This window comes from Salvelinus fontinalis, chromosome 33 (genome assembly GCF_029448725.1).
Source record: "Salvelinus fontinalis isolate EN_2023a chromosome 33, ASM2944872v1, whole genome shotgun sequence".
Classification (NCBI taxonomy): Eukaryota; Metazoa; Chordata; class Actinopteri; order Salmoniformes; family Salmonidae; genus Salvelinus; species Salvelinus fontinalis.
In genome coordinates, this window is record NC_074697.1 from 37,542,559 (window position 1) to 37,659,581 (window position 117,023).

The window sequence follows — 117,023 nt, forward strand, 5'->3', positions numbered from 1 at the left end:
CAAATGTATTTGCTTATATTTGCATTTCCATCTTCAAAATGTATTTCCTGAATCAAGAAAAAGCAGTGCATTCTATATTTGTTTCTGGTGTCCTTGTACAAAAACAACACCATTCTGATTAATAATGTATGAAGGATGTTTTTTTATTCACTGATTATACTGGAGTAGGTGGTCTATTAATAAACTTTGCCTTTACAGCTTCTCCTTTTCCATAATCAACTGTTACAGAAAAAAAAAACACTAGTAACGCTTCACTCAAAGCCAACAGGTATAATGCATTAGGAGGATGCAGTCATAATGCTGTATAATATCAAGACTTCGAGGGTGTCTCAGGGGGAGTTGGGATATGCAAAAAAGACATTTCCAATTCACACATGTAATAATACACACTTGTACATCTATGAAATAGGACAAATATTAGCACCCACCTAATTTGTATTATTATTGGTAACACTTCACTTGACACCTAGTCATAACATGTTATGACTCGGTCATAACCATGTAATAATATGTCATAACAGCTGACATAACTTGTCATAACCTGTTATAATATGGTCATAACACTGTCATGTTCCATATATTTACCTGTTGTTACATATACAGTTGAAGTCGGAAGTTTACATACACTTAGTTTGGAGTCATTAAAACTCGTTTTTCAAGCACTCCACAAATTTCTTGTTAACAAACTATAGTTTTGGCAAGTCGGTTAGGACATCTACTTTGTGCATGACACAAGTCTTTTTTCCAACAATTGTTTACAGACAGATTATTTCACTTATAATTCACTGTATCACAATTCCAGGGGGTCAGAAGTTTACATACACTAAATTGATTGTGCCTTTAAACAGCTTAGAAAATTCCAGATTATGATGTCATGGATTTAGAAGATTCTGTTAGGCTAATTGACATCCTTTGAGTCAATTGGAGGTGTACCTGTGGATGTATTTCAAGGCCTACCTTCAAACTCAGTGCCTCTTTGCTTGACATCATGGGAAAATCAAAAGAAATCAGCCAAGACCTCAGAAAAAAATTGTAGACCTCCACAAGACTGGTTCATCCTTGGGAGCAATTTCCAAACGCCTGAAGGTACCACATTCATCTGTACAAACTATAGTACTCAAGTATAAACACCATGGGACTACGCAGCCGTCATTCCGCTCAGGAAGGAGACGCGTTCTGTCTCCTAGAGATGAATGTACTTTGGTGCAAAAAGTGCAAATCAATCCCAGAACAACAGCAAAGGACCTTGTGAAGATGCTGGAGGAAACAGGTACAAAAGTATCTATATCTACAGTAAAACGAGTCCTATATCGACATATCCTGAAAAGCCGCTCAGCAAGGAAGAAGCCACTCCTCCAAAACCGCCATAAAAAAGCCAGACTACGGTTTGCAACTGCACATGGGGACAAAGATCATACTTTTTGGAGAAATGTCCTCTGGTCTGATGAAACAAAAATAGAACTGTTTGGCCATAATGACCATCGTTATGTTTGGAGGAAAAAGGGGGAGGTTGCAGGCCGAAGAACACCATCCCAGCCGTGAAGCATGGGGGTGGCAGCATCATGTTGTGGGGGTGCTTTGCTGCAGGAGGGACTGGTGCACTTCACAAAATAGATGATATCATGAGGAAGGACAATTATGTGGATTTCCTGAAGCAACATCTCAAGACATCAGTCAGGAAGTTAAAGCTTGGTCGCAAATGGGTCTTCCAAATGGACAATGATCCCAAGCATACTTCCAAAGTTGTGGCAAAATGGCTTAAGGACAACAAAGGCAAGGTTTTGGAGTGGCCATCACAAAGCCCTGACCACAATCCTATAGAAAATGTGTGGGCAGAACTGAAAAAGCGTGTGCGAGCAAGGAGGCCTACAAACCTGACTCAGTTACACCAGCTCTGTCAGGAGGAATGGGCCAAAATTCACCCAACTTACTGTGGGAAGCTTGTGGAAGGCTATCCGAAATGTTTGACCCAAATTAAACAATTTAAAGGCAATGCTACCAAATACTAATTGAGTGTATGTAAACTTCTGATCCACTGGGAATGTGATGAAGAAAATAAAAGCTGAAATAAATCATTCTCTCTACTATTATTCTGACATTTCACATTCTTAAAATAAAGTGGTGATCCTAACTGACTTAAGACAGGGAATTCTTACTAGGATTAAATGTCAGGAATTGTGAAAAACGGAGTTTAAATGTATTTGGCTAAGGTGTATGTAAACTTCCGACTTCAAATGTATTGCATTATTTTATGGCTGGTTATGACACCTACATAAGAGTGTCAAAACCCACAAAACCTACCACACAAGGCAAAACATTTCATTACACCATAGCATACTTGTCAACAGTATGCTTATGTTATATAGCATTTTCTGAAATTGGCCATATTAAATTATCATTGTAATTGTAATTGCGCACACATTGATGTCAGACATGCACCTACCACAATGCTCGGTTGCTGATGACTGGGATGAATGCAAAAGTAGATTTCAGGAGCAGGACAAGACACCCTCTTTGTGACTAACGACTGACATAAGGGCATGTACGTGATAGGCCTATCTGGCATATATGATTGTGATGGTCATAATGCTTCTAGACAGTATCATAAAGTATATTTCATTTCAAATATGATGAAAAAAACATGACTGTAAAGGATTCATTACAACAACAACAACAACAAAGAATTAAAGAAACAAACTTTCAAACGAAAGGAATCTTATTGGCAGGGAAAAAACACATTTGAATAAATGTGAGTTTTGACACTCTTATGTAGGTGGCATAACCAGCCATAAAATAACACAATATATGTCACAACATGTAAGTATATGGGACATGACAGTGTTATGACCATATTATGACAGGTTATGACATGTTATGCTAACTGTTTTGACATATTATGACACGGTTATGACTGTATCGTAATGTGTTATGATGCTAGGCATCAAGTCAAGTGTTACCTAATAATTCATATAAACACTTATCATAAGCATTATCGCTTTCTAATGATCCTGACTAAATAACAGCGATTTTGAGAATTCTGACTATATAACAGACGTGAGCTTTATGACACGACACAAGACATAGATGCTTACTACAAATAATAAACAATTGATAAAGCATTATCGTTGTGAGCTTCAGTAAAATGACTTCAACCAAAACCTCATCGAAGCAGTGAAGCCTTGGTACAGAAACGCAACATTAGAAGGAAACAAAGATGTCTATTTTCCCATGATGTTTCTGGTTAATCCTTTGGTAGACGGCAGAGGACGGAGGACGGACGACGACACAGCTATGGCCATTGTGTGTCCAAGAGAGCAGCTTCCTGTTTTGTCCCATCCCTGCGGGTGGGTAGACACACTCCTCTCATACATGGCTGGCATCTCTTGAAATATACAGTCTGAGCTGATGTGAACAGCGTGTCCTACACACTGTCATAGCGTACAAAATGTCTGATCTGTGTCAGAGAGACTACCGCTTCCCTCTACATCAGATTATTTATGAGCTGTTCAGGGAAGGGAAGTTTGTTCATATACATTTGTATACTACAGTGCATAGGGTCAGGTTTGTATTCACAATCATATCACTTGGATATACTTGACCAGCATCACCATTGACTGCTGTTTATATTATGTTTGAATGTCTGTCACCTTATTGTAGTTCAATAACATTTTCCAGCGATCATCTAGCAATTTGACATTTGCGATGTGTGTGTGAACAGGATCCTTTCGGAGGTTTTGCTGATATTATGTGTGTTAACTTAAAGGGATAGTTCACATTTTATTTTCCAACCCTATTACCACTGGTGTTTTACTGTATTTATTGTGAAATAATTGTCGTAGTCTCATAGATTAAAACAATAAGTATGATTTCCATTCCCATTCCTAAGCGTTTCCATTTCCAAGTCAGAAAATGTCAGAATAGCTTTAAACGACAACAACAGAAAGACATGTTTCGGGAATCTTTATTGTTGGAAAACAGCAATGTTGCAAATGCAATTGTAAATGTTTTTGTTTAGATGCATCATCAATCTGAGATATTCTTAACAAGTATACACTTAAAAAAGAAAGACATACAATTATATCATTATAAATAGGTGGTTTCCTGTAAGATATGTATTTTAAAGAACTCCCCCACATAGAACCTGAAAAACAAAGCTAGGTTTGGTATACAATGAGTGTACAAAACATTAGGAACACCTTCCTAATATTGAGTTGCACTCCCAGAACAGCCTCAATTCATTGGGTATGGACTCTACAGGGTGTCGAAAGCGTTCCACTGGGAAGCTGGCCCATGTTGACTCCAATGCTTCCCACAGTTGTGTCAAGTTGGCTGGATGTCCTTTGGATGATGGACCATTCTTGATACACACGGGAAACTGTAAAGTGTGAAATACCCAGCAGCATTGCAGTTCTTGACTCAAACCGGTGTACCTGGCAGCTTCTACCATACCCCGTTCAAGGGCACTTAAATATTTTGTCTTGCCAATTCACCCTCTGGATGGCACACATACACAATCCATGTCTCAATGCTTAAAAATCCTTCTTTAACCTGTCTTCTCCCCTTCATCTACACTGATTTAAGTGGATTTAACATCAATAAGGGATCACAGATTTGACCTGGATTCACCTGGTCAGCCTATGCCATGGAAAGCGCAGGTGTTCCTTATGTTTTGAACACTCAGTGTACAATATAGCAACATCTATATAGCAACATCTATATAGCAACATCTAACAAAATTATACTAAAACAACATTTTCAAAATATCAAGGTTGACTTGATATTTTGGCATTGATTTTTCCCAGCCTATAAATCTTTATATCTAAAAGTTTAAGTGAAAGGTTTTATAATGCACTGTCAAAGCGTCATGAATCACTGGTCATTTTTTAAAATGACGTTAACCCCTCCCCTAACTCACTAGGGTACAGTATAAACTAGGGCTGTCAAACGATTAAAATAATTAATTAACTTAATGGCATCCCTTAATTGCAATTTAGAATTTGCTCAAATTTGTCCCTAAATAAACCATTTTCCGTTTAAAAAGCAGTGCATTGAGTTATAGGCATGCTATGTTTTGATTGTAAGGGAAAGAAACACAAAATAATCTGCATCAGAAGGTTTTTAATGGCACCATAAACAACACAAAATGATCTACATCAGAATGTTTAAATAGCATTTTCACCATAAACAACACAAAAGTCACTGTAACATACAGCTATTAATGCTCCCATTGTTTAATTGTTTAAGTAGGCCTACTCTTATCAAAGTTCTTGAAGGTTAACACTTCCGTGCACACACACACACACACACACTTCAGGCTATTCGGTGTGGGAGTGTGGAAAATGTGGGGACGTGGTAGGCTACACGTAGCTATGTGTGTGGAAAAAATGTAATCACAGGTAAGACATTTAACTTGTTTAGTACTGTCTGTTTGTAACTCCACTCACTACTTGTAGCTGTATAGTCGGTTTGTTTGTGTTGTTGGTCTTAGCTAGCTTAATGTTCCGGTCAGTAGATAGCTAGCACTCACTCACTCAAGTGGCTGTTAGCATCGTCATGAAAAGAGGCATGAGGGAAGGCCTACAATATTATGTTTTTCTAAGTAGTGAGAACGCTCGGGAGCATGCAATGTTGAAAAGTCATCTTTAGACATGTTGTACTTGTCTTAAATGTAGTTTTGTAAATTGACTAAAACAAGCAGACAAGAAAATTGCGTTTGAAAAAGGTCAAGTTTTTCTGTAAGCCAATGGGGTAACCCTGGTAACTACAGGTTGTATTCCCCACAGGCAACTTCTATATTTTACCGACTGGGAATGAGCACATTTCTGTTTTGCTGTGAGCACAGTTTTTGCAGTTAGCCAACGGGGTAACCACAGGTTTTTTTTAACCAGATGGGGTCACCACATCTAATACCGACTGGGTCTATGGATACAAAGAACAAAGAGCATTTAAACCTGTCCAAAAATTTTATGAATTCCACAGAAGACAATAATAACAGATCAGCCAGGTCTGAGTTCATGTCAAATATAATACAGCTATTAGATCTAGCCTAGGCTACTTATCCAAGTTCTTCAACATGAACTAATCACAAGCTGCTATTAGAATTGGGATAATTTGTTTACATTTTTTTAACCTGAGATTAAAAACAGTTAACAAAAACAGTTAATACATGGAATGATGTCCTGTTCTGATTAAATTCATTGTGTGAAGTTAGTTGAATCAAGAAGCTAGTGGATGTTTGAGCAACACAGAGACAGACAGCTCTACCGAGACCGTGTGCACACTGCACAGAGCGTGTTGTGTGTTGCACTTAAAGGGGTCCATGCAGAAACACGTGTGCTTAAAATGGTCTGTGCGGTGAAGAAATGGAGATGTGATTAACGACATCAAACACTTTAATGGCATTAAGGATATCACGCGTTAGAGCGACAGGTAGCCTAACGGTTAAGCGCATTGGGCCAGTAACTAAAAGGTTGCTGGTTTGAATCCCCAAGCAGATTAAGTGAAAAGTCTGTTGATGTGCGCCCTTGAGCAAGGCACTTAACCCTAGTTGCTCTTGATAAGAGCATCTGCAAAATAACATAAATGTTAACTTTGACAGTTCTTGTAAAAACGCCCACTCACACATAATATGTGTAAGACAGACATGTCAAAGCCTTGTTCTCACCACTGGCGTGGCATGTGGGATTTCTTTTTAAAGAACTGAGAAAAAGGGCCACTTGCCAACTCTTATTAATTCTGTATGGAAAAACTATGTAACAAAAGCACAGCAGCAGATTAAAAAACAGCCGTACCAACTAACAGTATCATAAGGTACATATTGTAGCTTACGCCTCCATTTTTAACCATTCATAGTAGTAAATAAATACATTTGATTTGATCTACTAGCTAGTTATAATTGATCATATAACATGAATCTTTCAAATGTCTTATTTTCTGTATGTTCACTATCTGACTGGACCCACAGTAACACAGGAGACGTTCATCCCACGTTCTAATTCATTCAACAGCTTGCTTTCTTTTTCATCAAAAAGGGAAATTTGGGTATTCTTTGCTCGGCAAATGATGGTAACACTTTATAATAGCGTTAATTTATAAGCCATTTATAGATAATTTATAAATCACCGGTTAATGATTTGCTGAACATTTTTGTAGGTCATTGTTTATTAAACATTAGTAAGCTATTTTTAAATGGTTAAGACTATAACTCCTTTGTGTTATTATAATATCATAATGATTCTGACTAAATAACAGCTATTTTTAAATGGTTAAGACCTTAACTCTTTTGTGTTATTATAATATCATAATGATTCCAACTAAATAACAGCTATTTTTAAATGGTTAAGACCTTAACTCCTTTGTGTTATTGGAATATCATAATGATTCTGACTAAATAACAGCTATTTTTAAATGGTTAAGACCTTAACTCCTTTGTGTTATTATAATATCATAATGATTCCAACTAAATAACAGCTATTTTTAGTCGGACCATTTTTTTTTACAGCATATAAATACATAACATATTCTAAGTATTCTAAAAATACATTATCCAGACCATCTGACATAAAAAGGAAACGGGACAGTTTGATGAAAAAGCTTTAAATAAAGTCCAGGCATGTCACATGATTACGCAAAACAGGGCCCTAGGGCACATTATTCTTATAACAAGTAATGAAGCATTATACACTCTGGCTGTAAGCAGTGTTACCGTTCATGGTTTACACACACATGATATGTTGGTTCACAAAGTACCTGATAATGCTTTATTAGCGTTTAGAAACAGACCTTCACATGAATAGTTTATCAGATCAATTGAAGAAATGTTGGGAATGACAAAAAAATGAAATCTGAAATATTTGAATAAGGGCAATTCAGACTGGTTGATAATCTAAACCAGACTTGTATCTATGATAAAGGATGTGGTTTGAGATCAACTTGCAACAGATATAACAGTGGTTCAGATCATGAATAGAAGGAGTGCTTATACTATGCAAGATAGTGGCTATATTGTACAGAAGGGTTATTCTTTGGGATAGCCATAGGAGAATGCGCCTGTGTAGATGAATCCAAAGATAAAGCCTATCATACATTATCCATTAATCGCAATAATTTCACATTCCCCTCTCAGTGTTAAACCTGAGAGACTGGAGAGAGTTGGTTGCTGTACCTGTGTTAATTTTTCTGTCTGTGTGTTTGTGTCTGTATGTCTGCCTGTGAGAAATAAGAGAGAAAGAAAAGGAGAGAACTAGAGAGAGAGAGAGAGAGAAAGAGAGTAGGAGAGAAAGACAAAGAGAGAGAGAAATAAAAAAGAGAACAAAGAGAATCGTTCTCCATCTTTCTCTTGACTCTAAGCAGTGGGATTTCCATGGCTCCTCTCGGTGTTGATAAACCTGGCTTGACCAGAATATGTCAAAGGAGACACTGTGTGGCTTCAGAAGCAGTAAGAGGATGGAAAGCCTTCCCTCTTCCTCCACATCACATAGGAAACAGGCCATATCTGAAATGGCACCTTAGTCCCTATACAGTGCACCACTTTTGGCCAGAGCCTTTAGAGTGCACTACATAGGAAACATGCTGGACTCTGGCCAGAAGTAGGGGACTGCATGGGGAATAGGGAGCGCTCTAGGTAAAAGTAATGCACTATGAAGTGAATAGGGTGCGTTCTGGCTAAAAGTAGTGCACTACCAAAGGAATGGGGTGCTATGAGGTTAGAGGAGACTGTTAGCGACTGTGGCGACTGTTGACATACACTAGTGACATATCCCTCTTGGATTAATTAGGTTAGTCCTGAGTAGTGATTAATCCACATAGCGTGGTGGGAGTGTTTAATCCTAAAGCTCCTTTAACCTGGACAGGGAGGCGCCCTCACAGATGGCCAAGTAGACGGCACTGTCTCTCCTACCTGCTCATTATCTAATAAACTAGCTACGCAGCTGGGCCATGTGTGTGTGTGTGTGTGTGTGTGAGCATACATTGAGAGAGAAAGAGATAGATAGAGACAGTGAAAGAGAGAGGGAGCGAGACAGAGAGAGCATGTCATTAAAACATAGAGAGAAAGAGATAGATAGAGACAGTGAAAGAGAGAGGGAGCGAGACAGAGAGAGCATGTCATTAAAAAATAGAGAGAAAGAAAGACAGACTCTTGGCTTCTCTGGTCCCGATTGGTCCCGATGTCACAGTGTGCATATGTTAACAGCAGGTATATGTAAAGTGTCAGAATTTGCAGCAGGCACACATCTCTTCAAGTGGCCAAGTATTGCACATGGTGCAGCAAATCATCCTTCAGACCCAATTCTGTTTGTTGCCAGCCTACTGGAATGTTCAGACCCAGACGATCAAGTAAAGCAGCTCAAAGACTGATTGCTTTCCGTCTAACGAGAGAATAATGTGTCGTCTTAATGACATGACCAGTGATGTTATTAGCTAAATGAATGCTCTTTTCTCTGGCAGGGTTTTGAGAAGGATGTTCACCCTGTTTTATACGGCAGATCTAATGTGTCACTACGTGTAGATATAGAAAAGACACTCTTATTTGATGTGTGGTATCAAAGTATCACTTATTTCATTGGAATAGCCATTTCAGTAAATGGAGGGAGATCATTTTTTGAGCTAACTCAAACCCTGTAAAATGTTCAGCACATGAGTGTTACTGAGACACAGCGGGGCAAGAAGCCTAGTGGTTAGAGCGTTGGACTAGTAACCGAAAGGTCGCAAGATCGAATCCCCGAGCTGACAAGGTAAAAATCTGTTGTTCTGCCGCTGAACAAGGCAGTTAACCCACTGTTTCTAGGCTGTCATTGAAAATAAGAATTTGTTCTTAACTGACTTGCCTAGTAAAATAAAGGTACAATTAAAAACGACCTAGATAGATTTTTGAAATGAGCTCCATCCATGTTTTTTCAAATGGTCCAAATTGACAATAAATTGCCCAGCATTCGACTCTGAGCCCTGATCTCTCTGTTTGCAGACCATTATGTCTTCTTCTCGTGTACAAAGGCCCTTAATGTAATTACCCTTCACTTAAATGGCACGTTGAGAAAGGTTCCCTGCTGTAATTCTTTGAGTGTGGGCTCCAACAGAGTGATTCTACATCTGAGCTGTCCTGATTGCAGAGCGAGAGAGCACTGTGAGGATACTCTAAGCTGCTGCTGCCAGACAAGCCCACTTGTTAGTCCAAGAACAAAAACCCTCCGTCCAAAATGTTCATCCTCAGGATCCACTCCACTTCATATCACAAAACTGTAGTATTCATTTGCCACAATTTGATTGAACTGGTTTTATTGTTCATAGCTATGTTATTATATTTATGCTATACATTTCATTATATTCTACTGAACCATTTACTTTATGTTCGTATTCTTATCTTGTATTATTTCTTATTGTTGTTGCATTGTCCAGAAGGAACCTGCAAGTAAGTATTTCATTGGACCCTGTATACAGTACCTTGTGTATCCTGTACATACGACTAATAAAACTTGAAACTGGAACTTGGGCACACTTATTCTAGTGTAGTGCAAGGATCCATATGTGGCTGCCTGCGCAATCTTGTCTCGTATACCTGTTGTTTCAGGTCACAGACTACCCACAAGTGCTTTACAGCACAGCTCATCAACTCTCCTCACACTATCCGATTATTGACTTCCACACTGGCCTGTGCAGAGAGTTGAGTAGCATGATGCACAACAGTACCCATAATGCTCTGCACCAATAGCCTACAAGTAGAACTGCAGCAAGCGAAGGGTGTTTCCAGGGAGTGGCGGAAACTGCGGAATGGAGACTGTAAACTCCTGCTACCGCGTGTTCTGGAGCAAAGATGCTGGCACAAAGAACACTCCTGGCCCAGTACACACTACTTGCTACCAGTATGCTCTGCCTGGCATCATGGGCGTCACCAGGCAAGGTGCAAAGAAGCCATCGACAGTGTCTGCTCGACCTGAACAGCCCTAGTGCAGAACCCTTTGTTCACACACACACACACACACACACACACACACACACACACACACACACACACACACACACACACACACACACACACACACACACACACACACACACACACACACACACACAATGTCCAACTAACCAGTCCACCTTAAGGCGGCTCTGTCCCCTGACGCCTGTGTTTGTGTGCCTGTGTGTGCATGTGCCTGTGTGTGTGTGTGCGCGCACATGCATGTCTGCCTGCCCCGGTGCAGTGCCAGGGAAGCAACGTGAGCAGGCTGGGGCTGTGAGGCTGAGAGAGACACAATCCAACAATGGAGCTGTAGCCAGACAGCTCTGTCTCGCTGCACTGCAACGCTTCAGATCGGGGCGAGACGCCTCAGCGCTGCTGTTTGCTTACCAAGCTGAACAAATAAAACTGTTTGTCACAGGGCTGAGGCGGAGGCTCGAAATAGGTTGCCCTTTTTTATACAAGGAGAGAGCTCGAGCAGCAACAGACGAGCAAAGATTTCTATTAGAAACCCAGTTTAGTCCGTCGAGCGACCCAGAAAGATCCTCAAAGACGAGACAGTTACCTGAACTAGACCTTTACAGTGCAAATCTACACCTTATAGCGCTAACCCCAACACAGTGTCTGCTGCAAAAATAAATGCTACATTTGACTTTCCCCTCAAACCACACTGAACCATTGTGTGTGAATCGACAACGCAGATTTAAAACATGTTAGACTTTCTCTGTTAATAACTTAGTAGTGAGAATGTCTGACCTAGGGCTGAGCTATGTATGCCACATGGTACATGGATGAGGCTGCTTGTTACCCAGGATTGCCCACACTGCAGTGCGCTACCAGTTAACGACACACTCTCACACACACGGGCAGCTGCTGTTATTGCATCTATGCTATACTTAGTTATAGTAGTACAGAAGAAAGAAGCATACGTTTACACACACACACACACACACACACACACACACACACACACACACACACACACACACACACACACACACACACACACACACACACACACACACACACACACACACACACACACACACACACACACACACACACGTCGGCCGGTGTAGGGATTTTTGACTGAGGGTTACTGTTCTGGAGCACTTACGCACACTATCACACTGGTGAGGAGTCCTGAAAGGGTGCCATTTTACACAGCCAGCACAAAGAGGTTAGCAGTGAGAGGAGGAACGTACTCCTGCAGCGCAGCAATGAGGGGATGGGCCAGTGCAGCAATGAGGGGATGGGCCGAGGCTATAATGGAGTCGCTGTTCTGAAACCCAGTTTCTCTACCTTCCAGCATGGCTCACAGAGGGAGAATCCACAGCGCTTTTATTAGCCTAATCACAGCAAGCATTGTTGACAATAGATAATGTTAATGAGGACTGTAAATAGTCAAGGGCAGAATGCAAACAAAACATATATGTTAGCCCTAAGCATGTTAGCCCTAAGCATGTTAGCCCTAAGCATGTTAGCCCTAAGCATGTTATCCCCGTTGCTATCAGAAGCTGGGTGTGTTCAGTTTGCTGTCCCTAAAGCCAGTTCAAACCCAACAGACTTGCAGTTATTTGAAGTAGTTTAGCAGATACACTAGAATTTGCTAGCTGCTCCGTTAAAAAAGGTTACACTACATCCGATACAGCAACAGCATACAGACTCAATCAATGTGACATGGTAATAACTGCTAACATACAGGCTCTCTGATATACAACCCCCTACGAACGTACTGTCTCCGCACACGCTACCTTGTGTGTGTGTATGTGTGTGTGCATGAAGACGAGGGCTCAGTGAGGTCAAACACAAGTATACCGAGCTGTTATACCTTCACGCTCTCCACAGTACTTTGTGCTGCTCTCAAGACAGAATAAGGCATGGACAGAAACAGAAAAAAAAACCTTTCCCAGTCGCCAGAGGAAAGACAAAGGAATAACAGAGCAGACAGGGTCAGTGACTAGTTTTATTTTTTGTGGGCCTCAGAGACATGTCCAGGATTGGTAACGTTAGCTTAAACGTTCACATGTCCAGGATTGGTAACGTTAGCTTAAACGTTCACTGAACGCAAGCTCCCCCCCCTCCATCTTCCACCCCACCACAAAGATTCCTCAGCTGATTTCAACCCACCATTGTGTCACATGACCCTCGAGCCGGCATTCCTTCAACCCCCCCCCCACACACACTGCTGCCTGATTCCAGCTAACCTTTTCCCCCTTTTCTTTCCAGACGGTTTTCTTTCTCCGACTATCTAGTGTGTCTATGTACGTTTGACAGTCTGAAACGCCTTTGTCTTGCAGAGAGAGCCATGGACGGGACGACAGCGCACCACTCCCAGCTCCCGAGAGCCTAACCCGTGGACATGAGAGCACAACGTCACAAGTTAGGGTCTCAGGGATTGCGAGAGGCACATTTTATAGTTGTACTATTTCTACTCCCAGACAGACCGTGATTTGAATTAATCATGCTGGCTTGAGAGTACCAAATAGACCAGAAAGAAACACACGATATTCATGACAATAAAGGCTTCCTTCCGTGAGGTATTTGTGCAACGCATCCCCCCCTTCTCTGCCTCTCTGCCTGTAACATACAACAAGTGCAACCGTAAGCCAGACACAACATCGACCAATCTCCCCCTCCCCCTCTCTCTCTCTGGAGACCCCCACCTCCCACCGACACTCTCTCGCTGTCTCTCTACCTATGTCTCTCCCTATCTCTCTCTTTCTCTCTCTCTCTCTCAACCCCTGGACAAAACAATACGGCACTTTGAAAAATGCTCCTGGCTCCAGGTAAACCCAACGCTAGCTTTCGGTTCCTTAAGCTCCCATGCACTCTATTCCCAGGCTGCAGCTGCTAGTTATTAAGGGATGGCCAGACATAATCCTGGTTCAGCAGCCAGCAGCACACCAACCAACGATTCAAAACGACTATAAAGAATAACCAAGGAAAAGAACACAAAGTCAGTTTATCTTGAAACATTCACGTGACTCATTTCATTTCAATATTAGGAGGGCAGAGCGATGATCTGGATATGCACACGAGGATGGCTGAATATGAATCCTCACTGAACCTACCACGACCAGTTTGAGACAGGGAGGTGTAAGGGAGGCAGGCAGTCTCAATCTACAGCCATAGATTAGGAAATATGGATTGAGAAATAAACAAGAGAGCGGCAGGAAAACGGCTTCAATCAACTCACCCACGTCTGGTTCGGAATGAGGAGGCAGCAGCCCTTGTCCCTTGTTGCAGCCTGCTCGACACACAGAGAAAGAGAGAGAGAGAAACGAACTCAGGTTTAAACTCATGTCGACAAGGTTTCGGACAAGATCGTGCAGGCTTTACAGACGGTTACAGGGAGAAAGTGGCACGAGTGGGGAGCGATGGGTCAGTCGATGACAAGGAGACGAAGCGAACCGACGGATGGACGGATATAAGAAAAGGAGGAGAGAGAATGGGTGGTGAGGCTGATGAAGAATCCACCATGTGCAGACAGAAAGAGAGAGAGAGAGAGAGAGAGAGAGAGGGAGATGAGTCGGAGAAAACGAGAGGCTACTCCCAGGGGTTTAGGTGAAGTGAAAAGTTCAGAATAACAATAAAAAGATGGCAGGTATGAAAAAAGGAGAGAGAATAGAGAGTTGGAAGAGAGGATGAGAGTGAGCCCTACCACCGCTTGCAGCCAGGGCCACAGCACCAGTGAAGCATACCAGTCTGTTGGCTCACTGAGAGAGAGAGGAGAGGAGGAACACACACACACGTTCACTCACTTTGTTTCGCTGCTGTTAACTTGGTTGTATATCCCTATTTCATATCCAGTTCAGGTTAGAAGAAAATGTACAGTTTGTTGTCATATATGTCACAAAAGCAAAAAAATATCCTAACTATTTAAAAGACAAAATGCATCAATGGATGTTGCTGCTGTTCTGCTTCCCTCGCTAACATTGATACATTTTTTCTTTCACCCCCCCCCTCTCTCTCTCTATCTCTCTCTCTCTCTCTCTCTCAGTGCAGAACAGAAACAAATGCAAAATTGGAAGAAGGGAGAAAGGAAGAAATAAAACTGAATCCCAAGTCCCCCGTTCTCGTCTTCATGCATCTGTGTTGAAAGGCAGGAGATGAAAAAATGCTTTTCCAAATAAATGTTGAAATATCATCCATTAATTTGCCTGTACAGCTGTAATAATTTAAAGCAAGAGGCCCACTTCTCTACTGTATCAGCCGGAGAGACAGATAGAGACAGAGAGAGAGGAGGAGGAGGCGGAGGGAGAGGAGGAGGAGGAATGAGAAAGTCGGCCGCCTCTTGCTTTTCCACCTTTTCAGTGTTTTATTTAAGTCCGTTTCCCGTCAACAAATCCTCAGTTTTCCTTGATTTTCTTCTTGCATGTATCCTCTCTGTCTCATACGTTCTCTCTCACTTTCCCTCCCTCCCTCTCCGTCTCTCGTTTTCTCTCTTTCTCTCTCTCTCTCACTCTTCCTCGCTCTCTCTCACTCACTGCCTCACTACCTCACACATGCCCGACATCATTAACACTATCCTTCAAAAAGAGAATGAGAGGGGAGAGAGAGAGAGCAGAAAGAGAGCGAGAGAGAGGGGCGAGAGAGAGCAGGCCATAGAAACATAGCTACATGATGTGCTTGGCTTATAGAGGCTACATTTAATCTCTACTGGCTCCCCCAGGCTTTGATACGGAGAGTGGAAAGAGAGGGGGAGAGATGATGGGGGAGGGACAAATATAGCTAAAGGGGAGGCTGGCGACGTACAACACAATGTAGGCTCAATTCAACGACGGGGAGAGAGAAAAAATCCCCTAGACCACACTGCCCTCTTCCTTTCTCTCTGCTCAGTCTCTCTCTCCATCTTTCCCTCTCTGGGTGCGTCTGCTCCGGCTAACTAATCTCCAATCCTCTTTGACTGCTGTCTCCCAGACTGTGCATTGTATTGGCTTCTCCTGTTTGGACTGCAGTAGCAGTGCAATGAAGGCTCAGTGCCGACGGTTCTCTCTCTCTCTCTCACTTAAAAAAAGCCTGATGCTACCACTTTATAATTTTCCCTCTCGTTTAAAGAGCGCCCGTGCGCCCCCCCCCCCAAGCCCTTCTCCACCGCAGCTATCCTCATTTATCACCATCCTTTCGTCCAGTCCAGATACAGCCAGTATTCACCGAGGCGCTAATATTAGACTGGCTTTGACAGGCGCCGAGAACCCACAGCAAACAGACAAAGACTTGTGCATACACACACACACAAAGACACACACACACACACACACACACACACACACACACACTAACAGACATACATACTGTGTCTGTAAACAGCATGGCTGGATTAAGTCATGCAAAAGGGAATAAAACAAGCAACAAGAAACTGACGATTAATTGGAGTTGATGCAGTGCTCTAATTTAGAGTCTGCTGGTGGTACATGTAGAAATAATGCAGGGCGTACTGTATATCAGCACAGACCCAGACCTGAAAAAGAAACCAGCCTACGTCATACAATACGCCAAAGTGTACAACACAAACACAATCAAACGTAGCACAACACGGTAGCACAATATTGTGTAGGTAGGTGTCTGAAACAGAGTAGGGTACATGTGGTGAGTGTGATTGACATGTGTCACTCAGGCTGACAAGCGCAGGAGGACAGTATCCGGTCAAAGCAGTAGAGGGCACTTCTATATGTTGTGGATGTTTTAATTCATAAATGCTTTACAAAGATGCATTCTGTACAGAGGCAGTCACAGTTAAACACTAACAGATGTGTAACATACAGCAACATACTGCAAGTCAGGTTTATAGATAGTGGTTAACGGGAATATTGGATGATGGAAACTGTACTTTTGTGTCCATATTTCTACGGGGAAGTAAGACAAAGATGATGCTGATTCATACAGTAGGGTGAACATTCACTATTGAAAAATATACAGTGAAGTTTGGTATTGATCAAAGCACTGCTATAAACACAATTAAAAATATTACATAGACAACTAAGCACATCCCTATCAAATCTTACAAATAAATAAATATGGTTGGCATGAACACATACTGTAGGTATTTTCAGTGATTTTTTAAGTCTGTTACTGAACATTAATTACAATTCTAATTCACAATCCATGATTCAGGTATAAGATATCTTTGTAGATATTTTGGTCTACTGTAGCCTTTACAATTACAATGTAGTAGCTTGCCTTGACAACATTTTACACTTTAACAAGTCCTCAACATAGCTACGATGGAATTTAACAATTGTACATGCCTTAAATCATAATGTATTTGAGCACAGAGAATGGTGAACCAATGTGTTGAAAAGACGATTCATTATCAAAAGACAAAAAAAAAGATTGAGTGCACAGATGCACCTTGGAGTGGAGGTCCTGGGCTGAAACACTTGTTGTCTGTCACATCTCTTTTCCTTTGGCTATGATTAGCAGCAAAGAGAGCTGCGACGAGCGGCTCACCCGACAGTGCTCTGGACCCTCTCACACACACTGAGCTGGTTTGGATTAGTGCATCACGGCTGAGATTACACAGCACACAGGCCCTGACAGCCACCCCAAAACACACGCACACGCACCACACACATAGGCACACACACACACACTCAGGCACGCACACACAGTCACACACACGCTGGTGCACATGCTGGCATGTATGTACGGACATGCTCACGTGTGTGCGAGCGCACACACACAAACAGATAAGACACACACACACACTATACTGCGCGTTTAGAATACACCTGAACCTTGAGATGCAGTCTCATTGTTCTCTTCATTTGCCCAGGTAGTCACTGCATAAACCTCAGTCTCCAACTGTCGGACAGCACAGTGGTTTGACCAACAGGGGGCAGCCTTTTGCTCTATTACAACAACCAATAACTGGATACTCCAAATCCAGGATTGTGAGACAGGGAGGGAGATGGCTTGCAGGCTTCAACAGATTATATATACAGTACAGGGACTTTGTTATATCTTTCAAAGGAATAGTAAATCTCATAGTGCAGCTTCTCTCACACATTCTTAGAAGGCGATAGCCTACACGGCAGGTTTCTTACAGACCTATACATTCTCACATACAGTAATCTCCAAAAGGATTATAAGGAGTGGAAATATGAAATCATTCCATGAATATATTATATATATTATCTAAAATCTAAAAGGTAGATGTCACATTTGTCTCTATCAATTTCCTTTGGCACTGCATGTTTTGTTTTTCATTAATATGTTTGGTAAATACGGCAAAGTACTTTATTTATGGTGTAAAAGGTCTATCATAACTCTCCCACCGGAGTGCATTAGCAGTAGAGAAAGCCTGGTCTCAACAAAGCTGTGTATGCTTGGCTTTCCATCACAGCTGAATTGTAAACAGAATATTTTATTATAAACTGGGTGGTTCAAGCCCTGAATGCTGATTGGTTGACAGCCGTGGTATACCATGGGAATGACAAAACATTTATTTTTACTGATCTAATTCTGTTGTTAACCAGTTTATAATAGCAATAAGGCACCTCGGGGGTTTGTGATATATGGCCAATATACCACAGCTAAGGGCTGTGTCATGAGAACAGCCCTAAGCTGTGGTATATTGGCCATATACCATACCCCTCAGGCATTATTGCTTACATATAGTGTGAGTACAGTGAAAGACTGTTAAAGTAAATGGAAATGTTGAAAAAATAATGTGGACTGAAATACGTTGTTGCAAAATGTTTTAATTGAGTGCCCTATATTGAACAAAACCCAGGTATGCAAAATGGTTACGGGTTTATGCATAGATTTTCTGATGAGCGGCTCACATACACATATCTACTGTAAATTAGTAGTAGTATCAGCAACCTTTTCTTAAGGATCAAACTGGTTTTTTTTCAATTTTCGCCAAAAATGACATACCCAAATCTAACTGCCTGTAGCTCAGGACCTGAAGCAAGGATATGCATATGATTGATACCATTTGAAAGGAAACACTTTGAAGTTTGTGGAAATGTAAAATTAATGTAGGAGAATATAACACATTAGATCTGGTAAAAGATAATACAAACAAAAAAACATGCGTTTCTTTATTCTTTTTTTCCCCTGTCATCTTTGAAATGCAAGAGAAAGGCCATTATATGACTTAGAACTCTAGGCACAATTTAGATTTTGGCCACTAGATGGCAGCAGTGTATGTGCAACAGTTTAGACTGATCCAATGAACCATTGGATTACTGTTCAAAATGTTGTATCAAGTCTGCCCAAATGTGCCTAATTGGTTTATTGATAACAATTTGGTGACAAATTGTTAACAATTTCTGCTTATTGTTTAGTCAGGTGTATTGGATCATTTCTGTTGACTGTGTTGCTCATCTATGTTACCTCTCAGAGAGTTGACATGTATGAAAATATGCGGAAGAGGAGATGGTAGCACATCTAAATGCACTGTCACTTTCAGGTGACTTACAGTAATAATAAAACATTATGAAATAATGTGAAAAAAACCCATTTGAATTTCAACTGGACTTCTACTCTACTAGTCAGTCATTTCAACTGTGGTCATTTATTAAACAGATTGGATCTCTAAGCCCTGAGACCAGACACATTATAGCAAAATTCAAGACACTTGAATTATATGATGAATTATCAAGAATCTTCAATTTCTTGACCATCCATTCCTGGTGGCTATATCAAGTAGTCTTAGACAGACCTAATGAAGTCATTGTGATTCAACTAAAATACGTTGGTAAGGCTTCACATGAGGGTATTCTATTTAGCAGGGTTTTATAAAGGGTTTTTAAGTAGTTTATAGACTGTTCGGATAGCACATCGCTGCATGTATCTGCTATACCACAAATCACAATTATACAATTTCAACCAAGTTATAACTGTTTATTACTGATTTATAAACTATCTTTAAAGGATTGCTTCACCATCAATAAATATGTATAAACTCTGCAAAACATTTAGAAACTCTTCATAAATAAAGGGGGACCAATACTAGGGCACCTTTTTAAGAAAACCTGTGTTAACAAGGGGAAACTTAAAAACTTGTTGAGTTGAGCACTCCTCTCTCATCCTATCTCTCTCTATCTCTCTCTCACTCTCAACCCAACCTCTCAGTTTGAGGTTTGGCGTGGTGGAGATGCTGAGTCATCATGCCTGTCAAGTTGTTGGCTCCTTGCAGTAGGCTGCCCCATGGGCAGGAGTTGTGCCTACCACAGGGAAAGCTAGGAGGTTGTACAGTTATCTCCCAGGGTGTAATTCTCAACTATACAACCTACTACCTCAGCCTGGGAGCAAGCAGTACCGCAGTCCTGGAGTCACTGGGTAGCAAAGGACAGCGATGACAGTGAGTTGCAAATTGTGGTCGCAATGGCTCAGTGGGTTAGAGCATGGTGCTGCTGGCAATGCCAGGGTTGTTGGTTCGATTCCTGCACGGCTCACAATAACGTATACTAAATGTAGCCTACTGGGTCACTGTCAACTTTAAGCTGCTATGGATACTGTAAGCCTATGAATACGAATCTTCTAAATTGCCAATCTTTAAATAGAGGAGAGACATTCCACCAATGTACAGCACCACCATACCTAATATTTTAGTGCCTGGAACTGTATAGTATTTAAGAGTGATCTTAAGATACTATATGACATACCTGTCTCATTACAAAGACATCGAGAAGAATGGCGTCTTATTGGTTAACACTAATACCCATGGATTCAAGAGTGCAACAGTTTGGGTGAAGATCAGCTGCATGGGCCACACAGACAGAGACCAATAGAATCAAGCTTGTGAGGTCAGTTAGCACAAGTTCGGATCTACGGGTTTGTGGCTGTGGGCAGGTTTCTTCCATCCATACGTTGGGTCAATCTACAGTAAGGAGTCAAGAGTATACAATACCTAATAACACAATGAAACCACTTATTATCAAAATAATATTCTCACAGATAAGCTTGATATGGTGACTAATCGTATCTACAAGGAGGAAATACCTTGGGGCAATAATAATAATAATACAAGTTAGCAGGCTTATCTACACCTTTATCAATGGCAAAAGGTGATATGCAAATTGTTTTATCATCCAGTATTTTTAAATTTAATTTAATAAATATGACGAAATTTATTACCCATTTATTAACTACTATTTAACATATAATCTTGCAACAGTGTCATGGAAATTACAATAAATTATATTTGTAATTGTTATGAATGAGGTTACAATAGTGACTTCAGTGAATATAGTCTCCTCTTTAAGTTTAAGAGAATATTAGGACAATATTATGAAATGGATTATCAGTGTTTCCAATGACAAGTTTATTATGTAGTGTAGAAGATGTTTTAGGATACAGTAAGGCTGCCACATCACCTGGAAAAATAATTACTTAGAAAAGTCTAATCACACAAAATCCTATTTGATCCGAATTTGATCCTAAGTAAACAATTACAGTACTCAATATCTATTGGTCAATGATTACTTTTAAACACATTTGCTTAAACTGAGGTTTTCATACTAGGTACATAGATAGTGAAAATACATTGCAGTTCTAAAGGAATGACTTGCTTATTGCTCAAGTGTCACTCTGGGCTTACACATTGAGTGCCGAACTGAAAATGGAGTAAATCATAATAAAACCTTGAGAGGATGTGTGAGAGGATGTGTGATATTTGAATGGAGTTTCACCTCCAAAAAATGTATGTTCAAAAGTACCCTTTTCTGCTATGAATAGATTCTCAAAGCACTCCAAACCACTAATTCAGAAATAGATACTTTACGCAAATTTAAAAAAGTGACCGTCGTTCTAACCCAATCCGGTAAAACATCATTCAGGCTTCTTCTTCTTAAATTACAAGCACGCAGCTCAGTGTTATCACTAAGACTGATCCCAGATAGCACTAAGGCTTACAAGCATTGCTTCTAACTATGTTGTATCACCTACTTGGAAAAGTCCAACACCTCAAAAATCCAACCCTCCTTTGCAATAAAGACCGTTACTAGTTCATATTTCTAGCGATAGATTCTAATTGTCTGTTTTCATACAACACTAAAACCTAAAGAAAATGTCTACATAAGATAACTACAAATCAGACTAATTGATCAAACAAGTACTTGGGCATAGATGTAGTCTCAAAAAGCCTCTTGTTCAGTACAGTATCTTCACAGAAAATCATGTGTAACCTAGCAATCAAAGTAACTCAATTCAATTGCATTGATAGCAGTAAAACAACAGAGCAACACATCTCTTGTGAGGATTTACTACAAATACATAGCTTTTTAGGGAACTGATCAAATTGGACACTCCCAACCTAATATAAGCCATAAACTATGCAGATTTGAGTTGTCCACATCCTACATGGGCAGAGAATGAATTTAGTAAATCAACTCATTTGATTTGAATTTGATTGAATTAATTTGATTGAATTTGAAGTTTATCTTGACGAGTCGTTGTGATTGTGAACAAGGTGTCTTTGATGATTGTGTTTCATAATCATTTCTGTCATTTGGGGATAATTAACATTGCCTTTCTAAAATGTATTGTTGTTAACTGAACTAAGTGGAGGAAGACAAAATAGTATTGCTGCGATCGAAAAACTCCTTTAAAGAGGTACTGCTGTTTGTGTATAAATGACATTATATTTCAAAGAGGGCTAACTGCAGTCATCTCCAATATCCATATTTAGGATATTTCATTACTTGTTCTTTAGACTTTGAGTCCCACAAACCAGTCTGCTGTTTATTTTACCGGCCTGCTCAAAGCAGTGAGAGCACATCCCCAGGAAACAGTTATTCATTGAATCACACGAACACTACAAAGCTTAAGATTAAATGCCTCACTCCAGGTGTATCAGTGTGTTGACCCATTTTTCTACCACCTACACAAATCACATTGAAGAAATATAGTGGAATCATTGCTTGTATATAGTTAACAAATCAAAAGAGAAATTCTTCGAGGTGCAACGTGAATTGAATAGACTTCAATGTATCGAAATGGAATTGCATGCTTCACGTCATGCATTGGTTTTCTACCGTTCTGAAATTGTTAAGATAATCCATCCACTTCTTCATAGATAAAAATACCATATGGGAAACCTCATTTTGATCAATAAGATGATGTAAGATAGATATTTTAGCAGATAATTGTATGTGTTACTGTGAAGTGACAAGTGGCCTAAAAGAAGAAGTCAATTTGAACTTTCAGAGCCCAAAGTTGGTTTCTTTCTTGTTTCCCTCCACTTGAGTTGAAATCAACAGATTTGACTTTGAAGCTGCTGCCAAGTTGTTCAAACTGTGTTAGTGGGGCTGTGCCAAGAAGTTAAAAGACACCTTGAGAATAGTGGGACAAAAGGGGCAGCGGGGGCCAACCACACCCTAGAAGCCCTAGTATCAGACCCAGTGGAGCAGAGCCCCTCGCCCCTGCATGGGGGTGGAGAGGTTAAATGCACCAGGGCGCTACCGTGAACACACTCTCAGAGAGACAGAACAGAGCACAGAGCACAGACCCTGGGATCGCTACAGCCACCACCACCATCGCTCGACAGCAAGCAAACACAACAACACTAAGACAATCTGAAACGCAGGGAGATTAAAAAAGAGGTAGGTATGGGACACGTCATCGAAATGCCTAGAAATGCAAACAAAACGTACAGCCAGGAACAGGTAGGCCCTATCGCTACACTGAAAAGTGGAAACACCACAAAAAAATAAAGTTATAGCTACGGTTGAAACAGTGAGGTTGGAGAAACTATATGAGAGTGAGAGAGAGAGAGAGAAAGCTGGAAGACGAGGAAGAAGCACCAGCGAGCTTGAAAGCATGTTAATAATGACTTACCGATTGTCTTTTTATTGTTTCCAAATGTTTTCTCTCTCTACTCAGGGCGCCTACAGCACTTGGCAGAAGGTCCACTGTGACCCACAAGGAAACAAAACACAAACATGCAACTAACGAACCCATCAAAAAGGCAATAGAAAAGAGAGAAAAAGTGAGACAAAGAAAAATAGGCAGAGAGAGGAAGGAAGAGGAAGGAAAGGAAAGCTGGCTGAGAGAGAACTAAAAGACAAAAAACGAAATAACAAAGATAGATTTCCCTGTTTATAAGAGTTCGATTTTCATCATGATAATGAAACGATAAATAAGAAAGAACGAATATTTTCAGCCAGTAAAACCTCTGTGTTCTACTAACCGAGTGCCTGCTTAACGGCCAAATGACAGGCAACATCTGTTTGTAAGAAAGCCAAGATCGACTCTTAAAAAAATGGTCTTGATTCTCTCTTTCACTCTCTCCATCTCTCTCGTTCTCGCTCTCTCTCTCTCTCTCTCTCTCTCTCTATTGCTCTCTTTCACTGCCTCACTCTGTTGAATAAAAGCGAAAGAAAGAAGAGACTGTGGAAATTCGTCGAAAGGGAAAATGGAGTTGTGCCCCAGCCCCTTCACCTCTTTAACCTCTCCCCTTCCGCTAAAGCTTCTCTTTCCCATCTCGAGAGAGAGAGAGAGCCCAGGTACACCACAGTCCTCCCCCCAACACACACACACCTCTGCCGTTCCCCCACACCTCCCAACAAACACACACACAAGCATAGACACGCACACAACCACATGGGCAGACACATGCGCACACATACACACATGCGCACACACACACACACACACACACTCTTGGAAGACTTCCCTGCACCAAAAATAAATACCCAATCTGCAGTTCGCTTTGGCCCCAGACTGATAGAAAAGAAGAAGTCCTTTTGGCAGCTTGGCTATCATTACTGTAGCAGATCCCTTCACATAGATGCAAAGCGTTCCCCCCACAGTCTGGAAGTAGCTCCAGATACAATGTCACTACTACTGCTAACCCATGTGTCCTCCTGCTATTCTGAACTAAACTAAACACACACTGCCGATATCTATTTCAATGAAAAAGGAATCCACTTTCTCCATTTGAGCTCCCATACAGTATGGTTCAGGTTATAGTGCATGTGTCACTGTGCTGTACAGTATATCACTGGATTACATCCATGTTGTAGCACATCTAACGATCTGAGGTGAATAAATAAATATAGCACTGAGCAATGCACACACATATAAATCACGAGCGACAAACCCAAAATAAGCCGTCAGGAAAAAACAATGATGGCATAAAGTATTAGTTGCCTTGCACTGTTATCGAGTGTGGGCTATCACTATCAGTGTTCAGACAACACACACACACACACACACACACACACACACACACACACACACACACACACACACACACACACACACACACACACACACACACACACACACACACACACACACACACAAATGCTTATTAACTTGTTATTAGCATGTATGAGCCTTTAACATGTGTTATATCAAGGCATATAATGTCTTTCTATGTATCAATGTATTTCTACAATGGCTGGTATTTAGTCAGGATCATTATCAGATGATTATAAGACACTATAAGGGGGTTATGAATGCTTAGGACAAGTCTTATAATGTATCACAACCATTACGACCATATCATACTGCATATAGGCGTTAAGTAAAGTGTTACCGACTTCTCTGAATCCTAGCCTCCGCTTCCCCTTCAATAACCTGACGCTGACACCCTGACATGGGCATACCCCAGGCTGCCAGACAGACAAACAGACAGCTAGCCGGCACAGTGTTTACTTGAGGGGATTCACACACAGCCAGCAAATGGAGCACAACAACCAAAGAGGTCCTATTAAATGACTCATTCCTAATTCTATGACAACAACAGAACACACTGAAGAATACCCATTAGAAATAAACGTGAACCAGCAACCAGCATTCACAGTGTTCTGCATGCTCAATTCTAATGAAGGGTGGAGGGGAAATGGTGTTACATGTGCATTAAAATAAATAAGCGATGAGTGCATGCAGCCTATGAGTGATTGTCTTCATGTTCAATTACAGTAAGACACTGTGTCCCACCCCTTCCAAATGTCCGCCCTCTCCCTCTTCTGCCCCTCTCGCTCTCTCTGATATTCCACTCACGCACTACTGCGGCAGCCCTCCACCAATGCCTTGCATTAATCCACACAGCAGCGCCAAAAGTTTTCCAAGCCACAATCGCTCACCCCAGGGATGTCAATTAGCATGAGTTGGCATTGATTAGTATAGTCTAAAATTCTCCTCATGAGTTTATGATTGTTATCTGGGATCGTCATCAACGTCTGAGGAATGTGTCCGTCTGGAATGGAGACAGGACACCACTAAGAGGATGATCGGACCCCAGCCAAGCTGGAGAAGGCCATATGAGCCAATGTATGGAAGGATGCAGAGGGATGAAGTGTGCTTTTGTTCTCCAGTGACTGTTAGATCTGTTCTATCGCCATTGCCTGGCTGTCTGTCTGTCCAGCCCTGTGGCACACAGGCCAGAGGCAGACGCACATCCAAACCCACAGATTCAGAACCAGGATGCTAACCTCCCTTCCCGCCCCTGCCTTTTCTACAGGGAGTCAGTCAGTCAGCTTTCCCTCTCTGCTCCCTCCATCTGTGTCTCTTTACCTCTCTCTCTCTCTGTGTCCCTAGATGACCTGGCCCAAATGAGCGTCAGTGCCCAGTGGGAGAGGGCACAGCTGGTGTTGCGGGCGACTGCCACCGCCGACAGTCTGTCCTTTCACAGCCCTCCCTCTCTACTTAGCAAGCCCGGCATTAGCTGTAGTTGCTAGTCAGGAGAGAGCGAAAAAAACACTCACTGGCAACAAATGTTGTCGGCCATATTAGCTAGCTGCTATGACCTATATCTAGGAGGAAGAGGAGGAGGAGGTGGAAGGGAGGGGGAGGAGGAGACAGAGCATCAATGAGAGTAATGTAAAGTATCAGTTCTGTACAATCACAGAAGTGGTGCTTGATAACACCAGGAAGTGTTATGGCCCAATATGGATTGACAGGTACAGTAGCAGAGGGCAACTGTAATGAGCTTTAGGTGTGTGTGTGTGTGTGTGTGTGTGTGTGTGTGTGTGTGTGTGTGTGTGTGTGTGTGTGTGCAGAAACACAACAAAAATATATCCTGCCAATGCAGTGGCCAACAGACTATTAAAGTCAAGGGCTAAAATAAGTGTTCGAAGACAGTGAGCATAAGCGGATAACAAATTCCATTTATACATGGCAGTTGTCATCAGCTGTCACAAATAGTGTCGACCATATAATGTATTAGCAACAGTTATTTGGAAAATTGGAAAAGAGGTATTAATTGTCACACCCGAAACTGTCAATACCAAAACAAAGTTCTATTTTGTTGTGGTAGTGACAATGTTGTGACACAAACTGCTCTCTCACATATTGCATAGCAGCCGCTGATTGACACGTCAACATGATGAAGCGATGTGTGCATTTACATTGAAATCAAACAGACTAATTCCATTCCGTTGGAAGAGAAAGCAGCTATGCTTTTGGCAAGAGAGAAGGAACAGGGGAAAGAAATCAATACTGGCAGACAAGGTAGGTTCCTTTCTTTTCTTTCTGAACATCAGATTAGGTATAAAAATACAAATTCAGTATGCCCAAAAGCAATTCAAGGGCAAACAGTTCAAGCCGTTGGGATAAGAGCATCAGAACACACACAGATTCTTACTGTAGTATTTTTATTTCTCTTTAACTCATTCTTCATCTCTCCTGCATAACAACCCTCTCAACCCCGAACAGGCTTTAATTTCACTATACACAGCCCGTTTCCCACTATCTCAGTCCTCCTCTCTTTTTCTCTCTGCCTTTCTTCATCTCTTTACCTCTCTCTCGGCCTTTCTTCTTCCCTTTACCGCTCTCTCGGCCTTTCTCTCTCTCTCTCTCTCTCTCTCATTTACAAATCCTCCAGTGAAGGACAGCCCAAGTGAGCTCCATGGCAACCTGGCGCATCGCCATCTCATTACACTGCCAATTGATTCTGGTCCTCCACCACACTGCTGTCCCCTGCCAGCCCACTTCCCATCATGCACCTGACAGCCACTGCAAAGAAAATGGTAAGAGATATGTTAGATGGTATGTGATGGTACTGGGTGTACACAAAACAAAAATCTGTAACGGTTTATTTAAAGCCGGCAAGTTAAAAGGCATTATGATAGTTATAATGCATAATATGCAATACCTTATAATAGCTTACAATGAAATATGATCCTGACTTAATAACAGCTATTAGTAGATGTTAAAAAATCCAGTATTGTAATGCCATGGAAAGATATGATATGCTACATTCCCATTATTTTAAGTTACATAATGGAATTCTTGCATCTGTCCATGACAATAACTTGCTGCTTGGTACAAAAAGTCAATTTTTCATGTAAAAGCCCTCATTATGAGCCCATACCCTGTCAAGTGTTTCTCTTCCTTCCTTCCAAAAACCTTTCTAACCAAGCACGGAAATACATTCTTGTCTATAGCCATGCCAGAAATCCCTTTTCGAGGTCTGAATAGCAAAAGGAGTTTGCAAGATGTGGCTACAGTATAGCACAAGTCCATCGTTACAAGAGGGGTGGCCTTCGAGAAACCAAACAATGAGAAAAAAAAAGTAACACATGCACAACTTGTTTCGTAATGTACTTCTCATTCTCCGGGGGTTGTTTCAGGAACACAAAGACAGTGCACATCTGGCACACACAGGACAGGGGGGAAGCCAGCAGGGAAGATAGTGAGAATGGGACCGAAGAGGTTCCAGCTGAGCCAGATTATCATTTTCAGGGCAACAGGTGGCTCTGCAGCCACCACACTGGAACTCAATACCACGCAGGAGGGCCCGGGGCCCCAATCCCAGCCCCCGACTCTGGCCCCTGATCAACGGAGCATCTTCCAGAAAGTAGCCAATTAGGTAAAAATGTGAAATGCAGGAACCCATTAGTGTATGTGTGTGTGTGTGTGTGTGTGTGTGCGTGTCGCTGTGTGTGTGCTTGGCCAAAAACAAATAACGATAATAATAATAATGATAATTACACCGATAAATAGGATTAAAAAAGGGAATCTCATGCTTATCTGAAAATGTGCGTCCATTCTCAATAGGTGTCATCATTGTCATTATTGAAATCAACATGTTAACCATAGTTATTGGACAACTGCTTATTTGGATGGAAATGTATGAAAAGTCAGTGTTGAAAAGGCAACTTTTAAATGACCTTGCTGTAAAACAGTATATCGGCAGATATATCGGTACATTTTGTTCCCCCCCAAAAAATCTAAATCGGTATCGAACCCAAATAAACATATTGGTCAAGGTCTAATTGCCTTATAGTTTGTCACTAAGTACTAAACCCAAAGGAAACTGGCTCTAGCAATTTCTATTCCCAGAAAATCACTACATAGCTTTATCTTGGAGCTGTGCCATTAAACAGCTTGGAAAATTCCAGAAAATTATGTCATGGTTTTAAAAACTTCTGATAGACTAACTGACATCATTTTAGTCAATTGGAGGTGGACCTGTGGATGTATTTCAAGGCCAACCTTCAAATGCAGTGCCTCTTTGCTTGACATCATGGGAAAATCAAAAAGAATCAGCCATAGCTGATGTGGTACCTCAGAAAGAATATTGTAGACCTCCACAAGTCTGGTTCATCCTTGGGAGCAATTTCCAAACGCCTGAAGGTACCACATTCATCTGTACAAACAATAGTACGCAAGTATAAACACCATGGGACCACGCAGCCGTCACACTGCTCAGACAGGAGACGCGTTCTGTCTCCTAGAGATGAACGTACTTTGGTGTGAAAGTGCAAATTAATCCCAGAACAACAGCAAATGACCTTGTGAAGATGCTGGAGGAAACAGGTACAAAAGTATGTATATCCACAGTAAAACGAGTCATATATCGACAACCTGAAAGGTCGTTCATCAAGGAAGAAGCCACTGCTCCAAAACCGCCATAAAAAAGCCAGACTACAGATGTAACTGCACATGGGGCCAAAGATCGTACTTTTTTGGAGAAATGGCCTCTGGTCTGTTGAAACAAAAATAGAACTGTTTGGCCATAATGACCATTGTTATGTTTGGAGGAAAAAGGGGGAGGCTTGCAAGCCGAAGAACACCATCCCAACCGTGAGGCACGGGGGTGGCAGCATCATGTTGCGGGGGTGATTTGCTGCAGGAGGGACTGATGCACTTCACAAAATAGATGGCATCATGAGGATGGAAAATTGTGTGGATATATTGATGCAACATCTCAAGACATCAGTCAGGAAGTTAAAGCTTGGTCGCGAATGGGTCTTCCAAATGGACAATGACCCAAAGCATACTTCCAAAGCTGTGGCAAAATGGCTTAAGGACAACAAAGTCAAGGTATTGGAGTGGCCATCACAAAGCCCTGACCTCAATCCTATAGAAAATTTGTGGACAAAACTGAAAAAGCGCGTGCGAGCAAGGAGGCCTACAAACCTGACTCAGTTACACCAGCTCTGTCAGGAGGAATGGACCAAAATTCACCCAACTTATTGTTGGAAGCTTGTGGACGGCTACCCGTAATGTTTGACCCAAGTTAAAGAATTTAAAGGCAGTGCTACCAAATACTAATTGAGTTTATGTAAACTTCTGACACAATGGGAATGTGATGAAAGAAATAAAAGCTGAAATAAATCATTCTCTCTACTATTATTCTGACATTTCACATTCTTAAAATAAAGTGGTGATTCTAACTGACCTAAGACAGGGAATCTTTACTAGGATTAAATGTCAGGAATTGTGAAAAACTGAGTTTAAATGTATTTGGCTAAGGTGTATGTAAACTTCCGACTTCAATTGTAGATGTTGTTGAGGACAATTTAGATTGGCCATAGTATAGCAAGGGTTTTATTGCATACTAATAGTGCATCTCACCACACTGTACAGCACATATGTCAGAGTCAAGGCCCGCGGGCCACATCCGGCCCGCGAGAAGGTTTTTTACGGCCCCTGGGATGATCTTGATTTATTATTAGAACCGGCCCGCAGACCGCAGCAAGCCGGCAGCCCGCAGATCTTTTACACGCACCAATACTACATTTCCCACAATGCAACGGTGACGCACCGAGCAGTAGGCTGCTTCATTTCAATATTTATTGGCACAGCAGTCGTCAGCATCACAGTAAAATTAACTTTCAGATACCCATCAAAAATGGCAAAACGGAAGGTGGACACTGAGAACCGGGGGTTTCAAACAAGGTGGGAGTCGGAGTATATGTTCACGGAGGTAGCTGGAAAACCTGTGTGTCTTCTGTGTGGAGAAAGTGTGGCGGTACTGAAAGAGTATAATCTGAGACGACATTATGAAACGAAACACGCGGACAAAAACAAGAATATGGACATGGAACAAAGGCTACAAAAGGCAGAGGAATTAAAACGAGGCCTCAAATCTCGACAGGCTCTGTTCAAAAAAGCCAAATCACAAGGCCAGGCTGCTGTCAAGGCCAGTTTTATTTTGGCAGAAGAGATCGCTAAATCAGCCCGGCCATTTACGGAGGGGGATTTCATCAAAAACTGCATGATTAAAGTTTGTGACGAAGTTTGCCCAGAAAAAAGGCAACTCTTTTTAAATGTGAGTCTGAGCAGAAACACCATTGCCGAGAGAGTAGACCAGTTGTCCATCAATCTAAAAGAGCAGCTTGTGAAAAAGGGAAAAGATTTCATTGCATATTCCTTGGCTGTGGATGAGAGCACCGACATTTCTGACATTGCCCAGTTGTCAATTTTCATCCGCGGAGTGGACTCCAGCCTAAGCGTGACAGAGGAGTTTTTGGCTTTACGTCCTATGCATGGCACAACTACGGGGCATGATTTGTATGAAGAGGTGTCAAGATGTGTAAATGAGATGGAGCTGCCTTGGGAAAAACTCGTGGGTTTGACAACCGACGGAGCACCTGCGATGTGTGGACACAGGAGCGGACTGGTGGCGAAGATACGGGAAAAGATGCAAGAGGAAAACGCGACAGGTGAGCTGACAGCTTATCATTGTATCATACACCAGGAAGCGTTGTGCGGTAAAGCCTTGAAAATGGAGCATGTAATGAGCATCATCACGCGCACAGTTAACTTTATCAGAGCCAAAGGTTTGAATCACCGCCAGTTCAAGGCATTTCTGACGGAGTTAGAAACGGAGCATGGTGATTTGCCTTATCACACAGAGGTGCGATGGCTAAGCCAGGGAAAGGTGCTTCAAAGATGTTTCGAGCTTCGTGAGGAGATTTGTCTGTTCTTGGACAGCAAAGGGAAAGACACAACACAACTCCGAGACGAAATGTTTCTGTGTGAAATGGCTTTTCTGTGTGACATTACGAGTCATCTGAATGCAATGAACTTGCAGCTGCAGGGTCGGGATCATGTCATCTCTGATATGTACAGTACAGTGAAGGCATTTAAAACCAAACTGACTCTGTGGGAGACGCAGATGCGGAAAGAAAATTTGAGCCACTTTCCCAGCTGCCAGACCATGAAAGAGAAGCTCTCTACCAGTGCGTTCCCGAGCGCACAGTTGGCTGATAAAATAGGTATGCTTGCCGCTGACTTTCGACGCCGATTTGCTGACTTTGAAGCACAAAAAAGCAGGTTGGAACTGCTCGGTAACCCATTTGCTGTTGACGTGGAAAGCTCACCACCAAACCTCCAAATGGAGTTGATTGACCTCCAATGCAATGATGCACTGAGGGCAAAATATGCGGCAGTGGGTGCTGCGGAGTTCGCCCGTTTCCTCCCCGACACAATGCCCCAGCTGCGCATCCAGGCTGCTCAAACGTTGTCTATGTTTGGCAGCACATACCTGTGTGAACAACTGTTTTCTTTGATGAACCTGAACAAAACATCACACAGAAGTCGACTTACTGCTGAACACCTCCACTCAATTCTGAGGATTTCCTCAGCTCAGAGCCTTACCCCGAACATTGATGAACTTGTGGAAAAGATGGGACACCACCAAGTATCACCCTCAACCTCAAACAAGTGAACATTACTGTGCAATCACATATTTAGAGTTTTTACTCAGTTCAAGTTTAAAAGTTAAAGTTTAATATTTGTTTTCACTGCATGTTACTTCTCCTTAAACAAAGTGTTGTTTTTGATTAATAGATTTTTGCACTTTATTTTATTGTATTTCAATCCAATTATATTTTAAAAATATTTCAGTTGAGTGGATGATAGAAAATTGCTATTATTGTTTTTTTCTTTGAAGTAAATTTAGCCCACTTTTGCTAAAATAGAAAATATAGGCTACTGATGGTGCCTTGAATACCAGTTTCTTTCATTTAATGTTCATGTTATGGGGATTTTTATATAAAGGAAATTTGTCTTTTGTGTCTGTTGAAAATTAAAGATTACTGACAGAGCCATAAGAAAATATTGCTTTATTTATCTGATCATATTGGAATATATTTGTTAGGTTTTCTGTAGGTTCAATTAGGTTCACTAGACTATATGCGTCATTTAAAATTTTTTCAATGAACATTCGAACAGTCCGGCCCTCGGCTTGTAGCAAATTTTTTTATTTGGCCCTCCGTCCATTTGACTTTGACACCCCTGCTGTACAGGATAAAGTGAGGGTAGCACAGTAACAGTTCATTCAAATCTGTCAAACTGATATTGATCTCAATGATCCATTCTCAGAAAGGTGTAAACACTGAAGAATTCTGTTCATCTGGAAGGCCTCACGTATATAAACCCTCGATGAATCGATAAATGCTGCTTCGAAGATGGAAAATGGCTGCTGGTACTGGGAGTCATAGCTGGTTGCCAATGCGGGTCCCCATCAGCACATGTCTGAATGTACATGGGTTGTTTGAGGACACAGTAATTTATGCTACTCGATCCTGACAAAAGACAGCCAGCAAGCGAGAGAGAGGGTGCCTGGCCCTGGGAAGAAGCATGCCAGGAATGTTAAGAGCTGAGACTGCTGGCTCAGTGCTGCTGGCTCAGTGCTGCTGGCTCAGTGCTGCTGGCTCAGTGCTGCTGGCTCAGTGCTGCTGGCTCAGTGCTGCTGGCTCAGTGCTGCTGGCTCAGTGCTGCTGGCTCAGTGCTGCTGGCTCAGTGCTGCCTCCAGATGTGGGAAGGGAGGCTTTATGCTGGCTAGCTACCTGGAGAGAGGCTGCAGTGCATGCTACTTAGCCTGTCCGTTGAGGTAGGAGGCAGGGAGGAAGGAGAGATGGACTGTGTCTCCAATCACACCCTATTCCTCATGTAGTGTACTACTTCCTATTGCTTATAGTGCACTAGGCTACTTTTGACAAGAGCCAAAAGTAGTTCAATACATAGGAGTGGCTCTGGTAGTGGATAGTACTGTATGAGCAATCGGATGTGATGTGAGACACAGCCATGCCCCTGCTCCTCTCCTTCACTCATGACAATGGCCATGTCCTCTGTTGAGTCTATAGTTCTTACTTGCCTTTGATTGACAACCATAAGCCAATAAACTAAGACTCTCCCAGACCGGTTTCAAACACTGAAAACTTGCTAGCTAACATCCTTACTTGCATTTTGTGTGGGTATCCCCTCTACAAAATGAAGAAAACTATTTTGCAACAATAGACACATGATTATAAATAAATATCCAAAGTGTGAGGCCTGGGTTGAGAACATTCTAAAAGACTATAGAGTTTTGATGGCATTTCATTTTGTGTATATTTTGAATGTATGTGTAATGTGTAATTTGAGACCCTGAGCCTCTGCTATGGCTGGGGCTAGGAGAGCCATTACTGAGTAATGGATGTGTGACCTGAAGGTCTGCACCTGCTGTGGGGAGTCCACAACTTCCTCTCTCTCCTCAAGATCTGGAGGAGGCCCATCATTTCTCTTCTGTGAATGACTTCCAGGACCTCTAAGACAGCAGCAGCCAACAGTAGAGCTAGTTGGGATCCTAAGGTCGGCAGGGCTGGAGGCACCACTGGGATTTTCACTTTACCATTAGGAATGATGTACACAGGCATGCACGCACACGTACACAAGCATGCAAACACTGGGTAGAGCACAGGTGGCTGGTGGCATCTTAATTTGGGAGGTTGGTCTTATAGTAATGGCTGGAACGGAATTCATGGAATGGTATCAAACGCATCAAACACATGGTTTCTATGTGTTTTAATACCGTTCCCTTTATTCCATCTATTATTATGACCGTCCTCCCCTCACCAGCCTCCTGTGGGGTAGAGGATAGCGTATCTGCCCAGAAAATCAGGGGGTGTCAGCTAGGTTAATCTCAATCACTATCTACAACTGTAGAGATACTATGTGTCTGTACACTCTTAGAAAAAAAGGTTCGAAAAGGGTTATTTATCTGTTCCCATAGGAGAACCCTTTTAGATTCCAGGTAGAACTCTTTTGGGTTCCATGTAGAACCCTCTGTGGAAAGGGTTAGGGTTAGGGAACCCAAAAGGGTTCTCCTATGGGGACAGCTAAAGAACCGTTTTAGGTTCTAGATACCACCTTTTTTTCTAAGTGTATGCAGTGAGTGTCGGGATTTGTAAATATTCACCCTAACTCTTGTCATCATATACTGTAGGCTTATGGCGATGGTCCGGATTTCTCTTGCTATTGAGAGTCGAACTTGGGAGAGAGTTTGCTGGCTTCGCTTCCCTCAAAACACATGTTTCCCATTAATTGTCGAAGGGAACGTTTTCCGATTAGAAGAGCCTGGGGGATTCTGCTAAAAGGACAAGGTCTCTAAATTGTATTCCATCACACATGAAAACAGAGCTCTGTCATCTTGACACAAACTACAGTATGGTTTTAAAGACCTCCAACTCTCAACCCCTAGAGACCCCTTTCTCAGAAAAATAAAAGCTATTTTTTAAAACAATAATGGTGGTGGGTATATGATAGCTTTTGAAAAATTACAAAACTTGATTGATACTGAAAATTGCATTTGTTTTGTTACTAGACCAGATGCTGCCCACACAGTCAGTTATGGGGTTATGCGTTGATAATAATCACATGAACATGTTCTGTGAGCCTTCCTGACATATCTACAGTACACAGTATGATGAGAGAGTGGGTCAAAAGACTGACGACACTTAGACCTGAACCATATTTCTTAAGGTTATTATTAATATTTGTTCTCTTTTTTTTAATGGCTCCCGAGTGGCGTAGCGGTCTAAGGCACTGCATCCCAGTGCTAGAGGTGTCAATACAGACCCTGTATCACAACTGGCTGTGATTGGGAGTCCCATTAGGTGGCGCACAATTGGCCCAGCGTAGTTAGGGTTTGGCCGAGGTAGGCTGTCTTTGTAAATAAGAATTTGTTCTTAACTGACTTGCCTAGTTAAATAAAGGTTCAATAAATACAATCAAAATATCCCTCTCTCCCTTCCTCTGTCTCTGTCCAAAAGGCTGGTGACACTTTGACCAGAACCCATATACCCCTCTCACTTTTTCTCTCCCTCCCATTCTCTGTGTCTTTCCATCGTGCCAGGCCCCTGCTGGACTAGCTTTGTTTTTTAATAGGGGCTAATACTCAACCCTGGCTCCTTCCGTGGGGACGGGCCCTATGAATACCCCCAGTGTGTGCCTGCTCCCTCTCTCTGTTCCTGCTCATTCTCTCAGGGAATGCCAATGCCATGAGGTAAGGAGCCTTTGTACCAGACCAGAGCAACACACACACGCACACACACACACACACACACACACACACACACACACACACACACACACACACACACACACACACACACACACACACACACACACACACACACACACACACACACACACACACACACACACTGGTCAAGTGGTGCCAACGGCCCTCAGTAGGTACTATTGTAAACTCACTCACTCTTTCAAGCAGTACTGAATGTCCTACAGAAAGTGTTTGGAATTTAGGAAGCGCATAGATTTTTTCCCCCGTGCCCATTGTCCGAATCAATAAAGATTTCGAAGGTTGAATTCCCACACAGGTTGACAGGAAAAAAAGCAAGGACGATTCCATAAGAGCTGTAACACTTTGTAAGACATCATACTATATCAGCTTTTGACGTCATTGTGCTTAAATGTAGATAAGATTTTGGCTTCCGCATACTGTGTTGAGCTCTCGTGGTCTCGAGGGCTCCTCAATCCCACAATACCTCCTCATGGGCTCTGATCAGCCAGCGACCACACAGTGAGTGAGTTTATTAAAACGGCCCCCGATGCAGCTCTGGGGTGCAGAGAGACAGAGTGAAGAGGGCAGTGTGTACCCCCAAGAGGGCATCCAAGGGGTCTTTGTGTTCACTGGCACTAGAGGAGCATGTTCTCAGGCTAAACGAGGCCAGGCCAGGCCAGACCAGACCAGGCCAAGCTAAACAGGCTGCTAACAGAATGCTGAGCCAGCCATGTCTTTGTGCTGTGACCTCTATCGCAGCGGGACTTCACATAACTCTCTCCTCTCTCACTGTCTCTCTCCGTCTGTCTCTCTCCGTCTGTCTCTCTCCGTCTGTCTCTCTCCGTCTGTCTCTCTCCGTCTGTCTCTCTCCGTCTGTCTCTCTCCGTCTGTCTCTCTCTCTCCGTCTGTCTCTCTCTCTCTCCGTCTGTCTCTCTCTCTCCGTCTCTCTCTGTCTGTCTCTCTCTGTCTGTCTCTCTCTGTCTGTCTCTCTCTGTCTGTCTCTCTCTGTCTGTCTCTCTCTGTCGTCTCTCTCTGTCGTCTCTCTCTGTCGTCTCTCTCTGTCGTCTCTCTCTGTCGTCTCTCTCTGTCGTCTCTCTCTGTCGTCGCTCTCTGTCGTCTCTCTCTGTCGTCTCTCTCTGTCGTCTCTCTGTCGTCTCTCCCCTTCTTTTGGAGGTGGAATCTTTCTCAAGGTCAGTACCAGTGGTTTCAAAGGATGAGAGCGCTGGAAAGAGAGAAAGGAGAGCATTGTGTCCTCAATCGACATACAAAAGGACTAGAGACATCCTTGTGGACAGGCATTGGAAGGGTTTGAGAAGGGTGTGGACTGGAAACTTGGGTTTTGCGTGTCAATGGAACTGACTAGAGGGATGAATGACTTTCAGCTCTTCAGTAATGTTTGGTCATGCTAAACAGGTGACCCACAGCCGATTATAATAAATACCTTTACCTAGGCATTTCGATTGCTGACATACAGTATTTCTGATAAAACCTCACGTAACTTTACAATTCATTGTATGTACAGTCGGAAATCACATTTTTGATAGAGTAGGGTCAGGTCGACAGAATAATTACTGAGTATGAATCAAAGTAGGGAAAACAAAGACACAGAGAGTTTCAGAGTAGGCCTAGGCCTATGTGATATCACGATCCTAGCCATATTATCATATACCGGAACAAAATGATGAAATGGGCATCCGCACAAAGGGCACTCAAACAGTGGGATTAGAGAGAACATGCACTGACCGGCCTCCACTCGTCTCTCTCTCAGTCTCTGCTCAGTCCACAGCCTCTAGAGTACAACATCTGAAAATGGAAACAAAGTTCTGGTCAGATCAGATGCAACAGGCCAAAGTACAGAATTAAATAGAACATTTTCTCTATAGTATATGGGCCAAAGCATATAACGGAAAAGCGTCCAGAAAATAGATGAAATAATGTACAGTACCATATCAACCCATGTGACCTTACAGCGCTGTGTATACTATTAGTGATGGACCATGTGACCATGCTGCAGCGGTATAGCTGAGCAGGTTGTTGACTCGTTTGGTTAATGTAGGGGAGTACAGTATAGCGACAATAACATTTCCCACTGCTCATTTGCATGAATGCAAATTAATAGCATATCGAAAACCACAAGCAAAGAAGAATTCAAGTAACACTTCCTCCATGTAATATCACACGACAGAGGATATTTCAGGAATTTTCCTGAAATGACAGTGAAATGACAAACTCCCACTTAGTCTTTGAAATGCACTTGATCACATGACACCAGGAGAGCCTTCGGTGGTCAATTGTATGCAGCACTAGTAGCGCAATCAAAAGCTCTTAACAGACTCGCTTAACAGACTTGCGTTGACTCTTTCTTTTGACGTAGGCTACTTCACATACTCAGCCTGTGACCTCCGCATATAATAAAACCCAACTAATTATCCTCAATGCATGAAGTACCAAGAGAGCATCGTCTGTTCCAGATTGGCTAGGCTCTGGGCTCTACACATAGGCCTGTGAGATCTGCTAGGTTCTGGGTTCTACACATTATCTTGTGGTCTGCTAGGCTCTGGGTTCTACACATATTCCCCAGGTTGGCTAGGCTCTGAGTTCTACACATAATCCTGTGGTCTGCTAGGCTCTGGGTTCTACACATAATCCTGTGGTCTGCTAGGCTCTGTGTTCTACATATAATCCTGTGGTCGGCTAGGCTCTGAGTTCTACACATAATCCTGTGATCTGCTAGGCTCTGGGTTCTACACATAATCCTGTGGTCTGCTAGGCTCTGGGTTCTACACATAATCCTGTGGTCTGCTAAACTCTGGGTTCTACACATAATCCTGTGGTCTGCTAGGCTCTGGGTTCTACACATAATCCTGTGGTATGGTAGGCTCTGGGTTCTACATATAATCCTGTGGTCGGCTAGGCTCTGGGTTCTACACATAATCCTGTGACAGCATGGCAGGAAGCCATCAGAAGAACAAATAAAGTAGAGACAAGGAAAAAGACTGTACCCCAGGGAAATGTCAGCATGTATGGTATGGTATGGTAAATTGTAGTTCTCCGATGATCCAAATGCATGGTATAGGATTGTGTTCACTAATGTTAGTGTTCATCTCTAGCTTTGTCTCCAATCTTGGCTGGTAGCTCTCCTTGCTCCCTAGCAGTTTGGTTGTTGGCATATGCTTTACTGTTTATGGATGTGTTATTAAGTCCTTATGCAAGGTACCCTCAAACAGAGTGTTACCAAATGTAGATTAGTAAGCCAAAAAATGGTCTGAAACATCACCATCGCTATCATTACAACACAACCACATATACAGTGTTTTCGGAAAGTATTCAGACCCCTTCACTTTTTCCACATTTTGTTATGTTACAGCCTTATTCTAAAATTGATTAAATAAAATTTTCCTCATCAATCTACACACAATACCCCATAATGACAAAGCAAAAACTGTTATTTTGTCATTTTTGCACAAAATTTAAAAATAAAACAAATAATACCTCAAAATTGAGCACCTTTGATCATCCTTGAGATTGGAGTGATTGGAGTCCACCTCTGGTCAATTCCATTGATTGGACATGATTTGGAAAGGCACACACCTGTCTATATAAGGTTCCACAGTCGACAGTGCATGTCAGAGCAAAAACCAAGCCATGAGGCCAAAGGAATTGTCTATTGAGCTCCGAGACAGGATTGTGTTGGGGCACAGATCTGGGGAAGGGTACCAAAAAATGTCTGCAACATTGAAGGTCCCCATCATTCTTAAATGGAAGAAGTTTGGAACCACCAAGACTCTTCCTAGAGCTGGCTGCCGGCCAAACCAATCAATCGGGGGAGAAGGGCCTTGGTCAAGGAGGTGACCAAGACCCCGATGGTCACTCTGACAGAGTTCCAGAGTTCCTCTGAGGAGATGGGAGAACCTTCCAGAAGGACAACCATCTCTGCAGTACTCCACCAATCAGGCCTTTATGTTAGAGCTTCTCTGCAGAGAAGAATGGGAGAAACTCCCCAAATAAAGGTGTGCCAAGCTTGTAGCATCATACCCAAGAAGACTCGAGGCTCATACCCAAGAAGACTCAAGGTGCTTCAACAAAGTACTGAGTAAAGGGTCTGAATACTTATGAAAATGTGATTTAAGTTTTCATTTTTAATACATTTGCAAAAATGTCAATAAAACTGTTTTTGCGTTGTAATAACGGGGTATTGTGTGTGGATTGATGAGAGAAAACCCCCCGATTTAATCCATTTTAGAATAAGGCTGTAACGTAACAAAATGTGGAAAAAGTGAAGGGGTCTTAATAGTTTCCGAATGCACTGTACACACTATAGCACTACAGAAGGCTTTTAGTGGCCACCTAAAATGTTGAAGTGACACAGAGGGGGTTAGGACATGGTCTATCTAAGTACACAGCAACATGTTCAGTCCAAACCGGGATGGAAAGCAGGGTCCGTGGTGTCTATGAGAAAGGGACTGTGACCGCTTAATGTACAAAGAGTTCTGAAGAGCAAACGACACAAAAACACACTGAAATACATTATTCCCATTTGATACCGTTTTAACCTCCAATAATGTGTTTGATCTCTTTTGGAAAAAGCTTTAAAAGCAACGTTTGCTGACTTCAACAAAAGTTGAGTGGAGGAGGCCATCACAGCCCCCTGTATCATTAAAGACAATGACCTTGATCAGCGTGATGGGACAGCTTGGCTCCAGATGAGAGGACAGCTATTTCCATACACTCCATTTATTTGTGTATCTGTTTTAAGAGACTTCCAGCAGGCAGTAGGCAGCGCCATGCTGATAAAGCATAAAAAGCCACTGAGTGTTTTCCCCTAGGGCGACAGGAATGGGACAAGTGCATCTGTGCCAGTGACTGACTGTTCAACTGGCGCCCCAGCTTGCTGGGTGCCTGACTACTCCACTGACTGACTGGCTGGCTGTTTAGTGCTTGGCTAGATGACTGACTGACCGGTTGGATGACTGACTTAATGGCTGGCTACCCGACTATTCCACTGATTGACTGACTGGCTGACTGACCGACTGGCTGAATGGCTGGTTGGATGACTGACTTACTGGCTGACCACAGAGAGCTCCACTCAGCACCACCTCCCTGCCTGCGGGGACAGACTGCTTGAGCAAGTCTAAGAGAATGCCTGTCTGATAGCCCCTCTGAAAAACTCACTGAGATTTTACTATGGATGGACAATGTTAGAGATACGGTATGGTATAACAGGGTCATTGTCACGGTCTGTTCCATAGAAGAGGGAAGAGAAGCTAGCATGTAATGCTGCATTCAAATGTTACTCTGAATCTCATTTTCTAGTTGGTGAAGTCATAAATTGCTTGGTCGGTCTAATGAGATAGCTAGCCATTACAATATGAGCAGAAGCTGAGCAAGCTAATGTTGCCAATCAGAAATTAGCTTGCTTGCTAACATTGACAATATAGTTAAACTAGCTAAATAGCTACATTATTAAGGTTAGAAAATGGGAAAATGTGGAGGGTCGTTTAGCTTGGAGGGCCATTCATATCGTTTTTCCAAGTCGAAAAAAGAAAGGTTTCTGATTATTCTTACACTACCTAAATGCATCATAAACACTTGCAATAAACTCACCAACAATATGTTCAGTGACATTTGCTAAAATGGTTATAATTCATGACGATGCCAACAACTACGATATGGAAAACAAACACACAACCATGAAAAGAATCCAGTAGCACATTCCAAACAGTAACCAACAGATCCCATAAAACTCTGCACGGGCCAACCCAATATCCCCCTGGAGCTACACTCCAACAAGAATAAAAATATATGGAAAATGGGTTGCCGATTTCTTGGTAGGGATTTTATGTAAAGAAAATCCCATATTTGGTTCAGCATAATAATCCTGTCACTCTAGTGCAGACACCCACTGTATATTCCAAACAATTGTCCAACAGAGACAAATACTTTCTGCTCTGCTGCTTCTCTTAATTACTGGTTATACTTCTCAATACGAATTTCGGGTGGTCAGCGTCAAACTGAGCATGATAGCGAAGCAATAATTGGTTAATCATTTTGAATCTCGATGGCCAAGGCTGAGTGGGTGCAAGCACAATCGCAATGAACATTTATTCTCATAGAAAATATGTAGCTTCACAAAGAAATGCTGCATAAATTCAACAATGCCACATGGTAAAAGCTGGCACTGTGATGTGCATTCTCCATCTTTTTATCCAAAGGACACAAGTCCTCAAGGACAGCTAGAGCCCACTAATAATAATAATCATGAAAATGGCCAGTTTCTGAATCTCAGGAAAGAGCAGTGCCTAGTCAGTTTCCATAATGTTTCCATAATCTGCATTTAATCACATTCAGATCCTTTTCAGAGGAGTTACGTATTAATGGCAGATTTACTTGTGCACGAGATTAACCAAGAGGAGCAGTACTACCTTTTGTTGTTATTTTTAAGTTTCAAGTCTTCCAGCTGGAGAAGGCAAGAGCAACCGCTTCAATAATTCAATTTCTCCTTTATTTGGATATGACTTGCTTAAATCCCTAAAATACGAGTGGATATAATTCAATACATACAACAGATACTGAGTAACATGTGCTACGACCTTGAAGTAAGCACTAAAGATATGTCTAGCGAGAAGTCCAGGCAAAATCTCTCAGAGCTGACAAACTGTAGTGTTTGCTAGCAGCGATGTTTAAAACTGACAGACATCTTAATTGCTGTTGGCTGTACAACAAACATACAGCTGTAGTATGGTATTATGCTTCTATGATAAACATATCCATCCAAGCCTAGTCATTCGCTGTTTCTCTTTACTTGAGGAAGCTTCATTGTCAGACTAACCTTACTTCAAATATTCTCTCCATATTACATGATACCCTTGCACTGTAGAAGTCTGAAAAACACTTGTCCACGTGAGGCAGTTGGACAGAGTCTGACAGTGCCGTTGATCAGCCACTAAAAGGCTAGCTGTGTTGCTAGCTGATCCTCAGTTTTTCTTGACACTGAGCTGTGAGAGGGCGTTGGTGTTGGGGAGAGTTGAGAAGCCACCGGGTTCTCACCATCACATTACTACTGTAGCTGCAGAGAGAGAGAGGGAGTGGTGGCGGCAGGACCAGATGGCTAGCTCTCTGGACTCAATATACCATCCCTCTGATAAACCCAGACAGAACCGTTACACTTTCCAAAAGAGAGCTGAAAGGAAATACAGGGAGGGAAAAAAGCAAAGGCTCGGCTTTCGCAAATCTTTAATTACCCAACTGTCGGTCGACTGCTTATCAACCCCCCCCCCCTCCCCCCAGAGGATCCCTATACGACAGGCTTGCTCTGCTCAAGGCAGGGAATCAAAACTGTTAAAAAAGGAGGAAAAAACACATAAAAGATATGCAAATACAACTGTCTGGGGGCAACGACGAGAATTAACCAGCGTTGGGGTTCTGTCTGGCTATTTTTAGCTGGCGTCTCTTTGCAGACTCTGAAAGGTGTGTGATGACTTCCTTAAGCCCAGGATTTTATGTGCTACAGAGACAGCTTGGCTGTGCAGATATGTCGGGAGAAATATTCCCCTTAATTGAGACACTTCACAAATGAAGCTGTCAAACCTAGTACAAACAGAATACAGACAGAGTTGAAACTGGATTTCGTGGAAAGAGCTACGTTGGAGTCTTCACTCTTCACACATAAAAAAGTAGAGCGTATAAAGTGATTAGCGAGGTTCGGAGCTGATCTTACAGAGCTGTTAGGCCGTAGCGCCAGATTCTCTCCTTATCTTGAAAATAACCACTGGCAAGTGTACATGGCCCATAAGCAAAGCAAAAGAATAGGGTGTTATTTATGCTACTCATACTAGCCCCGAGAAGGACATTGTTTTCCTCACCTACTCTGAACCTACATTGATGACCAGCAGTGTCGTCCCCGTTTCACAACAACAAAATTACAAAAAGTGGACAAAATGCAATAGAAATCCCTCCAACACCGGATCTCACAGTGGAATGTGGTTCTATTTCTCTACCATAAACTGTCTCCAATGTTGTTTTAGAGAATTAGGCAGAACGTCCAACCTCACAACCGCAGACCAGATGTAACCACGCCAGCCCAGGACGCCACATCTGGCTTCTTCACCTGCGGGATCGTCTGGGGGGGGGGGGGGGGGGGGGGGGGTCCATAGATTAGGTGCTGTTGAATTTGTAAAAATATCTTTATTTCCTTATATGATCTGTAACTCAGTAAAAATATAGAAAATGTTGCATGCCGTGTTTTTTTTATTTTTGTTGAGTATATTAGAGTTGAGGTGGAACTTGTCTGATTGAAACTGGTGTAAAAGTCTAAAACCAGCAAAGTTCTACCAAAGTAGAAACCTTATCTCTTTTGGGATTGTTTACATGAAGTCAAGCCTTGAAAACTAGCGTGATTCTCCTTTCTACATGCAACACAAAGAGGGCGTAAAATAATGAATGATTACATTCAGTACAATACGTCACAAAACATGGTGTGTGCGTGTGTGTGTCCTACAGAAGGTACCTTAAAAAACTGGAGCGCCAGCATGAATAGTTCTAGAGGGAGATACTGAGCATCAGATGGGAGGATTGACTGACCAACGTCAGCGTCCTGACCCAGACAAACATCCCCAGCAAAGAATCCCAAATCATCGGGCACTCCAATGGACAGGATACTGTGTCTGCATGCTGACTCAAGGCTGCCCAAACAACTTCAGGTCCATGTCCACCCCAGTGCGGGAATCAAATTAGCATAATACAAAAATCCCCATCAAAATCTGTCTGTTTAACCCTCAAACTACCGAATGGGGTCATTTTGATCATAACCCAAAGGTGGTTTATTCAATTCTTCTAATTTTTCATGACTTTGTCAATAAAATTGTTCTTAATAAATCAAAAATAATTGTTTCTTGTTTCTGTATTAGTATGGACTTCTGGGGGAATTCCTATATACCGTTCAATATTCTAGATGTGAAACTTGTTATGGTATTTGGGTTGCTATAACATTTGGTTTGAAGGGACTGAGGCTTTTTGAAGGATCCTGGCTCTACCACTCCCATTGTTTCACTAGCAGCGATGCTAATGCTGGCTGTGGGGTAAGTAAATAACAAAAACAAATGCATATTTTTGGTCATTGTCTCTCAGGCTCAATAGATGAATCACTTTTTGTCAATAAAATTAAGTGTATTTCAAATGTTTGTGTAGTGCTCCTTTAAATGGCAGTTGTATTTAACCGCAAAAGCATGACAAAAAAGTACATTTACTTTTTATTTAGAAAAAAGCTGCACATTATACGAGGGAAAAAAAGTATATTTTCGTTTGACAGAATATGCTAATTATCTGTAATTGTGCAAAAAAAAACAGTCTGTGTTGGTAATTATTTATTCCGGATAACATTATTTACATGTCTAATGATGTTTTGCTAGGAATGAAGTTGATATTTCTTTATGATTGTTGCTTTTTCCAGTAATTTGTTATTGGGGTCAAAATGACCCCAGTTATTAATCCATATATGCTAAATATCTTGGTATTAAGATGGTCAAAGGCTTAAATTCTTAGGGGTTATGAGGACACCTGCACCACACTGGCCATTGAAAAAACGACAGAAACGCACAGACCAACCCGCCAAGAAACCCATTCCCCTCCCCTCCAAAACTCACTTGCAGCGTCTGTGGACAGGTCTGAGACTCCAGAATCGGCCTGCTCAGCCACAGCTGGAAACACAACAATCAAGGCACCTAAAAAACCTGTGAGGAAGAGATTATCCTTGAGGGATTGCCGATGATGCGCGCGTGTATGTGTGTGTTTGTGCGACATGTACAGTATATGTTTTCATGCATGCATGTGTGTGTGTGAGCATGTACAGTATATGTTTTCATGCATGTGTGTGTGTGTATGTGCATGTGTGAATGCATATGGACTGGAATGTTTAAGTGTGTCCATATGTGTGTGTGTGCGTGTGTGGTATATACAGTATAACATAAGTGGTGCAGGGCAGCAGCAGAGCAGCAGCAGACGAGGGGAAGGCCAGTGGGTGGGAAGGCCAGTGGGTCTGACAGAAAACAGAGCAGCCAGGAAGAGGCAGTGCTGTGGCCTGGGGGGGTATGAGTGGTGTCCAGGGGGACAGATGGAGAAAACTGAGCAGCTCTCACTGGGAAACAATATGCAGTTTCATCTGGGGGAGACATTTTGCAGCTCTCTCTCAGAACCAGAGAGTCGACAGCACAAAGAGCTCCATTGTTTCTTCTGCAGCAACCTCACCGCTCTCAACTAGAGCAGCAGGGTCGAGGCTGCACAGGACCTGCCAGGGGCTGTTAGAACCTGCTCCCACTGTGTGTGTGCGTGTGTGTGTGTGTATATCGGTTTTCTTCAATATAATGTTTCATGCTAGTTCTCGGTCAGGATTATCGTACCGTTATAGTGCATTCAGAAAGAATTCAGACCCCTTGACTTTTAACACATTTTTTATACGTTACATACTTATTCTAAAATCGATTCAATTGTATTTTTTCCTCATCAATCTACACACAATAACCCATAATGACAAAGCAAAAAAAGGTTTCTAGAATTTTTGGCAAAAAATACAAATAAAAACTTAAATATCACATTTACATAAGTATTCAGACCCTTTACTCAGTGCTTTGTTGAAGCACCTTTGGCAACGATTACAGCCTTGAGTCTTCTTGGGTATGACACTACAAGCTCGACACACCTGTATTTGGGGAGTTTCTCCCATTCTTCTCTGCAGATCCTCTCAAGCTCTCCGTCAGGTTGGATGGGGAGCGTCTCTGCACAGCTAATTTAAGGTCTCTCCAGAGATGTTAGCTCTGGCTGGGCCACTCAAGGATATTCAGAGACTTGTCCTGAAAACACTTGTGCGTTGTCTTGGCTGTGTGCTTAGGGTCGTTGTCCTGTTGGAAGGTGAACCTTCGCCCCAGTCTGAGGTCCTGAGCGCTCTGGAGCAGGTTTTCATCAATGATCTCTTTGTATTTTGCTCCATTCTTCTTTCCCCCGATCCTGACTAGTCTCCCAGTCCCTGCCTCTGAAAAACATCCCACAGCATGATACTGCCACCACCATGCTTCACAGTAGGGATGGTGCCAAGTTTCCTCCCGAAGTGATAGTGACGCTTGGCATTCAGGCCAAAGAGTTCAATCTTGGTTTCATCAGACCAGAGTATCTTGTTTTTCATGGTCAGAGTCCTTTAGGTGCCTTTTGGCAAACTCCAAGTGGGCTGTCATGTGCCTTTTACTGAGGAGTGGCTTCCATCTGGCCACTCTATAAAGGCCTGATTGGTTGAGTGCTGCAGAGATGGTTGTCCTTCTGAAGGTTCTCCCATCTCCACAGAGGAACTCTGGAGCTCTGTCAGAGTGACCATCAGGTACTTTGCCATCTCCCTGACCAAGGCCCTTCTCCCCCGATTGCTCAGTTTGGCCAGGCAGCCAGCTCTAGGAAGAGTCTTGGTGGTTCCAAATGGCCACTATGTTCTTGGGGACCTTCAATGCTGCAGAAATGTTTTGGAACCCTTCCCCAGATCTGTGCTTCGACACAATCCTGTCTCAGAGCTCTACGGACAGTTTCTTCGACCTCATGGCTTGGTTTCTGCTCTGACATGTACTGTCAATTGTGGGACCTTATTTAGACAGGTGTGTGCCTTTCCAAATCATGTTTAATCAGTTGAATTTACCACAGGTGGACTCCAATCAAGTTGAAGAAACATCTCAAGGATGATCAATGGAAACAGGATGCACCTGAGCTCAATTTCAAGTCTCATAGCAAAGGGTCTGAATACTTATGTAAATAAGGTATTTCTGTTTTTTTAATCCATTTTAAAATAAGGCTGTAATGTAACAAAATGTGGAAAATGTTAAGGGGTCTGAATACTTTTCGAAGGTACTGTATCCGATGTTTTTTCTCTACTGTATAAATGGAAGCGAGTTCTAACACTGTACCACACACTGTATGTGGTTCTAATGTTTCATACAGGGATGTGTTTCAGCGGGTTGTGTCAGTATCAGATCATGAACAGTTAGGACAGATATGCCTCCCTCTGTCCGTCTATCGCTCTTTACCCTGCTTCACCCTCCATCACCGTCTCTCTCTAACACACACTTACAGTACTCGAGCACACACACACTCACACATACACGCACATTCCCACACTCACACACACAAGCACACACACACACACACACACACACACACACACACACACACACACACACACACACACACACACACACACACACACACACACACACACAAGCACACACACACACACACACACAAGCACACACACACACACACACACACACACACACACACACACACACACACACACACACACACACACACACACACACACACACACACACACACACACACACACACACAAGGCTACAGGACATAATGGAAAATCCTTTCATAAAGACGTGCAGGTCACATCCTGAGAGGATCCAGCAGAATTCTAGTTTATAATTCTCTGGCAGGCAGGCTCGGTCTGTGGAGAGAGGAGGGGAGGAGAGGTAGAGGGAGGAAAAGGAAGAAGAAGGGAGGGGTGGTGAGGTCAGGAGAGGGAGAGCGGGAGGGAATAGATAAGATCAAAGGCTGGATGAGAGAATTCTTCAAACTCAAGGGGCGATGAGAAAATTAAGAGACACGGAGGGCCGCGACTAATCAGCAGTCGGAAAATCCTAATGTTCCACTACCGGGTACGACCGTGCTCCCCGTAAAATGTAGAGAGACAAAGGCTTGCATCATTCAGTGAAGTCGAATTCCAATTTCAGAGAGGTGAAAACTAGTATGAGTGTAATAATGAAGGTGATTTGGTAAGCCACGGTAGTGTGTTGAGTAACCTTGTCTGAGACTTGTTGTTCGCTCCCCGAACTAATGCCTAGGCATGAGCTCAGCGAGCTAACAGAGTCAAATAATGAATACAAGCTATTCTTCAGTACATACAGAGGAAATCAAGGTTACTGCTTTCAATCATGGGTTGATAATTCTGTTTGATCAACTACTTTAGCAGGTGGGAAGTAGTTAGCTGTGTGTGTTAGGAACGGTGCGGTAGTGTTTAGCATGTTAGCTAACACCCGGTATTTTGTCCTCACCAACCAAGACCATGGTTTTGTCATTGTTGTTGGGGATTGAATCCCGGGTCGGCCTTAAGCATTTATCAGATTCCAAGAACGTGTACGCATCTGTACAGCACTGTTCTAGAATATCGAACCGTTGGCTTTCATACTTTACGAAGCAATTTCTCCAACCTTCACCCCATTCAAATGAATAGAAGATGCGTGTGCAGAACCCCACTGGTTGGGAATTTTGGGGATGTACAGGGTCAGGCTGTGAGGGGTCTCAGAGCAGTGTACTGTAGCTACAGTACAGTGCATTCGGAAAGTATTCCGACCACTTAACTTTTTCCACATTTTGTTATAGCCTTATTCTAAAATGGATTTAAAAAAAGTATAATCCATCAATCCACATACAATACCTCATATTGACAAAGCGAAAACAGGTTTTTATACATTTTAGCAAAAAATGTCAAATGCATGTGGAAAGGGTCAAGGGGTCTGAATACTTTCCGAATACACTGTACGTCACAATGGGCAACAGCCTATGGGGTGTCCGCATCTTTGGACTCAGCTTTGGACTCAACTGAATTACAGTTTACAGGCATGGCTTACTTCAGGGGTTCTCAAAGAAGGGTCCGCGGACCCCTTGGGGAGGTACTGCAGGGGGTCCGTGGTCAGTATATATATATAAAAAATATGAATTACATAAATGTTTTTATGAATATTACTAACAGCAACAGATTCCACTAATTTTGGCAAAGGTTTTGAAGTTTGTAATACAATACAACTTAATAATATTAAAGGAGCTATATATATAATTTTTTTACTTAACCTTTATTTAACTAGGCAAGTCAGTTAAGAACAAATTCTTATTTACAATGACGGCCTACCCCGGCCAAACCCAGACCAATTATGCACCGCCCTACCCCGCCCAATTACAGCCAGATGTGATACAGTCTCAGGGACAGGGATATTGGCTTCCACAGTACTCCACCAATAATAAATTGTTCAACTCAATAATTCTTATAGTCCAGTTAAAAATAATAATAACATCAATGCAATGTAATTTAAGCTTAAAAACTGTATTTCTTTATCCCTGCCTTATGGCAAAACAAAATGTAATTGCAGGATATTTGCTTTAAAGCTGTAACAATAAAATTGTAGAATTGGGAGAAAAAAATTGCTTGAAAACTGCAACATTTCTCTCCGATGCCAAAAGGCGGGCCTTTAACATGTTCCTTCCCAGGGTCCAAGACTTGGTTCATCCGGCCATGCACTGCCAAAGTCATAGTAGAACTCCTGGTATGCTATTTTTATCTCACTGGAGTTGTGTTCTGATTAACAGGGGTTCCCTGATGAATTTGCTATCACAAAAGGGTTCCCTAGACCCCAAAAGCTTCAGAACCCCTGGTCTACCTACCGTTACACTACCAGTGTCAACAATGTTTCAGGTCATGGTCTCTACTATTTATTTCCTTAAATTCTGATTCACTCATAACAAACATCAAACCTTTGGTAAGTGATGTAGACGCTAGACATGCCACACTCTTTGCCATTATTATCTGAATTAATAGTGTTTCCCTGACCACAGCATACCAAGTAGTTTGCAACATAAACCAATAAAACAATGACTGTATTGGGTATTAGGATTCTGAGTAGAAATGACAACCACATCCTCTGTCAAAAAGAAAAATGCAGACATTCTTGTTTTAAGAGGCAATGGAAGTCCCCCAGCTCTTATTGGGTAATGACAGATTATCAGATTCTCTGACTGCCCTCACACAGGCAGGCACTTAAACACACACACACACACACACACACACACACACACACACACACACACACACACACACACACACACACACACACACACACACACACACACACACACACACACACACACACACACACACACACACACACAGGGAACTGCACTGGTGGTCTTGCTATGGAGGCCTGGTAATGCACAGCACCATGCCAAGCCAGAAGAGAGAGTGCAGAGCTAGACGGATGCTATGAGGGGGAACAGATACAGTAGACTATATTACATTGAGCCATTTTTAAACTGACAAGTCAACAGCTGTTCCCATAGTAAAATCCTTCATCTGAAACATGCTCAGAACTGCTCTGTTGGATGTTATAATGCCAATAAAACGATGAGCACTAATCATAGTTGTTTTTTCTTTGTTTAATTATCTATTGTTGGAGCCTAGATATTGCTGCTTTGCAGAGGTTCGCCGCCATATCAGCGGTAACTATTCACAAAAGTTATGCATTAAAAGTTTGGTGCTTAACTTCTCTCATTAGGTTTCAATAACACATTTTTCACTTTGCCAGGTTCATTAAAGCCTCTCAAAAATATTCAAAATGTGCCATCGTACATTTAATCTCCAAACAACACTGCTGCTACTCTCTGTTATTATCATCTATGCATAGTCACTTTAATAACTCTACCTACATGTACATATTACCTCAATTACCTCAACTCTGTACCGGTACCCCCTGTATATAGCCTCGCTATTGTTATTTTACTGCAGCTCTTTAATTATTTGTTACTTCTATTCTGTAATTTTTTTAACGTATTTTTCTTAAAACTGCATTGTTGGTTAAGGGCTTGTAAGTAAGCATTTCACTGTAAGGTCTACTACACCTGTTGTATTCGGCGCATGTGACAAATACAATTTGATTTGATTTGAGATCCATGGCTCCCTGTAACCAGCTCCTCTCTGTTACCATTTCGAAGGCTCTCTCTAATTCCCTTTCTCTCTTCCTCTCTTTTCATTCTCTCTCCTCCTCTCTCTCTTGCTCTCATTCCCTCACTCCCCCCTCTCTCTTCCACCCTCTTTCTCTCTCTGCCACAAAACACAGTCAGCTCTTATTGGCTGATAGTATGTCTCGAACCACGCCAATATTCCCTGACTCATGCGTGGGTATTGGCTGGCGCTGGCTCAGCTAATGGCAGGTGAGGCAGTAGCGCTGTGCTGTGCTGTTGTGTGCCACTTAATCAATGCCCTGCAGAAGTGCCAGACAGCTCAGCACTGGCAGCTCCCTCTGAGTTGGGCATGGCTAACCTTCTGGAGCCAGCAGCGCTGGGGAGGGCATGGCATTTCTACACACAAACACGCGCATACACGTGGACACACACATACACATTAGTGGTGGACGCACACACGCACAGGGGCAAGCACACACCTAACCCCTTCCTCTTCAAAACACCCCGCCCCCCCCCCCCCCAAACCCCACATCAGCTCTAGTGGTGTTGTCGGGTACAGACAGCGTATGCCAGGCTGGTCTGACGTACCCTACAACCCACGTCGCCCATCCTTCCTTGGATCAGGGACAACATCCAAGATGCCATCTCTCTCTCTCTCTAGCAGCTGCGGTAGCCATGAGCTGCAGTAAACAGTGGCTCTAGGCCCTAGACTGAAAACCCCTCAGCTTAAAGCTTTCAGCATTATCTCTGTAACCCCAAAGCAATTTGCTAGAGGCACTTGGCCTTTCCCGCCATCATCAAAATGTATTCCTGGCACCAGGTCTTTATCCCACTTCTCTCTCTTTCTACGAGGTGCTGCTGGGCTTTAACCTTGCAATGACCCCTCCTCCTCCGCACCAGGTTAATGCCTGGGATTGTTTGCCACGCTCATTCAGTCAAAGCCTTTCAAGCGTTCATCTGCTCAATTCATTGTTCATTTACAAAGAATTGTAATGGATGTTTGTGGTTGCAAGTGTTGTAGACGACATGTACTTGAGGCTGGTTAGTGGGAGATGCCAAAAACAATAAACAGACTGCATTTATAAATGATAAATGATGAATACTAAATGTATAGGACTGGTCCAGCTGCTGCTGTCAGGGGCAGCAGGCAAACTCTGCTGGTGTTAGTATTGTGTGTTGGTACAGGGATTGTGTTATCACTCTCAAATAACATCCCCGCAATGAGGAATATCATTATACAGTACTTGTGGTTTGGTATGGTAATGGACATACACAACACGACCAAAAGTTTGTAGACACTTGTTCGTCGAACATCTCATTCCAAAATCATGGGCATTAATATTCCCATTAATATTCCCACTCTTCTGGGAAGGCTTTCCACTAGAAGTTGGTACATTGCTGCAGGGACTTGCTTCCATTCAGCCACAAGAGCATTAGTGAGGTTGGGCACTGATGTTGGGCGATTAAGCTTGGGTTGGTGTTCCAATTCATCCCAAAGGTGTTCAATGGGGTTGAGGTCAGGGCTCTGTGCAGGCCAGTCAAGTTCTTCCACAACGATCTCGAAAATCCATTTCTGTATGGACCTCGATTTGTGCACAGGGTCATTGTCATACTGAAACAGGAACGGGCCTTCCCCAAACTGTTGCCACAAAAATGGAAGCACAGAATCATCAAGAATGTCATTATATGCTGTAGCGTTAAGATTTCCCTTTATTGGAACTAAAGAGCCTGAAACATGAAAAACAGCCCAAGATCATTACTCCTCCTCCACCAAACTTTACAGTTGGCACTATGCATTGGGGTAGGTAGCGTTCCGCTGGCATCCATCGAACCCAGATGTGTCCGTCGGACAGCCAGATAGTGAAGCGTGATTCATCACTCCAGAGAACACGTTTCAACTACTCCAGAGTCCAATGGCGGTGAGCTTTACACCACTCCAACCCAGCAATGCTTGGCATTGAGCATGGTGATCTTAGGCTTGTGTGCGCCTGCTCGGCCATGGAACCCCATTTCATGAAGCTCCCGACGAACAGTTCTTGTGCTGTCGTTGCTTCCAGAGGCAGTTTGGAACTCGGAAGTGAGTGTTGCAACCAAGGACAGACGATTTTTACGTGCTTCAGCACTCGGGGGTCCAGTTCTATGAGTTTGAGTGGCCTACTGTACCACTTCACAGCTGAGCCATTGTTGCTCTTAGACCAGGGATCATCAACTATATTTAACTGCGGATGGTCGGGGGGCCGGAACATAATTACTAATAATTTGTAGACTGCAAATTGACCGCAAGGAGCTCAAGCAGATATAATGATTGACTAAAACATTCTCATTTCAAACCTTGCTTACAACCCATATGTGAGAATGCTGTTCATTGACTACAGATCAGCGTTCAACACCATTGTACCCACAAAGCTCATCACTAAGCTAAGGACCCTGGGACTAAACACCTCCCTCTGTAACTGGACCCTGGACTTCCTGACGGGCAACCCCCAGGTGGTAAGGGTAGACAACAACACATATGCCACGCTAATCCTCAACACGGGGGCCCCTCAGGGGTGCGTGCTTAGTCCCCTCCTGTACTCCCTGTTCACCCACGACTGAGTGGCCAAGCACGACTCCAACCCCATCATTAAATTTGCCGATGACACTAGGCTGTAGGTAGCCTTGTGGTTAGAGCATTGGGCCAGTAACCAAAAGGTTGCTGGATCAAATCCCCGAGCTGACAAGGTAAAAATCTGACTTGCCTACTTAAAGAAAGGTTATATTTTAAATAAAATGTAAAAACTATGGTACTGTAGGCCTGATCACTGACAACGATGAGACAGCCTATAGGAAGGAGGTCAGAGACCTGGCAGTGTGGTGCCAGGACAACAACCTCTCCCTCAACGTGAACAAGACAAAGGGGATGATCGTGTACAACAGGAAAAGGAGGGCTGAACACGCCACCATTCACATCAACGGGGCTGTAGTGGAGCGGGTCGAGAGTTTCAATTTCCTTGATGTCCACATCACCAATGAACTATCATGGTCCAAACACACCAAGACAGTCGTGAAGAGGGCACAACAACACCTTTTCCCCCTCAGGAGACTGAAAAGATTTGGCATGGGTCCCCAGATCCTAAAAAAGTTCTACAGCTGCACCATTGAGAGCTTTCTGACCGATTGCATCACCGCTTGGTACGGCAACTGCTCTGCATCCGACCGTAAGGCGCTACAGAGGGTAGTGCCTACAGCCCAGTACACACATGGGCCAAGCTTCCTGCCATCCAGGACCTATATACTAGGCGGTGTCAGAGGAAGGCCCAAAAAATAGTGAAAGACTGCAGTCACCCAAGTCATAGACTGTTCCCTCTGCTACCGCGCACGGCAAGCTGTACCGGAGCGCCATGTTTAGGTCCAAAAGGCTCCTTACCAGCTTCTACGCCAAGTTTTTACACTGCTGTTACTCTGTGTTTATTATCTATGCATAGTCAGTCACTTTACCCCTACCTACACAAACAAATGACCTCGACTAACCTGTACCCCCGCACATCGACTCGGTACCAGTACCCCTGTATATAGCCCAGTTATTGTTATTTTATTGTGTTACTTTTATTTCATTTTTTACATTAGTTTATTTAGTAAATATTTTCTTAACTCTATTTCTTGAACTGCGTTGTTGGTTAAGGGCTTGTAAGTAATAATTTCACGGTAAGGTCTACACTTGTTGTATTCGGTGCATGTGACAAATACAATATTATTTTATTTGATCATGTGTATCTCTATTATGCGTGGGAATACTTGGGAACAGATTTCTTAAATTAAAATCACTTGGAGCTGATTTCCTAGTGTTTTTATGGTCTTTTATGACCAACTTTTTTTAATTGTATTTTTTGCTCAGAAAACTTGGGGGGCCAAATAAAACCACACGCGGATAAAAACAAACCTGTGACGGTGCCACGTTGAAAGTCACTGAGCCCTTCAGTAAGGCCATTCTACTGCCAATGTTTGGCTGTGTGCTCGATTTTATACACCGGTCAGCCGAATCCACTCATTTGAAGGGGTGTCCACATACTTTTGTATATATAGAATATGTGTGTGTCTATGTGCATGTCTGTGTGTGTGTGCAAGTGTGTGCGTGTGCATGTGCATGTGTGTGTGCAAGCGTGCGTGCATGCATGCCTACGTCTATGCATGTGCTTGTGTGCTGAAGAGTGAATGTGCATACGCAAGTGTGTATTTTCTGTGCATGCATGTGTGCGAGAGTGCATGCATGCATGCATGTGCTCGTGTGTGTGTGCGTGTGTGTGTGTCTATACATGTGCCATGGGAAGGCTGTCGGTGGCAGCTGTTGTATTCATAGGCTGATGACCACAGAGAGGGAATAGCTGCAGCAGCTGAACAGGGCTGAGAGGAAGACAGGAGACACTGAGGGAGGAGGCCCAGACCCTTCACTGTGTTTGTTTACCATCTCAGTAGACCGTTCAAGGTACATTCCAGCAGGGTGGCGAGCTCCAAGGACGGCTCCAATACAGATTCTACAGGTACACTTGAAATGCGGTTTGGTAAAAGTAGCCTTTTGAGAAGTGTATCTTGGTCCAAAGAAACGTTTGATTTCAATAATTTTAACATTCTGTCATAAAGAGCACATGTTCAACTTAATACAAACACGTTTCCCATCTTGAAAGGTCAAATAAAAAAATACTATAGTAATTGTCTATTAAGTGCCAAATAAAGTTACAGGGTTGACGATTTCATCTTAAATCAGTCATAAATCCCCTTGTGACAGGGGGAATGGAAGCTTGTAGCAGGGAGTAGCAATTGAATGCAAGCTTCACAATTGTTAAAACGTTTCTAGCCTGTCTATCTATGGGTAACAGGGTAGACGTGTTCTGCCACAAAACACCAGAAAATGTCCAAAAAGAGTAGAACCAGCTCACCTGCTTTTACACTATGATTTGATTTTTAGATGTTCAATGTTTCTTTAAAAAAATATTTTTTATATTTCACCGTTTTAAAAAGAGAGTTCAGTTCACGCAACAGGGTTGACCTTAAAATCAGTGACAGACGTAAATGAATCACTAATCACATTAAATAAATAATACTCTTCAGAAATGACTTAGTCAAAGCAACAAAAAAAAGAGGGCTTTATAAGGTTGTGGTTAAGTGAGTTCAAATCCTGAAGTCACAGAGGGTGCGCAGAGGGAAATGTAAAAATGCAGAATTCTTTAATCACATTTCAAAAGTTGTGAATTCTCCAGGGCACTTAATTTAATATAGCAGGGTTTTAAAATAAATATTGGTGCACAGTTTCTACTTAAAATATCAAAAGGGACGCTTTTCGTGGAACGACCCAGCTAAGAATACTCTACTCACAGTCCAGAAGTGGTGCTAATGATCTTGTGAGGCTGCTCTCTTCCGCTCATGGCTTCTGTGGATACTGTCTCTGGTTCCTGAAAGACACACAACATGAAACAAGCATATATCTTATCATCATGCATGTTGATATATACTGAGTGTACAAAACATTAAGAATACCTGCTCTTTCCATGACAGACTGCCCCGGTTAATCCAAGTGAAGCTATGATTCCTTATTGTTGTCACTTGTTAAATCCACTTCAATCAGTGTAGATGAAGGGGAGGAGACAGGTTAAAGAAAGATTTTTAAGCCATGAAACAATTCAGACATGGATTGTGTATGTGTACCATTCAGAGTGAATGGGGAAGACAAAATATTTAAGTGTCTTTGAATGGGGTATGGTAGGAGCCAGGCACACCGGTTTGTGTCAAGAACTGCAATGCTGCAGGGTTTTTCACGCTCAACAGTTTCCCGTTTGTATCAAGAATGGTCCACCACCAAAAGGACATCCAGCCAACTTGACAAAACTGTGGGACGCATTGGAATCAACCCCTTGTGCCCCGATGAATCGAGGCTGTTCTGAGGGCAAAAGGGGGTGCAACTCAATATTAGGAAGGTGTTCCTAATGTTTGGTATTCTCAGTGTATATGGCATAAAGGGAGTAAGACAGATGAGCAGTATCTGTTTTCATACACTTCTCCCTTGATGCTTCACTAGTTTCAGTCTATGCACAAAACTGCTGAATCACATTCAGAGAGAAGGTGGTTTACACAGTGTACTCATTTCAATAGAGGAAAAACAGATGCTGTCAAATATGATCTTCACATTGACAGAGTGTACATTTCATAAAACAGTTCTGATGCTAATAATCATTGTTGTAAATGATTGTTGCATGACACACTACATTCTCGACTACATTAGGCAGCCACGATGTAGAACGCCTATCATCTTTATTGTAGTAATTACAACCCAAAGAAAAATGCAATTTCGTTCATTCCTGGCATGTTGCATATTCCTGGAAAAATCTGTGAATCCTTCAAAGGGGAAATTCTAATTTGGAATGTTTTTCTCTGTACATTTCTCAAGACGAGTAGTCTATTCTGGGCACCGCTTCAAAAACACAGAGAAAACAAAACCTCTCTCTCTGAATTAGCCGGCGGTTCCTTTTATTGGAGTGGATTCTGTTCTAATTTTAAAGCCTTTTGTAATAAAAGGTCTTAATTATTACCTTGAATTCCAAGTAGCAGCGGCGTAACCAGAGAGCTATTACACTGAGGCTCCTACTGGGCGTCCATTAGCCAATAGCCATGTACTACACCGCTAGTCTTCCACTAGACAGCCTCTCTGCTTTACTGACGGCCTCTGCATGTTCCCTCCCAGCCTACCTGGTAACACAGGTAATCAAAGTAGCAGTTAATGCCATGTACTTTGAGTTAATGTCTATAGCGGTGTTGTGTAATTATGTGTGGCCTGGTCATGACTCAGACACGGCTTGACTGTCAACAGTAGAGCGCTCCTCTGTCTGGACTAGAAGACACAGCCACCAGTGTTAGATGTAAGGTAATGTGTAATGGTTATGTATACCAGAGCAGGTAATGATGTCATACTGACTGTAGGGTAAACAGGGAAAGGGGGGAAATAATGAGTATTTAAGGAACATTTTAACTGTGAATGTGTGTGTTCTGTAGATCACCACTGGTATAACAGCTTGTCAACCTGATTGTATCCTAAATGGTACCCTATTCCCTATATTGCAGTACTTTTGACCACAGCCCTAAACAAAGTACACTACAGTATATAGGCAAGGGAATAGGGTTCCATTTCAGACAAAACCCCTGTCCCAATTTGTGGGTGGTGAGGACTGAGGGACTGAGGGTGAGGATGGCTCCATTCTGAAGCCGGGGTGTAATGCAGTCATCATGGGGGCTGTGAGAGATGTCAATATGAGATATGTTTTTTTGTGTGTCCTCAAATGACCCAATGTCCCACTCTCCTCTCTGCCTCTCTTTCTCCACTCCACCCTCCCTATCTTCGTCGCCTTCCCTCGTTCCCGACTCCTAGTATCGCTCCACTTAATTCTCCATCCTTTCTGCCAACCTTCCACCTCTGTTTCTCCTCAGCATCTCTTCTATCAGAGGTTTCCACACCTCCACCCCCGTCTATCACTCATCACTATCCAATGAGTGTCAAACATAGGGGCTCCAATCCAGCCCGAGGGTGGTTAGATTTAAAAAAATATATATTTATATACTGTACTGTATATATTTTTTGGGGGGGAAACAAACTCAATATACTTTAAAATGAATCACTGAAATGAAAGCTAGTTAGGGAGTATCGAAAATTCCAAAAACTATGTATAGAATATCAGTTTTTTGCTAATGTTGATGGCAAGGAAATATAACCAATTTTCAGTGGGGCCCTCCAGACCTCGTTGAAGACCGAATGTGGTCTGCGGGGCAAAATGAGTTCGACACCCCTATCTTTTATAGGACACCCACCCAGAGCACAAAGCTATAGCTAGCTTGTAGCTACCTTCAGGCTGGTACCTTCCTTTCCTCTCCCTCTGCTACAGTATTCAGATTCATCACATCCTTTAAAATATCCCAAAAAATGTATTTACATTCTCAAATATATTTGATCTATAAAAATACATAGGCTAATACAGACATACCTGTACCCCCCACCCCACCTTCTATCGCTCTCTCACTCTCTGCCTGATGGAGGGAGGGTGGGGTAATCCACACTAGTTGCCATGACACCAGACAGCACTTGCTCAGTGAAGGCTCTCTGCTTCCTCTCTGCTCTATTTCCCCTGAGCCTTTCACAGAGGAGTGAGTGTGTGTGTGTGTCTGTTTGTTTATGTGAGTGTGTGTGAGTGCTCTCCCTGTATATAGCTCCATTCTTGTGTATTAAATTACTATTTTTATTTTATTCAAATTTTTTTTAAACTTGTTGGGAAGGGCTCATAAGCAAGCATTTCACAGTAAAGTCTACACCTGTTGTAATTCGGCGCATGAGGCAAATATAATTTGATTTGTGTGTGTGTGTGTGTGTGTGTGTGTGTGTGTGTGTGTGTGTGTGTGTGTGTGTGTGTGTGTGTGTGTGTGTGTGTGTGTGTGTGTGTGTGTGTGTGTGTGTGTGTGTGTGTGTGTGTGCGTGTGTGTGTGTGAGACAGAGTGAATCAGAATGAGAATGCATGTCACCCATATAGAGGGACAGAAGGACAGAATTATGTCACTTGTATGTACAATGCCGACAGAAAGTAGTCATACCCCTTGACTTATTCCACATTTTTCTCACTCATCTACACACAACACCCCATAATGACAAAGTGAAAACATGTTTTTAGAAATGTTTTCAAATGTATTGAAAATTAAATATTCACACCCGAGCAAATAATTGTAGAAGCACCATTGACGGCAACTACAGCTGTGAGTCTTTTTGGGTAAGTCTCTAAGAGCTTTGCACACCTGGATTGTACAATATTTGATCATTATTCTTTTAAAACTTCTCAATCAAGCTCTGTCAAGTTGATTGTTGAGTATTGCTGGACAGCCATTTTCAGGTTTTGCCATAGATTTTCAAACCAATTTAAGTTAAAACTATAACCAGGTCACTTAGGAACATTCAATGTCGCCTTGGTAAGCAACTCGCCCAGTGTCTGTTGCAAAACAGACTGAACCAGGTTTTCCTCTAGGATTTTGCCTGTGCTTATAGCTGTATTCTGTTTATTTTTGTCCTGAAAAACTCCCTAGTCCTTCCCGATGACGAGCATACCCATAACATGATGCAGTCACCACCATGCTTGAAAATATGAAGAGTGTTACTCAGTGATGTGTTGTGTTGAATTTGCCCCAAACATAACACTTTGTATTCAGTACAAAAATGTCTTTCCCACATTATTGCAGTATTTAAGTGCTTTGTTGTAAACAGGATGCATGTTTTGGAATTCTATTCTATACAGGCTTCCTTTGTTTCACTCTGTTATTTAGCTTAGTATTGTGGAGTAACTACAATGTTTTCTCATATCACAAACATTAAACTCTGTAACTGTTTTTAAATCATCATTGGTCTCATGGTGAAATCCCAGAGCAGTTTCCTTCCTCTCCAGCAACTGAGTGACTGGGTGTATTGATACACAATCTAAAGCCTAATTAATCATTTCCCCATGCTCAAACGGATATTCAGCATCTGCTTTTTTTTATACACATTTATGCCTCGAAGAAGGTGCCCTTCTTTGCGAGGCATTGAAAAACCCTCCTGGTCTCTATGGTTGAATCTGTGCTTGAAATTCAATACTCGACTGAGGGACCTTACAGATATTTGTATGTGTGGGGTACAGAGATGGGGTAGTCATAAAAAAAAATGATGTTAACATTTATTATTGAACATGGAATGAGTCCTTGCAACTTATTATGCGGTTAAGGGGTGTGAATACTTTTTGACGTCACTGTATGTCATTCACAAGGGAGGTAATTCCGAGACCCCAGTTAAATGCACATAAATGGAATGGAATTCCCTTTTAATGCACTTTTCTCTCTAAGCGTATATATATCTTTTTTGAGGGTTGAATTTTACCCCCCTTTTTCACCCCAATTTTGTGGTATCCAATTGTTGGTAGTTACCATCTTGGCTCATCGCTACAACTCCCGTATGGGCTCGGGAGAGACGAAGGTCGAAAGCCATGCGTCCTCCGAAACACAACCCAACCAAGCCGCACTGCTTCTTGACACAATACCCATCCAACCCGGAAGCACCAATGTTTCGGAGGAAACACCGTGCACCTGGTGACCTTGGTTAGCGCGCACTGCGCCCGGCACGCCACAGGAGTCGCTGGTGCACGATGAGACAAAGATATCCCTACCGGCCAAACCCTCCCTAACCCGGACGACGCTAGGCCAATTGTGCGTCGCCCCACGGACCTCCCGGTCACGGCCGGCTGCGACAGAGCCTGGGCGCGAACCCAGAGTCTCTGGTGGCACAGCTAGCGCTGCGATGCAGTGCCCTAGACCACTGCGCCACCCGGGAGGCCCTCTAAGCGTATTCTGACCTTGATCTTAAACTCCACGAGAAAATCTGTTGGCCAGCAAGTGGGAGGGTTTTCAGGGGTTGTAGTCAGCGCAAGCGAACCATGCCTGCAAAGCCCGTTATGCACCTGCATAAGATAAGTGTGAATAACAACTATCTGGAAGTGTGTAGGAAAAACGTGTGTAGGAAAAGCGTCTGAATCGGGCCCAAGGTAAATAATAATACCCTTAACGTTTCGTGCATCGGATGCAGCACACAGGGAAAATGTATCATGAATAAAGTACAATGCCATATTACTTAAACACCATGTAACAAGCCTCTCTTGAAACAATGTGTGTAATCATGCTCATCCCATTTACAGTAATGCAGACAACATGCTTAACAGTAAGGGGCCGATTCCGACTTAGGAAATGTTCGCCTTTCCTAGGCATTTCTCAGATTAATATCTTATGCAGGTGAGTAACGGGCTTTGCAGGCGTGGTTCCCCTGGTGCGCGCTGAATACATTTAATTCAACTGCTGAAAACCCTCCCACTTACTGGCCAACAGATTTTCTTGTGGAGTTTTCAGTACATTTATCTTAACCCATCCTTTAATATACAATGTACATTAATTCATTTTGTCAACAGACTAGAATACATTGAGAGAAGGGTTCAGAAAGTAGGGATCAATGAAAGAATGCCATTAATGCGTCTTCGTCTCCGTTTCAGCACCAAATGGTAGATTAATAAATACTCTGATTTTGTAGATTATTTACGCCCATTTCCAAAGTTAAAAGTTGTGTCTATATCCTCTTTTTAGTCTTGTTAAATGTTTTTAGAATGTAAGTTTTTCATGAAATATTGGAAGGTGAAAAAAAAGTGTACAATAGAGGTTGAACAATAGTCCTATAAATCTACCCTAATTCTGACTAATTATGGAACTGTACGAACCATATGCCAGGCTCCAGGTTTAACCTGCTATGTGTGGTCTGTTCCATAATGATTCTAATAGGCTACATGTCCTAAATTACTGTACAGCGTTAGCCTAATATGATCCAGTAATGCTAGTGACCCTCAGGAACTAACTACACAGACGTGACAGAGGAAAGAAAGGTCAATGGAATGATGTGAAATGTAAGCTACAAATTGAAGAAAACTAACACTAACTAACACATGTGGGTATTACTGACCGTGGCTCCCGATAGTGGCTAATATTTAATATGATAAAAATTGTACAGTAAAATGGAGAAAACCCGCATATATAATTAAAACATTCTAAAGCGCATGCATCAACTTGGCAGGTTCAGCACAACAGAAGCCTATAGCTTGGGTGTCCAAATTTCATCCACGCAAATTATGAGGGCACACAATTAGAATTCTGAATAATGGCACATCTATTTATAGCCTACTTAACTGTGGAAAAGGGGCCCAATACATGTCATGTTGATATGATTCTCAGTTTGTGTCCATGTGGCTGGTTTCACATTAATCTCCAGGTATCATAAGGAAAAATGATCTAAAACAATTACTATGTGTATTTACAATCCCCTTCTTCAAATGAATTACCCAGCTCTTATCACTAGCTCTTATCACCAGCTCTTATCACCAGCTCTTATCACCAGCTCTTATCACCAGCTCTTATCACCAGCTCTTATCACCAGCTCTTATCACCAGCTCTTATCACCAGCTCTTTTCACCAGCTCTTTTCACCAGCTCTTATCACCAGCTCTTATCACCAGCTCTTATCACCAGCTCTTATCACCAGCTCTTATCACCAGCTCTTATCACCAGCTCTTATCACCAGCTCTTATCACTAGCTCTTATCACCAGCTCTTATCACCAGCTCTTATCACCAGCTCTTATCACTAGCTCTGATCTTATCAACTTATAAATGATAGTGCATGGAGAATGCTGTTATTTCTTTTTGAAAAAATTAAGTAGATGCTTTTCCCAATTGGAACCGGCAGGTTTGCTCGACCTTGCGAGTGAGGTCAGAATACGGCGTATCTGTAGACAACTCCGCCACACCTTCATTTCTTAGATCTCCAAACCGAATTAATAGAGTGTGAATAGCAAGTTATTTTCAGCTTAAGTTCAAGGTCAGACTACACATAGAGAGAAAAGTGCATAAAATGGGAATGATGTTCAATTTAGTCACACTTAACTATGAGTGCAGAACAGCTTGTATCTAGACTGTCGACAGTATCTCTCCCTCCCCACTCTCTCACTCCCTCTCCCCCTCTTTGTCTTCCCCCTCACCCCCCCCCCCTCTCTGTGTCCTCCACCGACTCCTAGCTAATAAAACCGTCCACTCTAGCTAGCTTCCCATCCATCCCAAGGCTCCAAACCTGATGAATAATTTAGCAGTCTATATTTCCAGCCATCTGGTTCTCTTTGCCTGCCCATCAGTCCTCCTAGTCTACGGTCACTGGGTGCTTGCATTGGCTTCAAACGTGCACATACATATTCACACCCATAGACATGTACAGTACATAGGTACATTCATATACATTGACATACATATTCATACTCAGTGTTAATATGCATAATTTATTTTAAATGGTGTGCTTCTCATTCGCATAGCCGCAATACAAGGAATCCCGGTGTTAAAGGTTTGAGGAGGAAGGTAGCCACAGATAATTATAATGACAAAGCCATGACAGCCATGTCATGAATAATTATGGTATATTTGTATGGATTTACTATACTTCTGTGAAGTAGCTGATTTTTACTCAACATGCAACAAAAGTTCAACTTAAGGGAAATGTACAAGTGCAACAATCATAACTTTCCCTCTGTAAGAAAATCAAAAGGAATCTCTGTCATATGATCACCTTAAAACTATATTGACGTGAACCAAATTATACCGAAAAGGAACACATTCACCACTCCTAATGCCACTTTCTGGTCATGAACCTGTTGCACTGGCTAACAACCACCAGCAGAGGACAGAGTAACCCCTCTGTCCACTTTAACAAATGATTCTCCAGAGAGGACCATGCCAGGTTAAACGCTATAAAAAAAAAACTGGATTAGGCTTCTGATCAGTCAGGTTCACGATGACAACAACAATCATAATCTAAAAGCATAATTACATACAATTTGACAATGACACAGCACATGGTCTTGAGCAAATAAAACTGGCGGACATCTTGAAATGACGGTTTAGATAGGGTTGCTGTGCTGTGCTGAGGTTTTGCTTACAGAAAAAGATCATGTGAGAAAAATCACATGATGGGAAAATCTGGGATCTTTCCCTCTTTACATCCCTCCCTCCATCCCTCTCTACAGCCATCCCTCTTTACATTCCTCCCTCCATCCCGCTCTACATCCATCCATCCCTCTCTACATCCCTCTCTACATCCCTCTCTACATCCATCCATCCCTCCATACATTTCTCCCTCCATCCCTCTCTACATCCATTCCTCCATCCCTCTTTACATTCCTCCCTCCATCCCTCTCTACATCCCTCCCTCCATCCCTCTCTACATCCATCCATCCCTCCATACATTCCTCCCTCCATCCCTCTCTACATCCATTCCTCCATCCCTCTTTACATTCCTCCCTCGATACCTCTTTACATCCATCCCTCCATCCCTCTTTACATTCCTCTCTACATCCATCCCGCTCTACATCCATCCCTCCATCCCTCTTTGCATCCCTCCCTACATCTCTCCCTCCATCCCTCTCTTTATCCATCCCTCCCTCCCTCCATCCCTCCCTCTACTAAACACTGTCCTTTTCTCTTTTTAAATGACAGCTCAGAGATCAAGCCCCTGGTGGAGCGCCAACACAACCAGCCTCTTTGTTCAGGTGAAATTCTTCCCTGGTATCTCCGGCTCCCAAACTCCCGAGCTGCGTTTACTCAGCTTAAAGAAATGAGACGAGTCTTGTAGCTAGCTGCTTGGCGCCCACCCTCTTCCCCAGCCATCTCCATAGACAGAGGATGCGTCCCAAATGGCACCCTATGTCCTATATTATGAACTAAAAAGCAAACAGGGTGCCGTTTGGGAAGCAACCATAGACAGAGAGGATGTAACAGCCAAGATAATCCAGTCCTTCTTAGGGTGTAGGCCTACACTGTAAACATGATTTAAATGGTGATGGCATAACGTAGACATACTAGTGGAAAATGATATTAGGGATCATAAAATGCGTCGTAGAATTGTAACATATGTCTCTGCAGGTTCATAAAATGAAATCCCAGGGAAATCTAGGTTCATAAAATGAAATCCCAAGGTAAACTAGGTTCATAAAATGAAATCCCAGGGTAATCTAGGTTCATAAAATGAAATCCCAGGGTAATCTAGGTTCATAAAATGAAATCCCAGGGTAATCTAGGTTCATAAAATGAAATCCCAGGGTAATCTAGGTTCATAAAATGAAATCCCAAGGTAATCTAGGTTCATAAAATGAAATCCCAGGGTAATCTAGGTTCATAAAATGAAATCCCAGGGGAATCTAGGTTCATAAAATGAAATCCCAGGGTAATCTAGGTTCATAAAATGAAATCCCAGGGTAATCTAGGTTCATAAAATGAAATCCCAGGGTAATCTGGGTTCATAAAATGAAATCCCAGGCTAAACTAGGTTCATAAAATGAAATCCCAGGGTAATCTAGGTTCATAAAATGAAATCCCAGGGTAATCTAGGTTCATAAAATGAAATACCAGGGTAATCTAGGTTGATAAAATGAAATACCAGGGTAATCTAGGTTCATAAAATGAAATCCCAGGGTAATCTAGGTTCATAAAATGAAATCCCAGGGTAATCTAGGTTCCTAAAATGAAACCTCCAGGTAATTTGTGATGTGTATGAAATGACAGTACCTAAGGAAATCACAATGAAAACACTTTTAGCGAAGTGAAAAAAAACCCCACATTTGTCATACCTGTTTATTGTATGAGAGGTAGCCCAGTGGGATGAATGTGTGGCTCACTGTGCTCCCTGCCCTGACAGCTTCCCCACCCATCCCAGACACATTAACTATTAGCCCTCCAGCCTCGGCAGTTGTGTGTGTGGTGTATGTGTACAAGCATAAATCTGTGTGTACACACGTGCGCGAGCATGCATGCGCGCACATTGGTCTGTGTGCATGTACAGTATGTGTGTAGGGATGGCTTGCTGTGTCTGCTAAAAATGGCTGAGCCCAGTCTGGCTGGCTCAGACAGAGGGAGAGAGAAGGTCAAACATTCATTTACACTACCTTTACACACACTGACAGATGAGGTCTGCTTTGATCTAACTTCATCTGATCCACTCCTGTCTGTCAGTTCGCTGGTGGTGACGGCATGGTCAGGAAGCAGCTTAAAGGTTCTGCTTCTCCTGCGCCACAGAAAGATAAGCTACGCAATCTAACACTATGGGGAGAGGTCCAAATCACAGGCAAATACAAACACCAGTAAGGCAGTAACCCTTTGCTTTTCAATGCTTTACAGCTGCCTATCAGTGCACAACCAACCGCCCAGGCAGGGACACTACCTGAGTCTCCATACCATATAGCATATTTCCAGGAAACGCAAGCCACTGTGGTGGGGCTCTGTGTGGACGTAATGGGGAGTTGTGGGGAGTGACAGTTAAAGGGGAGATGGAGAAGGGGGAATTGGGGAAGGGGGGTTGCAGTGTGCAGAAGTGGGGGGGGGGGTCTGTTCATGTGTGCCAGGCACTGCACACAATGGGGTCCGCCCGCCCGCCACGGAGAGAGAGCAAGAGCAGGAAGGAATCTGTCCGCTCTGTTTCTCTCTACCTCCCTCATTCCCTCTCTCTCTCTGTCTCTCACTGAGTCAAACAGGAGAGGAGTGGCGAGGGGAGAGGGGCGAGGCGAGGGGAGAGGGGCTGGCTGCACTCGGAGCACAGCACGGCCAGGCTGAACCGAGTGAACTGCACCAGAGTGTTTGCTGTGAGGTCAGAGAGTCCAACATTCCTCTGGAGCTGTGTGTTTACACTGCTCGGGAGAGAGAGAGCGAGCGAAAGCGAGAGAGAGAGAGAGAGAGAGAGAGAGAGAGGGGTGGGGCGCCAGGGGGGAACGAGGGGGCTTACAGAACGTGGAACAAATCAACGTCCCGTCCCTCTTTGTGCCATACAGTCCCGTCCTGCTCTACTCTACTCTACCGCTGAACCAATGCAACACTACACTATCACTTCAACCAGGCTTTTGAATCATCACAAACGTTGCATTATCTGTGAAGAAAACCAACAGGGTGATAAAGTGTTTATTATCTACAACCTGGGATCTAGAAAAGATTTTTGTACGTTTGCTAGATGTGTGGTTTATTTAACGTTAATAATTTATGTGTTGAAAAGTTGGGGGAAAACTCTAAAGAGCAGAGTTAGATCTGGTAATCAAACACATATTTCTCTGTGCCTTTGGAGACACACATGGAAAAGGACGTCCAACACTCCAATCATGTCAAAAACAATTGTACATTCTGCAGAGTGAATTTCATTAATTCTTTTTATGTACAACTCACAAAGCGAGATTCTACATAAAAACTAGCTTGGCATAACTATTCTGAAACCCCAGAGCCTATGGTAAAACTAGAAACTATTGATATTGGTATTTATATTTATTTGATTCTGTTTATTTTACATTTACAGTAGTATTTTTTAAAATATATATATTTTCCATCGAACAGTCTTCAGTACAATTTTATTCCAATCACTACAAATGTAATGCTATTTGTTAGTATGTCATTGTACAATTCAAACCAATTATCTGGTAAAACAAACAACATGTGAAACATTCCATCTCCTTCATAGTTGGTTTTCATGAAGAGACCCAGTACTTGAAGTAGTTCCTATGGAATAATCTCAACTTTAAAACTAAACTCTTTACAAAATCATTGTATCATTATTATAGAAATATGTGTTAAGTAGAAATTCTATCTCATGTTCTTGACTAAACATGACTTTGACTACGCAGAAATATGCCATTCACCATTCATGTATATTGTTCACAATTATTGAAGAAAGGTAATAAAAAAAAAAAAGATATTTAAGAAAGGTTATTTAAGAAATGTTATTTAAGAAAGCATAAAAAAACTGCTTGGCCAAAGTTACAATTGTTTCATGATAGAGCCCCTCTACCAATAAATCAACCAGGCCTCTCTCGGATCTGGGCCTGTATTCATAAAGCACCTAATAAATAAAAGGACATGGACAGGGAGGAGCTGATCCTAGACCAGCACTCTTAAACTGAGAAGTTTTGTGAAAATGAGTACTGGTATGCTGTACTGGGACGATCAGAAGTGCAGTTCATCGGGGAGATTTGTATTCAGTGAATAAAGATGTTTCCTTTCCCCCTCTCCTGGACAGTCAGACATACGACACTCTATTCACAGCACACGTCTGCACTGCAGATTCCACAACGCCGAGCACTAACACTTTAGGTAAGAACATTTGGAAACTAAATGAATCTGCCCACTTTTGTAAATAACATGTAATATTATCTCTCAGTTGAAAGTATTCTTACAATATCAGAGGCTATAATGAAGAAAGTATTTAGTTAACTGACTATACACTATAGAATTCTAAAGGGGGTTTTCTACAGTAATCTTACAAAATTCAGTGAGTTAAAAGAATACGTCAATGTAAAGATATTTGCTTTATGCTATATTTACTCCTTTAAAATATGCATATTTAATTGTACTTCCAATTTGTAAAGTACAAAGGTTTCTCTGCCCCTCTGTCTATCTCTCTCTATTCTCCCTTAGTTTAGCCACAAAAAATAGTTTGATGGAAAACTATCACACAATTTCTCAACAAAAGAAAAGGAAAATGTATTTGCCAGTGTTTTAGTAGTATATATAACAGGGGTCACCTCAGAACCAAAGAGTTCAGATTGCTCTCTTCTGGAAGCCTTAGCAATTGTGATAATAAATCACATTAAATCCACATAAAACAATCAAATGTTTTTTATTCCAAATGATTGATTCCAGAAATTGTCTGTTTCATCTGCCATGCCATTATGTGCAATAATGATCAGGTTATAAGGATCAGGCTATAAGGATTTTGATGTAAAAATGACCATTTGAAAATCATCCCATCTGGCATCAGCTAGAATGTAATTCCAGCAAATCAAACCTGAGTGTGAGACTATTGGTTGTCTGGCATTCCAGACTGTTTAATCAATTTAGCTTCAGACTGCTGCATTGCAACACCAGTTGGTAGGAGCTCAACTGTGCACCCCCCTGACAAAAACAAATCTAATACTGAACTGCAGGAGAGGAATATGGCAAACTACTGAAAAAGATTTAATCAATTTTAAATCTGCTGACTAAAGCTGAGGAATATCATGAAGCACTAAGACGATAGGGTGAGTTACAAAGTTGCTTAGATGATCTATTTTACATTTCAGAAGCTGAAATATAGGAGATTGAAAAGGCATTTTACTAGCTTCAGATGACAGCTACAATGTCACAGTATATTTTCATTCAAAACTGGTTTTAAAAGAACAGTAAACATTTAGAAAGAAAAACAACAGCAGCTTATGGGGAACAAACAGGCACCAGACTATCCAAATGAACTGAACCATCAAATTCTCTCACTTTTTACCAACTTCCAATTTCATCAACATGTTTCAATATCACTGTTAAACAAAAGTTTATTCTTTGGTGTAACATGCAATTCAATTCAGAACAATTTGAGTCAGTACCAAAACATTTGGCTCTGTAAATCTATTAGTTAAGTACTTGAGCTCTGTCCTTCAAGTTATGAACGTCTACAGCAATAAAATCCAGTCACAGACAGAGACAGGAAATGAGAGGAGGAAGTGTGCTTTGCATCCAAAGGTTGAGCTATCCTTCATAGTTGTGTATTCTTTGGTAAAAGTCCTGACTTACAGTAACAATACAAAAGATCCAAACTTACACATTGTGCATGTGTGTGTGTGACTGGTGGTTGTGTGGACGTTTACCAACGGCCCCAAAATGCTCACTGATTTACTAAACAGAAACATGCACTCTTTAGTCCCACGGTCCCTATAGGTGAACAGCTCTAACACTACATTTTAACACTCAATTTAAGGGAAACATGCACTTAAAAAGCACTTAGTAACTACTGACAGGTAAGAGATAATAAAAAAGTATCTTAACCCAGCGAAGAGCTGGAAAAGGGGGATGAGAGAGAGACATGGTGGTGGTTTTGGCAGTTCAGCTACCGGCTAAGGGGATAGGGGACGACGGAAGAGCGAGAGGGAGAATTCACTCAGGCTCCGAGCAGTAGACCTGGGGGCCAGTGCCTCAGAGCTCTGGCCAGACCTCCATTCCTCAGCCCCCTAGGGGGTATAGCCACATTTACAGCCCCAGCAGCCAGCCCTGCCGCAGGGGAGCGTAGCCAGACACCCACTCAGGACACCGGTCCCCCAAACAAACCACTCCGGGAGGAAACCACTGCAAAAGAAGAGGCGGCAGGAGGTTTCCAATGCAGCTGGGCACCGGGCAGCTGCCAAATTGACGCCACGCTTCTCTTCTTCCTTTCTCTCTCTCGCTATCAATCCCTCGCTCCAGAGCCGAGAGAGGCCCAGGATTGGGAGAGCGGAGGGAGAGAGAGAGGAGAGAGGGAGGGTCAGGCACACAGACACAATAGATAGCCGTGGCTTTGACAATGCCTTTTCCAAACACCAGAACCTTTGCTCCCTCTCCATGACACCCGCATTCAGCCAGACAGACTACGCTGGACACAGACAATGGCAAGAAGAACGGAAGAACAGAAAGAATAGAGAGAGAGCAAGCAGGGGATAGTGGAGGGAAAAAGGGGGTTAGGATGAATGGTAGGGTAAGATCGGCGAACTGCGCTCACCTTTTGTCCGACTCTTTGTTGTTTGTGTGTTCCTTTCATCTTCCGAATTTTTGCATAGTAATCCGTCACAAAGTTTGGGACAGAGTACCGCGACCGTAATGCGATGAGTACTGTTACGTATTTTCATATTCAGCCCTGCGCACTTTTGGAAATATGGGAAGTGTTTTCCCCTGCTTGCGGTCATTGTCCAGTCCAAGTTGGAGATGACACAGAAAAGGAAAGGAGTGTGAGATGGTCAGCTCAGCTGTTGATGTTTTGCTGTTGTTTCCCCTGAATCCTTCCTGCTTCTCAGTTGCGGCATAAGGACTTTCTTGTCCCCCTCCCTCCCTTTCCACTCACAAGTATAACAGCAAGTATAAGTAGTGCCAATGAGTGAGTGTGTGTGTGTGTGTGTGTGTGTGTGTGTGTGTGTGTGTGTGTGTGTGTGTGTGTGTGTGTGTGTGTGTGTGTGTGTGTGCGTGTGTGTGTGTGTGTGTGTGTGTGTGTGTGTGTCTGAGTGTGTGTGTGCCTGAGTGTGTGTGTGCCTGAGTGTCTGAGTGTGTTTGTGTGTGTTTGTCTGAGTGTGTGTGCGTGTGTCTGAGTGTGTGTTTGTCTGAGTGTGTGTGTCTGACTGTGTGTGTGTGTGTGTGCGTGTGTGGGGGGGGGGGCGTGATTGCGTGTCTGAGTGTGTGTACCTGTGTGTGTGCATACATGCGCATGTGTGCATCTGCTCATGCATACATCCAGTGTGTTTTAATAAGGCACCGGGTCAGGTGTGAAGACCTGTCCTCAGCAGCTCATTACATTTGTCACACCAATCATTCAACAGGAGCCTATAGAACATGGGAAACACAGGAGAACAAAGGTATGGTGGAGACAATAGCACCTCCGCTATGCTACCCCGACAGAACAGACACACTTCCCTTTTTCTCAAACAATCGCAGCTTGGCTGTGCACTATGGGCAGTAACAATTCCCTTGGTAAAAGTGGAACAGACATGTATGCCCGCTCCACAATATATTGTAGCTACAGGGGCTTTGCATACAGGTGTAGGAACTTTTTTTGAACACCCTATTGCAGGAGAACTTTCCTGAAATGCAGGAAATGTAAAATTGTAGGTTTAAAAAGGCTTCTGAAGTTTGTAATTTCCACTTTGAAATTTCAGACTTAATTTTCTCTCATGAAAAATGCATCAACCCCTACAAGAATATCCAATAAATATAATTCACATAATTATTCCCATTTCATGTTGTTGCAGGATTATTTTCCTGCTGTAGCAAACTGGATCAAATTAAGATCCTGCATCTGTAGTTCCATACAGACAGACCAAGCCGAGAAAAAAGCTTGGTTTGAACGGTTCAGCAGAGAGGAAGCCAGGAGGAAATGTGTTACATTGTGGGAGGAACTTTTCTAGTGAACTTGGTAAGGCAAATACTGTACATGGCAATGGAGGAGAGACTATGTAGTCTGAGCATGTACCGTCTCTCAAAGACTAGGATGTAGGATTTGATTAGAAAATGATACAAATACATAGAAATACACAGTAGCCAAGTCAAAACTATTCTTACCTGCTCTTCATGTTCAACCTGTGGTCCAAAACAGACCAATACAATATTTATGGGATTTGTTTATCAGGTCTGTGTTAAATCTACAATTTCTGAAGAAATGACTGTCAGTTGTAACTATCTGTGATCCATACAGTATAATTGAATTAAACATAAATATCTTATAGATCGTATATCTAATAGATATCTTATATATATATCATTAAAATGCATGTGATCTAATTATTCCCTTTGAATAATGTTACTGCTCCCGAGTGGTGCAGCGGTCTAAGGCACTGCATCTCAGTGCTTGAGGCGTCACTACAGACCCTGGTTCGATTCCAGGCTTTATCACAACTGGCCGTGATTGGGAGTCCCATAGGGCGGCGCACAATTGGCCAATGTTGTCCGGGTTAGGGTCTGGCTGGGGGAGGCCGTCATTGTAAATAAGAATTTGTTCTTAACTGACTTGCCTAGTTAAATAACATAAAAATACAAAAAAACTACAAGGCATTGTCTGACAGCATGGATATATCATATGCATGCAGGTTGTGTACAAATATGTGTGTGATGATGGGGTCAGTCTGTCTCCAAAGACAGGGAGAAAGAGAAAGGGAGAGATGAAGAGAGAGAAGAGACAGGAAGACAGAGATGAAGAGAGAGAAAGAGAGACAGAGGTAAGGAGACAGAGAGAGAGAAAAAGAGAGCGAGAGAGAAAGGGAGAGAGGGAGAGTCAAGGCGAGGCCAGGAATAAATGAGGTGTCTGGTGCACATGCCCAGAGGAATAAGGCTGCTCGATACTTCTAAAGTCTTCACTTGTACTCCATGTATTATTTATATTCCCCACTGCAGCTGTCTGAGGGAAATTGAGATGTGTCTCTGTCTGATTCACAGCAGCTATGGGCACTGAAGAGCCATCGCCAGCCATTTGACCAAAAACCCAGGGAAAGAGTTTGTTGAGGGGAACATCGACTCATATTAATGAGTTATACTCTTCGGGGTGTTAGCCAACTTGCTTACTTTAATGCTGGTATATTGTATTATGATTAAAATGTGTTGTAAGACTTGTCATAAGCAGTATGACCTCCTCATGATATGTTATTATCATCTCACAATGATTCATAATAAATAGCAGCCATTTTGAGTCAAGTGACATAGAGGGGCATAACATATTATAAGATGTATCATAAGACATTAAAAAAGGCTCATGCATGTTTATAACAAGTAGGCCTAATAAAGCATTATACATATCGGCATTAAATAAATAAAGTGTTACCAGTGACAAACTTTCTGTGGTTTTTTTCTCAGACAATCTTTCATCACCCAGGAAGGCGATGGAACTTTCCGCCCCCTTCTAAAATATGTTGATCCTACTTTAATTAGTTATTAGATCGTGATCATTCATGAGGATGACGACATCACAGCAACATTCTGCGAAAACTTAACTTTTTTTTAAATTACCAGAGCTTTCACTTAAAGACAACTGAAAACATCACAAGACCTGCTATTATTACAATATCATAGCATGATCATATATGTCATGATGTTCTGTCACCTTCTCATCTACAAACCCAAATCACTCACTACAATTTTGCCCATATGCGACAAAAAAACTAAATGTTTCCAGATGAACATAAATTCCCCCCCTGTCTGTATGCTCTGCCCCCAGGGAACTGCTGGCACATTTGTCCATAGTCTGGAAGTACCCAGAGGTTTTCTCCTTCATCATTATCAGGCATTTTGTGTTCACTGAATTTAAGGATTTGCAGCTAAACAGCAGCCAAGAGAATGGTTGCCTTACAATGGCAAGCCCCACACACTCTGCACCATCAGAAATTTATTTATTTATTCATGGACATACTGTTGCTCAACTTGAACTGCATATTTCTTGACTGCATGGTGCAAAATCTGAGAATATTAACATATGGACTACTACACTTGACAGTATAAAATAATTCCTTTAAGATATGTACTTAAGCAGGTCCTGTGGGTGGGATGTGGAGGGGAGATAAAGGTGTATTTGTGTAATGTCTAGTGGGGGGGGTTGTATTTTTTTGTATTTTTTTCTTGTGAAGTAAAACATGTGAAAAACGTTGATGTATGATGTTCCAGCGAACCCACAGCTCAGCGTTTGAGGCAAGCCTCATAAAACAACTGCTCCTAACATGATTAGTCCAGACCAGACAGAAACTGTCTGGGGAGAGAGAGTTCAATGGATATTTGGGTAGAAACGGCAGGAAAAAAAGCCACCCCAATAAAGAGAGAGTACGAATCTCCTTTATGTCTGCTCAAATCCCTCAAAAAGGAGAGTTCGTTCAGAGTTCGCACACAAGTCGACAAAAAACAACAACATTCTTCGTAAACATAGCATGGGTGGAAAATTGACTTGGTGCATCTTTCACAAATAAGATTCTAGCTTTTTGGGATCATTTTGGGGCAGCAACTAAAAGCCAAGCTGCGTTCGAAAACATCAAATCAGGTGGAGGCACTTTGTAACTAAGTGTAATTAAAGTGATACATCACAGCTAAACAGGCCTCATTTCATTACAACAGGCCTTGTACATCTCACAGGCAGACTATTGTCTTTGCACCAAGGTGACAAAAGCACTGCAATAATTAGCATGAAGACAAGATGGCCGCCCGTATTGGTGGTGGTGGTAAACGAGCAGTGAGCTCATGCAGTGTTGACCACCTTCCAGATGTGTTGATCGATACAGTGTCTTTTGACTGGTATCGACACACAGCACCATGTGTGAAACTGCACAGCCGTGTGGGCGTTCTGCATTCAGAGCCTGCCGTTCCCCCAGCGCTGGGGAGAATAAGTAATAACAATGGTGGGTCCGAGTGCAGGCTGCAGAGGAGAGCAGCACATCTGCACCCAGCCAAAGCGGAGTGTGTTTGCCGGTGTGTGTGTGTGACGCACTGTGTGTGCAGGGCCATCAATCACACCCACCACAGCCCCCACACACACGCATACGTGCGCATGCACACACACACTCACGCACACATGCACACTTCTCACACACACACACCTCTCACGCACACGCTTTCACACACACACGCTCTCACACACACACGCTCTCCCTCTCATAGGACTAACACACACAAACACAAATGCAATCTCTTATCTCCAACACACACACACACAATCCTGCACTTAGTGTCACTGTAGTCAGATCGATTAAAGTGAGAGAGGGATCAGGCTTTCCTTCGTATTTCTGCACCTATTAATTTGCTGACTAACTCAGGCTGACGTGTTTGGGGAGAGAATCCAGTTAAGTGTGTGGGAACCATTAAAGCTACACCCAGAGATATACAGTAGACCACTGTTCGACAGAATGCCTCTACTTTGATGAAAGAATGAGGTACTTTGATCAAAGAACAGCAGTAGCTTTTCACATGTGAATCCTGAAAGCCTGTGTTCCATGCAGCATGTTTCTAGCAGGTTCTGAAGTAGGCATACTATCTCAGAGAGCTTCTTTGAGATCCAGTAGAAAATCAATTAAGTTCAGTTTTCATTATATATCTTGACGCTGGTCCTCACAAGTGTATTTGAAAACATACTCCTTAGATGCACTTCATCTTACAGCGATGGTATACACTACCTTTCCAAAGGTACCTTAGACTGCTCTGTGTGATTTCAATGCTACATGTGAAGAAGACTGCGATACGCAACATAAAGACCCCACAGTACATTTTCAGTTGGCATCCAGATCTTAGAAATAATGACTGCCATTCACAGATATATAGATATATTGTCTAGGCCTGACAATCTACAGTAGACGTCATAATTCATTGAGAGCAATACTGGACAGAGAATATTTTGATGGACATCATTCTTTTGAAGACAGGCAGAGGCATGTCGAGTGAAGTATACAGACGGACACAGACAGACAGATGGACTCAGACAGACAGACTGTAAACTCTGTAAAAAGAGCTCTGCTTTTCCCTGTGCGATGCAGCCGTCCTTGCCATCGCTCCTTGCCATGCGTCGGAGGCACTACCACACAAAGCCGTCTCTCACTGCACTCCTCTCTCTCTACAAAACAACCAGACAAACAGCTGGAGCCAGGATGAGTTGCAATGCCACCAGCAGTCTACCAGCAATGGACCGATTGACCGGCCCTCTGCTTCACTATCTGTGTACTGTGTCCCTAATGTCCAAGACACCATCGGCAGCAAACAAATCACATCTGTCCCCTGTTTAAGTATCATCAGTAGATTTGGGTTTGGGGAGAAACCTGATATGAGCCCCGAGGCGCTGTACAAAGAGACACTTAACCTGGGGGAGCCGAATGTTCTCTAGTTTAGACTGCATTTCAAATGGCACCCTATTCCCTATATAGTGCACTACATTTGACCAGAGCCCTGGGAATAGGGAGCAATTTGGGACTCATTCCTAGATCTGTTTACACCAAATATAAAAATAACATACGAACAACAACTTACAGACGAAAACAAACAGCGACTACATCTCCTCTGCCCAGACCCGCATGTTCACACCCTCCTCCCTAGTACCCACATGTTGACACCCTCCTCCCTAGTACCCACATGTTCACACCCTCCTCCCTAGTACCCGCATGTTCACACCCTCCTCCCTAGTACCCACATGTTGACACCCTCCTCCCTAGTACCCACATGTTCACACCCTCCTCCCTAGTACCCACATGTTCACACCCTCCTCCCTAGTACCCACATGTTCACACCCTCCTCCCTAGTACCCACATGTTCACACCCTCCTCCCTAGTACCCACATGTTCACACCCTCCTCCCTAGTACCCACATGTTCACACCCTCCTCCCTAGTACCCACATGTTGACACCCTCCTCCCTAGTACCCACATGTTGACACCCTCCTCCCTAGTACCCGCATGTTGACACCCTCCTCCCTAGTACCCACATGTTGACACCCTCCTCCCTAGTACCCGCATGTTGACACCCTCCTCCCTAGTACCCACATGTTGACACCCTCCTCCCTAGTACCCACATGTTGACACCCTCCTCCCTAGTACCCGCATGTTGACACCCTCCTCCCTAGTACCCACATGTTGACACCCTCCTCCCTAGTACCCACATGTTCACACCCTCCTCCCTAGTACCCGCATGTTGACACCCTCCTCCCTAGTACCCGCATGTTCACACCCTCCTCCCTAGTACCCACATGTTCACACCCTCCTCCCTAGTACCCACATGTTCACACCCTCCTCCCTAGTACCCGCATGTTGACACCCTCCTCCCTAGTACCCACATGTTCACACCCTCCTCCCTAGTACCCACATGTTCACACCCTCCTCCCTAGTACCCCCATGTTGACACCCTCCTCCCTAGTACCCACATGTTGACACCCTCCTCCCTAGTACCTGCATGTTGACACCCTCCTCCCTAGTACCCGCATGTTCACACCCTCCTCCCTAGTACCCACATGTTCACACCCTCCTCCCTAGTGCCTGCATTATGTTTTGCCACACGGCCTTAAATGTTGATGTTGCTTTAGAAAGCACATATTCATACAGTATCCACTCAGACTCTGGGAAATGCTTTTGACTCCATATAATGAGAGGAGGGTGACTGTCACTGATTAGCTAGGTTTTCGTCCCAGTCTCTCCCCCCTCCCTTCCATCTCTCACTTCCCACTAAACATATGATAAAACATGAGCGGGAACTGGCCCAGGCCCACAGGCTCCCCTATCCCGGTGACAGGCAGGGAGAGGAGACCAGGACCCACACACCAAAAGCAGCACCCACTGCTGCCCCACATTCCTCTCACTTATCTGGGGCAGCTGGGGCTGAGCTGGAACTCATTTGCCAGCCAGGGCCCTGAGAGAGATGGCTGGGGAGGAAGCAGAGGAGGAGGAGGTGTACGGCTGGACCTCCAGACGTAAATAATTACCTGTCACGAAAGCGATTGTCTGAGTAGCAGTCATTTTTGCATGGTGAAATAAAAGAAATGGTCCTGGAGATGAATAGCTCTCTCGTTACTCTCCTTCACTCGTACTGATGTTGTCAGAATGGCCGCTGCACATTGAGACAGCTGAACACGTTGAATATGGAGCACACAAGATGGACGCTAAACGATCTGATATGATAGGGCTTATGAGTGGCAAGGACCTATTATCTGAATGAATTACACAAGAAAAAAAAAACAATACACACAGACACACTGTATATAAAATCATATTGATCTACTTTGATATTGTTTTCAACCTTCATCGTCTGTGTGTAGTGTTATTGTCTTATGAAAAGAGGTGAATATTATATGAACAACTTGCATGTTGGTCCTGAAGGGTTTATTATATATGGTGAGCTAAGAGAAGTAGTGTTTTATGAACAGTGGTGTGTCTTCATGCCCTGAGGTGCTGTATGTGAGCACCTGTGTGTGTTTGTGTGTTTGTGCAGTTGAAAATTATCCAGCTGGCTAAAACCGGCACTTTTTGAGAAATGTCGATTAATGTGCATGGTCCCTGTAAAAATACATGTAATAAAGTCAAGTAAGTAAAATGTATGCGTGGCTATGTGTGATGTTGGTCTATAGACGGCAGCTGTTTTGGGGCGGGAGAGAACATCAGTCATTCCACAACGCCCTCCGAGACAGATTCGGTGCCCATTGCCGCTCACGCCCTATGACAAAACAAACATCATCTGTGATGTTTGGTCCGCAGCCAGGATTTCAGAACAAAAAGGAATAAATATTTCCCTATCATTCTCGTGCCACCCTGCCTAACCGCTGTCAGAGAGTTGTGGGTGTCGAGATCAGTCCCCCCAACGAACTCCGTCAGGACGGGGAATGTTTGTTATTTATGTTTAAGAATGTAGCTAGTTCACTTTTCTTTCCACCAAACCAAAATGGGCTGCCTTTTAAGGCTCCTATATTCTTACTGCACTTTGTGTGGCTCGGGCATAAATATTCCAGCATGGTAGGTAGCACACTGCTTACACCACACAGTGGTGTAAAGTACTTACAGTCAGTAAAAATACTTTAAAGTGAGACATAAGAAGTTTTTTAGGATATCTGTACTTTACTTTACTATTTACAGTATAATTATGACAACTTTTACTTCTTTCTCCACTACATTCCTAAAGAAAATAATGTACTTTTTACTCCATACATTATCCCTGACACCCAAAAGTACTTGTTACATTTCAAATGCTTAGCAGGACAGGAAAATGGTCCAATTCACGCACTTACCAAGAGAACATCCCTGGCCATCTCTACTGCCTCTGATCTGGCAGAGTGCTGGAGTGTGCCCCTAGCTATTTCGTGAAATAAAATAACAAGAAAATCGTGCTGTCTGTTTTGCGTAATATAAAGAATATGAAATGATTAATACATTTACTTTTGATACTTAAGTATATTAAAAACCAAATACTTTTCAACTTTTATTCAAGCAGTATTTTACTGGGTGACTTTCTCTTTTACTTCAGTCATTTTCTATGAAGGTAGTTTTATGTTGTCAACTTCAGATTAGCATTCAACCCTTTTCCGTTAAGATGATGCCTATTGTTTTGTGGAGCTGCCTAGATTTTTTTTGCAAAGGAGGTGATGATGAACAAGATAATAAACCGGAGGTCAACTGATTAATCGGCATGGCCGATTAATTAGGGTCGATTTCAAGTTTTCATAACAATCGGTAATCAGCCTTTTTGTACGCCGATTACGGCCGATTACATTGCAATCCATGAGGAGACTACGTGGCAGGCTGACCACCTGTTACGCGAGTGCAGCATCAAAAGGACCTTGTGGCTGCAATGAGCCAAGGTAAGTTGCTAGCTAGCATTAAACTTACCTTATAAAAAAACAATCAATCTTCACATAATCACTAGTTAACTACACATGGTTGATGATATTACTAGGTTAACTAGCTAGTTCTGCATTGCATATAATCAATGTGGTGCCTGTTAATTTATCATCAAATCACAGCCTACTTCAACTTCGCCAAACGGGTGATGATTTAACAAAAGCGCATTCACGAAAAAAGCACAATAGTTGCAATAATGTACCTAACCATAAACATCAATGCCTTTCTTAAAATCAATATATAACCTGCATATGTAGTTAAAAGAGATTCATGTTAGCAGGCAATATTAACTAGGGAAATTGTGTCACTTCTCTTGCGTTCAGTGCAAGCAGAGTCAGGGTATATGCAGCAGTTTGGGCCGCCTGGCTTGTTGCGAACTGTTGAAAGGCCATTTATTCCTAACAAAGACCGTAATTATTTTGTCAGAATTTTCCGTAATTCTGAAGGTTGTGCAATGTAACAGCAATATTTAGACTTAGGGTTGCCACCCGTTCGATAAAATACGGAACGGTTCCGTATTTCACTGAAAGAATAAACGTTTTGTTTTCAAAATGATAGTTTACGGATTTGACCATATTAATGAACAAAGGCTCGTATTTCTGTGTGTTTATTATATTATAATTAAGTGTATGATTTGATATTTGATAGAGCAGTCTGACTGAGCGGTGGTAGGCAGCAGCAGGCTCGTAAGCATTCATTCAAACAGCAGCTCTTAGCAATGTTTGAAGCACAGAGCTGTTTATGACTTCAAGCCTATCAACTCCCGAGATTAGGCTGGCAATACTAAAGTGTCTATAAGAACATCCAATAGTCAAAGGTATATGAAATACAAATGGTATAGAGAGAAATAGTCCTATAATTCCTACAATAACTACAACGTAAAACTTCTTACATGGGAATATTGAAGGAACCACCAGCTTTCATATGTTCTCATGTTCTGAGCAAGGAACTTAAACGTTAGCTTTTTTACATGGCACATATTGCACTTTTACTTTCTTCTCCAACACTGTGTTTTTGCATTATTTAACCAAATTGAACATGTTTCATTATTTATTTACGAAATTGATTTTATTAAGTTAAAGTTAAAATAAAAGTGTTGATTGTTCATTCAGTATTGTTGTAATTGTCATTATTACAAATATATATATATTTTTAAATTGGCCGATTAATCGGTATCAGCTTTTTTTTGGTCCTCCAATAATCGGTATCGGTGTTGAAAAATCATAATCGGTCAACCTCTATAATAAACATTCAACCGCTTGTGGCTGGGCAGCCTCGTTTTCCTTCTAACTAAGCTTTAATGATACCATTCACTTATTTAACTTCTCAACTCCTGACTTACGCAAACACGGGTTCTATATCACTATATTATTGATAGATACCACTAGCGTAGCCGCAGGGCAAATGCAGCAATCACTGCCTGTTTCAGCACACCCAAGGGCATGGGCAGTAATTCATGCAATTTATGTTTCCCTACTGAGGAAATCTCTGATTCCTCAAGGTAACACAGAGAATGGACTCTCATACAAATCTTTCTGTTCTCCTAAAATGTAAGTATAACCTAAACAAGTACTTTTACAAAACCACCACATATCACCAACATACCACCAACCTTCAGCTGACTGCCTTTACTACCACCTCCGCTGAAATTTCACGTGTCATTTGTCTCTTGCATATAGGCCATGCAATTCTGACGCAGTTCCTAAAAATGACCCACGATTGCGAGGCTTGGCAAAGTGGTTAATCATGCTTACAAAGTTAACTTAATGACAACCCGTCAGAACTGAAATGGATGCAAACTCCTAACTCCAGAAGCTGTTTAGAGGCCTATGTACAAAAAAATGTAGGAGCTCAAAATATGTATTTTGTTACTGTATTTCGGGCTCCAGAGTGGCACAGCAGTCTAAGGCACGGCATCTCAGTGCTCGAGATGTCACTACAGACCCTGGTCCGATTCCAGGCTGTAACACAACCGGCCGTGATTGGGAGTCCCATAGGGCGGCGCATAATTTCCCCAGCGTCGTCCGGGTTTGCCCAGGTAGGCCATCATTGTAAATAAGAATTTGATCTTAACTGACTTCCCTAGTTAAATAAAGGTTAAATAAGAGTCCTCTTAAATTCTGTGGATCTGCAAGCATCAGAGCTGTTTATCCGGGTGTGTAGTGACGATCTCTGCGCAACTCAGGAGGCCCTGTTCTTCCTTTTACTGAATAATAATTACAAAGTCAATGGACCTTTGTCCAAAGGTCCAACATATCCCTAATAGGTTCATCCTTGGCAGCTCTAGAGCACAAAGCCCAGCTCCAGCCCCCTACCACAACCACAACCCCAGCCCAAACCCCAGACACCAGCCTCTGCAAAGTTCCAGCCCAAGCTCAAACCCCAGCTCAACCCAAACCCAAAACTCAGACCAAATCAGCAACCCAAGCCCAAACTTAGGCAAGTCTAGAAAAGCCAAAGGCCAGCCCAGACCAGACCTTCCCCAGGTGGTCAACCCCAGCCTGTAAAGCCAGCCCATCCCCCAGCCCAGGGCCAATCCCATTGGGGAATTTCAACAGACTTTCATTTCAACTCTGGCTTCTGTCCCAGCAGCTTGAGCCACAGCCACACAAAGGACCCAAGTTTCAAGTTGAACGTGAGAACCACCTCATCTCCTGACCTCTATTAGCATTTGAATGGTCCAAAAAGGAACTAAAAGCAAAGAGAGATGAGGGAAAGGGAGAGTGACCGAACACAGCTCACAGTGTGCCCTTGGCCGACTCTCCTCCTTTCATCAGTTTCAGTTACTGTGAAAACAAACTATGCCCTTTCATTCAGATCTCTTTACAGGGTGACACTCTGTGACAAAGAGCTACGCCCAATAACATGTTGCTCCAACATTGCACACACATTTTGGCAAATATGATTGGATACACAAAAACATTGCAAAGGCTTTTTTTCTCACGGTCTATATGTCTGAAATTTGGTTGAATTTATCTAATTAAATGTATCCTGTGGAAAAACATCAGCGCAAAGACCATACATTTCCTGAAGAAAGTGCCTATTGGCAGTAATATTCAACGCACCTAAATCAAAGTCATGACAGTTCAGTTGCTCTTATTTTCAGTTGTGTTAATGGTGGTAAAGCTAAGGTGAAATAGGCCAAACAATTCCTGGTGTAGTCATTTACTGTGAGAGACTCATTGGTTAATCTGCCTACCCAGCAGTCCCCAGGATGATACTATTCATTGAGTTTATCTGGGAGAGGACGGGGGAGTCAACCACACTGACCTTACTCTCAGCCCACTAACAAAAGGGCACGCTCTCTCCACCCTCAGCTTCAGCTGGTTAGAGGAAGAAATGTAAAGGGAGATGAAGCAGGAGAGGAGGACAGGGAAAGAGAGGGGAAGGGAGATAAAGACACAGAGAGATCACTAACTCAAAGAAATTCTATCAGTGCAAGCGGGGTCCAATGTGATAAGCAAAACAGTTCATTCGGAAACCAACGACAACCACAATGCCCATGTGTGGTAACAACACATCCAACAGTGTCACGAAAAAAATGCAATGACCCAACCTTAAGTGACTGGGGCAGGGAGAGGAGGAAATTACAGCAGAGGTGTAGATGTGTGGACTCGAGTCTCATGACATGGACTCGAGTTTGACTCGTCAGAAATTTGATGACTTGAGATTCAACTAGATAGAAAATAAAATAACTCGAGACTTGAAGCGTCAAGACTCGAGAATTTGACTTGAGACCGATGACTTTAAATTATCTGTGGATTACTCTCCACGCAGCCGGAGACTGCAGCCACAGCAACGCACTTGCCAATTGTTTTTACAACAGATTGGCTAGTGAAACGCACACTCGGGCATTTGATTGGACCAGCAAACTGTCAATCAACACAGGTTGGGTAGCTATTGAACATATTGCTGATTGGATCGGAAGCAGCGCAAACGCCAAATTGTAGGGAGAGAGGAATGCCATAAAAACATATGCAGCTCCAAACATTTTGGGGGATCAAGAATATAAACTGTTTAATTGAGAAGCTCACCAGCAATGAGGCATCAAGTGTCAATTACTGGTCTTTTGGTATGTCAAAATTGCTTGAAATTGATCATTTACTTTTGAAGCTTGCGTTTGGTATTGTTAAAATGTATTATTGAATAATAAAAATGTGTTGTAAACAAAATAATGAAAAGGGCTGTCTGGTAGCCTTCATAAATAGACAAAGATTTGTAGTCTTTGCATGTATACATTTTCTTTAACTTCACTCGACTCGATTTGCTCTTAGAATGCACTACTTGGATTGAACTAGAAACTCGACCCGCTCTAATTGAGACTTGGACCTTGTGAATAGTGACTTGGTCCCACCTCTGAAATATAGCGGCAGGCAGGAAGAGGTATATGAACATCAAAGACATTGGCTGCTATGGACATACAGTATGTTTTATTATGTTTGGTCTTCCAGTCCTTTACATGAAACAAAGCTCTGTCAATATGTTCCCTTCGTGTCCATTATCCACCTCTCTCTCTCTCTCATTCCCCCCTATCCTCACCCTGTCTGCCAGTTACACACCACTCCTGCATAAAAAAAAAGATTCATATAATTCATATTATTGTCAGAGAAGTGAGAGCAAGAGAGTAAGCTGAGAGCAAGAGTGAGCTGCAGGGAGAGGCAACATGTCAAAGGCACAATACATATCAGTCTTTGTTACATATTATCTAGTTGCTATCTTCTTACATTTTCTGAAAATCACTAGTATCTTTTCACCCAGACAAGCACTTGATTCCCACAAACACCTTTAGTGGCACAGAAAAGTATGTCTGTCTGTCTGTGGTAGATTATGTCCCGTGAGATGTGAGTGGACAGGGCTTGGAGGAGCATTCGTCTGTGCTGTGCCATTATTGCTCTCCTCCACTGCTTTTATCATCTCTATAAATCTCCACTGTCTGAGCCCCAGCCTCTCCATAAAGAGCCAACCTGTGAGTATCACCCCAAGCAGAAGAGAGAGAGAGATAGAGAGAGGGCAAAGTAGCCCAAACCCAGATGCATTCCATCTCACACACCTCTGTCTGGAACAGGCAGACAGATGGACACGCCAGGTACAACTGAGATATGAACTTTATAACATTCATCACATATCCAATAGTATACCATTTTAGACCCAAAATAATCAAATCAAACTTTATTTGTCACATACGCTGAATACAACCTGACAGTGAAATGCTTACTTACAAGCCCTTAACCAACAATGCAGTTCAAGAAATAGAGTTAAGAAAATATTTACTAAATAAAATAAAAAATAAAATGTAACACAATAAAATAACAATAACAAGGCTATATACAGGGGGTACCAGTACTGAGTCAATGTGTGGGTGTACAGGTTAGTTGAGGTAATTTGTACATGCAGGTAGGGGTAAAGTGACTATACATAGATAAACAGTGAGTAGCAGCGGTGTAAAAACAAAGGGGGGGGGGGGGGGGGGGGGTCAATGTAAATAGTCCGGGTGGCCATTTGATTAATTCTTCAGCAGTCTTATGTCTTGGGGGTAGAAGCTGTTAAGGAGCCTTTTGGTCCTAGACTTGGCACTCTGGTACCGCTTGCCGTGCGATAGCAGAGAGAAGAGTCTATGACTTGGGTGAATGGAGTCTTTGATTCCCTGTTCACACCGCTACCATCCAGAAGGCGAGGTCAGTACTGGTGCATCAAAGCTGGGACCGAGAGACTGAAAAACAGCTTATATCTCAAGGCCATCAGACTGCTAAACAGAAATCACTAACTCAGAGAGGCTGCTGCCTACATTGAGACCCAATCACAGGCCACTTAAATAAATGGATCACTAGTCACTTTATACAATGCACTCTAAATAATGCCACTATAATAATGTTTACATATCTTACATTACTCATATCACATGTAAATACTGTATTTTATACCATCTATTGCACCTTACCTATGTCGCTCGGCCATCGCTCATCCATATACTTAAATGTACATATTTTCATTCACCCCTTTAGATTTGTGTGTATTAGGTAGTTGGTGGGGAATTGTTAGATTACTTGTTATATATTACTGCACTGTCGGAACTAGAAGCACAAGCATTTCGCTACACTCGCATTAACATCTGGTAACCATCTCTGTGACAAATAAAATTTGATTCGATCATATTTGGGGCCTTCCTCTGACAATGCTTAGTATATAGGTCCTGGATGGCAGGAAGCTTGGCCCCAGTGATGTACTGGTCCATACGTACTACCCTCTATAGCGCCTTACGGTCAGATGCCGAGCAGTTGCCATTCCAGGCGGTGATGCAACCAGTCAGGATTAGAGGTCGGCCGATTATGATTTTTCAACGCCGATACCGGTTATTGGCGGGCCAAAAAGCCGATACCGATTAATTGGCCGATTATTTTTTTATATATATATTTGTAATAATGACAATTACAACAATACTGAATGAACACTTATTTTAACTTAATATAATACATCAATAAAATCAATTTAGCCTCAAGTAAATAATGAAATATGTTCAATTTGGTTTAAATAATGCAAAAACAAAGTGTTGGAGAAGAAAGTAAAAGTGCAATATGTGCTATGTAAGAAAGCTAACGTTTCAATTCCTTGCTCAGAACATGAGAACATATGAAAGCTGGTGGTTCCTTTTAACATGAGTCTTCAATATTCCCAGGTAAGAAGTTTTAGTTATTATAGGAATTATATGACTATTTCCCTCTATACCATTTGTATTTCATTAACCTTTGACTATTGGATGTTCTTATAGGCACTTTAGTATTGCAAGTGTAGCAGTATAGCTTCCGTCCCTCTCCTCGCTCCTCCCTGGGCTCGAACCAGCAACACAACGACAACAGCCACCATCGAAGCAGCGTTACCCATGCAGAGCAAGAGGAACAACTACTAGAAGGCTCAGAGCGAGTGACGTTTGAAACGCTATTAGCGCGCGCTAACTAGCTAGCCATTTCACATTGGTTACACCAGCCTAATCTCGGGAGTTGATAGGCTTGAAGTCATAAACAGTGCAATGCTTGACGCACAACGAAGAGCTGCTGGCAAAACGCACGAAAGTGCTGTTTGAATGAATGTTTACACGCCTGCTTCTGCCTCCGCTCAGTCAGATACTTAGATACTTGTATGCTTGTATGCTCAGTCAGATTATATGCAACGCAGTAGATAATATCTAGTAATATTAACCATTTGTAGTTAACTATTGGTTATGATTGATTGTTTTTTATAAGATAAGTTTAATGCTAGCTAGCAACTTACCTTGGTATACTGCATTCGCGTAACTTGTGGAGTGCAACGAGAGAGAGGCAGGTCGTTATTGCGTTGGACTAGTTAACTGTAAGGTTGCAAGATTGGATCCCCCGAGCAGACAAGGTGAAAATCTGTCATTCTGCCCCTGAACAAGGCAGTTAACTCACCGTTCCTAGGCCGTCATTGAAAATAACAATGTGTTCTTAACTGATTTGCCTAGTTAAATAAAGGTATAATAAAAAAAATTAAAATCGGCAAATCGGTGCCCAAAAATACCGATTTCCGATTGTTATGAAAACTTGAAATCGGCCCTAATTAATCGGCCATTCCGATTAATTGGTCGACCTCTAGTCAGTATGCTCTGGATGGTGCAGCTGTAGAACTTTTTGAGGATCTGGGGACCCATGACAAATCTTTTCAGTCTCATGAGGGGGAAAAGGTTTTGTCGTGCCCTCTTCACGACTGTCCTGGTATGTTTGGACCATGATAGTTTGTTGGTGATGATGTGGACACCAAGGAACTTGAAATTCTCGACCCGCTCCACTACAGCCCCGTTGACGTGAATGGGGGGGGGGCGTGTTCAGCCCTCCTTTTCCTGTAGTCCACGATCATCCCCTTTGTCTTGATCACATTGAAGGAGAGGTTGTTGTCCTGGCATCACTGCCAGGTCTCTGACCTCCTCCCTATAGGCTGTTTCATTGTTGTTGGTGATCAGGCCTACCACCGTTGTGTCGTCAGCAAATTTAATGATGGTGTTGGAGTCGTGCTTGGCCACGTAGTCATGGGTGAACAGGGAGTACAGGACGGGACTAAGCATGCAACCCTGTGGGGCCCCCATGTTGAGGATCAGCATGGCAGTGTTGTTGCCTACTCTTACCACCTGGGGGAGGCCTGTCAGGAAGTCCAGGATCCAGATTCAGAAGGAGGTGTTTAGTCCCAGGGTCCTTAGGCTCATTTTCAACCAGAAAAGCGCATTTTGAACACTTGGACTGATTATATCAGTTCAGAATTACTGGTATGATGATGTTATATGACAAGCTACAGCAGTACAGTGAAAGGGAAAAAGCAGATAATAACAGAAGAGAGATGGTGGATGGATACAGGGTTCAGAGGAAGTGCATTGCCACAGGATCTCTCCAGGGTGAGTCAATCAAAAAGACTCAGCTCCCTGAAAATGAGAAGCCACACAGATAAGTGACCCAGGTGCTTCCGAAGAGTGTTTCGCCTTTCACAAAGCCCAGATAACTCCTACACAGGGCAAACCGCAACCAAGAACAATTGACACAATCTATACCAAACGACTGTTGAAAATGACCTGTCGTTGTATGCGTGCGTCAAATATGTCCACCTTCTGTTAGCAAGTGGAAAGTAGAAAGTAACTAAGATGGACCAACGTTGACTTCCAATAAAGCACAATATTCTGTGTTTATGTTCCCTCTGCAGGCATGCCGCTAGCTTTATGTCAACAGACGACTGAATCCTTTTACCCCGTATTCATAACACAGCCCTGATGTCACTGAGATAACCTTGCTTAACCACTGACGCGGATCTGCTAGCTAGACACTGTTCGTTTTCAAGCCTTGTTCCCGCTCACCCCTCTCCTTCTCATTAAATGGTCCTCCAGACAGAAACAGCCACCGTGTCAGATGGAGACTTGCCGTGCAGCTCATACTGAAATAAAAATAATCAATCCACTCCAACATCTTCCCACCTATGAGCCTCTTTCTACCCTTCAATCTCATTACCACACAACAATTCTCCGACAAGCAGGAGAAAACATGGTTTAAAACATTGAACAAACCCCCTTGAGGTTGCAATTTGAATATCAGCCACTTGTACCGAGACTCAGGACTCCCCAGATGGGATACTTCAGTATCTGCCCATCTAAGCTCTGGCTTCATTGTTAGGATCACCATGGGGATGAGAGGCTGCCCTGCTCCCATCATGCATCTGTCTACCCATCATGCCCTAGCCTTTGTCCTCTCCCCAGGAGAGATGTGGCAACACCCAGAGAAGTGGCATTAGATTGATGCATCTATTTCCAACCATCATACAAGCCCTAGTCCCAATGAATGGAGGCCAATAGTCATTGGAGCATTTCAATGTCCCTCACCCCGAGACTGAAAAGTAACAAACAACTAAATGTGACAGGGAGCCGAAGGGAGTTGACAAGTTCACAGCTCTTTCAGAGAATATGGCTTCATACTGTTTGAATGATCCTGAGCCTCAGAGGGCAAAGATTGGGTTTGCATTCACTGTGCACTTCAGAGCAGGGTGGCGACCCTAATGGCACCCTTTTCCCTACATAGTGCACTACTTTTGACCAGAGCCCAATGGGCCAAGGTCTGGCCTCCATTCTCCTTCCTCTGGCTCGCTCTCTGGGGATTCTTTATCGGAGTTCTCTGGGAAGAGTTGGGCCCCATGAGGTGTCTACTCATCCCAAGTTTAATTGTGAGCTGCTTGCCTGGCTCATGGCCTAAGTGAGGCTACCCAAGTATATTACTATGTCTAAAACGATGCCAATGATGACTTTTACAACTGTAGTTAAGCTTATGAGATAGACAACAATGTGTGATTTGATCATGTCCACTGTCATATCCCGAAAACATTCCGTTTTAATCTTTTACTTTACTCATAATCACTGCTGTCATATGGTCAAAACCAGCCTGTTTCTGCTTCAAGATTAACTTTTTTTTTATGTATGAAATGATTCAAAGATGAATCATATCCTCTTAGGGATTCATCAGGAAATAACACGCTCGCTATCTGTCAAACCTATGCCTAGTGGTTAAGAGCATTGGTGCAGTGAGGTGGTGGAAACATTTGCTGTTCTTGTCACACCCTGATGTGTTTCACCTGTCCTTGTGATTGCCTCCACCCCCTCCAAGTGTCGCTTATTTTCCCCAGTGTATTTATCCCTGTGTTTCCTGTCTCTCTGTGCCAGTTTGTCTTGTATGTTTCCAAGTCAACCAGTGGTTTTCCCGTTCTCCTGCTTTTTGCATTCTCCTTTTTCTAGTCCTCCCGGTTTTGACCCTTGCCTGTTTCTGTACTTTGTACCCGCCTGCCTGACCATTCTGCCTACCTTGACCATGAGCCTGTCTGCCACTCTGTACCTCCTGGACTCTGATCTGGTTTGGACCTTTTTGCCTGTCCACGACCAATCTCTTGCCTACCCCTTTGGATGAATAAACATTTTAAGACTCTAACCATCTGCCTCCTGTGTCTGCATGTGGGTCTCACCTTGATAGTTCTGCCCTTGAGTAAGGCAGTTAACCCCCAACAAAACATCTTGGTGCTGTGAATGTCAATTAAAGGCAGCACACTACACCTCTCTGATTCAGAGGGTTTGGGCTAAATTTGCAAGACACATTTCAGTTGAACGTATTCAGTTGACCAACTGACCCGAGTCCATAGTGTCGCTGGTGGTTCATAGTCATGGGAGTCTGTTGAACTAACACGAATACTCAGTGTAAAGAGGACAACAGGGTGTTTCAAAGGAATGCCTGTTTCAGTCCGAGCATAACCTGACAGTGGGGTAGGTGGGAAGGATAAATATGTCTGGTATGCCACAGTTACCGAACAGCATGCTCATTGTACTACAACCACCGCTCATCTCTACCACACCTTAGCCAATAGGAGGAAATGAGAGACACATCCGTCAGTACCCAAGTTTTTTTCCCCCATTAACTTTCTGTCACGACCAAAGAAAGGAGTAGACTGACTTAGAGAATGGAAGGGCGATCATCGACAGGTTTCTCCGAAAATGTTAGTGAACAGGCGCCATAGCTGACTATGATATATCTATATAGTAAGAGAGGGCACATCTGTTAGATAATATTGCATCCGCTGTATGTTGCTGAATTTCTGTCACAGTGTGTATTGGAAAGCTACAACCAGAACCACTATGAGCTTGGATTGAACTAAACAGATACCACATACCTCCTTTAGGAAGGTCCTGAAATACTATCAACGTCATATGTTGTCTTGAAGTTCATAAACCCACAAAAGCATGATGATTTTGTGGTGTTTAATTCTGTGCCTTATTTATTGAGTAAATAACAAGGAGGTTATAGGGTAATGTACACAATGTTCAGCTCTATCAGCACTAGCACACTCTCCCCCGGTGACATATTCTGCCCCAGTTCTAGAGGCATAAATTATACATCTGGCAACACAACATCCGTGGGGAGGTCACCACTGACACCAACCAGTAGCAAGGCATGAAACATGCTGGGATATACCTGGGTAGTGTTCATTAGGGTACACACTGGAAAACGATTTAAAAACTAAAATGTGCATTTCTTATGGAGGTAGTCCCACTCCTGTTTCAGTCCCTTTTCTTTCATTTGAAACCGAACGAACACGACCCAGGAATTATACCTTCAGTATTCGCACAGCCAGATAAACTGCCTAATACCCCGAATAGTAAAACAACAAGTTCATTATTGTATTCTCTCTCTCAGGTGATCATAACAAGATGCTGTTTATTACTCCAATACAATGACACGTTATTCAAACAAGTCTGATGATTTCAGGGCAAATTATTCCACTACTATGCTGAAGTTCTTGTAAAATTGGGAGAATAGAGTAGAATACAATAGAATGGAATGGGGATATAACATTGTGACATTGAGTGTATTAGGATAAATAATCTGAGTTGACAATAGGTAATCATTCAAGGCTGCAGCATGACTGTCTGTATCCCAACTATGATCATTTCTTTGATGACATCTGAATGCACTCTTAGAAAAAAGGGTTCCAACTGGGTTCTTCGGCTGTCCCCATAGGAGAACCCTTTTTGGTTCCAGGTAGAACTGTACAACCCTCTGTGTAAAGGGTTCTACCTGGAACCAAAAGGGTTCTGCCGGGAACCACAAAGTGTTCTTCAAAGGGTTCTCCTATGGGGACAGCCAAAGCCGGAAAACACTTCTAGGTTCTAGATTTCACCTTTTTTTCCTAAGAGTGTAGTCAAGAAAAACAGTTTTCACTCATTCATTGACCACTGTCAAATGATATTGACCAGAGCCCTGGAGATATATACTATATTTCTACATATTGCTCTGCTAGTGCTATTGACCACGAGAAAAAACAACCTCCCTGACCTCCATAGATCCAACCTGCACGCCCACGCTATAGTCATTTTTCAAAGTGATGTTTCCTCTATCATAACCACGTGGTTTCAGTCAAGACACCAAGACAATTCCCTCTACGGCTAAGGTTGTGGACTCCCTATTCCAAGACATGCAAACGTCTGAAGTCTCCACACAAAATGGTCACATAATATGCTGTGGTAGAATGCAGGCAGCTAAACCAGTAACAGACTACATACAGTAGGTGCCACTCAGCAACATTGAAGGGCATAAAGAGAGTCCACGTGTTCGTCCGTCCACCCTGTAACATTGAAGGGCATAAAGAGAGTCCACGTGTTCGTCCGTCCACCCTGTAACATTGAAGGGCATAAAGAGAGTCCAAGTGTTCGTCCGTCCACCCTGTAACATTGCACAATTCTCAACCAATAAGGATTTGCACCACACAAGCACCCTATAACACCACATACAAGCAAACATGAGATAAAATAACTTTGACTGTGCAATAACCAGGAAAAATGCATGAAAAGGGAACTCCTGTCCCTTGCTTGAGAACCTCATAGTACTGACCTTAACAGAAGACCTCATGTTTCTCATCTCTCCTTCCTGCTCGTATTTCACACCAGCTCCCTCTTGCCTTTCTTTTGAAGTTAGTCCCTCCAGATCCACTGTTTCTGAGGCAAAGTCAGTTCATTTTCCTTCTCTTCATTTTCTTTCTTCTTTCAGTTGTTTTGTCTAGTTGAAGCTGTCTTCCTCCCTCAGCCGTCTCTGAACACCAAAAAAAAGGGTCAAAGAACACAAAAAGAGAGAGCTGTGCAGCGAGAGAGCCTGACAGAGACAGAGAGTGTGTGGCACTAAAGTCTGCTCGGACACAGTCACCTCACCTCCCTCCTGTTCAAATGTAGAGGCTGGAGCTGGTAGAGCAGAGCCAAGCCCCACTGAGCATGCCCAGAACTGAGAAGCACACTTTTAAATGAACATTACTTCCTTTCTAATCCCTGGCTTCCCCTCCATCTCTCTCTCTCTTTCTAACAATTCAATTCAATTCAGTTTATGGGCTCTATTGGCATGGGAAACATATGTTTACACTGCCAAAGCAAGTGAAATAGATAATAAACAAAAGTGAAATAAACAATAAAATATTTACAGTAAATATTACATTTACAAAAGTTCCAAAAAGATAAAGACATGTCAAATGTCATATTATGTATATATACAGTGTTGTAATGATGTGCAAATAGATAAAGTACAAAAGGGAAAATAAATAAACATAACTAACTATAAGTTGTATTTACAATGGTGTTTGTTCTTCACTGGTCGCCCTTTTCTCGTGGCAACAGGTCATAAATCTTGCTGCTCTGTTGCACACTGTGGTATTTCACCCAATAGATATGGGAGTTTATCAAAATTTGATTTATTTTTGAATTCTTTGTGGGTCTGTGTAATCTGAGGGAAACTATCTCTCTCTCTATCTCCCTCCCTCCTCATGCCTGTCTCTCAGTTGAACAGGAATCAGGAATGCTACTCTCATACCAAAGTCAAGCGATTTGCCTTACCCACCAAGGAACATGCCCACCTCTCTGGATCAACAAGCATAGCCCTCCCCTGACAGACAAACATACAGACAGACAGTGGAAACAGTATTTTAGTCATATTGGAGCAAGACGTGCTCTACTTACTGGAACTCATAGCCTCAAGCTAATTTTCAAACCAGATCACTTGCAACAGTCTTTTCATCTCTCTGTGAAGTCTAAACAGGAATGATCGTTGATGTGAGGGTCTCTAAGACTAGAACCAGTCCAGTGTTCCATAGGTCAAGTCATAAATAAGGTCAGAATGATGTCAAATGTGACCGTTCTCATTTTCCCAACATCTCCTCACACAGCTCCTTCCTTGTTAGTCATCACAAAAACACAATTGCTTCCAAATGCTTTAGAAAACCAGAACATTTTAAACAATCATATATCTATGTATCTCTCTCTCGCTGGTCCCTTATACCTGGGCTCGACTGATAACAACATCATCTCTTCCTATGTGTGAGCCCTCTATTTGGCATCAGACTGGTGATCCAGCAGGACTTCAGCTTACTGTTCACTGTGTCCCACACCACTACCTCACACAGATGGGTGACTTACTCCCACCACTTATCACTGTTCCCCTGAACACACATACAGACACACACAAACACCCTGGAATCAGTGCAGTGTATGTACCCACACTGGGCTGATAGCAGAGGTCGGGGAAATGGAGAGTCATTCTGTAGAGAGTGATTACATTGCACAGTGAGAGAAGAAGCGAGCTACAATCCTGAACAGGGAGCACTAATACTGACCAGTACACATGGCACATAATGCACTAACAACAACCTAAGCATTTTTTAAACACTGAGCCACCTTAACACCATTACATAAAGCAATATGTCTTCCAGAACTAAATTACTTAACTGCCTAATACAGCCGAAAGGTAGAATTATTGGTTATTCATTTAAGTTGTTTATCTTCTGAGACCATGTTATGCAGTTAGGTGCCTGTGTAATCTCAAGACTCCTCCATGCTGACACAAGTCCGTTAATACGGGGGGGGGGGGGGGGGGGGGGGGGGACACGACAAGATGGGGAAGAGGGTCGGGGGAAGGGGGTATCAGTCAAGCCTGAGCTCCAGACGGCTGTGGACTGGTCCAAGAGATCAAAAGTCAATGAAAGGTCGTGGGAAAGCACAGGTCAATATGGTGATGTCAGGCTGGTGCTCCAACTTGCCAGGGAGCAGACAGAGGGACAGGCTAGAGGGGAGAAGGGTCCTAGCTACTAATTCATTACCCTCCCCCCTTTCATTTTTGAAGGTGTGTGTTCGAGCTGCTCATCCCCTGCGGTTTTCTCAGAGCCACGTCACTACTGCATGTCACAATGGGATGCCGGACTAGCGCGTCTCGGCGTCTATAGACTATGATTTACGCTTTAAGGATTGATTAGGATAGCTGGTTGGGGTATTTTGGGGCATTGTGAGGTAGTTTTGGTCATTAACAGGACCTGGGGAGAGAAGGAGGCGAATCGTCAACAAAGTGACTGAAGCTAAGACCCTGTGCCAAGAGGGCTTCATAGATAGGGCTTGCTATGCCTATCTGAGCTCCAGGAGAGCCCCAGTAGGAGAGTGGCCAGTTCCTCTTAGCTCCATGCTGCCTCATTAGCTTTCTTTTACAGAGGTCTGGGGGCTGGAGGCCGAACATGACCTCTGACATTGTGTGCCGACAAGCTGTGCATCGAGAACAAAGCACTGTCATTAAGAGCAGCCCAGAAGGGGCTGAGCCTTACAATGTGCAGCAGTGTCAGTCTGCAATGAAATGAAATGGCCGAACACATTAGTTCACCCAAACGCACTGCTTGTCAACTTAAGTCTGGCACTGAAAAGGGAAGGCAGGCGGCAACAACATGCTGTTAATGGACCACACTTAACGTCCACCTGTTCCTCTGCAAATACATGTGTAAAGTCCATTGTTTGTTTGTTTTTGACCATCAAGTGCCTAAAACCCCATAATCATGGTAGTCCGCAGTAGTATATTTCCCTCTCTTTAAATCAATAAATCGGGCCTCCCGGGTGGCGCAGTGGTCTAGGGCACTGCATCGCAGTGCTAACTGCGCCACCAGAGTCTCTGGGTTCGCCCCCAGGCTCTGTCGCAGCCGGCCGCGACCGGGAGGTCCGTGGGGCGACGCACAATTGGGCTAGCGTCGTGCGGGTTAGGGAGGGTTTGGCCGGTAGGGATTTCCTTGTCTCATCGCGCTCCAGCGACTCCTGTGGCGGGCTGGGCGCAGTGCGCGCTAACCAAGGGGGCCAGGTGCACGGTGTTTCCTCCGACACATTGGTGCGGCTGGCTTCCGGGTTGGCGGCGCGCTGTGTTAAAGAAGCAGTGCGGCTTGGTTGGGTTGTGCCTCGGAGGACGCATGGCTTTTGACCTTCGTCTCTCCCGAGCCCGGACGGGACTTGTAGCGATGAGACAAGATAGTAATTACTAGCGATTGGATACCACGAAAATTGGGGGGGAAAGGGGATAATTTTTTTTTTTAATTTTAACATTTTTAAAAATCAATAAATCAAGAACCAAGAAAAAGAAAATACATGTCTAAGTGGTGCGCAGAGAATCTAAAGCCAAGAGCCATTTAAATTGGATCTCAGCGCAATCTGATCTTGAGAGTTTGTGAGCCAGCCTAGTGCTTGTTGTGGAGACCGGTAGTTGACTTGAAAACATTGAGGAGAAAAACATGTTTGGCCTGTCAATGACCACTTCTACCATAAAGAGAGAAGGGGTCAAGAAAGGTTCACTAAGGTCTGCTGTGTTTTCTTTGTGGAAAGCCCCCATAGCAATGAGGGAGATGGAGAGGAAATACGTTGCATTCTACTGATAATTGCTACTGTATGAGGACCTAACCTCAGAGTCCACTGTATGTATTGACAGAACAATTAATTGATATACAGCTATTGATATGTGTTATTAATGAACTGCATGTATTGATAATGCACAAACATTCCCATTAGCCACAGATCTCAAGTCAACTTCCCCAACTTACTTTACATAACATTGCTGCAATATTTACTTCTGGATCAATTGTGTGCCTTAAGGAAATATTATTTGTACCATTACCTTGATATAGGGCATTGTTTGTGAAAATCTAAGCTCACAGCTGTAGTATTAATGCATTATATTGCATTGCAAGACTTGACAAGAGCATGTATACTGAACAGAAATGTAAACGCAACACGCAACAATTTCTAATATTTTGCTGAGTTCCAGTTAATATAAGAAAATCAGTCAATTCATTAGGCCCTAATCTATGGATTTCACATGACTGGGCAGGGGCACAGTCATGGGTGGGCCTGGGAGGGCATAGACCCACCCACTTCAGCTAATGAAACATGGAACCAGCACTTTACATGTTGCATTTATATTTTTGTTCAGTGTATAAGCCCATGATGTAAGGGATAATCAACAAAAGACTGCGTTCTATGGAAAATAATGAACGACGTGGAACCAACCTTCCACAGAGTTGCATTATTTTCCAGAGAGCCACGAGTTGATTATCCCTTCTATACCATGGCTATAATTTAACACTTTTGCCGCTATAAATGTTTACTAGACAGACAGTAGTTACCTTGGAAACTAAACAAACAGACTTGCTAGTTTAGCAAAACAAACCATCAGTCCCAGCGTGCTATTATGAATATGGGGATGAAGTATACGAGTGTGCTATTCACAGATTGGCTGTGTACAGGTACAGTGAGCAGTCCCTCTGCAGTATTCTGTGGGAAGGAGCTAGTATACACTAGCTGCTCAGACAGCTGATTCTTAAAATTAGAAAGGGAGAAATAAGACTCCAGCTTCAGAGATTCCTGTAATTTGTTCCAGTCATTGGCAGCAGAGAACTGGAAGGCAGCCAAAGGAAGTGTTGGCTTTGGGGATGACCAGTGCAATATAGCTGCTGCAGCGTGTGCTACGGGTGGGTGTTGCTATGGTGACCAGTGAGCTGAGATAAGGTGGGGCTTTACCTAGCAAAGACTTATAGATGACCTGGAGTCAGTGGGTTTGGCGACGAATATGTAGTGAGGGCCAGCCAACGAGAGCATACAGTGGGTAGTATATGGGGCTTTGGTGATAAAACGGATGGCACTGTGATAGACTACATCCAGTTTGCTGAGTAGAGTGTTGGGGGATATTTTGTAAATTACATCGCCGAGGTCAAGGATCGGTAGGATAGTCAGTTTTACAAGGGTATGTTTGGCGGCATGAGTGAAGGAGGCTTTGTTGCGAAATAGGAAGCCGATTCTAGATTTCATTTTGGATTGGAGATGCTTAATGTGAGTCTGGAAGGAGAGTTTACAGTCTAACCAGACACCTAGGTATTTGTAGTTGTCCACATATTCTAGGTCAGAACCGTCCAGAGTAGTGATGCTAGTAGGGCGGGAGGGTGCGGGCAGCAATCGGTTGAAGAGCATGCACTTAGTTTTACTAGCATTTAAAAGCAGTTGGAGGCCACAGAAGGAGTGTTGTATGGCATTGAAGCTCGTTTGGAGGTTTGTTAGCACAGTGTCCAAAGGAGGGCCAGATGTATACAGAATGATGTCGTCTGCGTAGAGGTGGATCAGAGAATCACCAGCAGCAAGAGTGACATCATTGATATATACAGAGAAAAGAGTCGGCCCGAGAATTGAACCCTGTGGCACCCCCATAGAGACTGCCAGAGGTCCGGACAACAGGCCCTCCGATTTGACACACTGAACTCTATCTGAGAAGTAGTTGGTGAACCAGGCGAGGCAGTCATTTGAGAAGCCAAGGCTATTGAGTCTGTCGATAAGAATGCGGTGATTGACAGAGTCAAAGCCTTGGCCAGGTCGATGAAGACGGCTGCACAGTACTGTCTTTTATCGATGGCGGTTAGGATATCGTTTAGGACCTTGAGCGTGGCTGAGGTGCACCCATGACCAGCTCGGAAATCAGATTGCATAGTGGAGAAGGTACGGTGGGATTCAAAATGGTCAGTGATCTGTTAATTAACTTGGCTTTCAAAGATTTTAGAAAGGCAGGGCAGGATGGATATAGGTCTATAACAGTTTGGGTCTAGAGTGTCTCCCCCTTTGAAGAGGCACTTTCCAATCTTTGGGAATCTCAGACGATGTGAAAGCTTTCCAATCTTTGGGGATCTCAGATGATACGAAAGAGAGGTTGAATAGGCAAGTAATAGGGGTTGCAACAATTTTGGTGGATAACTTTAGAAAGGGAGGGTCCAGTTTGTCTAGCCCAGCTGATTTGCAGGGATCCAGATTTTGCAGTTCTTTCAGAACATCAGCTGTATGGATTTGGGCGAAGGAGAAGCGGGGGGGGGGGGGGGGGGGCAAGTTGCTGCAGGGGGTGTTGAGATGTTGGCCAGGGTAGGGGTAGCCAGGTGGAAAGCCAAAATGCTTATTGAAATTATCGATTGTCGTAGATTTATCGGTGGTGACAGTGATTCCTATCCTCAGTGCAGTGGGCAGCTGGGAGGAGGTGCTCTTATTCTCCAAGGACTTTACAGTAGAAGTCGACCGATTAATCGGAATGGCCGATTAATTCGGGCCAATTTCAAGTTTTCATAACAATCGGAAATCAACATTTTTTTTTTTACACCTTTATTTAACTAAGCAAGTCAGTTAAGAACACATTCTTAATTTCAATGACGGCCTAGGAACGGTGGGTTAACTGCCTTGTTCAGGGGCAGAACGACAGATTTTTACCTTGTAAGTTCGGTGATTCAATATTGCAACCTTACAGTTAACTAGTCCAACACTCTAACCACCTGCTTTACATTGCACTCCACGAAGAGCCTGCCTGTTACGCGAATGCAGTAAGAAGCCAAGTTAAGTTGCTAGCTAGCATTAAACTTATCTTATAAAAAACAATCAATCATAAATCACTAGTTAACTACACATGGTTGATGATATTACTAGTTTATCTAGCGTGTCCTGCGTTGCATATAATCGATGCAGTGCGCATTCGCGAAAAAGGACTGTCGTTGCTCCAAAGTGTACCTAACCATAAACATCAATGCCTTTCTGAAAATCAATACACAGAAGTATATATTTTTAAACCTGCATATTTAGCGAAAAGAAATCCAGGTTAGCAGGCAATATTAACCAGGTGAAATTGTGTCACTTCGCTTGCATTCATTGCACGCAGAGTCAGGGTATATGTAACAGTTTGGGCCGCCTGGCTCGTTGTGAACTAATTTGCCAGAATTTTACGTAATTATGACATAACGTTGAAGGTTGTGCAATGTAACAGGAATATTTAGACTTATGGATGTCACCCGTTAGATAAAATACGGAACGGTTCCGTATTTCACTGAAAGAATAAAGTTTTGTTTTGGAGATGATAGTTTCCGGATTCGACCATATTAATGACCTAAGGCTCGTATTTCTGTGTGTTATTATGTTATAATTAAGTCTATGATTTGATAGAGCAGTCTGACTGAGTGATGGTAGGCACCAGCAGGCTCGTAAGCATTCATTCAAACAGCCCTTTTGTGCGTTTTGCCAGCAGCTCTTCGCTGTGCGTCAAGCATTGCGCTGTTTATGACTTCAAGCCTATCAACTCCCGAGATTAGGCTGGAGTAACCGATGTGAAACGGCTAGCTAGTTAGCGGGGTGCGCGCTAATAGCGTTTCAAACGTCACTCGCTCTGAGACTTGGAGTAGTTGTTCCCCTTGCTCTGCATGGGTACGCTGCTTCAAGGGTGGCTGTTGTCGATGTGTTCTTGGTTCGAGCCCAGGTAGGAGCGAGGAGAGGGACGGAAGCTATACTGTTACATTGGCAATACTAAAGTGCCTATAAGAACATCCAATAGTCAAAGGTATATGAAATACAAATCGTATAGGAGAGAAATAGTCCTATAATTCCTATAATGACTACAACCTAAAACTTCTTACCTGGGCATATTGAAGAATATGTTAAAAGGAACCACCAGCTTTCATATGTTCTCATGTTCTGAGCAAGGGCCTTAAACGTTAGCTTTCTTACATGGCACATATTGCACTTTTACTTTCTTCTCCAACACTTTGTTTTTGCATTATTTAAACCAAATTGAACACGTTTCATTATTTATTTGAGGCTAAATTGATTTTATTGATGTATTATATTAAGTTAAAATAAGTGTTCATTCAGTATTGTTGTAATTGACATTATTACAACAACAACAAAAAAATATTTTTAAAATCGCCCGATTAATCGCTATCGGCTTTTTTGGGTCCAATAATCGGTATCGGCGTTGAAAAAGCATAATCAGTCGACCTCTACTTTACAGTGTCACAAAACTTTTGGAATTAGTGCTACATGAAGCAAATTTCTCTTTGAAAAAGCTAGCCTTAGCTTTCCTAACTGACTGAGTATTTTGGTTCCTGACTTCCCTGAAAAGTTGCATATCGAGGGGGCTATTCGATGCTAATGCAGAATGCCACATGATGTTTTTGTGCTGGTCAAGGCCAGTCAAGTCTGGCCTGAACCAAGGGCTATATCTGTTCTTAGTTCTACATTTTTTTAATGGGGCATTAAGATGGAGAGGAAAGCGCTTCTGAAGAGCAACCAGGCATCCTCTACTGACGGGATGAGGTCAATATCCTTCCAGGATACCCGGGCCAGGTCGATTAGAAAGGCCTGCTTGCTGAAGTGTTTTAGGGAGCAATTGATAGTGATGCGGATTGGTTGAATGGGGTCGATTGCGCAATCACAGGCACTATAAATTAAAAAACCCTGTAGCTAGTAACTCCTTTGCAGCTGCCTCATGCGCGTGGAGGACTCCGACCCGCACCTGTTCCAAGCATTAGTGTTGGGAGTAATCTTTCTCCGGTCATGTTAAGACTCGTTATAGGAGTTAAAAACATCATAAGGTAGTTAATTTAAAGCGTTTTATAGCAATTTATATCCGTTTAGTGCGATTTTGGGACATTTATTTCTGAGACGCTGTGAATCTCTGGGCACGCTTCCAGTTCATCCCGAACGCAGTTGGCATTTCCACATGGCAAGAGGACAGCTTTCCACCAAAAGACGATTAGACCCAAGAAAGGATCCTTTGCCCAAGATACTGATGGAAGAACAGCTCAAAGTAGGACATTTTTATTATGATAAATCGTGTTTCTGTCGAAAAATGTTAGTGGCTTAGGACGCCATGTTTTTTGATGTAGCTTCGCTTGGCGCAAACTGTATTGAAAAGTAAGGATAATTTAAAAAATGTAATTCCGCGATTTTATTAAGAATTAAATTGTCTATCAATCGCTGTCCACCCTATATTTTTTAGTCACGTTTATGAGTATTTATGTATACGAGTAGATCACTGTCTAATATGGCGCACGGACATTTTCTCACCAGCTGGGCTACATTTCTCATTGTCTAACCATGATTTTGGTGGCTAAATATGCACATTTTCGAACAAACTGTATATGTATGTTGTAATGTGATGTTACAGGGGTGTCATCTGAAGAATTCTGAGAAGGTTAGTGAAAAAAATAATATATTTTGGCGATGTTTACGTTATCGCTCTCTTTGGCTAGAATCAATGCTGGGGTAATGTTTGCACATGTGCTATGCTAATATAACGATTTATTGTGTTTTCGCTGTAAGACACTTAGAAAATCTGAAATATTGTCTGTATTCACAGGATCTGTGTCTTTCGATTAGTGTATGCTGTGTATTTTTACGAAATGTTTGATGATTAGTAGTTAGGTAAACACGTTGCTCATTGTAATTATTCTAGTCCATTTGTGACGGTGGGTGCAATTGTAAACTATGCCAGCTACCTGAAATATGCACATTTTTCTAACAAAACCTATCCCATACCATAAATATGTTATCAGACTGTCATCTGATGAGTTTTTTTCTTGGTTAGGGGCTATAAATATCTTAGTTTAGCCGAATTGGTGATAGCTACTGGTGTTGGTGGACAAATAAAAGATGGTGGATTATGCTAATGTGTTTTTAGGTAATAGATTTACATCTTTACATATTGTGTCTTCCCTGTAAAACATTTTAAAAATCGGACATGTTGGCTGGATTCACAAGATCTGTGTCTTTCATTAGCTGTATTGGACTTTAATGTGTGAAAGTTAAATATTTAAAAAAAATATTTTTTTTGAATTTCGCGCTCTGCCTTTTCAGTGGAATGTGGGGGGGGTGTGCCGCTAGCGGCACCCTCATCCTAGACAGGTTAAAGTAGAAGCTTGAATTGTTTGGGCACAGACCTGGATAGTATGACAGAACTCTGCAGGCTATCTCTGCAGTAGATTGCAACTCCGCCCCCTTTGGCAGTTCTATCTTGTCGGAAAATGTTTATAGTTAGGGATGGAAATTTCTGGTGGCCTTCCTAAGCCAGGATTCAGACACGGCTAGGACATCCGGGTTGGTGGAGTGTGCTAAAGCAGTGAATAAAACAAATTTAGGGAGGAGGCTTCTAATGTTAACATGCATGAAACCAATGCTTTTACAGTTACAGAATTAAACAGATGAGAGCGCCTGGGGAATGGGAGTGATGCTGGGGGCTGCAGGGTTAACCTCTACATCACCAGAGGAACAAGGGAGGAGTAGGATAAGAGTATGGCTAAAGGATAAAAGAACTGTTCGTCTAGTGCGTTCGGAACAGAGAGTAAAAGGAGTAGGTTTCTGGGCGCAGAAGAATAGATTCAAGGCATAACGTACAGACAAGGGCATGGTAGGATGTGAGTACAGTGGAGGTAAGCCTAGGCATTGAGTGACGATGAGAGAGGTTTTGTCTCTTGAGGCACCATTTAAGCTAGGTGCGGTCACCGCATGTGTGGGCGGTGGAACATAAGGGCTAGCTAAGGTATATTGAGCAGCGCTGGAGGCTCTACAGTGAAATAAGACAAAAATTACTAACCAAAACAGCAATAGACAAGGCATATTGACATTAGGGAGAGGCATGTATAGTCGAGTGAACATAGGGTCCAGTGAGTAGCTAGACGAGCTGGAGGCGCGACAATTCAGACAGCTAGCAGGCCGGGGATAGCAACAGGCTAGCAGATGGGCCTCAGGGGGACGTTGCAATGGGAGAGTCTGTTGAAACCCCCTCGGACGGTTACGTCGGCAGGCCAGTCCTGATGGATCGGCGGGGCTCCGTCTCGGCAGAAAAGGGTCCAAGCCAATTGGCAGAAGAGGTATTGAAGCCCAGGAATTATCTGATGGAATTCTTCGGCTAGCCGGGAGAAGGGCCTAGCTCGAGGCTAGCTCCAGGCTAACTGGTGCTTGCTTCGGGACAGAAACCCCCTCGGACGGTTACGTCGCTAGACCAGTCGTGATGGATCGGGTGGGCTCTGTGTCAGCAGCAAAGGTTCCAGGCCAATTAGCAAAAAAGGTCATTGAAGCCCAGGGATTGCTTGATGGATCTCTTCGGGCTAGCCGGGAGATGGGCCTAGTTCGAGGCTAGCTCCAGGCTAACTGGTGCTTGCTTCGGGACAGAGACGTTAGACAGGAGTAGCCACTCGGATAGCAGCTAGCTAGCTGCGATGATCCGGAATAAAAGTTCAGAGCTTGCGGTAGGAATCCGGAGATGTAGTAGAGAAAAGCAGTCCGATATGCTCTGGGTAGATATCGCGCTGTGCAGGCTGGCAAGAGTTGCCCGGGCTGAGGCTGGCAGTCCGAGTAACGGTGATGACTGCTAGCAGTGGCTAACTGACTACTAGCTAGTAGCTAGTTAGCTGGCTAGCTTCAAAAGGGGGTTCCGGTTAAAAAGTGTAAAAATAGCAGATCCACACCACATTGGGTGAGGCAGGTTGCAGGAGAGTATGTTCAGTCCGTAGGTGGAAAAGGAGATTTAAAAAAATTATACAAATATATACGAAGAAAAACGATATATACAAGGGACAGGACAAGACAATCAAAACAGATATCCCCACTGTTACGCCATCTTGGAAGGAAAAAAACGGTATTATACATACAGTATTATGCCTTGTTATAAGACATTATAACAAGTTATACAACATTAATGCATACCTGCATGCTAAAATACAATTTTACAACCATAAACATGTTGTCCCCTGAAATTTGGGCCAATCAGTGTAATTTTGTAAATGCCGGATCTCTATGGCAAGACGCATCACTCACCCAAGTTTCGTCAAAATCGGGCCAGCGGTGTCTGAGATATTGCGTGTGACTAACATACGAACGAACAGAGACAGATCCATAGTACCCCTTCCGATTTCATTGTGACATACAATAACAATGTTTTACCCCTCCACCATTAAAATAGAAATAAGAAAGAAATGATGTAAAGAAAAATGACAGAGCTCTACACACGACTTCTCCGATCAGTCTCGGGAGAGAGAGAGAGAGAGCTTGGTGACAGCTTGGTGAGTACTTTGTCTCGTATGACTGCAGGATGTATCACTAACCATGATCAAAAAAAGGCAACATGTAGTCCCCCACGAATTATGCAGTGCCCCCCGTTGGCCAATCAGCATAATTTTGTAAATGATATATCTGTATGGCAAGGTGCATCATTCACCCAAGTTTTGTCAAAATTGGGTCAGTGCTGTCTGAGATATCACGTGTGACTTATGTACAAACAGATGGACTGAGACTGATCCACAGTCCCCTCCCCGATTTCATTGTGGAGGAAAATACAAATATAGGCCTACTTACTGTACATTCTTTCCAAGATTACAGTGCATTTTGAAAGTATTCAGACCCGTTGACTTTTTCAACATTTTGTTATTTTACAGCCTTATTCTAAAATGGATTAAATTATTTTTCTTCCTCATCAATCTACACACAACACCCCATAATGACAAAGCAAAAACAGTTTTTTTGAAATATCACATTTACATTAAGTATTCAGACCCTTTACTCAGTACCGTTTACTCAGTACCCGAGCTGACATGGTACAAATCGGTCGTTCTGCCCCTGAACAAGGCAGATAACCCACTGTTCCTAGGCCGTCATTAAAAATAAGAATTTGTTCTTAACTGACTTGCCTAGTTAAATGAAGGCACAATACAATACAAAATCTTTACTGAAGCACCTTTGGCAGCGATATCAGCCTCAAGTCTTATTGGGTATGACAGTACAAATCTTGGCACACCTGTACTTGGGGAGTTTCTCCCATTCTTCTCTGAAGATCCTCTCAAGCTATGTCAGGTTGGATGGGGAGCGTCACAGTCTGGCCACAGCTATTTTCAGGTCTCTCCAGAGATGTTCGATCGGGTTCACATCCGGACTTTGGCTGGGCCACTCAAGGACATTTAGAGATTTGTCACAAAGCCACTCCTACATTGTCTTGGCTGTGTGCTTAGGGTAGTTGTCCTGTTGGAAGGTGAATCTTCGCCCCAGTCTGAGGTCCTGAGTGATCTAGAGCAGGTTTTCAACAAGGATCTTTGTACTTTGCTCCGTTCATCTTTCCCTTGATCCTGACTAGTCTCCCAGTCCCTGCCCCTGAAAAACATCCCCTGCTGCCACCACCATACTTCACCATAAGGATGGTGTCAGGTTTCCTCCAGACATGATGCTTGGCATTCAGGCCAAAGAGTTCAATCTTGGTTTGATCAGAACAGAGAATCTTGTTTCTTATGGTCTGAGAGTCCTTTAGGTGCCTTTTGGCAAACTCCAAGCGGGCTGTCATGTGCCTTTTACTGAGGAGTGGCTTCAGTCTGGCCATTCTACCATAAAGGCCTGATTGATGGAGTGCTGCAGAGATGGTTGTCCTTCTGGAAGGTTTTCCCATCTCCACAGAGGACCTCTGGAGCTCTGTCAGAGTGACCATCAAGTTCATGGTCACCTCCCTGACCAATGCCCTTCTCCCCCGATTGCTCAGTTTGGCCAGGCAGCCAGCTCTAGGAAGAGTCTTGGTGGTTCCAAACTTCTTCCATTTAAGAATGATGGAGGCCACGGTTCTTGGAGACCTTCAATAATGCAGAAATGTTTTGGTACCCTTCCCCAGATTTGTGCCTCGACACAATGCTGCCTCAAAGCTCTATGGACAATTCCTTCGACCTCATGACTTGCTTTTGCTCTGACATGCACTGTCAACTGTGGAGCCTTATATAGACAGGTGTGTGCCTTTCCAAATCATGTCCAATCAATTGAATTTACCACAGGTGGACTCTATCAACTGTAGAAACATCTCAAGGATGATCAATGGAAACAGGATGCACCTGAGCTCAATTTCGAGTCTCATAGCAGTGTCTGAATATTTATGTAAATAAGGTATTTCTATTTTTGTTTTTTTATATACATTTGCAAAAACATTCTAAAAACCTGTTTTCGCTTTGTCATTATGGGTTATTGTGTGTCGATTAATTAGGAAAACGTAACAAAATAAATGTTTTTTTTACTGCAGTAATTTTACAGTATAACTGAAGTTACTGTGCAGTTATTCTGCAATTACTGGTCCAAAAAAGTTGCCTCCGGTAACTGCACTTTTACTCCTGTTTAAAAACTGACATCTTTTTTTATAAGGGTAACAACAACATGCACAGTTGTGCAAATGCAATGACATAAATTACCATGAAATAACAGTTCAAAGAGAATCAAAACATAAACCTTTATCAGAGCCAATTGAACAGCGTTCTCAACAGTAGGTTCTAAAGTCCAAGACAGCCGACAACATAGTTTGGGCCAGAGCAACCAACAACACTGACTGGATAGACTCCACAGTGCAAGAAAACTATAACTTTGCCAATGACTAAATTCATCTAATTGTTATCATTGTGCCAATAAAATGTATAGCTATGGCATATTTATTATTAGCTCGCCTAGAGGGGTTGGAGCGTCATGCCTACCTCACAAGATGGCTCTCCAGTGACCCCCACTGGATTCAAATTGCACATAATTTCACAGGCATTTCGGTTTCAGATTTTCTATCACTCATTTGTCATTTGACGAACGTCCATGTCTGATCATTTATCGATGTCATCGACAGTGAAAGCCACAAAGTTAATTCTAGGAAAAACTAGAAATATAAATTATAACCTCACACCCCTCACCGCATTAGAATATCTGCATATACAACCAGTCTCTCCACTGATGCAGTCAGCACCCAAACATTTGCAGAAAGTCAATTCAATAAGGGGGGGCCTTATGTCAAATGTATCAATGAAGTACTTACTGTATGTAAAGTGTACACCTTATTATTGTCAAAAGACCCCTTTCATCTTGAAACCCATATATTTTGCAAATATGAACTTTCCTGGAAACAATCAGAACGTTGAGACACAAAAAGTCGAAATCATGCTGAAATGACCTCTTGATTATATTTGTCATAGCCACCTGAATTCAAAAGATATAGGCAGACAATAAACATAGAACAAGATTTCGACCTACATTTTTGCGTTAATTGCCTGATTACTGAAACTTTAATTGATTGATAATTAGGCCATTATTATCATCATTATTATATTACCATTATTATTATTACAGCCAATAATAATCAAATAGGCCTATAAATCAAGAATGGTATAGCATTACTTACCTGGTAATATAGCCTATCGCTTAGCCTACGCGTCAAGTGCAGCGCATAGTTTGGTCCTCTTTTGGTCCCAAATTTTGTCAGAGAATGGTCAGGAGATATTCTTTGGTCACTTGTTATGGTAGACTAGTCTACAACTGAGTTTGCCAGCATCACTGATGCAGGCTAGCCTTTATACTGCTTGAAAAACAAAGTCCACTTTTATAGCCTATCCTAAGGCTCGAAGCAATGCAATTGGCGAATAGATTTCCAAGACAGACAAAAGCAGACCTCAATTGATCTAGCGCTGAAAACAAATTCATTGTCATTGACGACACCCATTCTTAATGCTTTACTTAGTGGGAGAATGGCGATTCACATCCAAATAGCTCACATCAATTGCGCTGGCCATTGAGAGCCACTCCTGTCACGTGCCGCCTGGAAAGGGAACAAGTCCAGGGGTTCTTGAGCCAACATTTTTGACTCACTGCAATCAATATTTAGCCAATTAGGAGTCGTTTCTTTTACCATTTCACTGTGATATTGGTACATGTTTAGCGATCTTCTAGGTCTAGGATATTTACCTCGGAAGCAACAGTATGCTAGGCTATGTAACCATATTCAATTGTAATAACGATGCAATACTGATGTATTTCAATCTAAATGGTTAGGTTATTTAGTAGTGCTTACCATTATTGCACCATCCAGCAGGTAATATTGGGTGCCCGATGCTTTATTGTTGTGAAACAACCTTCTTTATTGGGTAAGGGCACAATGATTATTCAAACGTCTTGAAGTCTATTGACTCAACCAAACAACGAGCAGAGTCGACCGTTTGAAAGTTATAGCTCTTTCAATCAGAGAAAAGGCGGGGGGGATGTTTGAGGTGGGAAGTACAGCTGTCTCGAGAGGCTCCGTCACCGATAATTAGCGATCAATCACGAATTAGTTTAAAAGCTTGAGAAGAACACGGAGAGCACTATTAGATTGCAAAGATTCACTGCTCTCCGATAATTACTTGTTTTTTAAGAGGCATGAAATCGCCTGTGCTTTTATCAGCCTCTTCCGTGGCCTATCACTCCATAAATCAAGACATTTAAGGCAACGAACAATGAATGTGACTGGCGTATGGAAAAAGGTTGATTGCATATGGAGTAAGGGCTTAATAAAAACGTTCTAATCAACTGCAACTACTTCATTATTTCATGAGGATCTATTATTTATTTTCTGATAATCAATGCCTGCCTGAAAGACATCTGTACAAGACCACTGTCAATATCATAAATGTTCAATCGAAAGCCTAGTTCTTCAGCTGCAGATGCTTAAGTTAATTTATAGTTTTGTATTGAGAAAATGCACTGGAATTAGAAAAGGTCTGTAGCCACCAAAAACCTATTCATTACATTGTCCAAATAATATGCCATCTTCAACACATATTGTGAGGAAATGCAATAATCAACACAATACTATATTTGCATTCACACAAACAACATGATAGTACCATCATGTATACATAGTCCAGGCGATATGTGAAAAAATATATATAAATTATTTCATAAAAGCATGAAACTTGGTACAGGCATGATTCCCAAATGAATTTTTATTGAAAAAAATATTTCAGCTTTATTTAACCAGGTAGGCCAGTTGAGAACAAGTTCTCATTTACAACTGCGACCTGGCAGTTGTAATAATAGCGTTGCCATGATTCTATCTCAGTCACACCTTTTCAAAACCATTATTTGGGTTGTAGACCAATGCAATACACAACTTCCAACATGTTCCTTTTTTAAATATTGGTCAATAAATGAGCATAGTGTATTCTTGTGGAAGTTCCCTAAAAATAACAATCACCCTGTATCTTGTCCAATACAAATTAGGTTTCAGGCAATAAGAGAAGATAAACAGTGAGGCATTTATTTGGGTCCCTCAGACATCCGTGAGGAATTGGTGTGGTTTATAGCTTGGCATTAAACAAAAGGCTAAACAAATTAATCAACATCAGACTAATGAGAGACTGGAATATTGCAATCACAGAGGATAAACACAATCAATAGAAGAGCTTCGGAAATGATACCGACACAGCCCAATCCAGCGGGGATAGGAGTTTTTCCAAAGTCGACATCAGCCCATGTACTGTAAACATTGGCATTACTAGAAACATGCAAAAACATAGTTCTTCAGAGGCAGCACAGGTCTGCTCTTCCAGGCTGAGTTTGTGGAGATTGGAGTGTGCAGTAACCCTGGTGGGTCCCTGTAATTGGTTGTACACTGATGCCAAAGCCAGCATCTATCCACAGAAAACAATTTGTCTATGAGTTCGCTACAGAGGTGTTGAGTGAAGTTTTCCTTGTTCAACATAGTGCAATTTTGTTTTCTAACCTAACTTCAACCCATAACCCTAAATTGAACCAATCACATTTGTTTCCTAAAATTAACTAATCACATGTGTTTCTGTCCTCAAGTCAGAGCTGCCTTCAGAATAAGACGGAACCGCAGGGCTCTCCAGAGGGTGGTGCTGTCTGCCCAACCCATCACCGGGGGCAAACTGCCTGCCCTCCAGGACACCTACAGCACCCGATGTCACAGGAAGGTCAAAAAGATCATTAAGGACAACAACCACCCGAGCCACTGCCTGTTCACCCCGCTATCATCCAGAAGGCGAGGTCATTACAGGTGCATCAAAGCTGGGACCGAGAGACTACAAACAGCTTATATCTCAAGGCAATCAGACTGTTAAATAGCCATCAGTAGCACCCTAGAGGCTGCTGCGCTTTATACATAGACCTAAAATTACTGGGCGCTTTAATAATGGAACACTGGTTACTTTATTAATGTTTACATATTTTGTATTACTCGTCTCATATGTATATACTCTATTCTATTCTATTCTACTGTATCTTAGTCTATGCCGTTCCGACATTGCTCGTCCAAATTTTTTTAATATTTTCTTAATTCCATTCCTTTACTTTGGATGTGTGTATATTGTGTGTATTGTTGTGAAATTGTTAGATATTTCTGCACTGTTGGAGCTAGAAACACAAGCATTTCGCTAAACCCACAATAACATCTGCTAAACACGTGTATGTGATCAATAAAATGTGATTTGATTTAAGGAAAACTCCAATCTGCAACAGAGGCTGGACACGGACGATGATGTGAGACAGACATACCACTCACACAGGTGTAGGCGTCGACTGTCCCTTAACTGCATGCTAGACAGCATTGTCAACTCAGGTCTCCCTCTGGTTCCAGGTAGGCGGCAGCTGGGGGAAGGTGGTGGTGTTTTTTTTGTTGGTGATGACTTCCCCCTCCAGCAGCAGGCCCAGCGTGGACTAAAAGCTCCATTTTAAGTAGCTCAGGTAGCTTGTTAGTCAACAGGCACAGTTGTGGCAGACCTTGACCAACTCCCGTCTCCAAGGTGACCAGACAAGGGGCAGGAGTCTACAATAAATCAAGTAGAGGAAACAAAAAGAGAAGCACAGCAAAGCAAGTTAAATCTTGATAAACTAAAAAGACACAATTTCTAATAAAAAAGTAACTGCAAACCCAAAATAATTAATAGATACACACAAAAGTGCTGGTCTTCAATTTGAGGGGAAACAAAGGAGGGGAACATGTGACCTAGACACCATGGATCTCCATACTACTGTAGATGGGGAATAGATTAAACTCTGAAAGACTTTGAGAGATTATGTCAAAGGTAAAACATCACTCTTGTTTTGACAGGAAGATTAGGACACAAAACACGAAATGTCCTTACATCAAGTTGTTCAACAAAATTCTTAATTGAACTGTATATTTATGTTGAATATCTACCTAAGTATATCTAACTGATATCTACCTTGAGATCAATTTTCTCAATAAAACGTTTTGTTGTTGACCTATTTCTATACAGAGGTTTTCAACAAAGTTGTATATTCAGCAAATAATATTTTCATGCATCAATAAGCATCTGTCTGTCTGGGAGATTTAATAGAAACTTGTTTGTTTTCAGATGGTTGCTGAGTTTTTCTGCACTGCAGTAGTAGATGATGCTTTGCTACGTGGAGATTTTAGCCCCAGGTAATAAAAAGTCCTGTTTACATCCAAGTGGGTCAATGCATCTGTCACGTTCCTGACCTGTTTTCCTTTGTTTTGTATTCATTTTAGTTGGTCAGGGCGTGAGTTGGGTGGGTTTGTCTATGTTTGTATTTCTATGTGGGGTTTTGTGTTCGGCCTGGTATGATTCTCAATTAGAGACAGGTGTGCATTGTTTGTCTCTAATTGAGAGTCATACAAAGGCAGCCAGGGTTTCACTGGTGTTTTGTGGGTGTTTGTTTCCTGTGTTAGTGTTTGGGCCACACAGGACTGTTTGAGGTTAGTCACGTTTGTTGTTTTGTATTTTGTAGTGTTTTCTTGTGTTTTTACATTAAACATGTACAATTACCAATCCGCATCTTGGTCCGATCCATGCTCCTCCTCGTCTGAGGAGGAGAACAACATTGACTGCCTTAACAGAAACACCCACCACAACAGGACCAAGCGGATTGGAGCCGGAGGAAAGGAACTAAAGCAATGGAGAGAAGAGGAATGGAGTTGGGAACAAATATTCAATGGAGAAGGACCCTGGGCTAAGGTTGGTGTGAATCGCCGCTCTCGGGAGGAGAAGGAGGCAGCCACAGCCCAGGAGCGCTGGTATGAGGAGGCAGCACGTATGAGAGGCTGGAAGCCCGAGAGGCTCACCCAAAAATTTCTTGGGGGGGGGCTAAAGGGGAGTGTGGCGAAGCCAGGTAGGATACCTGAGCCAACTCCCCGGGCTTGCCGTGGAGTGAGAGGGCGTCGTACTGGTCAGACACCGTGTTATGCGGTAAAGCGCACGGTGTCCCCAGTACGCGTGCTTAACCCAGTGCGGGCTATTCCACCTTGCCGCACTGGGAGGGCTAGGTTGGGCATCGAGCCGGATGCCATGAAGCCGGCCCAACGTATCTGGCCTCCAGTACGTCTCCTCGGGCCGGCGTACATGGCACCAGCCTTACAGGTGGTGTCCCCGGTTCGCCTGCATAGCCCAGTGCGGGCTATTCCACCTCGCCGCACTGGCAGGGCTACGGGGTCCATTCAACCTGGTAAGGTTGGGGAGGCTCGGTGCTCAAGAGCACGTGTCCTCCTTCACGGTCCGGTATATCCGGCGCCACCTTCCCACCCCAGCTCAGTACCACCAGTGCCTACACCACGCACCAGGCTTCCAGTGCATCTCCAGAGCCCTGTTCCTCTTCCACGTACTCTCCCTATGGTGCGTGTCTCCAGCCCGGTGCCTCCAGTTCCGGCACCACGCACCAAGCCTCCTGTGCGTCTCCAGAGCCCTGGACGCACTGTTCCTTCTCCCCGCACTCGCCCTGAGGTGCGTGCCCTCAGCCCGGTACCTCCAGTTCCGGTACCACGCACCAGGCCTAGAGTGCGCCACGAGAGTCCAGTGTGCCCTGTTCCTGTTCCCCGCACTCGCCCTGAGGTGCGTGCCCTCAGCCCGGTACCTCCAGTTCCGGTACCACGCACCAGGCCTATAGTGCGTCTCAGCCGGCCAGAGTCTGCCGTCTGCCCAGCGGTGCCTGAACGGCCCGTCTGCCCAGCTCCGTCTGAGCCATCTGTCTGCCCAGCGCCGTCTGAGCCATCTGTCTGCCCAGCGCCGTCTGAGCCATCTGTCTGCCCAGCGCCGTCTGAGCCATCTGTCTGCCCAGCGCCGTCTGAGCCATCTGTCTGCCCAGCGCCGTCTGAGCCATCTGTCTGCCCAGCGCCGTCTGAGCCATCTGTCTGCCCAGCGCCGTCTGAGCCATCTGTCTGCCCAGCGCCGTCTGAGCCATCTGTCTGCCACGAGCCATTAGAGCCGCCCGTCTGTCCCGAGCCAGTAGAGCCGTCCGTCAGTCAGGAGCCGCTAGAGCCGTCCGTCAGTCAGGAGCCGCTAGAGCCGTCCGCCAGTCAGGAGCCGCCAGAGACGCCCGCCAGTCAGGAGCTGCCAGAGACGCCCGCCAGTCAGGAGCTGCCAGAGACGCCCGCCAGTCAGGAGCTGCCAGAGACGCCCGCCAGTCAGGAGCTGCCAGAGACGCCCGCCAGTCAGGAGCTGCCAGAGACGCCCGCCAGTCAGGAGCTGCCAGAGACGCCCGCCAGTCAGGAGCTGCCAGAGACGCCCGCCAGTCAGGAGCTGCCAGAGACGCCCGCCAGTCAGGAGCTGCCAGAGACGCCCGCCAGTCAGGAGCTGCCAGAGACGCCCGCCAGTCAGGAGCTGCCCTACAGTCAGGAGCTGCCCTACAGTCAGGAGCTGCCCTACAGTCCGGAGCTGCCCTACAGTCCGGAGCTGCCCTACAGTCCGGAGCTGCCCTACAGTCCAGAGCTGCCACTCAGCCCGGACCTGCCGGAGTCCCTCAGCCCGGACCTGCCGGAGTCCCTCAGCCAGGACCTGCCGGAGTCCCTCAGCCAGGACCTGCCGGAGTCCCTCAGCCAGGACCTGCCGCCCCTTATCCCGGTGCTGCCCCTTGTCCCGGTGCTGCCCCTTGTCCCGGTGCTGCCCCTTGTCCCGGTGCTGCCCCTTGTCCCGGTGCTGCCCCTTGTCCCGGTGCTGCCCCTTGTCCCGGTGCTGCCCCTTATCCCGGTGCTGCCCCTTATCCCGGTGCTGCCCCTTCATTTAGGTGGGGTTAGTGGGAGGGTGGTCATTGGGAGGGGGATAAAGAAGCGGGGATTGATTATGGTGGGGTGGGGACCTCGTCCACCGCCAGAGCCGCCACCGTGGACAGACGCCCACCCAGACCCTCCCCTAGACTTTGTGCTGGTGCGCCCGGAGTTCGCACCTTAAGGGGGGGGTTCTGTCACGTTCCTGACCTGTTTTCCTTTGTTTTGTATTCATTTTAGTTGGTCAGGGCGTGAGTTGGGTGGGTTTGTCTATGTTTGTATTTCTATGTGGGGTTTTGTGTTCGGCCTGGTATGATTCTCAATTAGAGACAGGTGTGCATTGTTTGTCTCTAATTGAGAGTCATACAAAGGCAGCCAGGGTTTCACTGGTGTTTTGTGGGTGTTTGTTTCCTGTGTTAGTGTTTGGGCCAC

General features: G+C 43.0%; 2 long non-coding RNA genes across 5 annotated transcripts; one reads left to right on the forward strand and one right to left on the reverse strand.

Moving 5' to 3' along the window:
- Positions 1-13,111: 13,111 nt before the first annotated feature.
- LOC129832182 (uncharacterized) lies at positions 13,112-15,109 on the forward strand. Its single transcript, XR_008755886.1, has 2 exons — positions 13,112-14,409; positions 14,955-15,109. It is a non-coding gene; the product is annotated as an uncharacterized LOC129832182 (long non-coding RNA).
- Positions 15,110-20,741: 5,632 nt separating this feature from the next.
- On the reverse strand, positions 20,742-110,403 carry LOC129832179 (uncharacterized). Of its 4 annotated transcripts, none has more exons than XR_008755883.1 (4): positions 94,566-96,530; positions 57,546-57,622; positions 38,175-38,234; positions 20,742-27,868 (listed from the first exon to the last, which is right to left on the reverse strand). It is a non-coding gene; the product is annotated as an uncharacterized LOC129832179 (long non-coding RNA). The 4 variants fall into 4 exon arrangements; XR_008755882.1 differs by lacking the exon at positions 20,742-27,868 and adding an exon at positions 109,980-110,403 and having other exon boundaries at positions 37,216-38,234; positions 94,566-94,763; XR_008755881.1 differs by lacking the exon at positions 20,742-27,868 and adding an exon at positions 37,216-37,653 and having other exon boundaries at positions 94,566-96,533.
- Between the last annotated feature and the right edge of the window lie 6,620 nt (positions 110,404-117,023).